Consider the following 143,308-nt stretch of genomic DNA (forward strand, 5'->3'; position numbering starts at 1 on the left):
TGCCAATTCTTTAGGATTAAGCTATTTAGTTTCCAGTTGATTTTTAATACTTCTTAGTAGCCCTTTATTTGACATAATTTTTATTGCTTCATGGTCAGTAAGGGATATGTAAAATATTTCTACTTTTCTTCATTTGTTTCTGAGGTGTTTTTGTCTTAACAGATGATCAGTTTTGTAAGATTTTTGTAAAGATATATATATTCCCATTCAATAACCACCAGAGATCTATCATATCAACTTTTCTCAAATTCTCTTCAGGTCTTTAACTTCTTTTCTTTTTCTTTTTTGTTTGAATTTGTCTAGGGCCAATAGAGGTAAATTGAGGTGCCCCCACCATTATGTTTCATATTCTATTTCTCCCTATAATTCATTTAGTTGTCTCTTTAAGTATTTAGAAGTCATACTATTCAGTGCATATATGCTAAGTATTAAGATAAATTCATTTTCTATGTGACCTTTTAGCAAAATGTAGTTTGCCTCCTTATCTCTTTTAATTAACTATTTTTGCTGTAACCTTATCTGAAATCATAATTGCTATCTCTGCTTTTTTTGTATTAGCTAAGGCATAACAGATTTTGTTCTAAACCATCATTTTAATTCCATGTGAATCTTTGTTTCAAGTATGTTTCTTGTAAACAATATATTGTTGGAGTTTCTACTTTCTAATTGATTCTGCTAACATCTTCCATTTTATGAGTAAGTTCATCCCATTCACATTCATAGTTATGATAGCTCATTGTTTACTTCCCTCCATCCTCTTGTACTTTTTCTTCCCTATATTCTTCATTCTTTGTTTATTTCAAGTTGTTATCCTTTACTTTTCTTCTTTTATCTGTCTCTTTACTATCCCTTTTTCTGACTTGAGTTTTTTTTTTTACCTATATCAGATTGTTTGCTGTCTTGGGAAGGGGGGAGGGAAGGGAAGGAGGGAGAAAAATTTGGAACTCAAAATTTTAGGAAAAGGAATGTTGAAGACTTTGGAAAAAATAAAATACTGTGAAGGAAAAACAAAATAAAAGAGCTAGGACTCCGAAACCAGTGTTCTTTTCCCAGCATTCCAGTTGCCTCTTGCCTAGGCTCCCCTGGGGTGATCTGAATTTTCCTGAATAATCCAGAGGTCCATTACTTGACCCCTAGGCCTGATGACCTTCTCTCTCAAGTACTCAGCTTTAGCAGTGTGAAAGGAAATGATGATGCTGGGATGGCCACTCCATGGTGCTGCTCTTTGTTGGCACATGGAGTCTAGATGGGCAGATTCTGTGGAAGGCAGCAGGCCAAGACTGACAGGTGCTCCTGCTCTCACTCACCCTCTAGACCCACCCCACAGCTCAGTGGCTGGTAGCAGCAGCTGCTAAAATGCTTATTAAAAGCTGCAAACCCTAAAGAGGCTAGAGATATAGTACGTATCTCTGGGTGCAAGGAGGCTGAGCTTGGTCCTCTCAGCTTTCAGCTCTCTCTGCACCAAGCTTCAAAAGAGGGGTGGGGGCGTGGGGAAGGAAAGACAGTGAGATGCTTTAGATAAACAGCTGCTAGGTGGTATGGAGCTTAGACCACAATAGGCATATGTAATAAAAGAGGAAGGGGCAAGGAACTGAATTGAGCCCCCAACTAATATTTTCTGCTCAATAGGTGGTTATCTTCCTTCACTCATGGGAAACACTACCTCCAAACCCTCAGCATCACATCTCACTCCCCAGTCCCCGATGGAGAACACTCCCCTGCACTGACTGGAAAAGAGCAGGGCTAGAGTATGAGGTCTGGTGGTAGGGAGCTGTGATGAAGAGAGACCTCAATTAATTGCATATCTCCCTCTAACAGGGTTTTAATGACTCCCCAAAACAAATACAGTCCTCCTCCCCCAAAATACTAACCTCTCTCTCTCAGCTCCTTCCCCCACTCCCAGTTTCCTGTCCTTCCCTCCACCTGCTAGGACACACCTCTGCTTGCCTGAGCCTGAGACTGGTAGAGTGGACTGGTGGAACTGAGTAGAAAGGACTTTGACAAGCTGGAGCAAGTCTAGAGGAGGATAAGCACAATAGTAAACAGATTAGAGACTTCACCTTACAAGGGTAGTGCAGCAGTACCTAGGCACTGCTCTGTGGCCACAGGGTTGCCAGGTGCTCTTCTTACCCACCATCATGGTGTTCATTGCTCTTGGGTTTCAGGACTTTTCAAGAAGAGAAGCAGACTCTCCAATTCTCATATTCATTGGCCCTTCATCCCTTGTCCTGGCTACTCCAGGAAAGTTGCTGTTTGCAGAGTTGCTAATTATGAAAAAGATTATGGGTTCTAAGTCTAAAGGTTCTCCCCAGCAAAGAAGAAAGAAAACAAGGGAGCCCAATATATAAATATGAATCATGGATGAGACAGATAATTTATTCCCCCATAGAAAATGGAATACAAAGCAATACAGATTTTCGAATTAAAACAGAATCCAGTAACTTAACCTTACTAGTACAATCAGTTGGGAGACGAATATTCAAGCCTCATTGGGTTAGTCACCATTGTTTTGAAAGGCTGCTAAACAGTTCATACTTTGTTTACTACCACTAAGCATAGAGCCATCAAAACACAAGTTTGGATCTGCCTCCTAGAGGTCTCCACCTCCAAGGTTATTTGCTTTTCTTGTTAAAAATGTTGCTGCTGCCACAACTACAACCTCTCTAGTAGATGCAGCCCTTGTGGCCAGCTCTCACAGTCCTTCCAGGACCTTTGGAGAGTAACAAGCCTGATGCCAGAGGAAAAGAAACACAAAAGGAGAGAAAAGGCAGCTAACCAACTGACTAGTTAAGTCCTGACTAATTAAATCCATATGAGGGGAGAGGAGGCCACTCTCCAGAGGTAGGGAAAGACCTTTCCACCAGCTCCTCCTCCAACTGACATCATCTTGTCTTCTCAGGAGCAGCCTCCAAGACACCCACCAGACAGAAGCCACCTCTTCTTTTTCTAAATGTGACTCTCCCTTCCTCATCAGCCTTTCCAGCTCAGTAATGGGAGGGAAGGGGAAGAATCAACCCAGCAGCCCACCCTAGAAACAGCCCTCTGCTCAAGATTCCACCAACAGAGAACATCTATGCATGTTTTGAGTGGAAGGATCAGTTGAACAAAGTCGAGGATGTGTAGCCTGGAGAAGAGAAGACTTGTGGGAGCATGGAAGATATCTTCTAGGTTTTTTTGAAGGGCTGCTATATAGGAGAGGGACTAGTCTTTGTTTGGTTTGGTCCTAGAGGGCAGGAGAAGGGAACCATACATAGATGGAAGTTAGAGAGGCAGGTTTTGGGTCCATCTAAGGAAAAACTTCCTAACAATTAGAGATGTCGAAAGTAGCATGGGTTGCCTCTGGAGGTAGCTGGAATGCTCCTCACAGGTGGCCTTCAAGGAAAGGTTGGAAAGCCGCTTGTCCAGGAGGGTGTAGGGGAATTCCTGTTCAGGTCCAGGTTGTACTCTGAGCTCTATGAGGGGACACCAAGTCCTGGGGTTGGCAGAGAGGAGGTCTCTCCTCTTTCCATGGAATCCTTCTGTGTCTTGCCCTAGTTGCTCCAGGCTTTTCTGAGGTTACCTTGTCCCAAAAACCATTCTCAGCCCCTTCATGTCTTCAGAGTTTGCCTAGTTGCAGAGCAGTCAGGGATGAATAAACTGACTCAAACTAGCTTAATGTCCACAATAGCTGTAAGAAGCAGCAGGCAAAGAAAGGTATGGAAAGAGTCTGGAAGAGGGAGATCAAGTGGTTGGGGTGGCAGAAGATAGACATAGTGAGGAAAGGAAGCCCCCAAGAACCACTTGGGACAGTTGGTGTGTCCTTGCAGAGCAGAGACGCGTCTATAGGAGCCATTCCATGGAATGTCTTCAGAGTTGACTCTCCTGGTTCTGGTTGACTTTGTGGGAGTCTGAGGACTTGCTTCTGGTCCTGTGGTGAGCAAGGCTTAAATTAAGTCTTTGTGTCTTAGCAAACCACAAACAGTCCCTTGTTCCTCACCCTTCTTAATGACAATGGCGTGGGATGGGATGATGCATCTGTCAAAAAAGGAAAGCTTTCAACTGGTGGGCTCTTGGCTGAGACTCTCCATGTAGCAAGAGACTTCCTGTGAGGGGAGGTCAAGGGTATGGGCTATTCTTCCCCTACCCCTCTTGCGTGAGCACACACACACACACACACCCACACGCACACACACACACACACACACACACACACGAAGCATCAACTCAACTAGGTGAACTCGATCTATCTTCTCTATTTGTTTTTTTGCTTTTCCTGGCTCTGAAGGTGGATTGGAGGTGACCTTGGTAGTTCTAGAGATATAGAAGTCCTGGGCCCCATCAAATCAGAGATGACCAAGGACCTGAGGAGCAGAGAGGAGTACCCAGCAGCTGCTCCAAGACTCTTCAAGATGAAAACCCCCAACAAGAAAATTGACCCAAGCCTAGCTGTTTATCAGTAGATATCTGCTAGGAGTTATTTGGACAGTATAAAACCAGGGTGAAATTTGAAACACCTAACTAGCAATAATGCAAACTGCTTTATGTTCTGATAAAGTTTAAGTACAAGTCTCTCATTGGATTTCTGAGAATTTGTGTGTTCGTGTAGAGTTGGTGATTTACTAAGAATAGTTATTAGTTAAGCTACTGAATCATATTTTAATTCATTGTGTTAATGTGTGAATCTTTTTATGTTTAGCATTCCGTTTGTTGTAGGAATTAAGTATCTGTCCCATACCTGATTCATATTGTACATTGAGTATCTTTTTTCAAGTGAAATTTTTTATTAATTAATTAATTTTTAGTTTTAAACATTCACTTCCACAAGATGAGTTTCAAATTTCCTCCCCATCTCTCCCTTCCTCCCCACCCCAAGATGGAGTGAATTCTAATTACCCCTTCCCCCAATCTGCCATCCCTTCTATCACCCTCCTCCCCCTTCTCTTATCCCCTTCCCTTCTATTTGTTTTCCTGTAGGGCAAGACAGATTTCTATACCACATTACCTATATATCTTATTTCCCAGTTGCATGTAAAAACAATTTTAATATTTGCTTTCAGAGTATCTTTTTTCTCCTCTCTTTTTTGTGGGAGGCTCTAGATGTAGGCCTTAAGCAAATTATCCCCCAGGTAGGGAACTTCATGAGACACTGAGTGTGAGAGAAAGGAGCCCCCTCTCATTAGAAGCCAGGCTCCCCAGGACCGAACTCGGTCTAACTGCTTGTATACTACAGATTGAGGAGAAGCGCAGCACCCAAGATCAGGCAGGCCCAGCAGCAGTGGGTTACTTAAGTTAGACATGTATTTCACCTTCTGTCCCCCCTCCTCCCTTAATGGAGTGTGCAGGCACTTAGTACTGGCTAAGAAATAGAGGAGTAAATCAGTGGAATAGGTTAGGTACACAAGGCATAGTAGTCAATGATTATAGCAATCTACTGTTTGATAAACCTAAAGAATCCAGCTTCTGGGTTAAGAACTCGCTGTTCATGGAGAGGATGTGGGAAAATTGGAACACTGTTACATTGCTGGTGGAGTTGTGAACTGATCCAGCCATTCTGGAGAGCAATTTGGAACTATGCCCAAAGGGCTATAAAAATGTTCATACCCTTGGACCCAGCAATACCACTTCTAGGGCTGTATCCCAAAGAGATCACACAAGTGGGAAAAGGACCCATATGTACAAAAATATTTATAGTGGCTTTTTTTGTAGTAGCAAAGAATTGGAACTCAAGAGGATGCCCATCAATTGGGGAATGGCTGAACAAGTTGTGGTATATGAATGTAATGGAATACCATTGTGCTATAAGAAATGGGGAAGATACAGACTTCATAATAACCTGGAAAAACCTGCATGATATAATGCTGAGTGAGCAGAGCAGAACCAGGAGGACATTGTGCACAACCACAGATAAATGGATTCTGTGATGACTAACCTTGATAGACTTGGCTCTTCTCAGCAATACAAGGTTCAAAGACCACTCCAAAGGACTCATGATGGAAAGAGCTATCCACATCCAGAGAAAGAACTGTGGAGTCTGCAGATTGAGGCAAACTATTTGCTCTCCTTTTTTTTCCTTTTGTTTTTTTTTCTCTCTTTTGTTTTTGTTTTGTTTCTTCTTTCTCATGATTCATTCCATTGTTCATAATTCTTCTTTACAACTTGACTGTTGTGAAAATAAGTTCAATGAGAAGTTATATGTAGAAGATATATTGGATTCCCTGCTGTCTTGGGGAGGGAGGGAGTGGGGGGGGAAGAAAATCTGGAACTCAAAATCATGCAGAACTGAGTGTTGTACACTAAAAATAAAAAAATCTCAATTAAAAAAAAAAGAACTCGCTGTTTGACAAAAACTGCTGGGAAAACCGGAAAATAGTATGGCAGAAACTGGGCATAGACCAACATCTGACACTGTATACCAGAATAAAGTCCAAATGGGTACCTGATCTAGGTATAAAGGCTGATACTATAAACAAATTAAGGGAGAAAGAAATAGCTTGTCTGTCAGATTTATGGGAAATAGAGGAATTTATGACCAATCAAGAGATAGAGAACATTGTGAAATACAAAAAGGATCATTTTGATTATATTAAATTGAAAAGTTTTAGGAGAGCTAGGTGGCTCAATGAGTAGGGCACTGGCCTTGGAGTCAGGAGGACCTCAGTTCAAATCCGGCCTCAGACACCTGACACACTTACTAGCAGTGTGACCTTGGGCAAGTCACTTAACCCCAGTTGCCCTGCCTTACCCCTTCAAAAAAAAATTTTGCACAAACAAAGCTGATGCAACCAAGATTAGGAGGAAAGCAGAAAACTGGGAAAGAATTTTTACAATCAGTGTCTCTGATAAAGGCCTCATTTCTTAAGTACATAGAGAACTGAGTCAAATTTACAAAAATACAAGTTATGACCCAATTGATAAATGGTCAAAGGATATGAACAGGCAGTTTTCAGAGGAAGAAATTAGAGTTACCTGTAGTCATATGAAAAAATGCTCTAAATCACTATTTATTAGAGAGATGCAAATCAAAACAACTCTGAGTTACCACATCACACCCACCAGATTGGCTAACATGACAAAACAGGAAAGTGATAAATGCTGAAGAAGATATGGGAAAGATGGAACACTAATTCATTGTTAGTGGAGCTATGAGCTGATCCAATCATTCTGGAGAGCAATTTGGAGCTATGCCCAAAGGGCTATGAAAATGTGCATACCCTTTGACCCAGCAATAGTGCTTCTAGGGCTATATCCCAAAGAGATCATAAAAATGGGGAAAGGATTCACATGTACAAAAATATTTATAGCAGCTCTTTTTGTGGTGGCAAAGAACTGGAAATTGAGGGGATGCTCATCAATTGGGAAATGGCTGAACAAGCTATGGTGTATGAATATAATGGAATACTATTGTTCCATAATGATGAGCAGGCAGACTTCAGAGAAACCTGGAAAGACTTATATGAACTGATGGTTAGTGAAATGAGCAGAACCAGGAGAACATTGTATGCAATGACAGCCGCAGTGTGCGATGACTGATTTTAATAGACTTAGCCCTTCTCAGCAATTCAAGGACCTAAACTTTCCAAAGGACTCATGATGGAAAATGCCATTCACATCCAGAGAAAGAATTATGGAGTCAGAATCCAGAGTGAAGCAGACTCTTTGCTCTTTTGTTTTGTTTTGTTTTCTTTCTTGTGGTTTCTCCCCTTTATTAAAATTCTTCTATGCAACATGAGTAACGTGAAAATATGTTTAATAGGAATGTATTATAGAGCCAATAGAGATTGCATGGCGTCTTGAGGAAGGAGGGAGGAGGGAGGGGGAGAAAATTTAAAACTTACAGAAATGAATGTCGAAAACTGAAAATAAATACATTTTTTCTTTTAAATAGAATGTGCAGGCTGTGGAAAGGAAGAATTGGAGGTTAGGGTGAGTCAGATTCTCTGGCCCAAATCTACCAGCAAGGACTTATCAGAGCCAGGTGTCCTGACTCACCCAATTCCTGCGATATACTTCTTATCTGGACTTTGACAGCAGATTAGGGAGCACAGAGGGACTCTGTCCTTACCAACAGCTGGTACCGGAACACTGCCTGCTTAGTGCCCAACCATGCAGGGAATAAACAGGATGTTTCAACTGGGCCTTCTGCTGGGACTGGAGCTGGGGCTGCAGGGGGCCTTGCCTCCACCCTGTGACAGGTACCTGGGTCTGGGGTCCAGGCTTTGGGGTTGCAGAGGAAAGCAGAAAGAGGGGCAGAAGGAGACCTGAGATCCTAAGGGCCTGTGAACCTGGGCAGTTAGAGGGAGGCCTAAGCCACTAGAGAGAAGGAGGGGGTCTGTCAGCTCACTGGCATGGCCGTGTGTGAAGATAGAACTGTTGTTCCTTGGAGAGTTCACGAAGAGAACTATCCTTGAGATGTGGCTATTCTGGGCATCTTGACCATTACTGTGGATGAAAAGAAGGTGAATGGTTGAAGTCAGGATGAAAAAGAAGTGAAGTTCATAAATTATCACCGCCCCCCCCCATTTCTCCACACCCACCCCTGTTGCGACTTCCTTCTCCCTTGGTTTTATCTTCCGCCTAAGTTCACCTTGACCCACATTGTGAGGGTGGGGGATGCTGAGTGGGGGCCATCTTATGTGATTCTTCCCAGTTGCCCCCATATAAGGGAAGCTGCATCCATCAGAGTGTTTGCCTCCTCCTCCTCCTCTGATCCTCTTTGCTCTACTGTCTGGGTGTCTGTGGTCCCTCTTCTCTCCCAGTCAGATTTACTGCACAGGTGAGCTCCTCCGGCAGGTTCAGATGGCCAAGCTATACCAGGATGATAAACACTTTGTGGACATGCCTCTGACCAAAGCTCCAGGTGAGCACAGTATGCAGTGGGTTGGGAGCGGGGCAGAGAGGGGGAGAGGCCAGGCTAAGGGACCGAACTCTCTCAGCCTCCCAATGGTCCTTGCCTTTAGCTCCCATTCTTGGCTAAAGAATCAGCTTCCTAAACGTGCTCAGGAGGCTGATCATCAGGTCCTGGAACCACGGGCCCTTCCCTTAGGCTTAGGGGTGGGAAGATGCTGGGCTCCAATTCAGATTTCTGAATGTTTCTCCCGGGTAAGAGGGATTAGTCTTGCTCTGCTTGACTCCAGAAGGCAGACCTGGGATCCAAAGGTGGGTGCTGCAGCGGGGCAGATCTGAAATCAATACAAGGAAGAACTTTGTAAGAGAGACAGCGTCGTACAACATAAAGAATACTGGCCTTGGCATCAGGACACCTGGGTTTGCATCTCAGCTATTGCAGAGACCACTTGGGTGACCTTAAGTCCCTAAAGCTTTTGGAACCTTAGCTCCTGGGGCTAGTAAACCTGACACTATCTACATTACATGACTGGTGTCAGGGCAGAAAGGGCTGCTAGAAATCTTTCGGAGCCTTTCTCTTGGTCAGTGTCCTCCTTAGGATATATCTGATTTTTCCAGTGGAGCAAAAGCCCCAGCAGATTTTATCAATCTGGAAAGGCTTTGGGTATATGATTAGTGACAGGCTGCATGTCTGCTGCCCCAGGGTTAGCCCAGCTAAGGTCTGAGAGGCTCATTAGCGGGTGAGGCACAGCAGGGAGCACATTCCAGACTACGATCATCCACTAATCAATAAGCACCTGCTATGTGCATGGCACTAGGCACTAGGGGTACGAGGACAGCCAATGACACAATGGAGGATCTGGGATCTGTACTGGTGGGTGGAGCCCTGACACCAGTGAAAGTATAGATCAATCAGTCTGTTGTTCAGCAACCATTTCTCAGGCATCTACTGAGTGCCACCTACTGGAGACACAAAGTCCAAAAATGGAATAGTCCCCTGCTCTCAGGGAGCTTAGCTTCTCATGGTGCTGAAGGGATAAATTCAAGTTGTCCTCAAATAGACTGAGTTACTTTAATTTTTTAAAAATTCTGAACTTAGCAAATACCCAAAAAGAAACTCCACATAAGCATTTTCACATACAGAGTAGAGCAAGAATATTGTATATGAAAATGTGGATCTCAATTCCATACCATTTGCTTTTTTTTGAAAAAGGATATGATAAATTCAACCCGTCATTTTCAAAACTGTCTTTCTTCTCTATGCCTCCTTCTGTACGCCTTTGTACATTTTAAAAAAACGTTTCAACGTCCTTTTTTTTTTTTTTTTGGTGAGGTAATAGAGGTTAGGTGACTTGCCCAGGGTCACACAGCTAGTGTTTGAGTCTGGATTTTAACCCAGGTCCACTGCACCACCTAGCTACCCCATCCCTTCTCTTTTTTCTTTTTTTTTTATTTACACCCACATATTGCCTACCACCTGCCCCCCCCCCAAGCTAAATTAAATTTTAAAAAAATCTATGTAACAAATTAGCATAGTCAAGCAAGGCAAATTCACACAGTGGCCATGTCCAAAAATGTTTGTCTCTTTCTGGACCTTGAGGACATCACCTCTGTCAGGAGATGAGTACCATGTTTCATCATGAGTCCTCTGGAGACATGGTTAGTTATTGCATTGATCAGAATTCAAAAGTTTTAAAACAACCACAACCTTTCAAAGTTTTTTCTTCACAATGTTGTTGTCCATGTATTAATTGTTTTCCTGGTTCTGCCCATTTCACTCATCAGTTCACACTCTCCAGGATTCTTTGCCATTATCTTTTTTGTCATTTCTTATAGCACAATAATAATATTCTATTACATTCATGTACCATAGTTTGTCCAGCCACTCTTCATTTTCTTTAATCCCCACTTCAGGGTTAGGAAGTTTGTTTTACTTGTGGCTATTCTTTCTCACATGTTATTTTACTACTTAACTCTCTGCCCAATCCCATTTATTTCCCTGTTGCATTGATATATTTCTACACCAAACTGTGTGTATATACGTATGAATTCAACCATCTTTTGTCCATCTCATTCAGTGAATTTTTGTTCATCTTTCTGTGCTTCTTTTAACAAGCTGTTGATTTTTTTCATGATTCGCATCACTCTGATTTCTTTTCCTATTTTTTCTTCTACTTCTCTTATTTGAGTTATAAAACTTTTTGAGCTTTTCCAGGAGTTATTTTTTGGGCCTGACACCAATTCACATTTTTCTTTGAGGCTTTGCATGTAGCCATTTTGATATTGTTGTCCTGACTTTTGTGTTTTGAGGATTGTCATCATAGTAACTTTCTATGGTCAGATTGTTTTGGGGGTTTTTTTTGCTCATTTCCCCAGCCTATTTCCATGATTTTTAATTTTATGTTAAAGTTGGGCTCTGCTCCTGGGATGGAGGGGGCACTGTCCCAAGTTTCTTGCTGTGGGGGTGAGGGACCTTGCTATCGCCTTGCTGGGGTGCAGCCTGCTGCTAGCTTGCCCAGACACCACCTGCACTGGATGGTGCTCTCCTTTTACCTGAGTGAGATAGACCTTTCTTGCCAACCTTCTAAGTAGTCTTGGGATGGGAAATTCTTTTATCCTATCCTTCCATTTGCTCTGCTGCTCCAGAATTTGTTTTGAGGCATTATTTTATAGTTCTTTGGAGGTGAATTTGGGAAAGTTCAGGTGAATTCCTGCCTTACTTCACCATCTTCATCCTCCTGCCCCAGCTCCTTTTGTCCATTTTACTAGGGAATCATGTAGTGATGATTTTTTTTCTTTTAATCTTTTCTGCAGTTGTGGAGTTACTTTCTTTTTGCAGCTCTCTCTATTGGCAATAATTTTTGATATTGGTCAGTGTCTTCTTTGGTTAAGTCATCATTTAGCTTTAATTTCTAAATTGGGGCTTTTGTGCCAAGGGTCAGACTCTGCATCCTGCTGTGCTTCTGTGTGGGGTGGTCAGTCCTGCATGGTCAATCCTGCTTCATCTTGCCCTGGGCCTCTGGGATCTTGACCTCCTGACCTCCTCCTCCTGAGGTTAAGCTCCTCTGGATCTTTGATTTTTATTTTTTTAGGGAGGAAGGTAGGACAATTGGGTTTAAGTGACTTGCCCAAGGTCACACAGCTAGTAAGTGTGTGAAGTGTCTGAGGCCAGATTTGAACTCCTGACTCCAGGGCCTGTGCTCTATTCACTGCGCCACCTAGCTGCCCCTCCTCTGGATCTTTGAGGAGCAGAGTGATGGATTTTCAGGTTTTCCAGATGGGGTGCTGACCTCTAAGCTCTGCAGTATCTCAGTACAAGCCCAGCTCACTGTGGTCACTCCTGCTCCCTTCCAAATCCTTCCCAGTGTAAATTTACAGCCCACCAGGGGCTTCCTTGGGGGAGCCATCTTACTCTTGCTGCCTCTAGACAGAGAGCTCCCTGCAGGCTGCGGGTGTCATTTGTCATACTGGAAAACAACATGGGCTTTTAGCTGACTTTAGCTGTGGAACACTGGGCAAGACACTTACCCTCTGCCTCAGTTTCCCCAGCTGCCAAATGGGCACCATTTACCTCACGGGGTTGTTGGGAGGATCAGATGAGACAATATTTGCAAAAACAAAACAAAACAAAACAAAAAAAACTATGTATCACAATTCCTAGCACACATTAGGTACTTAATGAATACTTGTTCCCTTCCCTCATCCCCCCATTTTTGTGCAGTTCTGGGCTGAAAGAGGCTACTTACTCTAGTTTTTCACTGGATTTCTTTCAATAACTATGCAATCTGGTGCCATTTTAAAGGCTTTTTTTTTTTTTGCTGGAGTAGTTATAAGGGAGCTTTGCTGTTACCTCTATATCTTGCCTGGAAGTTGGGATGGGCTTCTTAATAAGGTTGTGAGTTCCTCATCATTAAAGGTCTTCACATAAAGGCCATGTGGCTGGTCCTTAGAGATTCACGTTTCAAGGGGAGGTTGGACTCACTAGATCCCTTCATGTTCTGAAACTTTATTACTTTGGATGGCAGAGGCCATTCAAGATGGCTTGGGTTGCTCACTCCCATTTCCCATCGTCCCTAGACCAAGTTCTAAGTGACTTTAATGAGCTGCTCAACTCCAGTGGAGGCAACATCTCCCGGGACCACCTGATAACCTTTGTTAATGAGCACTTCCAGGACCCAGGGCAGGAAATGGAAACCTGGATTCCCGAGGACTGGACGCCTAGGTACAATATCAGTCGGGGGTGATGTGCCAGATGAAAGTAAGACAGTTCGGAGAATATTTCTCTGACCTGAGGTTACAAGTAACTAACACTGAGGTGGTTGTCTTCCAGCCCCAAATTCTTACAGAAAATTTCAGACACCAGACTCCGGGCCTGGGCAGAAGATCTGCATAATCTTTGGAAGAAGCTGGGAAGGAAGGTACTAGAAGATGAGATACTTGGGATGGGATGAGGAAGCAGGCTAAAGAGAAGAGCCTTCTAGTGGACATGGTACTCCACCCTTTGATTGTGAGGATATCAAAATTATAGGCAATGGACTTATCCTATGCCCTTGGCTAGGCACAGAGCCCTTATCTAAAGATAGCCCTCTGGGAACTCAAGGGCCACATGTGGCCTCAAGACCAAAGAAATTTGGATTCAGTCAAAGGGCTGCACTTGAGGACCTAAAGGGCCACATGTGGCCTCGAGGCCACAGGTTCCCTACTCCTGGCTTAGAGCTGTGCCAGCTTGGCTGGCACAAATGATTTCAGGCACACATCCCTGGCTCCATTCTCTTCGACCTTGTGAGGAAAGTCTCTACCCTTCATAAAATTAGTTTTCTCAACCCTTATTCTAGTCTAGACTCTGGCCTTGGCTTCCCTCATGGCCATGAGGCCTTAATTGTCATTTCCAGTACCCCTGGAGCTTGTGAAGGCAGACCTTCATTTCTTCCTGGTTTAAAGATCTATCTCTCCACCCCTTAGCCCCTGTTTCCAATCTGAGGGAATTCTTTCAAACTATTAGTTCATTTCCAGAGTAGAGATGACAGGTCCTAAATCCAGATGCTATCCAATTCTTTTCTGGCTCGGCTTGTTTACATATAGAAATGATAACAGATCACTTCCTTCCCCTGCCCCTCCAAGAGGTTCATCTACTCACAGGGAGGTCCAGGGTGTGCTCCTCTCTTCCTCCCTACAGATAAAACTTGAGGTCTCGGATCAGCCTGACCAATACTCTTTAATCTATGCAGCCCACCCCTTCATTGTGCCTGGTGGACGTTTTATTGAGTTCTACTATTGGTGAGAGCCTAGAAACATACTCCCCACTGTGGAGGAAGGGAGGGACACCTGGGTCCTGGGGGCATCCAAGGAATCCTAAAGGCAGGGCCTAGTGGGAGAGGGAGTATGTGCCTGGATTACACAGCACTCTTGGGCAAGGGGAAACTTGACATCTCATCATGCCCTTCCCCCCAACCTAATCCCTTTGTGGCACAAGATGGTATGAAATAGGGGAAGAGGGAAGGTAGAGCTGGTGTTTGGATGCTGCTCCTTTCTCTCCATCCTGAGGGAGGCAGTGTGGTTTAATGAAAGGAGAGCACAAGACCAGCTCAGCCACTAACTAAGGGAGTCACCTGAGCTCTCCTGGTGTCCGAGTCCTCATTTATGGGATGAGAAGGTTGGACCAGATGATGCCTAAGGTGCCTTCAGGATCTGACTCCTTCCTGCCCCCACAGGGATTCCTTCTGGGTGATGCAGGGGCTGCTCCTGTCAGAGATGCCCGGAACAGTTAAGGGCATGCTGCAGAACTTCCTGGATATAGTGAAACAGTAAGAATGTGGTTGGGGGCCCCTGAGAGCAGAGATGGTGGTAGGAGCTAGAGCCGAGGATGGGTTAAGTTCCTTTCCCCCAGGAGCCAGGTGGGCCGGAGATGAGATGGGGAAGTCCCCTTCCTCTAGGGCAGCAAATATCTCAGCATAATTTTCCTCATCAGCTATGGACATATCCCAAATGGCGGTCGAGTGTACTATCTGCAACGGAGCCAGCCCCCACTCTTGACCCTCATGATGGACCAATACTTGGCTTACACCGATGACTTGGACTTTCTCAGGTGGGTGCTGCCTGCCTCTTACAAGCTAATAAGAACCCCAGCTCACATTTATACAGGGCTGTAGGCCTGGCAGCATGCTATCCTCACAACAGATCTGTGAGGTTGGTAATAAGAGTACTTTCTTCCCCATTTATAGAAGCAGAAACTGAGGGTCAGAGAGATAAAAAGAGTTAGTCAAGGTCACAAAACTGGTAAGAATCAGTGAAAATTTGAAACCACATCTTCTGATTCTGCCTGTTCTGGCCACTGGGCCATACATCCCATCAGTCTAATTACTAAAAACACATTTCTACAGCCTTCTTAGGCCCACGGAAGGGCTTTCCTCATAATGACCCTTGTGGAGTGGGCCACATGTGTATTTAGTCTCCAATTTAAAAGCAAGGAAATTGAAGCCCAGTCATGAAGCTGGTAAGCACCACAGCTTGGATCTGAACACAGATCCCATCACTTCTTGAGAGGCAGTGTGGCGTAGTGGCTAGAGACTTGGCTTTGGATCTGGGAAGACCTGCCTTGGGTTCAAATCCCGCTTCTGACCCATAATGGTCATGCAATCCTCGAGAGCTATCCAGTATCTCAGCACTCCCAGCAGCTCCCTTAGAAGGTGCAGAAAGGGTGCTGACTTGCCTTGGTGAGGGAGTTTCCCTATCTGGGAGTTCTCTATCTCAGGGAAACCGCAGGCCCAGGCCCTATGCTCTTTTCAAAGCACCATAGGATTCTCCTGCAACAGCTATTTTACCAAGAAATACAGAAGTCTTGGTGACCTCTGAGAGAATAAGACAGAAACAGACAAGAGAGGGAGGGAGGGAGTGGAAGAGAAAAGACAGAGACAGAGACAGAGGGGGTAGGAGAGAAAGGGAGGAAGGAGAAGGGGGAGGAAAAAGAGAGAGGAACAGAGAGACAGGGAAACAGAGACAGACACAGAGACAGAGAGAGATAGAGATAGGGAAAGAGAGAGACAAAAAAGAGGATGGACAGAGACAGAAGGGAGGAGATAAGGAGAGAGAGAGAGATAGAGGCAGAGGGAAAGAAAAGGGGAGAGAGAGACAGAAGGGAGAAGGGGGAAGGGATGGAGACAGAAAAAGGGAGAGACAGACAGACAGACAGACAGACACACACACACACACACATGCACACGCGCGCGCGCACACAGAGATACACAGAGAGAGAGACAGAGACAGAATTGTTCAAGGGCTCCTGAGCAGGGGCCAAGCTGACGCCTGGTTCTTCAACCCAGAGAGAACATTGGGACCCTGGATCTAGAGCTGGACTTCTGGATGCATAATAGAAGTGTCAACATCAGCCACAACGGGGAGAACTATATCCTGAATCGCTACCATGTACCCTATGGGGGGCCCAGGTGAGGCAAGATTCCTTCTTTCTAATGTTAATAATCACTGTTTTTTTTCCCAAAGCCATTTTACAGGCATCTTGGAGAGGACCTGATGATGCCTAATATTCTCAGGACCCCTGAGGGAAGGTGAGAGTCCTAGCATCTCAAAGCTGGATGAGCCTGGAGATGTCCTTTCCTCCAAAGTGTAATTTAGCAAGAATCCCCACAAACCCATCCCACCCCCCCACCCAACCAAGGGGCCATCCAGTCTGTTATGGGAAGTCCACCTCACCTGAGGCAGCCCATTCCACTTGAAGATAGCTCTAAGAGTTAGGGCATTTTCCCTTGTTTATCTGTCTATCTATCCATCCATCTATCATCTATCCATCTATCCATCTATCTATCCATCTATCATCTATCTATCCATCTATCATCTATCCATCCACCCATCTATCTATCCATCTATCATCTATCTATCCATCATCTATCCATCCACCCATCTATCTATCCATCTATCATCTATCTATGCATCCATCTATGCATCCATCTATCCATCCATCTATCCATCTACCCATCTATCCATCCATCTATCTATCTATCCATCTATCCATCTCTCCATCTATCATCTATCTATCCATCCATCTATCCATCTATCTTCTATCTATCCATCTATCTATCCATCTATCCATCCATCTATCTATCTATCCATCTATCCATCCATCTATCTATTCATCTATCCATCTCTCCATCTATCATCTATCTATCCATCCATCTATCCATCTATCATCTATCTATCCATCTATCCATCCATCTATCTACCCATCTATCATCTATCTATCCATCTATCTATTCATCCATCTATCATCTATCCATCCATCTATCCATCTATCATCTATCTATCCATCCATCTATCCATCTATCATCTATCTATCCACCTATCCATCCATCTATCTATCTATCCATCTCTCCATCTATCATCTATCTATCCATCTATCTATCCATCCATCTATCTATCCATCCCTCTATCCATCCATCTATCTATCCATCTATCATCTATCTATCCATCTATCTATTCATCCATCTATCATCTATCTATCCATCCATCTATCCATCCATCTATCCATCTATCCATCTATCAATCCATCTATCTATCTATCATCTATCTATCCATCTATCTATTCATCCATCTATCATCTATCTATCATCTATGTATACATCCATCTGTCTATCCATCTATCCATCTATCATCTATCTATCCATCTATCATCTATGTATACATCCATCCATCTATCCATCTATCTATCCATCTATCATCTATCATCTATGTACACATCCATCCATCTATCTATCCATCTATCCATCTATCTATCCATCTATCCATCTGTCTGTCTGTCTGTCTCTCTATCTATCTAGCAGCTTCCACCCATTGCTTCTAGTTCCATCCAATGGAGCCAAAGAGAACAAATATTGTCCTTCTTCTACATGTCAGCCTTTCAAAGACTTGAAGACAGCTACCATGTTTTCCCTCTATCCCTACCCCAAGTTTTCTCTTATTCAGCCCCAATAAGCTCTGTTCCTTCAACTAAGGCATTCATCTAGCATGGTTTCAAGTCCCCTCACCAGCCTGGTCACTGTATACATGCTAGGTTGTCAATGTCTTTCCTAAAATGTGCCCAGAATTAAATACAGTGCTTCATATGGGGAGGCTGATCAGAGCAGAGGAGGACTGTTACTTCCCTTATTCTGGACACTCTACTGAAAGACTAAGTCCTTGTCCAAAGTCCCATGACAAGGTAACAGTGGACCCAGAACAGAGCTGTGATGGAGCCGGTTCTAACTGGTTTGTGAGAGGCAATGGTTAAGTTTTCACTATGAGCACTTACACCTCAGAAATTGTCAATTACTGCAAATCAGAGCTTGTTTTCTTACTCTGTTGCATGTTTAGACTTCTGAAAGTGTTACTATTGCAGATTAAATTTAAAAGTTTGTATACATCTTTTTCTCCTGAAAATCTGGTTGTTAAACATTTATCCAGCACACCCTTGTTTTGCTCTATGAACATCGCTTGAACTCAACAGGAAGGAGTAGAGTAGAAGGCTCAGGGAAAGAAGTCATCACCAGACTGGAGGCTAATAATGATAACCACAACAACTGTCGTTTCTATATCATTCTAAGGTTTACAAAGTGCTTTACATCCATTATCTCATTTGAACCACACAATACCCCAGACCTAGGACCACTGCTAATCTCAGCACCCACCCTGTTTGGCCACTCGTGAATGACCCTCCTAGCCAACATGTCCTTGCCTGCCCCTGACCCCACCATCCCTTCCTTCAGGCTGCCGTTCTCTTTTCCCATAGACCAGAATCCTACAGCAAAGATGAAGAATTGGCAGAGCTCCTACCAGAAGGTAAACACCAAGAGCATTGGGCATGGAGAAGACACAGGCCATACTGAGTCTCTTACCCATTTGACTAGCTCTTCCTTGCGTGAAATATACATTTATATACATCAACATCTCTTCCATGTTCACGCTGCCTTTAGATCCCTTCACCTTTAGACCCTTCCTCCCTGTGTCTGTCACATCTAGAATTCTGACCTATTGGTGCCTGGTTTGGTCCCCCCTCCTCTGCCCACACAGATGCCCAGGAATCCCTGTGGACAGAACTGAAGGCTGGAGCTGAATCCGGCTGGGATTTCTCCTCCCGCTGGTTTGTTGGCAGCAACTATCTGTTGGACATCAAGACTAGTCAGGTAGTTCCAGTCGACCTAAATGCCTTCCTGTGCCAGGCGGAGGAGTTACTGGCCACCTTCTATACAAAACTGGGTAAGGAGCCCTAGTGAATGTCTTTATTTCGGGGCACAGAGACTCTGCCTAAAGTTAAGACCTAGTTTGTCACTGGGGCTGAGCTCCTCTATCTTTCTGAGTGAGACGTATATATCCACAGGGCCCTTCTGTCTACTCCAGTCCTCAGGCCCTTCCCCTACTCTTGACTCACCCTGCTCTTTCCTTAAAGGGAATACGAACATGGCCCAGTACTACCTGGAGGCCCAGGCTCAGCGCAAGGCGGCCATGAAAGCTCTCCTGTGGAATGAGACCTTGGGCAGCTGGTTTGACTTTCTTTTAGAGAACAGGCAACAAAACCATGGGTTCTATCCTTCCAACCTCAGTCCACTCTGGGCAGGTTGCTTCTCTGATCTTGACACTGTCAGAAAGAATGTCAAGTACCTAGAGGTAAGGATGAGGGGTCTGGAAGACGGGGAGGCCAAAGCCTTATGGGATCATCGATCTGGAGCAGAAAGGGACCTGAAAGGCCCTCTTGTCTATCCCCTTTCATTTGGCAGATGAGGAAACCGAGGCCCAGGGGACATTGTGACTTGCCTAACATTCCCCAATATCTCTGCCTCTGACTTGCTGTATGAGCTTCTCTCTGGGTTTCAGTTTCCTCATTTTCCATAAATGATGGGGTTGAGTTAAGCAGGGGTGGGGAACCTATGACCTCGAGGCCACATGTGGCCCTCTAGGTCCTCAAGTATGGCCCTTTGACTGAATCTCAAAAGGCTGTACTTGAGGACCTAGAGGGCCACATGTGGCCTTGAGGCCGCAGGTTACCCACCCCTGAGGTTAGGAGATCTCTCAGAACCCTTCAGTTTCTAAATCCTAGGATTCTTAGAGGGCAGATGACAGCTTTTTTCCTGGGTCTCCCACCCTGATGGGATCCCCACATCCACCAGAGGGCAGCTTTGAGCCTAGCAGGCCAATCAAGAAAGGCTCTGAGATCGGGACAGTATGTCTGACCCCAGCTAGGTTTCTTCCAGCCCCCCTTTTTGGGGAGTCTGTTCCCTGCATCCATAAGCCCAGGTCTTCTCACGTTCCTCTTATGGTTATCTTTGGTTTGTATAGAACAACAAGATATTGACCTATAAACATGGGATTCCAAGCTCCCTCCAGATAAGTGGCCAGCAGTGGGACTTTCCTAATGCTTGGGCCCCTCTTCAAGACCTGGTGGTCAAAGGTAATGAACATTCAAATAGCGGGCAGATGGAAGGGAGAGAAGGACTCCTGGGTCCTAGTGGGCAGGGAGGTGGGGGGGACTAGATGCTTGCTGTAGGGCAAACTGAGTTCCATTCCAGGATAATAGGCCCTAGGCACAGCATCTTGGGGCTGATGCCTAAGTAATTTCTCTGTGCCTCAGTTTCCTCATCTATGAAATGAGGGGGCTGGACTAGGTAACACCTTCCAGCTCTAATTCTGGTGTAGTGGCTAGAGCTTTGTATGTGGAGTCAGGAAGTCCTGGTTTCAAATCCTGCCTCAGATACTTCCTAGCTGTGAGACCCTAGGCAAATCACTTAACCTTAAGCTCTAGTTTTCTCATCTGTAAAATGGGAATAACCATAGCACCTACTTCACAGGGCTGAGTGAGAATAAAATAGGAGAGTGTGCATAGAGTACTTTGTAAACCTTCTTCATCCCAGGAAAGCCAAGTGGAGACAGTAGGCTCAGTGCACTAGACCAGTGGGCATGTGGCCCACTGCCCTTCGGGAAGGGCTCTGCTTCGGTCTTACTGACCTTTTGTTCAGGCCACAGCAGCCTCTTCCCCTATCCCCAGCAGACTTTTTCAGCCCTGCCAAGACAGACCCTATTTTTCAACCTCCCCATCCCATCCCCTGCCCCGCCCCCTGCACTGACCCCGGGGATGAGGGAAGGGGCTCTGGGGGCCAGTCAAGACCCTGCTGGGATTGTGCGAACAGGTTTGGCAGATTCCAGTTCAGCTCAGGCTCAGGAGGTGGCCTTTCAGCTGGCCCAGAACTGGATCCGGACCAACTTTGCTCTCTATCAGAAGAACAAAGCCATGTATGAGAAGGTAATAAGGTCTTTCTCAGTCCCCTGTTGAGGTCCTTCTTCTTACAGGATGATCGGGGAAGGTGCTTCATGACTTGGGGGCAAAAGGATAACGGCGGCCTCCTGTGGCCATTCCCTGGAACTGCCTGTCCTCAGGCTGGTCCTAACCCAGCCAGTGTTACCTAGGGATGGTCTCGAGTTTGGGGACTGGCAGCTGCCTTTAACCCATGACTGTCTCACCTCTTTCCACCTCACCACAAAAGAGTCAGCAGTCCAAAGATATCTAATCACAAGGTTCAAGCTGGCAAAGCAGTAGAGGGAAGGTTGTCTGGGCAGCATCTGACCATTGTCCCAATCTCATCCTCTCCTCAGTATGACATCAGCATTGACTCTGGGGAGCCTGGTGGTGGAGGAGAGTATGAAGTGCAGGTAACGGTGCAAGCCACCCGAGGCAGGGGTTGGGGGAGGCAGAATGGGGGGGGGGGCAGAGATGCTATAAGATGGAGATAGTGCCTGTGCCCAGGCTGCTTGGTCCAGAGGTCTGCGAGATAGAGACAGGGCCTGTCCCTGGTTCCAGTCTTCACAGAGGATAGCAAGCCTTCCACCTGATTGGCCACACCTTTCCCTACCCCTAGGAGGGCTTCGGTTGGACCAATGGGGTTGCTCTGCAGTTCCTGAATCGATATGGTGACCGGCTGACTTCTAGGTCAGGACCCATGCTGCCCAGTACCAGCTGGCTGCTCTTGGCCCTCCCGCTTCTGGGTTTGCTCTGCTGAGACGGAAACACTCAGCCTGGGAAGGTCTTGCACTGAGTTGGCTTATTCCTTGGGAATATGCATGACACCCCCGACAGAATGCAGGGTCTTCATAGCCTTTCGCTTTTGCCTTTCTACCCAATAAATCACCTCTCATCATACTAGCCTCTACATCTTCACTAACTATCCATTTCTGAAGGCTGGGGGTTAGGCTGGTGAGGCCCTGGGCCAGAGTGGTCCAAGGCACAGCATGGTAAACTAAGTCACTGCAGGGCCTGAGAATTCACTGAAGGGCCATAATGTACTCCAGAAGGATGGCCTCCATAGTCACTGTTCTCCCCTCTCCCCAAACCGAGCCCTTCAGCTGATTATTTCAAATGCTTTATTGTTTTTGCTGAACTGCTTACAAATACTGGGAAAAAAACCAACAACAATCCACCCCAGCCTGGACCCAGGCAACTCAGGCCTCTGGCAAATGGGGCATAAAGGCAGGAAGGGAAGGAGGTCTGGACAGGAGAAGAGGAATTAGTGTTAAGGCCTAAAGGGCTGGAACCAGCATGGGTGGGAGCCTGGTCTTCCCTGCCACATTCCTGAGGCCACGAGGGGGCAGGACACAGACAGCTGGCAGGGGGTGCACATTTCATCCCCCTCGCTGGTTCTTTCCACCTTGGTAGTACTATTCCTTCCTGGAAGTGGGGGTGAGTTCTTCTCCTCCCTGGAAAAAAATCTAAAGAAACCCTTCCTGGGCCAAAGATATGGCTCAGGACATGCTCCATCACTCACCCAGACCCTGTGGCTCTTTTTTGGGTCTCCGTACCCCCAGATCCTAGCAACCTCTGGCTCCAGTCAAGGCACGAGTGGAGGGTAAAGGGGCCCAGACCTAGGGCCAGGTAGGGCTAGTGCATTGGGGCCTGGTGGTAAGAGAATGGGGTGGGAGGAAGGGGATGGGTGGTCAGGTCCCCTCTCCCCAATGTAAGATGTTCAAGGGCCTTAGGGTAAGAAATCTTGAGCAAGTAGCCTTGGGAAGACTCAGGGGTATGGCCCACGAGAGGTGCCTAGAGCCACAGGGGAATGAAGAGAGAGCAATGGTGGGGATGGGGTAGGGGGACATAACTATGGCTCTAGATCACTGGAGGTTGGGCTGTGACCACAGTAATGGTACCACTTCCTCTGTCACGAGCAAAATCATATAAAATAAACGGGGGGGAGGGGAAGGAGGAGAGAGATCAAGGGGTCTTGGGAACTAGAGCTCCCCCCCTTTTACCTCCTCCAGGATGTGGCCTGTGCTCAGCCCTCAGGGCCCCTGGGAAGGGGGCTGAGATGAAGAGGGGATCTTTGGCAGATTCTGGTACCTTAAGCATATCCTTTCCAAAAGAGAAAAGGGGCCAGGGAGACATAGGAGCCTTATCCGAGCTGAGCTGAGAGCCTCCTCTGTCCCAGACACCAGCCAGCACAGGCACATTTCCGTGGCCCTCGGCCCTGATCATGTCCTGAAGGGCTATGCCAGGTGCCGAGACCCAAGAAGGACATACACCCACATCCCTGCTTCCCTTTCTGGCCAGCTCCCAGGAAGCCCAGAGCCTGGCATCTCGAAGGAGTAAGAAGTTTCTTGGATGTCAACAAAGTGTCTTTCTTATAAAAACCATCAAAATCAGGCTCTCCCCTCCCAGGGGATTTCTAGGAAATATCCTGGTAGAGTAAGTTCCAAGCCTCAGGAAAGATGCTCCCCTAGGAACACTGAGGCTGACGGCCCCCAGGAGCAGTGGGGGTGGGGTAGGAGAGGGGCAGATGGCTGGGTGTGACTCCTCCTTTGTGGAGAGGAACACAAGGGGTGGCCCCATCACTTCCAGGTCAGTTCATGAATTGGGTGTACCCCTCAGCCCCAGTGACAATGACATCCATCCAGATGCGCATAGCCTCAGGGGACGGTGCTACCATATAGTACAACCGGTCATGTGTCTTGACACAGAAGGTTAGGGCTGGGTTAGGACTCTGCAATGGAAAAGGAAGACAGACAAGTTGAGTCTGAGACCAGGCACAAGCCTGACTGGCTGCCAGGCCATATGTCAGCCCCCCACCCTAGATCTGACGATCCTTCTTTTGTAAAGGCACTTGGATTTGAGGGCTGAGCCTTGCTGGCATCCAGGTAGGCATGGACAGATGGGTGGAATCAAAGACTGCCACCTGCCCCTCCCCACCTGGCAGCCTGTCTGTTCAGAAATTCTCACTGGGGGCAGACGCCAGACCCAGGGCCAGGCTTGGCGCCCCCTTTCAACTCTCCCTTCCTGATCTCTGTCTCGACCATCCTCAGAGCTTATTTCTGGGCCATCCTCAACAGGGCAGATCTAGGAATTTCCCCTCCAGCCCCCACCCATTGAGGAGAAAGCTTTGAGAATCAGAGACAGAGCAGTTTCACTCACCTCCCTAGAAAAAGGAGAGGGGAGGAAGAAGCGACCACTAGAGAGAAAAGCCAGCACCGACAAACCCTGTCCACCCATAGCACAGGCCCCGCACTCAGAAACAATGCAGAACTGAAGGTTAGACACACTTAGGCAACTGGGATCCCAGTGGTCGGGTCCCAAGAAAGTCAAGGGGCTGTGGTTAGAGCTGGGAGCTTGGCAGGGTTAGCATGAGGATCAGGGTCAGGGTTAGAGTGAGTGCTTCTGACTCTCAGGAGGATGGTTGGCTCCAAGTTTCAGGCATGGCCCTGCCCCTCTCTACTTGCAGACCTCTGTCCAAAGAGGCTAGAGGGCTGGTCAAATCAATGTCTTCTTTTCCCAAGCTTTTGGCTTCTGGCCCACCTTCTCAAATTTAGCCTCTTAAGAAATTGCCTATAGTTGCTCCCCTTCCTCCGACCCCCCAACTTCACACCAGGCAGGATGAGAAACAGCTGTCATTCACAAAGAAAGCAGAATGAGGCATTATGGGCACGGTATTCTAGAAGAACACTCTCGCCCCTCATCTGCCGGCCTGGATGGGCACCATCGGCTTGCTGACCTCTCCCCTGCCCCTCTGTCTCTGACATCCACTGCAAAGCTGAGGGAGCAGGGCTCTGGAAGGGTGATCAGGGCCCCAGTCAGAATGAAGGCAGAGACAGCATTGATTAAAGGACTTTGGGCTGGAAGGTTGGGGGTACCTCAGTCACCAGGCTGAAGTTGAAAAATCTCTTCTGGGGAAGGGGGAGGTGTGAGGGAAAGAAAGGAAGAGATGTCAACAGGAGTGATGTAAGAAGTCAGAGCTTGGAATTTCTGATCCCATCCTGAGACTTGCCCAGCCCTTCATACCACCACATCCTCCCACTTCCATGGCCTACAGTCTCCCCCAGGCCAGTGCTCTCAGAGGGCCTCCCTTCTCCCCTGCCCTCACCTTGGCAGCACTTCGAAGGTGGTCATAGTACACTTCCTCAATGGCCTGGAAATAGATCACACCCTTGAGCTTAGTTTCATGTTTGTCTGTGAAGAGAAGAGACAGGGGTTGAACAGTAGTGCCCACTTGACAATGAAGACCTGGGAGGTGCAGGGAGGTGGGAGTCCCAGGGCTCTGCTGCTGATTTCCTGGCCTGCCTTGCAGTGACCTCTATGGGCCTCAATTTCCCCATCTGTGAAATGGGGAGGAAAATCCTTGCCTATCCTCTGGCCCCCTTCCTACATCCCCTTCCCCCGTCCCCTGCCTTCACAGAGCCAACTCTCCCAGGATTGAGATGCAAAATTTCAGTCTTTAGAAATAAATTATCCACAGCCTCTGAGCCGAGCATGAAGACAACAACATGCTGGATAGAGGCAGTCACAGGATTTCAGAGGCAGAAGAGACCCCAGTGACAGCCAGGTGGCACAGTGCGTAGAGAGACCCTACCCCCCCTGCAGTTGTGAGGATCAAATGAAATAGTTATAAAGCATTTATCACAGTGCTTGGCACATTGTAAGCACTACATAATATTAGTATTCTAGGGGCCAACCAATACCAGAAGCTCCTCCAAAAGCACACCAAAAAAGTGTTATCCTGCCTTTGTCAGATGATATCTAAGGCAGGAGAAACAACCCCCTGCCTCCCAAGGAAGCCGATCATTCCATTTAGACAAAGTTTGAAATGTTAAGAAGGTGTCTCTTTTTTTCCTATCGCTTCTGGCTCTGCCCATTCGGGTCAAACAGGGCAAACCTACTCCCATGGGAGCCCTTCAGTGACTGCTTGGAGGAATCGCCTCCACCCTCCCCACATCCACCAACAAAGCCTTGTCATCTGTGGGCTGAATATAGCCCACTGCTTCAGCTCACCCTCCTGGAGAGAAGGGAAAGGGGGAGGGCACCATGGGGCACAAAGAGAGATGTCTGGCACCCTCGAGAGGCCCCGGCAAATGCTGTGCCAAATTACCTTCATTAATAACAGACTATACAGGGCAGCTAGGTGGTGAAGTGAGTAGAGCACCGGCCCTGGAAGCAGGAGGACCCCAGTTCAAATCCAGCCTCCGACACTTGACACACTTACTAGCTGTGTGACCTTGGGCAAGTCACTTAACCCCAATTGCCCTGCCTTTCCCCCTCCAAAAAAAAAGTCATTAAAAAAATAACAGACGATATTCCTGTGTCATATTATTCAACGCTCTCCTCAATAAACCTGAGAAGTAAGCACTTAGCTGGCAGAGGAGATAGAGTGCCACACCAGGAGTGGCTCTTAGGACACCTGGGCTTGAACCTTGCTTCACAGATTTATTAGCTGTGTAACCCTGAGCAAATCGCTTTACTGCTCTCAGCCTAGGTTTTCCTCACCTCTCAAATGAGGTTAATGTTAGCACCTGCGTTATAGAGCAGCCATAAAGATCAAAATGAGATAATTTATGCAAAGTATTTTTCTTAAATCGATATATAGATATTAGCCATTATCATTCCTTGTTTTGAAGACCAGAAAAGCTCTATGACTTGCTATAGTCACACAGGGCATAAGTAGCGGAACTGTAGTGAACATGTAAAACTTCAGACTGCAGGCTCTTTCCCCTGCACCCACTGGGTTAATTTATAATTTTCTGGCTTTTCAAATTTAATTAATTTTTAATTTTTTAATTTAATTTTTTAATTAAACGGGGATTCAGAGGGGAAGCAGTAGCTTGCCATTTATCTGAAGGTCAGAATGCCAGTAACGCACAATCAAGAGCCCAAACATAGGTTAAAAAAATGCTTACCCTCTCAGGGCAGGGCAGAGGGGAGGGAGAGATAGAATTTGGAGCTCAAAACTTAAAATAAAAATGTTTTTAAAAATTGGAAGGAAAAAAAACCTCTGTGTAGTCAAAATCAGTTTGAAAGCTGGGAGGGACCTGGAAAGATCATTTGGTTTGACCTCCTCATTTTACAGACAGAGAAGGTGGAAATTAAGAGCAGAGACCTGAGCTCAAGTCTCCACCCAATGGCCAATAAAATGTTAGACTGTGTTCGCGTAAGAAGGTAAGTAAACATACCATACTTCTTAGAAGTGTCTAGCCAATGATGACTACATCAACAAATTTCAGAGTGTATGGGAGAAAAGTTTAGCTGCTTCAACAGCAATGGGACGCTTGAAGCTGGACGTGATAAAATAATGACCAACTTTGGCCCCAAGAGACAGGAGGAGGGATCTCTGGCCATTCTTTGCAGAGCTGGGGGACAGTGGGCATGGAATGCTGCCAATAACATGGTACTTTTTTCATGTTTTGATTAGTTTTGTTGAATTAGAGTTGCCCAATTTTTCTCTTTTTTATTCTTGGTTACAGGGATGGATCTGGGAGGTGAGGTGGGATATGTTGGGAAATGTACAGGATGTAAATGAAAAGATATCAGCGAAAATGTATTTAGAAAAAAGGTCCATTACTGGGAAGCTTGGGTTATGCAGAACACCTCCGTCACCAGGGCTACCAGACAAATGAGGTGCTGCTGTATTGAATTATGTGCATATAACCATTTCTCAACTATTATTGCAAAGGTAGGCTAGTATTATGGAAAGAATCCTAGACTTGGAGTTAGGAGAGACCTAGGTTCAAATCTCACCTCAAATGCTCACAGAGAGACCATGAACAGATCACTTAAACACATGGAGTTTTAGTTCGTAAAGAATTTTGCCAACATTAAAGCTACGTAAATGTCTGTTCTTGTCCCCTGAACCGATATGCTCCGGGTGGGGATGGGGGGGGGGGTCCAGGGAGAAGGATGGAGGGAGAATGAATGTTCATTGAAATGATCCCTACTCAGTCTTCACGGGGAGAGAAGTGAGAGGGACCCAATCTCGGGATTAGCAAATCTAACATGCAGATAATCTACCAAACCGAGAAAACGGATGACTAAGAATCAGCCACCTATCTCTTTTTAAAGAGTTTTGTGACTGGTCGATGCATTTGGCTGATGTCACCTTCTCAAGAGAAAATTTGCCAGGCAAAACAAGAGTCTGGGTGTCGATGTGCTTGGAGCTCTCGGGGAAGGCCTGCAGGTTCCAGCCTGGAGATTCCAAGGGAGTGTGACCAGACCCTGAGCGAGGTATTTGTGGACCTGAGCCAGGTTTGGACATTGCACCCTCTGGGAGTCACTGTCCACAGCAGTGTTCTACCCTTCTTGGAAATGCCAGGACCTGATCTTTCTGGGGGGCACAGCCCTGTGATTTCATGGTGTCCTCCCCTATACCAAGGCAGATCTGCCCTTGTTCTTTAATGACACAGCCAAGTGATCTGCCCGGAATCACAGAGCCAGTGTAGGTCAGAAGCAGCATTTGAATCTGGCTTCATTCTGATTGCGAGGCTGCCTCTCTAACCATCATGCCATGTGGCCACGCAAAATAAGGGTTATTATCTGGAGACTTCCCCACAACGATCCTCTTGAGGTTGGTAGATGATTAAGTATTAACGTTCGCATTTCACAGATCACAAGACTGAGGCTCAGGGAGGTAAACGGACTAGCCGAGAGTCACAGAACTAGTAAACATCTGAGGTGGAATTGCAGCCCAGGTCCACCTGGGCAGCTGGGTAGTGCAGTGGATAAAGCATCAGGCCTTGAGTCAGAAACACCCGGGTATAAATCCAGTCTCAGAAGCTGACTAGCTGTGTGACCATCAGCTGGTCATTTAAGCTCTCTTTGCCTCAGTTTCCTAATCTGTAAAACAGGGCGAACAATAGCATCTTACCTCCTGGGGTTGTTGCAAGGATCGCATGAGATGATATTTGTAAAGCGCCTGGCACAGTACCTGGCACATACTAGGTACTATATGAATGTTAGTGATTATTACTACTACTATTACTAATTATAATTAATAATAAGCTGATTTCTAGTCTGACGGAGCAGTAGGGCACACCAAGGAAACCTCAGTCTTTACATCTCTCCAGGGCGACAAGGGGCATGGCGGGGGGAGGTGGGGGTGGCTTCCCAGGGATCTGCCCAGCTCACTGGGGGTGGAGTTGGAGGAGGAGCAGCTGTGGATGCAGGCCTGCAGAGGGGCATAACTTACCAGCGTAGTAAGACAGGGTGCGCTTGAGCCGGTCAAAGACAAACCAGCGCTTCTTCCACGACTTTATCTTGCCACCCATCTTGACCAGATAGCCCCGGCAGACCTGGTAAGAAACCGAGATAAGGAGAAGATCTCAAACCAGCAGACACCCCACCCCTAATTCCTTGGCTTCTGTCACATCACATTTAGGTGATGAACACCCAAATCTTACCCTCACACTCCTTTCCTTACGGGGTAAGAAGCTCTTTGGGGAGAGCATCGGAGGGTTAGAGCTCATTTAGTTCAATCCTTTCTTTTCACAGCAAGAAAACTAAGGCCCACAGAAATTAAGTGACTTGCTTGAGGTAGAAATAGCAATCAGGATTTGCATGCATGTCCTTTGACACCAAGGGCAGCTAGGTGGCTCAGCGAACAGAGTGCCAGGGCTGGAGTCAGGAAGACCTGAGTTTAAGTCTGGCCTCAGACACTTACTAGCTGTGTGACCCTGGGCAAGTCACTTAACCCTGTTTGCCTCAGTTTCCTCATCTGTAAAATGATCTGGAGAAGGAAATGGTAAACCATCCCAGTATCTTTGCCAAGAAAACCCCAAATGGGGTCATGAAGTCAGACCTACCTGAACAACCACAACCTCTGACACCAAAGTATGCATTAACGCCCTCTGGATGACACAGCTTGCCTTATGTCATGTGCCTCCAAAGTCCCCCAGGAACACTCAAGTCAGTCAACCCAAGTCAGAGCAACTCTAGGTGGTTTTCCCTTTGCATTCCCATGCCTTACACATGCCCTAACACTGTCCCTGACCCCATGAAGGTGCGTGGCCAGAACTCTCTGGGGATTTGAGCTAAGGGAGAGGAATGATTGTTCTTGAGGTTCCTAGCTGTGTCTGAGACGGCAGTGGAGGGGAGTCTCCCTGCCCCCACCAACCTTAACCCCAGCTCTCATGTACACACACACACACACACACACACACACACACACCTTGCTGCTGAGCACGACATGTAAGCAGGTGTCCACTCCATGGCCTGATGATTCAATGTGCGTCTTCAGGTCAAAATCCTCCTTGCGGATGGGCAGGTATCGGGTTAGGGGCCGTGCCTATGGGATGGGGGAAGAGGTCAAGGGTGAATGGACCTCAAGGATATCTCCTCACTCCTCGTTGTCACTTGTCTTGGGGAACTTCCCCTTCCTTCACAGGCCAAACCTCTCAAGCAGCCTCCACAGTCCTCGCCCACTCCACCTCAACAGTACCATTCTGTCCTTCACAAGCCTTTCAGTTGAGAATTAAGGTTATTTGGATTTTTGTCCCGGCTCCATCCCTGACTTGCCCTCTCTGGGCCTCTACTTCTCCACCTGTCCCGAGGAGACAACCACCCTTACCCTTTCTTTCTTCCTTCCCCCATGCCTGTAGCTAAAGGGAAAAATAAACAGAGAGGAGAGTTATAAACTACTTTGGAACAATAGGCTGACTACAGAAACCCATAGTTTTTCTACCATGATTACTGTACTTATCTACTCCAAGATGTTCCTCACTATAAGTAGTGCAGAAAAGCCTTGATTTAATAGAACCCAGATAACCACTTAACTTTTGTTTCCTCATCTGTGCAATAAATGTCATGGGTTAGACAATTTACAAGGTCCTCTCCAGCACTAACGTTCTAAGATTCATATCCTTGGTTGGGTTTTTCTTTTTTTTTTTTTTTAAATAATCTCCTCTTAGGAGAGATGCAAATGATAACAACAAATTAGCTGAGACCAGGGTCTTCCATTTTAGGAAAACCAGCAATTCCTAGGATTTGCCCTGAAGTCAGCAATGATTCATCATTATCTCCTACAGGACCAACAGCTACAGCACAGCCATCACTGACATGCAGAATAGGGGCCTTTGAGCCCTTGAGGACCCTCTATTTGGCACACTCTGCTTACTAAGGCAGGAAAAGCAGATTTCAGAAAGACTTTCAACCTTAAGCTCTAAAACAAACAGGATTTTCTGGTTAGTCTTCACACTTGACAGTTTAACTAGGAAAATGTAAGTAGGCCAAAGTCCTCAAGATAATCAAAGGAAGGAAGAATCTCAAAATTGGAAAAAAATGTAGGGGTTATCTGACTCAATCTTCTGTGCTACTGATGACTCTCCACTATGCCCTCCCTCAAAGGTGACCAACCATTTATACTCTGTCTGAATACTTCCAGCAACAGGGAACTCATTACCTAAATAATTCTCGATTGTTAGGAAGTCTGTTTTTTTTTTCTCTTTTATGAATGACTGCACCTGTGATTTCATAAATGTACCCCCATCAAAGCAGATTAGTATTTTCTCTGCAACTTATAGATTTAAAGCCTTGCCTAGAACATTAAGGAATTAAGTGATTTGCTAGCTTATGTCTTAGGCAGGATTTGAACACAGATCTTTTGCCTACAGGGCCAGCTCTCTGCCTACCATATGCCTCTTGCTCCTTGTTCTCCCCTCTGTAGCCACACAGAACAAATCGAATCCCTTTTCCATATGACATCTTTTCAAATAGGCAGAAAAGACTAGCTATCACGTCCCCTCAACCCTCTTTTCTCTAGGCTAAATACCTCCAGTTCCTTCCTTCTTTCCCTCCTTCCTTTTTTTTTTTTTTGGAGGCAATCAGGGTTAAGTGACTTCCTCAGGCTCACACAGCTAGTAAGTGTCTGAAGCTGGATTTGAACTCAGGTCCTCCTGACTCCATGGCTGGTGCTTTATCCAGGCACCACCTATCTGCCCCAGCCCCCAAGTTCTTTAGCAGAATCTCACAGAACATGGTTCTGCATGAGCTCCAGCTTGTCAGAGGTCCTTCTAAAACAGGGTACACAGAAGTGAACACAGTCCTCTAGCTCTGCTCAGACCATACTAAAGCCCCATTCCATAGGACAGGGCGCCCTGGGACTCCTATCTCCAGCCTGACTTTGGCAGATGATCCCTCCCAGGAGGCTGGGGGAAGCAACTGAGAGCCTTCCTTATTCCCCCAAGGGACACAAGATACCACTAGTGAGATGTGGAAAGACTGGTGGGCAATTTCTCCTAAAGAAAAGCACACCGTAGGGTCTGATGTACACAGGGATGAAGAGATGGCAAGGAACAGTGGCTAGAGAAGTGGCCTAGAACCCAGGAACAACTGGGTCAAGTCTCCTGCTGACATGTAAGGGCTGTGTGACCTTGAGCGAGTCGTCTGATTTTTCAGCCCTGCAGAGAACTCACTGTAGCCATAATGGCTTTTGTTTTCTTTGAATGGCTCAGCTTGCCTCATTGAGCCTCTGGACGCTGTGGCTTGCTCTTCCGGGGCAGGAGGCCCGGGGAGCATGCCGGGAGGCAGACGGCTTCCTGTGTGGGGAGTCATGGGGCTGGCTGAGGGGAGGTGTTAGCTCCAGAACCTGGTCTACCCTAGGGGGAGGAGCCAACTCAGGAACCAATCGGCCCTGGTCATTTGGGCGGAGCTTGATGATGTCAGAAACCCTATAAGAGGGGAGAGGACAGCTTGAAGATTCTTCCTCTCTTTCCTTTTCCGGTTGGAGCCAGAGGCAGTTACAACGACCGTTACAGAGGCAGTTACGACCGTTACATCGTCAGTTTCAGTTGCAGCTTCAGTTACAGACACAGACACAGCTGAGGCAGGAGCTGCCAGTAGCAGAGCTGACCTACGGGAGGAAGCTGAACAAAGACTTCAGTCCAGTGGGTAATCTTATTACCATCAAGGGGGAAACATGATTTTGCTTTACGCAATCATGTTTCTCTGTAGCCTCCTGGTTACTCTTTCAAGGCGTACTTATTGGGCCTGGAAGATTTGGATCAACATATCAAAATGGGGCTTCTGGTTCATGGGTTGGTTACTGTGGAGCCTAAATAAATGTTTTGATTCTTCTGCCTTCTACTTTGAGAGTTTCTTATATCCGGCGGTTCCGAACCTTTCAGACATGTTTATGATCCTCTTTGAGATTATAAACTCTGCCCTCCTGTTACATTTGGCGTCACGAACAGGATCGCTAGGTATAAGATCTCTATTTAGAAGCAGAACAATTCCAGAGGAAGAGATAAATATCCCAGGATGGGAGGATCCATTTTATTCCTCCCTAGCAAAAGAATTGGCTAAAAAAGCTGGACCCTGTGAAAACTGGGAACCAAGGCTACGGAGAGGAGATCCTAGGGATTTAGAAAAGTGTTTACGAGAAGTTGGGATTCAGTCAGGGGCATCACTATCTAGGCAAAGCTGGATAGTGTTATCAGCCTACCGGCTAGTATACGAAAGATTGAGATTAAGTGAAAGACATGGGGGCACTCCTACCCCACAGGAAGAAGGGAAATCTCAGATAGCAGAAGACCAAACTGACTCAAATGAGAACTTTTCTATTAATGTGGCTAAGAGCAACAGGAGACCAAAAAAGCCCAGAGTGCATTTCAACCCAGCCCAGAAAGAGCCGGCTGAGGCACAAAACACTACTGGGGTTCAGGATGTGCCTCACATAGAGAATAGGAGATGGTTAAATGATCAGACAAGGGCTCGACCCATACAAAGGAGGAAGACAGAAACCCGAGGTGAAGATTCAGTTACAAGGGAAATTCAGGAAGATTTCTCACCGCAAGAGGTCACAGATATTTTGAGTAGATTCAGCCAAAGAATAGGAGAACCATTGATATCTTGGATGGTAAGACTCAGTGATCAAGGGGCCGGTGGAATATCAGTAGATGGGACAGACTGCATGAGATTCATAGGTATCAGCCATGATCCTCTAGTTCAACAAGCTTTTAGGGAACATCATCAGCAAGGAGATGGTGATAGCAGGACTACTCTGTTGGCATTAGCTGCTGTGGGATGCAATAAGAGATATGATACTGATTCTATGTGGCCCACTGAGCACAGACCCTGGTATTCACTTAGAGATTGTATCATGAGACTAAAGGAGGAGGTAATGAAGACTGCCATTATGACAGGAACTGCAGACAAATATTACAATGATTCAATGGAACTGTCTCATAGGAATTTAATAATTAGGACAGCTCCCCCTGCTTATAAACAACTAATTTTGAATTTATTACTTGGAGAAGTAGGGAGCCGTCTTACAACAGTGATAAATAAGATTTTACAGTTATATGACTTAGGTGACTGGGGAAGGGATAGATCTCCTCGAGAGAGAAGGGTGAATAACCAGCAAACTTGGCGCCAAAGGAGAGTAACAAGGAAAGAAATGTTTACTACTTTATTGAGAGCAGGGGTAGGTTTTGAAATGATAGATGGAATTCCAACCAGTGAATTATACAGAATGTATAGAGGACTTGATAACACGAGAAATAGGGAAATAAGAACTGCTCCTGCAAGCCCACAAGCCACTCAGACTGAAGGTGACCTTGTGTGATTAACGGATGAAAACTTGTACATTTGGGGAAAGGCTGGGAGGACAATCTTAGTCTTTATCTAGGGTGGGATCCTCTTGGCTTCCTCATTATGTTCCTTTTGAAAAGAAACATTTCCCACCTGAGTTTGGCTCTGATGTTGGATCTTTGCATAACTAAAATCTCAACCAAACTTGAGATGATTTTATTTGAAGAATTATAGTCCATACTTGTCTATTCTTTTTGTCCTTTGTTTTGGCTAACCTTGTTGCTAGTTTTGTTTCCTTCAGGCTTAAGCACCCTGCACTTTCCGGTGACTGCCTAAGCATGTAGCATTCTTGGAATTCCTGCCAGCTCCTTAAAGAAATGACCTCTGGAATGGGACTTTTTGGGGGCAGGGCCATCTCTACATCCAATTTCAGCATGAAGAAGCTATGGAAAATGAGACCTTCACCCCTCACCCCAAGATTTTGAGCCCCAATCGTTCAAGGGGGGTGGAAATGATGATAGTGTTCTGTTTACTTATTTTGTGTTATCCTTGCTGTGTTGTTTTATTGTTATGATATTATTGATCCTATGTAATGGATACAAGGATTTAGGGGTGGACATTTGAATTATTAATAATTATTTTGGGGATGATTGATTGAAAAGATTATTTTGCTGGGATCTAGGGGTGGATCGCATTTGAATCGTTAACCAATGTTTGGGAATGTTACTGAATGATATGTTTTGCTTTATAATGAATGATATGTTTTAGTTTCCTTTGTAATTGGATCACAATGTATGTTCTAGGATACATGGCTGATTAGATTATGTATCCTATAACATGGGGTGGAGTGTAGCCATAATGGCTTTTGTTTTCTTTGAATGGCTCAGCTTGCCTCATTGAGCCTCTGGACGCTGTGGCTTGCTCTTCCGGGGCAGGAGGCCCGGGGAGCATGCCGGGAGGCAGACGGCTTCCTGTGTGGGGAGTCATGGGGCTGGCTGAGGGGAGGTGTTAGCTCCAGAACCTGGTCTACCCTAGGGGGAGGAGCCAACTCAGGAACCAATCGGCCCTGGTCATTTGGGCGGAGCTTGATGATGTCAGAAACCCTATAAGAGGGGAGAGGACAGCTTGAAGATTCTTCCTCTCTTTCCTTTTCCGGTTGGAGCCAGAGGCAGTTACAACGACCGTTACAGAGGCAGTTACGACCGTTACATCGTCAGTTTCAGTTGCAGCTTCAGTTACAGACACAGACACAGCTGAGGCAGGAGCTGCCAGTAGCAGAGCTGACCTACGGGAGGAAGCTGAACAAAGACTTCAGTCCAGTGGGTAATCTTATTACCATCAAGGGGGAAACATGATTTTGCTTTACGCAATCATGTTTCTCTGTAGCCTCCTGGTTACTCTTTCAAGGCGTACTTATTGGGCCTGGAAGATTTGGATCAACATATCAAAATGGGGCTTCTGGTTCATGGGTTGGTTACTGTGGAGCCTAAATAAATGTTTTGATTCTTCTGCCTTCTACTTTGAGAGTTTCTTATATCCGGCGGTTCCGAACCTTTCAGACATGTTTATGATCCTCTTTGAGATTATAAACTCTGCCCTCCTGATACACTCACCAAGACCAGAAGGTGTAGAAAAGGTACCAGCCCTGCAGGGGTCAAAAGAGTTACTATAGGAAATCACAGGTTCAGTTCTTATCCCTTACACAGAGTTATGGATGTATATCCACATACATGCACACTTGCATGTATCATGTAATTGTGTGTATATACCCACCCACAACATACACATGCACATGTGCATCAACGTGTTACGTGTGCACACACATGTGTGTATGTGCACATACGTGTATTATGTAATTGCGTGTACACTCACAACATGCACGTGCACGCACATTTGTGTGTACCACATATTAATGTGTGATTACTTGTGTGTGCACATACGTGTCTGCACACATGTGTGTAGGATTCCTCTCTGGCTCACCACTGATACGTCCCAAGTCCTACCTCTCTGGGAAAGTTCTCCCATCCACACTGCCCGCGCACCTGGGAGAAGTGCTTTTCGCGCATCTTGACCTCCTTCTCCACCAGCTGCTGCCTCCGGGCGCTCTCGCTCTGCAGCCGTCTCTCCACCTGCTCCCGTCTCCTGCGCTCCTCCTCTAGCGCCTGCCGCCGAAGTTCCATCTCCCGTTCCTGTGACCTCAGCGAGGAGAAGGAAGGAGGGTGAGGTCCCAGAGACACTCATCACCGCCTGTCTCTCGGGTGGCTTGGGTGGGGGTATCACAACCTTCCTGACAAATCAGTGTAAGTATCCTTCTATACCGCCTGCATGGCACACTTCTCTTGAGGAGAAGACCCGGCACCAATATTTATTTGTTCTGTAACCCTGCACGAATCACTCCATCTCCTGAAGTTTCTGTTTCCTCGTCTGTGAAATGGGAATAGTATCCCTTGTACCTGCTAGGACTCATGAGAAAAATGTTTGCAAAATGGAAATGTGACCAGAGTCATTGCTGACTTAAGTCAACCAAGATGGCCCCAGGATTCAGATGTCAGGGGTCAGGGGAAGGAGAAGGTCACGTCTCCTCCCCAGGGTCAAGCACGCTTCCTCTGGAGACTGCTGCCCCACACCTCATCCTTGGTCTGGGGCAACATATAGAGTGACTGAGCCTGGTTCCACCGTGTCTAGGGTTTCCTCACCATTCCATCTCTCTAGGGACCCTTCCCTCAAACTCAGAGGAAGAGAGGGACCAGACTGGGAGGAACGTTACACCCTTTCCCAGCACACCTGCACCTGAATTCAGACCTTCATGTTCCTCCTTCAAATGAATTTGTCCTGGGTCCGAGGATTCCCTCTACCTAACACAGGTAAGCGCCAGGAGTGGGGGGAGAGGGGCTCTTGGTCTATTTATCTCTGTATTCTTGACAGTCTTTTTCTTATTTTTAATGTTATCAATCTTAAATTTAATCTTATTTAATCTTTTGTTTTTATGTCATCTTCATTTCTGAATATAGCCATTCCCTCTCCCCTTCCCAGAGAGGCTTCCCTTGTGGCAAAGATTAAAAAAGAGAAAAAACAGTTGGCAAAAGCACCCATCAATCACTTTTATGGTACTTGTAGTATTCTGTATCCATAATCTCCCACCTCTCCAAAGCAGGGAGGAAGGTTTGGCCTTCTTTTCCATACATAGAGTAGGGGTTCCGTAAATGATGTCCAGTCACTTGCCAATTTCGTTCAAGAAGCAAGGATATAGAGGGAACAGGAAGGGAAGTCACAAGCACTTATTAAGCGCCTACTGTATCAGGCACTATGGTAAGCGCTTTGCAAACATTATCTCATCTGATCCTCACAATGACCCTGGGAGGCTGAAGCAATTATTATACCCAAGTGACTTGCCCAGGGTCACACAGTCAGTGAGCAGGCGAGGAAGGATTTCCTGACTCCAGGCCCAGCTATTATTCGACTCTCTTGCCCTTTAACTCCCAATCCAGTCCACTTCTCGCACCAGACTCACCCGAGATTCTATGAGTCGACTCTTCTCAGCATGGGCTTCCTTCAGCATCTTCTCCATCTCCTCAATCTTCCCCATGTCCATTCCACTGGCACTGAGGGGGGGGGAAAGGAGAGGTGGGCACACCAAGGGAGTGGCTCAGGGGCCTGGGCCATCCTCATGAGCTGGTGCAGATACAACAGGCACTGGAGGTGGAGCATGGGGGCAGTGCCCGTAGCAGGCATTACCTGGACATGTTGTCAGGGGAGCACGCTGAGTTGCCCCCTGTGGAGATGCTGGTCTCCATGCTATCTGAACTCTCCAGGCTCAATGTGTCGTAGGCATGCTCCCCCTCCTCTGTCCGATCCCGACTGGCCGGCAAGTGATGCAAGATGGAGTGGTGCATGAGTGGGGGATAGCCTGAGGGGGCTTGGGGATAGAGGGCTGCCCCGTGCAAGGCCTCCCACTGGCATTGGGCCTCCACTGCTGCTTTCTGCTTGAGTTCAGCCAGCCGTCGCCTTTGCTCCTCGATCACCTGCTGCCCTGCACGGGGGAGAGGATGTCATGGTGGGCACAGTGCCCAGATGGGAGTGTGCTGGCAGCTCCCTGGATAAATGCAGTGGGATCAGTGGAGAGGGCCTCCTGGGGACAGAGCTCAACACTGGCAGCAGCTGGCCCTGGCAGGTCCCCCCAGGGTGCCCTCCCTCAGGTTGCTCCAAATACCCAGGAGCTCAGTGCTTCCAGCTCCCCCAGCCTCAATCAGCTCAGGATTGCACTACTCCCCCACCCTCCGGCCTACATCTTGCCTCCACATTGATCAATGTCCATCCCACAGACCCTCCCAGTGGTCAACAGTTGGCCAGCCTCTTCCATCTTGCAGCCAGGAGCAAGGGAGGCTGGGTAGAGCACATGCATCAGACCCCCTTGGGGGGAGGGGGTGGGAAAAGCAATGCCAGTCACAGGCAGGCTCCTGGCTTTGCCAGGCAGGCCTTGCTCAGGTCCTGCCCAGGAGGTGTAGCAGCAGCCAGGGTAAGAGAGGAAGGAAAGGGGTAATTGACAGGGACAGACACAGGGGCCAGACTTGAGGTGAGAGGCACAATGCCCCCCAAGAATTCAGAGTAAAAGCAACTTCTTCTACCCTCTACAACCAAGGCCCTAAATACCCAAAACAGCTTAGCATGAGAGCCATTAGCCCTAGGAGCCAAGGATCCCGGCCTCGACAGGGAGGAAAACCTGCTGTCATGCAGGTGCCATGGGGAAAGGGAGGAATCGCTGGGCCAGAAGCAATGCCCATAGTGCCCACCGCTCTACCTGCTGTGTCGTCGAGAGGCAGGGGCTCTGCAGGAAGTGACTGGCCTGGCACGGGGGCAGCCGGACAGAGGATGGGGGTGGCAGAAAGGAGGAGACACAGAAGGGACGAGAGGAGAGAAAGGCACAGACGTGGGCTTTCAAAACATTCGTAGACTCCAGAACACGGGACGTGGGAGATGAGGAAGGGAGGGCACACAGAAAACAGGGATTCCTGGATCCCCAAAGTAAAGAGTCCAGGATGCCATCCCTGAGGGCTTCCCAAACTGTTGCATCTAACTAACTATATTAGTTAGTTAGGCTCGCGAGGGTCTCTCCCACTTACTGGAGCCTCTAGGGAGAAAACTACATCCCTGGTCAGTTCAGTTTAGTTATACCTACTATGTGCAAGGTAATGTTCCCACTGGCCCACAATCTTCCCCCTTTTTGTCAGGAAGTCCATACACACATGTGTGCATATGTATGTACATGTACACACACACACACACACACACATATATATATGTATATATATATACACACGTATACACACACATATATCCCAAATCTCCCCTGCTGTTGGCTAGGGTCCTAATTCAAATAAAAATATCCTGAAGGATGCTGGAGGAGCAAGTTGAGTGCATTGGGGGTGGGAGGATGAAGCCGGGCAGCACTCACCCTTCTGTTGCAGGGCCAGCTGCCTCTTGGTCTCAATGTCCTGCAGTGTGGCTGCCAGGTTACGGGGCAGGCTCCCTGTGCCATTCTGGGTAAGGAGGATACTCTGTGGGGGAAGTTAAGTACATCAGCGTCCTGCTGGGGGACTGGACCCCCTTCCCAGGGAACTCTTCTGATGATTCTGATTGTGACCACCCCATCCTCAATGTGAATACAGACACATACACAGACACGCATGGGCACACGTGGACATCCTCTCTAGAGCTCCAAGTTAGGTGCCCCCTCCTTTTACCTTCCCTCACCAACCCCCTGCCCTCCCAGTGCCAGACCTTAGGAGAGGGGCTTCGGCCCAGGGTAGCAACACTGAGCTGAGAGGAAGAAGATGAAGACCCAGAGGAAGAAGGGATGGGCCCACTGCGGGTACGAGGCAGGGGGCTGCCAGCCTCACTCTCCATCTTGGAGCGGTAAACCTGGGAAAGAGGACAGAGCTCACTCAGTACAACTGGAGGCTCCCACTTAAACCAGCCACCATCACACAAGGTGATTCTGGCCCCAGAGGGGCTGGCCTCATAGCAGCCTCTGCCTGGTACCAGCCAACAGAGCCAGGGTGGGCCAGTTCCTAACAAAGCTCTGGAACAGATGAAGTTTGTCTTCCTTGTTGTCTCCTACTTGGCTTCTTTGATAACACCCCTCCACTCCCCTAGGAGGGCCTAGGATGCTCAGGTCGCCTCCCAACCTTAGCCCCCACTTCCCCACTAAGGCTTGCCTTCCCGGGCAGTATCTCCTGATATGGCCCCCACATTTAGTCCTGATCCCTGTCCAGACCCACTCTGGCCAGCACCTTGGAAAAGATATGATGACCTAATTCATGCTGAGTTATCGATGGCTCACAAAGTCCAAGAGGAATGAGGCTGTTTTCTTCTCATCCTCATATGTCAGAATTAGGAGTAATGGGGTGGAAGCTGAAGAAGAGTTCAGACCTCTCAGAGATACCCATGAGGGGAATGAGCTGTTTTGGGAGGTAGTGAGCTCCTGGTCATTAAATATCTTTAAGCAGTGGTTGGATGCCTGCTTGTTGGAGATATTATAACAGTGGTTCCTGTCCAGGTATGAACTAGACCAGGGTTGGGGAACCTGTGGCCTTAAGATCACATGTGGCCTTCTAAATCCTTAAGTGCGGCCTTTTGACTGAACCCAAATTTTACAGAACAATCCCAGGAATGCACTTAAGGATTTAGAAGGCCACATGTAACCTTAAGGCTGCAGGTTCCCCACCCCTGAGCTACACCCAATGCCCCCTTAAATCACCTTACATCACAAATTTTGTGTTTCTATTTTATAACTTGTAGGGATGAAACTATCCACAATACCTGTTCCAAACCTTCTTTCTCAAGTCCCCAATACCACCCCACCCCCATCTGTCAGCAGACGACTCCAACTTTCAATCAGAAAACCAATGCCATCTACCAAGAGCTCCTTCATTTTTCCTACTGCACACCTCCAATCCCCCTTACACCTTCATCTGTCCTCACCTCCTTGGCTCCAAGCTCTGGGATGGCTCTTCTCTTGGCCAAGGCTAACCCTATCTTCTCTAGGAATTTGCCCTTGGGATCATCCACTCTCCCCACATAGTTTTCAATCTCTCCTTCTCCACCAGCTTCTTCACTATTGCCTCCAAAATGCCCAAGTCATTGCCATCCTTCAAAAATCATCACCTGGTCCTTTGTCCCCCAAGCTACCATCCTCTTTTTCCCCCTTTCCTGCCCAAAAGATAGAGTCATCTACAATGACCAAACTCCCTCTTGTCCATCCTGTTACTCGACTGAAACTGCCCTTCCCAATCAATGAGCTCAGCGGCAAAATCTGCTGGCCATTATTACTCAGTCTTCATCCTCCTTGACCTCTCTGAACCCAAAGGAACGACTCTTCTAAACTGGCATTTCGGGGACCATTGAAGTGACTGGTAGAAGGCTGATGGGTGAGAGGGCTGGGGAACAAAGAGGCCTTTTCAATGCTACTCAAATTACAGGAACCTTGTAGGAATCTTTTCCTTTGCCTAAAGCTTTGCCCTCTATGGTTTTCAGCAGGACTTAGCTCTCTATTTCAATTTCCAAGAACTCCAGACCATTTTATGTTTAATGGCTGTCTCTATCTTCTATATGTATACATGGTGTCTCCCAAATTTGAACGTAAGCTCCTTGTAGTCAAGGACTGTTTGGATTTTGTCTTCTTCAGTCCTGGCACCTATCACACAGTACTAGGCACATAGAAGAGCTCAGCAAATTTATTAATCTAAACATTAATTGCTTAATCTGATAATTGAATAATTGATTATACTGGCCTCCGGTGTACTGCTCCTCGCTTGCACATCATAGGACAATAAGAGGTGGCCAATTTGATCCAGGAAACACCAGTCCTAGAGGACATAACCTCATACTCAGAGCTAAGCTGGACAGGCAAATTCTCCCAACCCCAACCATAAATGTAAGTGAAAATCGTCTGGTATTTGGAGTTCAGGGCTCAGAGGGAAGTGCCAGAGTGGAATCCACCTCACATAGTCAGCATGGTGCTGGGAATACAGCGAACAATTGATAAATGCGTACTGACTAACCGATCTACATCCTCCTTCCCACCCTGGTTCCAATCCCTCAGAGGAGATGCCAATTCGATACTTCCCTTGGGACCTTTCACATCCTAGCTTTTGACTTCAGGGCAACCCCCTCCCCAGAAGAAGAAGAACCTCATGGTCCCTGGAGCCCCATTCCCATGCCCCACCTCCATTCTTCTCAGCCAAGGATGCTCAATTTAGTCCTAGGTGAGAGCTCACCAGGAATAAGGGAGAGCAGAAAGGGATAGAGCTGGAGTTGGGGTTGAACTGTGGGGGGAGGGGAGGTGTTACCTGCAGCTGTCGGGAAGCTTTGGCGGGCAGAGGTGGAGGGGAGGAGCGGGGGGAGGCAGATGGGCCATCCCCGAGCCCTGCCATGAGCTCCTGGTACCACTGCTCTAAGTCTAGGGCAGGAAGTAACAGCTTCTCCATCTGGAGAAAAAGGGGAAAGAGAGGAAGAAGGGGGAGAAGAAAGAAAAAAAGAGGGAGATAGGACGGAAGAGGAAGAAAAGGGAAAAGGGTAAGGAAGGAAGGAAAAAAGAGAGGAGGAAGAGAGGAAAAAAAGAGGGGAAAGAAGGGAAGGGGAAGAGAAAAGGGGGAAAGGAGAAGAAAGAAGGGGAAGGGTGAGGAATGAGGATGAAAGAAGTAGAAAGATGAAAGTGAAGAAAGAGAAGGGTAGGAGGTGAAGGAATATAAAGAGAAACACAGTGAGAAAGCCATCACAGTGAAGATACGGAATGCAAAGAGAAGCAGAGGCCTTGGGAACAGAGCCCCCATTGCCACAGAAGTACCCTTATGCCAAAGATGACACCCACCAGTCAGACCCCACGTGCTCTGGGCACTGCCGGCTAATCCCAATAGGCCTGCAAGCTGGGGGAGGCAGGACCAGAGCTTCTGATGTTGGCAGCCCCAAGAGACACACTGCAGCATTGGCACACACACACACACACAGACACGCCCAAGGATGACTGTACAGGCAGGGGAGGAGATGGGGAAAAGCAACAATACAGGAACCACAAACCTCGGGCAAGACGGAGGAAGAAGTAGAAGAGGAGGAGGATGACGGCATGGTAGGAAGGCAGGTGACTGGAGGCGCAGCTCGGAAGGCAGAGCCTGGGAGGGGAGGGCCGAGTGTGGGGGCTGGGGACGTGGGCACAGTGCCTGTTTGGCCACTGCCCCACATTTCCTTTAGCTGCTCAAGCGTCACATACTTAGGGGCACAAAGCATGAAGGGAAAGCAAGAAGTTAGCAGAAAGGCAATGCCCAAGAGAAGCCCCCTAGCAGATTGGTGAGGGAGAAGAAAGAAGATGAAGGACCAAACACGAGGAGTTTGCCTCCAGCTGGGAATTCCTATGGCGTCCAGGGCACCCAGTGGGCTGGGGTTTCCTATGCCCCTTGGTGTTCTCACAATGTCAGTAGGAGGTCTAGGACCTTCCATATGCCATTAATTGCTGAACAGGCATTTAGATGCCCTGAGAAAAAAGAAAGTAGCTATTTCCAACCCACCCCCATGCCAACCCCATGCCAAGCCACCCATGCCACCCTTTGGGGGCACAGGGTCATGCCCCCTTGGGGAAGTAGTTTCTTTAATCACTGCTAATGTCTCCTTGGGCATGAGATCCAGAGAGGCCTAGATCGGAGAGTCCACTAGGCACACAATGAACATCAGTGGGCATATTCAGTGGGGGGTACCTCATTGGCAGGCAGGGAAAGAGTGAGAGCGTGGGGGGGAGGAGCAGAAGCGCTGGGGTCCAAGCAGGCACAGAGCTGGAGCACATCTGCCAGACTCACATATTCCTAGACCACATGGCAAGAACAAGGAGGAGGAGGAGGAGGGAGAAGAGATTAGCAGTGCGCTGCCCTGGCACCAGGCACCCAACACTCCAAGCCAAGTCAAAGGACCAACAGTCCATGCCAGGCAGGCACAACCAAATCCAGAGTTGGGGTAAGAGGATAGGAAACTGCTTAGCTTTCCCCCACCAGATCCACCATGGGACGGAAACCCTGGCACCTTCCTAAGAGCTGCTTGTCTCCATAGCCTGGCAACACCCAGCCCTTACGGCCAAAAATATCCAGTTCTCATGTCACCGAGCTTTGCCACCTTGACTTCTAACTCTTTCAGCTATGGGAACCACAGCCCTCCAGACTGGGCATTGGGTTTGTCCCAGGTTAATGCCTATAAGCATGCCACTCAGTGCCCACTGAAAATCAGAGCCCGTTTTCAAGGTCTCCAAGGTTCACATGCCTGAAAAATAGTGGGTACCCACAACATCAGGAACACACACATGCAGCCTCAGCAAACTGGCAAAAACACCCCTGAGTGCCATCTTGGACCCCCATCTACCCTAGAGAAGATGAGGGAAAGGAAGAGGCAAAGGCAAGAGGCACCATCAGGAAGAGACCCCAAGCAGAGGTCAGTGAAAGATCCCGGCAGAAAAGGTGGCACAGTACCAAGATGCTTGGTGCCCTAAACAGTGACAGACCAACCAACTATCTCCAGGCAGGGTCGGGCCACATACCAGAAATCACAAGAGAAGAGGAAGAAATGGGAGAATTTTTTTTTTTTTGCTTTAAGATAGGAGACAAATGAAATACAAAATGTAAGCGAACAAAATTTGGCATGTTGGTTTGGCACAGGTCAACCAGACACATTATGTTAGGAAATAATCTCTTTCACACACAAACACACACATACACACAGAGTTCCAAATTCTGGAGCCAAAGCCATCATCCACTGTTTGCCACCAACACCACTGTGTTTGTTCTTTCTCCAGGCTGAGCTGCAGGAATGGGGGCCAAGCAGGCACAGGCAGCGGGCATGCAGTTAGCAGTGATTACCTCTTGCATCTTAGGGCAGAGCTGGGTGGAGACAGGTGGGGTTAGGGGGCCAGCAGCCCCGGGTGGGGAGGGCCTGGGCAAGGAGCTCAGAGCCTCAGTCTCCAGCCCCAACTCTGAGGACTCAGAGATATGCAGTTCATCCTACAGAGAGGGGTTGTGGTGAGTAGAGGGTCCTCACATTCTTATTCTCAGTACAGTCACCAACCCCAGGCCCAATGCACACTGAGTGTGGGGAAGGAAGAAGCTAGGGGAGAGGCTATAATAGTGTGAAGGGAGGAGACAGGTAGAGAGAAGACAGAGAGCTAGATGTATGTGAATCCCAGGGCTAGACCAGTACTAGAGGTCGGTCACATTCCCGGCACATGGACGTAAGCCCGTATTTCATGCCAGGGGCCCTGAGGCAGTCAGAGCAGAAAGAAAACTGTTCTTACACTTAGAAGACCCATAGGGACTTCAACCAGACTAATTGTGTTAGCCAGGGCAAAGCTGTTTAAGCTTTCTAAGCCTTGGTTTTCTCATCACTAAAGTGGAGATAAGACCTGAACACCCTGCACTCCCAGCAGGGTTCATGGGACCTTTACAAACCTTAAAATACTACAGAAACACAAATGTTTATAATTGTTTTTTAAGGCCCCAGTGCCTACTTGGGAGATGCCAGCCTGGATTAGATTGTAAAACTTGTCCTTACCTCCCCCTGCTATACAGAGGGGGAGTCAATGAATGATGAACACTACATACGACGTCAGACTTTTTATATATGTTGGTTAGTTTTGCTGAATTTTCCCCCTCTTTTAATTGTTTGTTATAGGAGATAGTTCAATACATAAGGAAATGTCAATGATGCAAAAACAAAAGATATTAATAAGAGCTTTAAAAATAAAAATCAATAAAAACCAGACCTTAAGTCCAATGCTCAAGGAAGGGTGGCAAAATTTTCCTGCAATAGCTGGGCAGCCAGCTTTGTAACACTTCACACCAACCACCCCATACCCCAAGACTCTTAGCTGCCTCTTGAGGCAAAAATCTCATCTTCAATTCATCAACACCTTGATATTCCAGAACGTTAGGGTTCCTCACCAGTGTCACCCACTGGGGCAGCCTGGGTATCAGGACCGATGGGCTCCCCCAGGATAAGAAGGACAATTGGAAACGCAGTAGCTGGGAGCCCAAATCCTAAATTCCCTATTCCCAAACAGCTGGTTTAATATAGAACCACACTGAATGCCTGTACCACCCGCCCCATTCCCCCAGACACATACACAACCACTCTCTAATCCACATTTAGACATCAGATGTGAAAGTATGAGGATAGTCCTCAGGGTGATCCCTGTGGCTCTGCAGCTTCCCATACCCTCTCCAGCCCCAGAACTCAGTTACCTCTTTGAGTGCTGATGTTGTCTTAGGGAAAGGCCTCCCTCCTGTGAGTGAATGGTAGCGTCTCTCCAGGGCTGCCAACTTCTCCTTCTCCTAGAGTGCGGGGTAGCCAGGATAGAACAGTGAGAGACATCTTGATAAGGCTCCTTCTAGTTCATCCCAACCCAGTCCCCTCAGCTCCTAACTGCTCTCCCCAACTAGCCTCTTCCTTTCCCATCTCTGACCCCCAACCTCATGGTACCTTCTGCAGCAGCTGCAGGGCAGAGTTCTTCTCTCGGGCCAATCGCTCTGATTCCTGGACAGCTTGGGCCCGGATCTGAGTCGCCTGGTTTTCCAACACCGCTAGGCGCTCCTAGGGAAGGGGACAGGAAGTCAGCTAGTCAGGCCACAGAATAATAGCACACTCGACATGATGGATGCTTAATGCTATTCAACAAGCATTTGTAAAGCACCTACTATGTTTGAGGCACAGACAAACACGGAGACAAAAGTAAGAGTCCCTGCCTTCAAAAAGCCTATGTTCTATTAAGAAACAGAACATGTAAATAGATAAGTAAATTTTGTTGAATTGTGTCAGTCGTGTCTGACTCTTTGTGACCCCATTTGAGTTTTCTTGGCAAAGATACTAGGGGTTTGCCATTTCCTTCTCCAGCTCATTTCATAGATGAGGAACCTAAAGCAAACAAGGTTAAGTGACTTGTCCAGGGTCACACAGCTAGTGTCTGAGGCCAGATTTGAACACTGCACTACCTAGCTGCCCAGATAAGTATATACAAGCTAATTTATGGAGTATAGCTCAAATAATTAAGTCAATCAAAAAAGTTTCCCAGGAGGTAGCACCTGAGCTAAGGATTTTAAGAGGTGGAAGGGAGCAGGAGAGCATTCCAGGCATGTGGAACAATCTGTAGAAAGCCACGAATGGCATGCTGAGTTCTGGGAGCAGTACATTTAGCAGAATATAAAGTGTAGAACAGGGAGTAGTTGTTTAAATAAGTTTAGAAAGAAGGCTGGAGTCAGACTGCGAAGAGCTTGAAACGTCCAGCTAAGGAGTTTGTATTTCATCCTAGAGGCAGTGAGAAGGCCCCTAAAGATTCCTGAGTAAGAATGACATGGTCAGGCCTGTGCTTTAGGAAGATTCGACACTTGCTGAACAAGGTACAACTGACCCCCAAGGTGCATAGTCCTAAACTAGTTGTTTCCTACATTAAGCAAAGATTAGTTGTGGCCCTTGCCCCCAGGAAGCTTCCAGTGTATAATAGGAAACCTACCCAATTCCATCATTACAGTAATGGCCAGAGTATAAGGAGGGGAAAGTGTGGGGATGCTGGTAGGCTAAAGAATGGACTAGGTGAATTTATACAGGGTGAGGAATTCTTAGAAGGGGCCCTAATACAGAACCTAAAAAAAAGTAGCAAGGAAATAGGTCTGGCAAAAGAATGAAGGAAGGACAGTTGTTTTAGGCCGGGGGTGGGGAACCTGCCACCTCAAGGCCACCTGTGGCCTTCTAGGTCCTTGGGTATGGCCTTTTGACTGAGTCCAGGTTTTATAAAACAAATCCTTTTATTAAGGGGATTTGTTCTGTGAAGTTTAGATTCAGTCAAAGGGCTGCATGAACTTGAGGACCTAGAGGGCCACATGTGGCATTAAGGCTGCAAGTTCCGCACCCCTGTTTCGGGTTAATGGAACATCCTAAGCAGAGGCTAAGGCTGGAGGCAAAAGGGAACTGAACGCTGGAGTAGTCCAGGAAAGGAGCAAGAGTCATGGCTGGAAAGGAGGAGGCCAAGAGATATAACGGCAGATGAAGGGGGACCGGCAATGTGGGGAAGCACTTGAGATCATGATGGCCTGTCAGGAAGAGGGGATATCTTTTGCCAACTTTAGAAGTGAACTGGGATTTAGGTTGAATTATTTCTCTTAGGAGATGACTGGGACAAATGTAATACTATCTTGTATGAGTCCTTCCTCCTACTCCCTTTTCCTCTTTGGGCAAACACTGCTATACCCTCCCAAGACTCTGTCTCTTTGATCACTGCCCCCTCCCTAATTTTCAACCTCTCCTTGTCCATTGGCTCCTTCCCTGCTACCTTTGAAAACAAGGAAAAACTTTATTTGATTCTATCATTTCCTCAAATTGTCATCCTCTCTCTCCTTCCTTTTAAAATCAAACTAGAAAAAAGCTCTCTACCCACATTGTCTCCACTGGCTGAGCTCCTGCTCCATTTTCAACTCCTTGGAATCTGGTTTCTGAGCTCATTCAAATGAAACTGACTTTTCTAAGATCATCTCATGGCCTTTTCTTTGACTTCGTCCTTGTTGACCTCTCCATGGCAGATACCCTCTCCTTCCTGGGTTTTAGTGATATTGCTCCTTCCAGGTTTTCTTCCCATGTGTCTGACCACTCCTTCTCAGTCTCTTGTACAGGATTCTTATCCATGTCCCAGCCCTTATGTGTGCCTATGTCCCCAAGACCCTGTCCTGGGCCCTTTTCTCATTTCTCTATAGTCTCACTTGGTGAGCTTATCAGCTCCCATGGGTTTAACTGTATCACCTCGAGGCAGGGGATTCCCAAATCTAACAACCCAGCCCAAAACTTTCTCTTGAGTTCGGTGCACATCACCACATGTTCTTGCTAGACATAATAATAATGGCAATAAAAAACTAACCATTTATAAAAGATTCAAGAGTTATAAAGCACTTCACATAAGATGTTCCATGATAACTTAATGTTTACTATTATTTAGTATATTAATATATTTAAAATCGGGGGCCATCTCCAGTCGTCCTGATCTATATCTTTTTTTTTGGGAAGGCAGAAGTAAAACATTTATTCAGATACCAGAGGATCAAATCCCAAAACCAATAACTCCAATTCAACATAGCAGCAATTGTATCCCAAAACCAGTAAGTCTACTTCAATCTAACAGCAAGGAAATTAAAACACAATATCACATCAAGGAATCAAGCCTTCCTGTAACATTCCCCTCTGCTAGGGCCTTCCCATAAACACTCACTCATGAATCCTAACTGTTTGTTTGCCTGCGTCCTCTCCTCCCACAGTTCTGAAGGCCCTTGCAGTTCTCTCTCTCTCCATCTCTGCTTCTCTCCATCTCCCAGTCCTCTCTCTTAGCCCTTCCAGTTCTCTCTGTCTCTGCATCTCTGCATCTCTTGCAGCTCTCTCTTCTACCTGATCTATATCTTGCTGCTGGACCCAGATGGCTCCAGAGGAGAAAGTGAAGCTGGTGACTTTGCACTGCCCTGCCTCACTTAAATCCAATTCACTTGCAAGTCATGGCATCTCTTTTCAATGCCATGGTCCTCTTCAAGAACAAATGACAAACAACAACAATGTTTAAAATCAAACTCATTATCTTTCTCCCCAAATTAATCCCTCCTCTAAATGTCACTGTTTCTGTCAGGGACACCATCACATGTTTCTATTAAACCAGGGTCACAACCTCAGAGTCATCCTCCACTTTTCACTTTGCCTCAACTCATCCGTCCAATCAGTGGCCAATTGTCAATTCCACCCCCACAACATCTCTTGAATTCATCCCTTTGGCAATTGATGTGACCAGCATCCTGGTTCATGAAGCCCCTTATCACCTCCGGACTATAATAATACCTTCCTAACTGTGCTGCCTTCAGTCTCTCCTCTCCCCAATCTAGCTTCTACACAGCTGCGAAATTGATATTCATAAAGGCCAGGTCTGATCATTAGGCCATGAGTTCTTCAAGAACAGAGACTATTTTTTGCATCTTTTTGTATCCCCAACACTTAGCACAGTGCCTGACACTTAGTAGGCACTTAACAAATACTTATCAACAGGCTGATTGAGCATCCCATTCACCTTGCTCAAGAAGCCCTATTACCTCTTAAAATAAAAGCGCAAATTATTTTGACATTTAAAGGCCTTCATAATCTGGTTCCAAGCTAATTAAATTTCACATTATTCTCCCTCATGCAATCAATCTATATTCCAATCAAATTAGTTTACTTTTAGAGCCAGAAGGAGCTTATATTTTATTTTTACTTAATGTGTTCATGCTGTTTTCCCTTAGTAGAATGTAAGTTCCTTGAAATCAGAGGCTTTTTCAGTGTTTTAATATCTTCAGGGCCTAACACAGTGCCTAGTACAAAGTAGGTAATTAATAAATGCCAGCAGAATTGAACTGAATTGGGCCATGGGAAAGGAGATACTTAATTAGCCAATGATTAAGAAGGAATTTACTCTAAAAATTGGGAAAAAGAGAAGACATCGATTCTTATTATAACTATTTGTTAGAGAAATTTAACTAATAAATATAGTTTCCAAAAGAAGACCGAAGGAGCCCAGAAAAATTTCTTAGCCAGCAAATGCTTAACAAGCAGAGAGACAGGGCAGCTAACAGTCATACAAATTTAGAGTACAAACTCATTTGCAAAACATTACAGAAGCAGATGACAGAAGATTAAAAACAGTATCACTTCAACAACAAACAAATAAACAACAAAAGGCAATGGAGAGGGAAAGGATCCCAGGAAAAGAAATGATACATGACCTGGTCAAACCAAATTATCGCCAAGATTAAATTGGAGGGAGAACAGCAACTATATGTACAATGGAACAAATGAGCTAGTGTTTCTACAGAAATCTACCCTCAACATCCCATGCCTAGCACAGTGGTAGTAAGTACTTAATCGATGATACCTCAATGACACCTAAGATGATGATATTGGAAAGAGAGATTATCTCTGACCAAATTACATACTGGGGAGATTCATGCTGGAAGGGCTACCATTGCAAAGTTACTCAAGAACCCATTTTTAAAAAAAAAATATCTCAAAAAAGGGAAGATTCTAAAGGGATGGAAAAGATTAAAGACCTTGGTTTTCATTTTTTATAAAGGGTGACTGAGAAGACATCAGCAACTACTATCCCAATGAGTACTTTGCCATTGCTAGAGCATCTTTATGAAAATGGTCCACGCGTGGACTGAGGGTATCCCTGGGTGAAAGCATGAGACAGGAACAGTCAGGCTTTCACAGATGATTGTCCACACCAGAGCACATCTTTGTAGTAATGCAGATGACTGAGAAAAGGAAAGCACGCAAGATCCTCTTGTGTCTATTGTGTGATGATTACAAAAAGCCATTTGACTCAGTGGAGCAAAACACAGCCTTGGGGACTCTCCTCCAACACGGTCTCCCATACATATGATTCTAATAGATTCCATGATGAGGCAACCATAGAAATAACCTTATTCAACAATAAGTCATCCAACAACAATCCGAATGGCAAAAGAAGAATAAAATAGTCAGAAAGATACTTGTTTGCCAAAGATATTCACCGATGTCAGGGAGGATGCCTTCTGGTAGATCATCCAAACAGAAGATTAATTCCCTAGAAAGAGTGAAGTTCTCCAAACGCTCCTGGTTGCAGATGACATTAGAATGACTGTATTGATTACCAGACCACTCCATAACCTCCTCAGAAAGATTCAGAGTCACTTAAAAGAAAGCAGCCTTAGCAATCCATAGAGGAAAAACCAAATGGATGAAGAATGCCCATTGCCCAGACAATGACAAATAGTTGGCTGGAAAGCCCATTGAGTCTTATGCATGAGTGTGTGTGTGTGTGTGTGTGTGTGTGTGCGCGCACGCATACACAGATAAACAAGGAACAGGGCCCAGAACTGAAAAGGAGTAGGAAATAGGGGTGAAAAATATTTTTCGGTTATTTTTCAGTCATATCTGGCCCCATGTGGGTTTTTTTGCGTAGAGATTCTGGAGTGGCTTGCCATTTCCTTCTCAAGTATGTCCCCATTTTAGAGAGGAACCTGAGGCAAACAGGGTTAAGTGACTTGCCCAAGGTCGCACAGCTAGTGTCTGAAGCCAGATTTGAACTCAGGAAGAGGAGTTTGTCTGACTCCAGGCACAGCAACCTATCTGCTGCACCACCTAGCTTCCATTTAGGAAACTGCAGCTCCTTCACTAATCCCAAACTGCTCCATGCAAGAAAAGCCCATCTTTTAAAACATCATCTTCATCATTATTATTTTGACGAGGTAAGAGGCCATTCTCTGCCTCATTCTTACCTAGTCTTAATCACTGAATGGGCACTGACTCAGTCAAATTAAGACCCGTTAAAGACCTTAGCCTAAAAAGGTCAAGGTCTCCCACTGCATCCAGGGCCATCTCGTCATCCTGATCTATATCAAGCCGCTGGACTCAGATGGCCCTAGAGAAGAAAGTGAGGCTGGTGACTTTGCACAGCCCTCCCTCACTTAAATCCAATTCACTTGCATGTCATGGCATCACCCTCCTGATGCTAAGATCCCCTTCAAAAACGAAGAACAAACAACAATTCTCCAGGTAGTGATTCTATTCATCACCAGGAGAATAATAGAGTTTAAAAGGTATGTTTTTGATGCCACCATGTAGCATCGTAAGGATAACACCCTGATGTCAAGAGAATCAAAATTGTAGTAACCAACTCAAATAGGGTGTGAGGGGAGGGGGCAGGGAGGTTAGGGTAGTTGAGGATTAGAGCCAGAGATGACTCACATGCAAGAAATGATACAAATGATATCACTAAGGACAAAACAAGCAGATAAGACTGGATGTTGCACTAGCATCCACAAAATATTTTGAAAAGAGGGAGGAAGGTCTCCTACATGTTGGGTAGGTCCTTTATGGAAAGATGTGAACGTGCATCACCGAGGATGAAAAGCTATTCATGAGTTACGACCTATATAGTTGGAAGGGGAACCCTTTCCAATGGAATAATGGAGCCACTGAAAGATGGTTAGAGACACAAAGCTTCCCAACTGGTTTGAGATCATGAAATGGACAAATCACCTTGGCCCAGATCATGCACCTAAACCTCATTCATGAGATTTAACTGAGTTTGTGGCTGTCCCCACAGGGCATCAGAACTGTAAGACAAGACTAGAGGACTGGCTGATAATAATGATGATGATAATGATGTGATAACGACATTTAATATTTGGAAAAGGTTTATACACACATGCACATACACACACACATATACATATATAAAATCTCACTCTATCTTCATGACAACCCTGTGTTGTTGTTGTTCAGTCTTTTTCAGTTGTGCCTGACTCTTTGTGACCCTATTTGGGGTTTTCTTGGCAAAGATATTAGAGTAGTTTGCTATTTTTTTCTCTGGCTCATTTTACAGATGAGGAAACTGAGGCAAATGGGGTTAAGTAACTTGCCCAGGGTCACACAGCTAGTAAGTGTCTGAGGCCATATTTGAACTCAGGAAGATGAGTCTTCTTGACTCTAGACCTGGTGCTCTGTGCACTATGGCGTCACCTAGCTGCCCCGACAACCCTGTGAAGTAGGTACTATTATCATCCTCATTTTATAAATGAAAAACCTGAGGCTGACAGAGGACAAGGGACTTGCCCAGGGTCACCCAGCTAGTAAGTGGATGGAGCAGGATTTGAACTCAGCTGACACTAGCCACCATACCGCTTAGCTGCCTGTCTGAGTTCCCCTACTGTCTACCTCCAACTTTCCCTCCCTGAGCAATCACTGAAGAGGGGAAGATGACTTGAAATCAGTTGGGTTCGCAAGGAAGAAATGGGAGGAAAGGGGACAGCCAGATGGCTCTCAGTCACTCCTGAAGTTGCCGGCTGAGTTTCAAGGCCCTCCCTGCCCGCCTCTTCTACATCATTGTTCTCCTTTCCCATAATTCCCTCACCTGGAGTCTCTTCTGGCTCAGCAAACCTGCTCCCTTCTTGCATACAGCTCTTCTTCTCTCTCAAAGTCACTCACTCAGCCCAAGACGTGCTTCTTTCTACTGCCTCTCCACCAAGTCACAGTTCTCACCTCCTACAGAGTCTTGTTCAGCCTTCACCTGTGCTTGGAGGGGCAGCTAGATGGTACAAAGGATAGAGCCCTGAGCATGGAGCCAGGAAGATCCGAGTTCAGATCCGACCTCAGAGACTTACTAGCTGTATGACCTTAGCTGGACAAGTCGCTTAACCCCTATTCGCCTCAGTTTCCTTGTCTGTAAAATGGCAATACACCAGAGAAGGAAATGGCAAATCCTTCCAGTACCTTTGCCAAGAAAACCCCAAGGACTTTATCCACCAGGTCATGTAGAACATGAACATTAACAACTTTTCTTAGGAAGCTTTCTCTAAATTAGCCTCTTTCCAAGGGTTGTGTGTGAATTGAGACAGAATCTTTGGTCCCCTTTGAAAATGAAAGACAATGGTATATGAATGTAATGGAATACTATTGTGCTATAAGAAAAGATGAACAGGCAGACTTCAGAAAAACCTGGAAAGATTTATATGAACTGATGCTGAGTGAAGCGAGCAGACCCAGGAGGACATTGCACACAGTAACAGCCACAGTGTGCAAGGACTGATTTTGAAAGACTTAGCCCTTCTCAGCAATGCAATGATCCAAGACAATCCCAAAGGACTCGTAATAAAAAATGCCATCCATATCCAGAGAAAAAACTATGGAGTCAGAATGCAGAGCGAAGCAGACTATTTTCTTTTTTGCTTTGTTTTGTTCTGTTCTGTTTTTCTTTCTCATGGTTTCTCCCATTTGTTAAAATTCTTCTATGCAACATGACTAATGCGAAAATGTGTTTAATAGGAATGTGTTGTAGAGCCCATAGCAGATTGCATGCCATCTTGGGGAGAGGGCAAGGGGGAGAAAATTTAAAACTTATGGAAGTGAATGTTGAAAACTAAAAATAAATAAATTTTTATTAAAAGAAAATGAAGGACGAGCAACCACCACCACCCACCACCTCCTTCCCTCTATCCCCTGATCTATTTTTCTCTATTACTTTATATCACAGAAGCTCTTAGGTCTTCCTCAGCTGCCTAGAGCTAATTGGGTCTCTCAGTTTTTGTGCCTTGTCTCCCACTGGATTGAAAGGGGAAGACCAGCCTTTTTCCCAGCCCTAGTGTCTCTCCTGAACTCCAGTCATACATCACAAATCGCCTCTTAGAAATCGTGAACTGGATGCCCCAAAGGCACTTCAAAGTCAACATGTCCAAAACAGAATTCATTTCCCCTCTAAACACTTCCTTTTCTAGAGCTGCTAGTACTGTAAAAAGGCATCACAATCTTCCCAGTCACCCAGCCTCATCTTCCTCAACTCCTCCCTCTCAGCCCTCCCATCTAATCTGATGCCCAGGCTCACCATTCCTACCTTCACAGTCTCTCATCCACCACCCCTCTACTCTCCTTGCATAGTCACCCCCTAGCTCTGGCCTCACCCTCTCACCTGGCCTATGGCAACAGCCTCTGAACCAGTCCCCTCACCATAAATCTCTCTCCGCTCTGATCCATCTTCCCCTCAGCTGCCAAGGGGTCTCTTCTACATGGGAGCGTTGACCCCCTGCTCAGTGAGCTCCAGTGTCCTCCATTACCTCCAGAGTCAAATAAAACTCCTCTGTTTGGCATGTAAAGCCCTTCACAAACTGGCTCCTTTTCACCTTTGCGTTGTTCTCGTGCCTTAGTCCCTTCTACACATTCTAGTCTGGGTTCACCCAGCCTACCTGCAGCTCCTCTCTCCATACCTTGCCTTGGCTGCCCATCATATGCCTGGAACTCTCTGCCCCCTCACTCCCACCTCTTGGTTTCTCTGGCTTCTCCCAAGATTCAGCTCAAACCTCACCTTCTCCAGGAGGTCTTTCTAGGCCCTACCACTCCTCATGTCTCCTCCTTTTGGATGACCTGCCATCTGCTTAGTATATGCATATATAACATGTACCTAGTTACTTACATGTTGTCTTCCCTATTAGAATGTGAGCTCCTTTAGGTTGGGGACCATGTTTTTCCCTTTCTTTGTATCCTTAGCACTTAGCATAGTGCCTGGTATATAGTAAGGGCTTAATAAATGCTCCCTGATTGGTTCTCTGCCCCAGGCTGCCCACTCTCAATCCACTTGCCTGGAGCAGGGCTCCACACCCACCAAAAGCTCAGACAGGGTATAGGCCGACTTGATTGCTCCCTGAGAAGGCAGGGGCCCAGGGGAAAGGGCTTCAAGTCAGGGAAGGGGTGGGGTCCCACCTTTCTCTTGGCAATGCTCCGATGCAGCTCTGCTCTGCTGTGGAGCAGTCCCTGGCTAGCCAGCTCCCGCTCCTCCTCCAAGCGGCTTTCCTTCTCCAGCTGCTGGAATTCCAGGTCTTCAAAGAGTTTCGTCTCTGTCTCCAGAGCCTCAGCTTCCTTTGATAACAATGGTTGGGGAAGAGGTTGGGACTCAGTCATAGTCCACTGTGCCAGTCTGGGGCCTGGTGGGCCAGACTACTAGGGAGGCAGCAAGTACAAGGGCCACAAAGAGGTATTCTACATAGCAAGATGTTTCTGGGATTGGGAGAGAAAAAACACTCCACCCACCCTCCCCCTGGGTGCAGCTCTACCCTTATACCCCTTTATCTGGCACCAAAAGGGCATCTTGGAGCCCAGGCCAAAGGTGGCAGGAAGTACAAAAAACATAACTGAATAAGGGGGAAGGGAGGAAGATGAAAGGGCCAATTCCATGCCCCCTCTTCTGCAGAGCCCTCGAAGGGAGACCCATCCAGTGTACTGCCATCCTGCCCGATGGCACCGTCCACTCTGCTCTCTTCTCTGCTCAAGGAAGGGCCACTGAGGGCAGCTCCAAGACCATGGCAGGGAAGTCAGGACAGGGGCTAGTGTTTTGTGAAACTGACCCTTCTCAGCTGCTCCTGTAACTGTTCCCGAACAGACTCGGGGCAGTTATCGAGCTGTGTCTTGAGCTCGTCATACAGCGCCTGGCGGGCCTCCAGCTCACTCCGTCCCACGGCCAGCTCCACCCTCTCCTGAAGGGAGGTGGGGGGGGGGAAGGGGGTATACAACACAAAAAGGGGAAAAACAGAACACACACTTCTAACTCCATGCCATGCGGCTGGGGATGGGAAAAGGAAAGGGGCTGATGGGGGGAGGGAAGTGGAGAATACAAGGAAGAAGATGGGAGGGAGGAGAAGAGAAGGAAGGGAGATGGGATGAGAGAGAAAGAGGAAGATAAAAGAAAAGGAGAAAAGATGGAAAGAGGAGAGAGGAAGGAGGAGGAAAGAGAGAAATAATGGAAAGTAAAGAAGAAAAATCCAGGAGAAAGAAGAAGGGATGGAGATAAGGGGAGTCCAGTATAGACTAGGGTAGAGAAAAAAGATGATGAGAAGGGAAAAGGGGAGGAGTTATGGATCGGGGCAGAAAAAAAAGTATGGAGGAGTAAAAGGAATAATAGCAGAGGAGAAGGGACTTAGGCTTTGGTCTCAGGAGGTTCTTAGAATCGGAAAATTTTGTGGGCCCTACAGTGATGCCAACAGGTTGGTTTTCCTGACAAACCATGGCTTGTGCCATATTACAAATGAGGAGATTTTGGCTCCCTCCCGCCTTCCCACCCACCAGCACCCAGAGACCAAAGTCTAACCTGGGAAAGGGGCTTAAATTAGTGGATGTATGTTTGGAGGGGGAGGGGAAGCTGAGGATATTAATGCAGCAGCTGACACAGAGGAGGGGACCCCAGCACCCTCTCCTCTATCCACCCTCCCACCCCCACCCCTCACTCAGCCTTCTTTTCTCTCCCACCCAGGATGTAGAGAGATGCTGGCATCTGAGGTCTGAACCATGGGCTGGGCTGAGGACTGCAATTAGTGTGGCCGTTGCCATGGTAATCAGAGCCCCAGGAATGGGTAAGGGGAGGAGGGTAGATGGCTCAGTCTGTGGAGAGATGACACCTTTAGGGGTGGGGGTGGGAAAAGAGGGGAGGAGTTGGTGAGTCACCCCATGGGAAAGGATGGGCAGAGGAGAAACCGTTATTATTGAGTCCCAAGCCTGGAAGCCTGGGCTGGAAGAAGAGAGTTCATTAAGTCTAATCAGCCAGCCCCTTCATGGCTGGGAAGACCCTCTGAATGATCCCAGGTAGAGGGCAACTCAGGTGAAGACCCACAGAACCCTCCTAAGAGGTTGGACATTAAATCCTAAGTACTGGCTTTTACTCTGAAACACCAAATGAACCAAAGCTTGGAGTGTAGGCTCAGGCTGCCAAGGAGGTTTGGGGCACACAGCTCCTCCTCCTCCCTTGCCGGCAAGCTCCTGGGGCACAGCTTGCCTTCTTTTTTTGGGCTTAGTCTTTTAATGTTCTCTGTGGCTCAATCCTTCTAGAGTGTCTGCCTCCCAGCTCCATCCTCAGGGGCTTGCTGTGGGCCTGGCACCACAAAGAGTGTCTAGTGCTGGGATTCTTAACCTGGGGTCCGTGAACTTGGGTTTTAATATTTTGGTAACTGAATCTCAATAGAATTGTTTCCCTCTGTAAACCTATGTGTTTCACTTTATGCATTTAAAACCACAGTTCTTAGAAGGCTTTGCCAAAGGGATCCACGACACCAGAAAGGATCAGGACTTCTGGATTAGGAAGAGACAGCCATCAGGCTAGCGGACGAGTCCAGTAAAGAAGCCGTGGCAGGGGCCCTAACGTGACTATATTGTTCCTGCCAGGCTCTTCTTGCCCCAGGCACAGGGTCAGACAGTCTGTGGTGGGGCTGATTGTCTTCCCTTTCTCCAGAACAATTCTCACTGCTCTTGATTGCCGCTGCTAATAGATTTCCCTGCTCTTCCTGATTCCCCATTCATTGGTCCCCAATTTGTTTTGTATCTCTAATGCACATATCATGTAGTGATACATACCCCAGTTATTTCTATTTGTTCCTTCTTTCTCACTGACCCCCATTAGACTGTAAGCTCCATGAGGGCATGGATGGGGTCTTATCTAAACTTTGCATTTCTCCCACATACATAGTGACTAGCACAGTGCTCTGCAGAATAAGCCCTTAGGTACCTTGGAGTTCCTGATGGTGATTACACTAAGATGTGGTTTATGTCAAGGCCCTTCTATAGGCACATTCCCCCAACACCGTACCTCCTCTATACCCCACAGAAGAGCATCTGAGTTGTATTTTCTACCCCTAGTTCCCTTCCCCCATCCTTTTCTGATTAGTAGCTCCGGGGTCCCACACCAAAAAGAGAAGGAAACAGCATTAGAGGGGAGAGGTCAGGGGCACACAGGTGCCCGTGGAGTTAGTGCAGAAGTGGGCAAAGCCGGAGAGCTGCCCTAGGGGCAGTGGGCACAACTCCTACCTAGGGCAGCACTGGCAGTTAGGATGGCATGCGGAGGGCCTATGGAGGGCCCATGACAATTATTAGAGAGGGTGTTAGTGCAGGCCTGGCTGGCAAGCATGGGATTAATCTGGCACAGACTATGGGAGTGTGGTTTGGGGGACCCAGAGCCCAACGCTCCAAAAAGAAAAAAAAATAGTTCCTCAAAAAAGGAGAGGAAGAGGAAAAAGACTTGCAGAAATTCCAGGAGTGGGAAAGATCCTCATAAAAATAATGTCAGATCCAGAAACAAATGCCCCCCTCTTCATTTCAGACCCCTTGGTACGATGTTGGGCTCTTCAGGCTCAGCTGGCATGGCACCTGTGAGACGGAGTGGCCCTGCAGGCTGGCACAAGATCTGAAAGGTTCAGGGGCAGAAAGCTGGGACTATCTGGGATGGAGAATATTCCAGAGGACAAGCACTGGGGGATGGGGTAGGGGGCAGGTACAAAAGGACAGGGACCAAGAAGGCAACATGGGCTGGTCAGTTTTTGAGAGCTGGGTCCATATTACCTGGGTCTGGACATTAACAGGGCTTTGCCTGCTAGGGCACCAGGCACTAGGGCTGGGCCATACAGAATCACAGCCAACCCAGAAGGGGGACGTTGAAAACCGAATTGCTCCTCTGTTCCAATGGTGTTTCCCCTACCAAAAAGGTGGTTCTAGACCTTTGCAAAGGATAAGCCCAGGTACCTATTAAGTGCCCAGGGGAAGCCAGCATTGGCAAAGTCCCTGACACCCAGAGGCAGCAGAGAGAGACCTAGAGAGAGGAGAGGCCCAGCACCCTGACAGTGCCCCTGCCCAAGCTGGCATCCTCCACAAAGGACAAGGCTTCATGACCTATGGGGGTGGCACAGAGAAGCCCCATCCCCAATGGAGAGGGTGATACCGACACCAAGCTTCCATCTCTCACAGGCAGTGAGTGCCTCAGACACAGCTGAGGTGCCCACTTGCAGGTTACCTTGTCCCTCTCCTTCTGCATGCCTGTCTCCAGCACCAGCAGCTTCTCCTGCACCTGGTCCACAGCTTTCTGCTCCTTCTGTAGCAGTGCCCGCTCTGCCTCCCGTTCCCCCTGAAGCAGCGCCCGTTCCATCTCAGCCTGTGGGCACAGCCCAGGGTCCGTGTCACAACTGGGGGAGTCCAAGCCCTCAGTCCTGGGGGGGCAGGAGGGTGGCGAGTCCTCTCAAAGTCCGCCAGACTGTTCTGTAGGCACACTCACCTCTCTTGCCGATTCCTGCAGCTGGTGTTCCAGCTCCTTTACTCTGCCCTTGAGTTGCTCCACACGCCCAAGTGCCTTTGCCCGCTCCTCCTCCAGGGCCAACACCTCGCCCTGGAGCTTGGAACCCGGAGCATCTTCATGCTGCAGAACAGAGAAGCCGTAAGACTCAGAGGGACTGGGCCAAACCTCCTCTGGGGTGTCAGACTGGAAGATGGGGGGCAAAAACAGTCATCTGCACCACCCTTCCCCTATTTCCCCACCCAGGGGACCCCACAGAAAAAGCTGACTCATTTAAAGTGAGTAATGATTTATAATAGGAATGCCAAGCCTAGGTGGGGCCTCAAGGCCAAAGTTGGGGGGGGTCATAAAAAGTTTATGGTCTTTGAAACCTAGAAGACTATCCCCCTTCTCTTCTCCTCCCTCCTTCCTCTCACCCCTCACCCCTTACCTTCCCCCTCATCTCCCTTCTCTTCTTCCCAATATCCCATCCCCTATCCTCAGCCTCCTTTTTTCTTATAATGAATCATCCCCAATACCACTTCTCAACTCCATCACACTACCTCATCCCAAAATCCCTCCCTACTTCGTAGAACCTAATTTCCCATCTCCAGGCCCTTCCTGTTCTTGGCCCCGGCCCTGGTAACCACCCCCCATTCTAATCTCCATTCCCCAAATCTCCCTTCCTGGACTCCTTCCCCCCACCTCCCATGCTATTTCTCATCTGGACTCTCCTTCCTGTCCTCCCCAGATTCCCTCCATCATCCTCAGCCCTCATCTCAAGCCTGTCCTCACCAACCCCTTCTCCCCAAGACTCTCTCCGCCCTCCACTGTTCTGCCTCTAGACCTGGGACTCTACCCCTCACCTCTTGCTGGGTGCTTTCAGTACTGCTACACTCCTCCTTCAGATTCTCCTCATCAGAGCGCTCCACACTCTCCCAGAGCCTCTGGGTGGCCCCACTGGGATCCTCAGGGCCCCGTCCAGAGGTTCCGGTTGCCCCAGGCAGGCTCCTGGAGGGTCTTCTGCCTGCTAGGGCCAAGGCCATGGCAGCCTCACTGATGCTGGGCAGCTCCCCTACCTCAGAGCCCCCATCGGCCCGGCTGTACTCAGCACACAAGTTCAGGATGGTCTCTAGACGCTGGCGTTCCTGGGGGAGAGAGCAGGAAAGACTAAAGGCACAGCACACCCCGTCTCCAAACCTGACCGTGACTCCCACCTCCCAAACGTTGAGAAAGCTTGGGTCATGGAAATTGGAACTGGGTGAAACCTCAGATGCCACTTAGTCCTTCTCTCCTCTGATGCCTACCACCTGTGTGGCCTTAGCCAGCCACTGCAACCTTCTGAGCCTCAGTTTCTTCATCTGTAAATGAGGGGGTTGGACTAGATGACCTCTGAGGTCCCTTCCAGCTCTTCATCAATTGAGAACTCCTATGACTCTCCCCAAAGTTAGATCCACACTCTAGGCAGGGTGGGGGGGGTGGATTTTAGCAGACAGGAGGAGGTCCAGAGGATAGGGATACAGCTAAATCCTCCCAGTCTTCCCAACCTAAATCCAGAACTCTCTCCACCATGACTGCTCTGCTACCACTCTCATGCCAATAGGGAAGGCTAACACCCAAACCCATGAAGGAACAGGGGACAGTTAACTCTTCTGGCACTGCCCTGGTCTAAATCTGGTCAGTGTCTTAGGGCCCTCAGTCCTTCCCTCCTTAGGTCCAACCTCCAAGAACCCTTGGGAGAATGGGAAGGAGAGGAGAAAGGAAGGACTGACCCCTAAAATGGGCTGAATAACTAAAGGCACCTCCTTCTGCCTGCCCACATGAGCAGCTATCCTTCCCCACCCTCCCCCTCATTTCCTTTCACTTTTCATTCTGTACCCCAATGGGGCACCCGCAAAGAAACACCCAGGTACTTGGACGTGCTGACAGTCACATGTATAAAACACAGAGACACACAGACAGGTACATGTGCATAGAACAAGAAATACACAGAACACACAACGGCAGGGATACAGCTTTATCTTCTCCTTCCTACCTTACACCCAAATCAACATGAGCCTTGGGCACCATGCCAATGGGCAGGGCTAATTCCCAATCCCACTGAAGGGCAGCTTTCTTGAAACTGTTCCCAGGCCTAGGTCCCTATCTGACCTGACCCTCAATCCTTGGGTCCTTAGTCCCATCCCAGTCACCAGGATATAGCCACCATCTCTCCTCAGTAACCTGAGGGACCAGGGCCAAATCATGCCCCTAAGATGCCAATGCACACCAGGGCATCCCCCCAAGCAAGAGACCGGGCCCCATCCCCACCCCAAAAGAATCCCTAACCCTGGCAAAGTTCTTTTCTTCCTCCAAACCCCCAAAGTTCCTTTCCCCCCTTCATCTCCCACCAGCTCAGACAAATATCTCACCTGACCTCCCTCCTGTTCTTTGCCCTGTTCCATGGCCAAAAAGACCCGGAACCCACGTCCCGCCACCCCAGGAGGCTGGGCTCTTTTTCCTCCTCCCCCTGCCTCAGGACACAGATAAGCAGCTGCTACAGAGATGGGAGGGGCAGGCAGTTTCCAAGCCTTAAAGTGGCAGGTTGGGGCAGGTCAGGGCCTTTGCGATGTGGGAAGCTGGGGAAAAGAGAACTGGACCCACTACTCAGTCCCATAACCTACAGTGACTGTTCTCCCAGGACAGGGACATCCCAGGATCTAGTCTAGGCTAGCAAGAAAAGCTCAAGCGAGCCCCTCCTCAGGAGTGGGGAATTCTTTCCCAGATCTGAGCAAAAATAATGAGGGTGGGAAGAATGATAAAGAGAATCTGTTCTTCCTCCTTCACTTTCTCCCTGCTTCCCCCCCCCTCCCTTTCCCTGAGCTATCCTGGGAATCCCAGGCCCCCACCCAGCTCAGATGCCAGTTCAGAGACAGCTGCCCAGAGGCTTTCCCATCCCCCAGACCCCTCCACACAGGGAGAGAGAGACATACAGACCTGGCTCTAGGGGCCTGGCCAAAAGTACCCTCTCCTCTCTGAGCAGGCTCCCTTCTCAGACCATCTGACCCCCACTTGGCCAGGTGAGCACCATGGCTTGGGAGAGGGCAGAGAAGTATCTGATCCCAGTCTGGTCCTGGGCACTGGGCTGGATTGTGGGCTGAGAGGTTAGCTGGGGACAGAAGGAGGAGCCTGTGCCTGCTCCACAAACCCCTCCAGTCCAGAGTCTGCCCTCAGTCTATCCCGTTATCATTTTGGCAGAGCGTTCTCTGCCTAGACAACTGCCTAATCATCTAAACCCCCTTCTATTTGTCCTGGAAGGGGAGGGGAGCCCTAAGGGGGGAAAAGAAAGGAGAGGTGCCTGGGCTCTTACTACACTCTTCAATGATGATGTTGTTAATAATAATAATAATATCACATTTCAATAGTGCTTTAAGGTTTAAAGCATTTTCCTCATGACCACCCTCATGGTGGGTATTACATTTTACTACTACACCCCCTTTCCCTTTTACAAATAAGAAAATTGAGGCTTTAAAAGGTTAAGTATCTTGCTTATGGCCACATGACTAGTAATATTCACAAGCCACAAAGTTCCTTATAAATGTGGGTACATTAAAGCTTAAACTATTAAGGCTTAAAGCTGCACTAAGAGTTTGCGGATACTCTGTAACATGCACATATACATACAATATACATATAAATGTTCAGATATTGTGTTATATTAAATTATTTTGTTATAGAATATAATAATAAATCATATATTATATCAAATATATTACATCTCATATCATTGTATTGTGTTGTATACAAATGCTATAGGAGTTTGAGAACTGACTGGCATCCTAGGATCCTAGGATTTGTAGTTACGAGAGATAAGCATTCCCTCTTAGCCTTGAGAACAGGTTGGGACTATTACAATTTTTCAGTTGAAAGGTGGACTTGAGTCATGTCCAGGGGTTCTTAAAGGGAAACGTAACACAAATGCACGATTAGTGAAATTGTGAACTGGTTCAGCCATTGTGGGAGGTAATTTCAAACTATGTCCCAAAAGCTATTTAAAAATAAATGAATGAATGAATGTGAGTACAAGATAACTTTTTGACCCTAGGTGAAGCATCTAACCCAGAGATGTCAAACATGCAGCCCCCAGACAACCCTCCTGAGTAGGCCCAGACCAGAATAAAGTGAAATTGGGATATATTTAACAAAATTAATAAAAATATAAAGTAATGTAGATGATATTACATTTTAAAACTAAATCAATATTGCAGCCCACGGGATCCTTATTGCAAATGAGTGGTCCTCATTTCTACTTGAACTTGACCCCACTGATTCAATCCTTTTAGTTTCTTCATTTGTGACTGGATAAAAATGGAACCTACCTCGCAGGGTAGGCTCAAATGAAGTAATGTGTATGAAATGCTCTGCAAACCTTAAAGTACCATTTAAATTTATTTATTTCAATGTCAGGTATTATTAGTAGAAGTTATCAGCATTGTCATATCACATGTCAAAGGAAAGATATAAACTCGGGTTACCAGTCCTGTCAGAATGGCATTCATGCTGGCGTAGTTAGAAGGAAAACACAGGATGGCAATAGCATTTACATGGAGGGAACACTGGACCAGAAGTCAGGAGAAATGGGTTCTAATCTTGTGTCTACCACTAACTAGCTGTGTGACTTTGGGTAAGTCGTTTCCCTTCTCTGGACCTTAGGTGCTCATTTGTAATGGCATCTACATTGTTTTAAGGTCTTTTTGAGTTCTTTACCAGGCTTATATCCCAAGGAAGCCGCAGATAAGAAAAAAGTCCTCATGTATTCCAAAATATTTGTAGCAGCACTTTTTGTGATAGCTAAGAATTAGAAACAAAGTAGATGTTCATCAATTGGGAAATGGCTAAACAAACTGTGGTATAAGAATCTAACGGAATATGACTGTGCTGTAAGAAATTATGTGTGCCATGAAAACAGAGAAGCATGGAAAGATTTATATGAACTGATACAGAGTAAGGTAAAGGGAGCCAGGAAAACAACATATACACCTACGACAGTGTAAAGAGAAAGAACAACCTCACACCAAAGAATCAGAAGTGAATTGACAAAATTATAAAGATCGAGCATGACTCAAATGAAGAGGTATGAGGACACCCAAACCCATCTCTTTTGACTCTGCCTTTGATACCCGGGTCTAAATCTTATCATTGTCTTATGACCCCCAATCTTTCCCGATCAGGTCTCCAGGTGTTATTCATCACATATGTTTTTGAACTTTTTCAATGTATCAGCTATGCTGATTTTTTTTCCTCTTTGGAAGAAATACTAATTGTTATATGGAATGTTTCTCTGAGAGGGGGAGGGGGGAAGGATAATGGAGATAACCATGATGATGTAAGAAACAGAAGACACTAATAAAAACTTATAGAAAAATGTTAAGGTGTCTTCCCTTTCAAACATTCAGTGGGTCTTGGGTTCTGTACCAGGGAACCCAGCCCCCCCAGGCATGCCCAGGCTCACTCACCAGCCGCTCCATCTCTTGCTCCCGGAGCCGCTCCTGCCTCTGGCGCCGGTGGTACTCCAGCAGGTCATCTTCATTGTCACTGATTTCAGTGATGCTGTTCTTTCTCTCCCGGGGAGCCGGCACCCGGAGCTCCCCACTTGAGAGTTTCCTCTGGGCCCGAGGACTCTGTCGGGGTGAGGCTCCCGTTAAGGAGCCAAGACTGTAGGCTGGGCTCAAGCCACCACCGAAGCTGCCCTTTCGAGGCACCAATGGCTCTCCGAGGGTGGGTGAGGGGCTCCTCGTCCGACGGCCCCTCCCACCCAGGGTGAGGGTGAAGTCTTCAGAGGAGGCTGCGTGTGCTGCCCAGCGGCGGCTCCTGGGACTCTCAGCTATGTCCCTGGTAAGCTTAGCGTCTGGAGTGGCCCGTGCAGGCATAGGAGACAGTGGGGAGGCCCGCCGAGACAGGGATGGGCTCAGGGGTGGGAGCTCCCGCATGCTCTCCGGACCTCCTCGCCGGCCCAGGCGAGGACTCTCTGGTGGCTGCAGGGATCGGGTCCCCATCCCATCTGAAAAGGTTCTGCCCACCAGCTGCCGTGAAGGACTGGTCATCATTGTTCGCTCAGTGCCTGGCAGCTCCCGGAAAGGGCTAGGTGGCCGCTCCTGGAGGGTGCTGGCCTTGCTCCGGGGGGCAGGGATGGGAGGCTGGAACTTGGGACTGCCAGGAATGCTGGTGGACTGGCTTCGTACACTGCCATCAGGGTATTCACTCAGGCTGATGGCCACAACGGGCACCGACACCCCCAGCCGTGGGTTCTCAGTGGCTTTGCGGGCCTCTGCCAGCACTGTAGCAGCAGGACTATCAGTCAGCAGACCTCGCCGGCCTGGGCTTGAAGGCCCTTCATGGATCCCTTTCCTGCCCAGCCGGGGGCTCTCTACTGGGCGGGCAGCACCGGGTCGGATCTGTGGGGGCTGTAAGGCCAGATGGTAGCTTGAAGAGCGGGCAGGGACCAGGGGGGGAATGGCCGGGCTTGGTTCCTGCCCTCCAGGTGAGTGGCTGGCACAGCTGCCACTACTGGCCGGTGAGGAAAGAGGAGAAAAGGGGGGAGAGGTGTTCTCATAGCTGGAGCCCACAGACATGGCCCCTGGGCTAATAGGTGGTGACAGTGTGTAGCGCCCACCATTGGAGAGCGGGGAGCTTGCAGGGACTTTCTTGCCAGTTGCCCCCGGCTCCTCCAGCACCAGGGAGTCCATGATGTCCTGTAGGTCCTTCTCAATGGAGCTCACCAGGGAGCTGGAGCAAGCAGCATGACCCCGGCTGGGGGGCTGAGGGGGGTGGTTCCCATTCACCAGGCTCTCTGACTCAGCTGGGACAGAGCAGACCGAGGTCACGTGGTAAGTCAGGTCTGAATCCCTTACTGGGTCCAGTACCTGGTCCCTACACCTAATCCACTTTCCCCTTCCTCTCCCAATGCATACAGGAGACCCAGGTTCTAGGCTAGGCTTTGATTCTAGCTCTCTGGATGACTTCGGGCAAATGACTTAACTAACCTGAGCCTCACCTGTAAAGTGAGAAAGCTGAACTAAATTATGTCTAAGTTTCCTTCCAGCTCTATTCTAATTCCCAGAGAACGGCAGGAAGTAGAGATCATGGAAAACGAAGTGCTGAGCAACGCTGGGTCCTAAAGCCTGAGTTCCCCCACTAAACACCTCCCAGTGCCTTGGTTTCCCCAACCTCACTTACCTTCTCTGCAAGAAGGGTAGGTTCTGACAGTGTGCTATGGAGATGAGAGAAGTCTGCAGGGAAACTAGGCCAGGTACCCAAAAGGGGCATAACCTGACAGGGCTTAGGCTAGGAAACATGGAATATTCCCCCCATCTAATTCAGGGGAGCCCAAAGAGGGAAAAAAATCACCTGCCTCCCTCCTCCCACAAAGGAGGAAGGGGAGGCTGGAGGTGGCACCATCTGCAACCAATCAGGAGCACTTAGAGGCTAGAGGGGAGGGATCTAGTGCTAATGGCCAGTTCCTGGAAGCTAAAGCAGACATCTAGGTAGAGCTCTGTGGCTCCAATTATCCCCATTAAACTGCTAGCCACAGGAGCTCTCCATTCCTGTCTTGCCCTGCCTGCCCCTCCTCTCCTCCCACTGCCACCCTGGCAGCTCTAGAACCAGTGCTTGCCTCAGTTAGATAGGCCTATAGTAAAGCTGAAGGGCAGGGGAATGAAGGAAGAAGAGGAATGAGGGAGGGGAACTCAGGCAAGACATAGACCAGGAACCCAGTCACATAAATCCCTGGGGAAGCAGAAAAAGTTGTGCTAACAAGGGCCAGAAAGGGAAGGAAGCCATTCCTATCACAAGTTTGGGAACCACTATCATGGAAACCCAAAGGTGGAGTTAAGGAGCCTTGGGCAGAATGGCAGGCAAAGGGGAGGGGGCATTTTCCTTGGCACAGGTAGCATGGGCCTGAGCCACCCGGATTATACTCTTGTACCCACCTTCCCTCACATCTCCTGCCTAGGCCTAACCTTAGCGGCGATGGAAGCTATGCCATCTTATTCTTGGCTCCAACACTAAATTTCCTCCTAAAGGTAATAACCACAGAAAGGTTGTGTGTGTCAGGTTAAAGAGAAAGCCAAAGGTATCTCTCTTCCCACCCCATGTTAGCTGGATGGGGGTAGGGAGGCAGACCCAGGCCCCATGGGCAATTCATATCCTCTCCTACAAAAACCAATAATTCACACACTAGCCCCAGCTGCTGGACTGAGTCACCGGCTGGCAGAGCGCACTCTGGGGGTGGGGCATGAGGAAGAGAACTTTAGTGCTTGCCAGCAGGCAGGAACCAATCTAGCCAGTTTATGGGCATTTGACTGGCATAATCCTTGATCTTCTGCCTCCCCTCAGGCTATGAAAAAGAGTAAAGGCAGGGCACTTCAACAGTGGCATAACTTAGAAGGTTCAGGCCTTAGACCATGCCTGGCACTACATTGTGGGGAATGAGGCTGGCAAAGCTCTTTTTTCTCCTAGGCACATGATCCCCAGGAGAACCTGATACCAGCCAATTGGCACTGCCCTGATCTATCCCAGAGCCTCCGCTGCCTGGCATCCCCTCTGCCTGCTGGGCACTCAGTAGATGATGGGGAGCCAAACCCACTGTATTGTCCTGTGCTGACACTCCAAGTACGTCCATCATGGGAGGGGGCAGCTCTCCTGGGGCCCAGTGTTGGACACTAGTAGTCACTCTAACCCTAGTTCTTTGCGAGGCCAGGCAAACTTCATGGTTCCACCTTCCTCTGTGGTACCTACCTAGGGCAGGGGTATAAGGTGCTCCAGGACCCCTACCTCCGGACGGGATCATGCTTTTCATCCACTTGGCTTCTGCTGGGTGGTTAAATCGGAGGAAGGTGGATTGACCCAGGCACAACATGCAGCCTATAGAAGAAGAAAAAGCCAGAGTTCAGAACTAGGGGTGTCCCTTTTTATTTCACCTCCCTCCCCAAACATGAACCTCGAGGCCAAGAGTCAGTCCTGGGAGCCCAGAACATATACAGGGATTCACATATTTGCTGTGCCTTTCCTGACTTGCCCAGGGTCACACAGCTAGTAAGTGTCTGAGGCCAGATTTGAACTCATGAAGATGCATTTTCCTGACTCTAGGCCTGGTGCTCTATCCACTGTGCCACCTAGCTGCCCCTCACTTATTTACATGCCCTCAAATATAACAGACTCATGACCAAAACTTCACATGTGCCCATACAGGCAAATGAGTCTCCCCCTCCCCCACAAACACACATCCATGCCTGGCACATTGTATAGTACGTGGAAGGAGCATTGGACTAAGGGTAGATGACCTGAGTTCCAGGACCAGTTCTAACATTTAAAAAACATGTGGCCTTGAATAAAACATTCAAAGCTCTACGAACCTCAGTTGCTTCATCGGTAAAGCTGGGAAATTAGCCCTGCCTACATCACATAGTAGTTGTGGGGATCACATAAGATAAGCTTTGTGGACTGTAAAGCACCAGACCAGGGACTCTTCACCTCTTGTGAGTGAATGGACCCCTTTGGGAGTCTTGTGAAGCCTACAACCCCCTTCTCAGAATAATGTTGTTAAATGCATAAAATAAAATGGGATTACAAAAGAATCCAGTTATATTGAAGTCAAAATATTAAGTAAATATTATCAATATATTAAAAACACAAGTTCACAAATTAAAAACCCCTTGGGACCAATGCCCTGCCACTAGGAAGTATGTCTGTATAAACATGCTTATGTGTACTCATGCCTCCTTCTAGATGGCTCAGTTTGAAAGTGGACCATTTACAGATGGGATGGGAGGGGGTGAAGGAACAGAAGATCCTCCTGCTAAAAGCTCTGAGCTCTATTTCTAATTCTGCCCTTGACTGGCAGTGTGGCTCAGGGTGTGTTGCTACCCCTCAATTAGACTTGGTTTCTCTCTAAACTAGAGAGAATCCTGACACCCAAGGAGAGTAAGGAAGGAAGTAGAGTAGTCTAGAACTAGGCCATTTACTGGCTATGTGACCTTTCACCTCAAAGGTCCTCACCTGCAAAACAATGACCTTACGGTTTCTTCCAGCCCTAACACTCTAAGCTTTGGTCCAGAAGATGCTTTGTCAGGAGGGTAGCAAGGGCAAGAAAACACAGAGGAACCCCGGAACTGGAGCCACCCAAGTCAAGACCACTGGACCCTGCCCTTACTAAGCCAATCCCCAGCCTCAGAGCCTAATACATTCCTAGGTAGAAGCACAAGCCTGGTCCTGCCCACATAGTCAAGGGAGTCAGAGCAGGAGCCAGGAAATGTAGCTGGGAGCACCAAGGAGTGTGTACCAAAGCAGGTGTGCCTGCAGGCAACCCAGGCACAAGTTAGCAAATCTTTTTCCACCTCCATCATTACCACTGTGCCAGATGTCCTGTGGGCTCCCATTCACATAAGTTTCTGAGGGAGGTACTCTATTAGGGAGAGGCAGAGAGGACAGGTGGTTCAGGGGATACCCTCAGTGGTCTGTGTTGATGCCACTACCCACTCTTTCCTCTGCCCACACATTCCCTCCATCCCCCACCAGCCTCTAGTCTGCCTAACCTGGTACCACCTGGCACCCCCAAGCTCTATGCCAACATGCAGTTGAGGCTGGCAAGGAAGACTGCATTCTTGGATGCTGAGACAGTTTTGCTCAGGCTGGCAGCAAGGGTAGGGGGCATCTCAGGCCACGTGTCTGCCCTGGCAATTCCCTCTGCCCTGCAGGGAAGGGAGCTGGTAGCTGCTGATGTGTCTGAATGCCAGGGCCACGGACAAAGCTGCAGAAGGAGTTTTTAGTTTTATCCTAAGATCGGTATCACTGACAATACTACCACCTGCCTTAGCTACAAAAGGGTTTACTGTCCTCCTCCCTAGACTAGAGAATATCAGAATACCAGCTCTCCCAAGCCATGCTGGAATCAAGGATCTTAGAGGATGACAGTCAGCCAGGTATATCTGTAGCCATGCCACTGGTCACGTGGAGCCAGCACGAGAATAATGGCAACTTTACTAATCACTACTAATAACAAGCCTAGCTATTTTGAGTTACCCAGTCCTTGCCCCACCCCCTGCCCCCACACACGTACTTTACAGCTATGTAACAAGTTTACTAATGAGCAGCTCTTAGGAACTGGCCCAAGCTCCGAATGGACTGTCTAACCCCAAGAAAGGAAAGGAAAAGAGTTCTTAGAAAACCATACAGTGCCCTGTGGAAGGGAAGGGGGTTAGAAAGGGTAGATGTAGATGGCTCCTTAGCCACCCCCCCCCCCCCCAGCCCACCCAAGGAGTATGCAGATAGGGTGGGACCCCCATGATTGGATCCCACCCACTCCCTCCCTCCCTCCTCCCTCCAGTAGAGGGGGTGTGACCACATTTCCTCCAGGGCTATAAATAGGGGATGCCAGGCAGTGGGGTGAGGGCTGTATTAATAGAGTGGGAAGGAGGCTAGAAGGACAGACGCTGTAGGGCTCTGGACCAAATTAACTTTCTATTTGCACTTGGTGAGAATGAAGATCTGGAGCCCCGGTGGCTGCCTCTGCTCTGCCCCCAACTTGTTCCAGGGCCCATCTGAACTTTGACTTGTTCTTTCTCTACTCTCAACTCCTAAACCATTTCTGTTTTCCCCAGGACTGTCTTCCCTCCCCAACCAGGGAGCCCAGGAACAGTATCTCACCCACACAGCCACAGGCAGAGTCATGGACCTTAATGTGCTAAGGAGTCCGGCTATGCTTCGGCTGGGTGCCAAAATAGGGGGGCTGTACGTTTGGAACAAGAGAGGAGGTACCAGAGACGAGGGGAGTGAGTCTGCCTTCGAAAGGCACACAATACAGACAGCCACTGGTCTCACTCTGCCAGAGACAGGCAGACGGGATCATCCAAAGTGAGGCTGGAGCAAGGAACAGGAGGGTTGGAGAAGGCTTCCTAACACCTCCCACCAGAGACCCTTTCCCTACACTCCACCCCCCACCCCCACCCCTGTCCAGAACAGGACAAGGAGTTCAGTAAAGGTGCCCTAGCCGCTCATTCCCAGCCCAACACACCGGTGAGGATCGCCCTCTGTCCCAGAGGGATTGAGAATGACTGGGGTTTGGTACCCGACCCAACAGTGCCGGTGGAGCCAGAGACCCACAGACCCAGTCTGTGTACCCACAGACCCACGCCGGGTGCCACGGAGCCACGACAGCACCATCACCCCGAGGCAGTCCGCCCAGCGCTGGGCAAGCACACACACCGCTAACAACAGCTGGAAGGGGAGAAGGACCCCCGCCTGCTCCCGCACCCCCGGATCACCCCCGCACGCAGCGCAGCGTGCCTCCCGGTGCCCGGGCCACTCTCCCCGCCTCCGGTTCCCCGGCCTCAGCTTGGCCCCGAGCCAGTAACTCACCAGCCGAGCCTGGACCTCCTGGGCGCTCGGGCTCCAGCTCCAGCTCTGGCCCGGCCAGGCTCGGCCCGGCCCCCGGGCTCCGGCTCCGGCTCCCGCTCCGGCTCCACAGCCCGGCCCGGGGCCTATTGAGGGGGCGGGCCCGACCTCCCGCACAGCCACTGGAGCGGACCGGGGCGGGGCCGGGGCCGGGCAGGGGCTGGGGCTGGGGCTGGGGCTAGGGAGGTGGGGGGAAGGAGGGAGGAGGGACAAAGGAGAAGCGGAGGGAGGGGAAGAGGAAGTGATGGAGGACTAGGGAGGGGAGGAGAGAGAGAGGGAGAGGACCAAGGGAGATGGATAAGGAGAGAGGGATGGATAGGGAAGAGAGATAAGCAAGACCCTGACTCCCAAAGTCGGCGGTTCTAAGAGGCGGGGGGCAGAGGTGGAAAAGGGACACCCCAGGAAAAGGATGAGAAGATGGGGGAAGGCGAGACGCACAAAGCAGTCCTGAGTGGTGGTGGAAGGAGGAGGTTGAGGGGAGCTCCGAGGTAAGGGTGACAAGAGACTACAAGTGTCTCCACCCACCACCCACCCTTCTCTAAGAAGCTGGAAAGAGATTAGGAGTCAGGAGACCTGGTAGAAGGGCCTCATTCTGCCATTAACTTGTTATATGTCTTTGGGCAATGGGTTCCTGCTTTTTCCCTCACCAAAACCTTGTGAGACAGGTCCTGAAAGTATTATCCCCATTTTTCAGATAAAAAAAAAAAAGAACCTGCTACTTACTAAATGACCAAGAACAAATCACTTCTCTTCCCTGGGATTTTGGTGTCTCTTCTTTAAAAGAAGAGAGTTGGTCTAGCTGGCCTGTGCTGCCCCTTCTAACTCCAAAGCAACTATTTCTATGGATCTCAGTCACAAAGCTCCTAGGTCCTTTGCTTGAACCCAAGCGCTATGATACCCAGTCTAGGATTATTTAATCTATAATGACAGACATAATAATAATGTAGATAATATAGTAATTACCGTAACATTTATATAGCACTTTACATGTTAGTTTGAGCCTCACAACACTCCTGAGAGGTAGGGTTATCACCCCCATTTTGCAAATAAGGAAAACTGAGGCAGATGGGGGTTAAGAGACTTGTCCAGGGTCACACAGGTTGTGTGTCTGAGGCAGGATTCAAAATTAGATCTTCTTGATTCCAAACGCAGCACTCTATGAACTGGACTAACTTGTTGCTTTTAATCTATACTACTCCCCTCTACAAACCCTTCTCTCTGGGCTTCCGTTTCCTCATCTACAGAAGGAGGAGAGTGGATTAGATGATTTTGAAGGCTCCTTCCAGCTCTGTCATTCTGTGGTTCTGTGTTGGGGGAAAGGAGGACGTGGGTAAGAAGACCCCCGAGGAGAGTCTGAAGAGTCTTCAGAGACCTCACTGGGTAGTCAGTTTTGACCCTACTATCTTCTTCTGTAAGAAATGACTAGCTCAATGCGTCCTCTGAATCCCCAAGACTTCTGTAAAGAAGGTCTGTGATGACGATGATGATGATGATTGGGAGCATTTCTATGTTTTAAGTTTTATAGATCTCTTATTTGATCCTCACAACAACCCTGGGAAATAGGCGCTATTATTATGCACATTTTACAGGTGAAGAAACTGAGAGAGACAGAAGTGACCTGCCCTAGCTCTCACAGCTAATAAGTATCTATGACCAGACATGAACACGGCTTTTCCTGACTCTAGGACTAGAGAGCTCTATCCACTTTACCATGCAGCTGCCTTGGATGCCTGTAATAGGTAGGCAGCTTGTGAACCCAAACCTCCTCACTTCCGTGATTTAACAAATCCCCCTCCCAAACACACTCAGAGGGCTCACAAGAATCAGGCCCAGTTTCTTCTAGGTTCTCCCAGCCTCCCAATGTGACTGGATATATTGTCCAAGCCAGCAGCCCATTTCAACGGCTGGGATCCTGGTGCTCAGCTCCTCCCTATCCCATCCTGGGAATCACTCACAGTTACCTTGTAGCTGGAACCCCCAAGGTCACAAGCAGGGAGGGCCAGCCAGCCAGACACAACACCAACCCAACCACCCTCCCCAAATAGAAGTCCATGACACACAATGAGCCAAATCGGGCATTACAGTGCCCACATAAAGACAGACACACAAACATAGATTCTCACAAAGAGCTTCTCTTTCATGTAGAGATTTCCCTTTCTTCCCCACCCCTCATAGTTACAGTATTGAACATAACCTCAGAAGCTATCCAATCTCCTCATTTGACAAATGAGAAAACTGAGGCTCGGAGAGTCCTCCTCCTTCCAAAAGGGATGGTTGGGGTACCTACTGGTGGCTTGGATTAGAAGAAGAGAGGTTAAATGATTTGCTCAAGTCACACAGCCAGAGCTGGGCCTTGAACCCAGGCTGTCTCTTTCCACTGGATCATTACACCTCTTACAGGGAACACTCTTACACTCTTCCGTTTCACATATGCACATATCCACCCAGGGTGCGCACCCCTACACAGAGAAATAGGCACATTTCTTGTACAACTCACTCTTCTCACTTTCATGTAGTACTGTCTTCTCTCATACAATCGCACACAACACTGACACCCACATTATACTCTCAACCACGTATCCACACGGCCCTAGAGAGATTCTAGAGTGTGACTCAGATTTCTAGAGAAATAACCAGACAAATTTTCCATCCCCAATGAGCCCTCTCCTTTTAGCCGTCTCTCCTCTTCTGATGGGAGGGGAAGGAACCAAAAGATTTCAGATGCAAGTGGGGAAAGCCTTTTTTTTTTAAAAATAAAGAAATCTCAGCAGGAAGAATGATTCACCCATCTGGAAACTATGAGAGCAAGCTGGACAGATACAGACCAACATAAGAGAATGCTTGCCAGTGTGAAATATGACAGAAGGACACGTAAGGGAGGAAGTTTCACCATCCCTTTTCCCTCTGTTTTTTTCCAGCCTGACAGGAAAGAGATGGGGCTTCTTTTCTTTTTCCCAGAGGAATCTCATAGGATCACAGAACTAGAGGTAGAAGGGACGTTAGATGCCATCTAGTCTAACTGCCTCATTTTATAGATGAGGAAACCAAGGTTACTTGCCTAAAAGAAAATGTCTGAGCGGAAATTTGAACCCCAGTTGTCTGAATCTAGGTCCAATATTCTTTTCACTGTAATATGTTGCCTCTCAGAGATTACTTAGCAGATGATGGCTGCATTCCACTGATCCCTGGGTTATGGACCCAGCATGTTTCTCTGAGTCATTCTAAATTACTAAGGAAGTAAAGGATGTCCTAGATCCCAGAGGTAGACAGCAATAAGACCCAATAATCCTTTGGCTTGCCGTGGTATAAACCACTGCCCATCTAGAATGGTGTCACAGAATGGGAAGGAAGTGAGAGTAACCTCCCCCTGAAAGAGGGGGATGAGGGATCCTCTATCTAGACAACCTGGGTCTTTAGTAATGTGGCTTTTTGATCCCTTCCCCAAAGCCTCTTTGGCTTTTCCATTCGGCTCTTTCATGTGGTTTGTCCTTGTGGTCCCAGGTTGGAAATGGCCTGGTCCCAGATAGATGCCTGGCTTTGGGGGTTGTTTTGCTGACTCCACCCCTTGCTCTGAGCAAAGAGGTCAGGGTAGGAGGTGCCCAGGCATTCAAAAAGGGTGGAAGGAGAACTAGGAGCTTCTCAGCTCTCTCTTTTCCCACCATGCCAGGATAAAGTTGGCATCTGCTTCTATCCCCCTCCTTCCGTAGGAGTGTGCCTGCCCGAGGAGCCTGTCACTGCCATCACTGCTGGGCATGATGCCCAGGATGAGATATCGAGGGCATGGTCCAGTCAGAGATGGGGAGGCACCCTCCTTCCAAAGGGGATGGTTGGGGTACCTGCTGGCTGCTTGGATTAGTAGACAGAACCTGGGGAAGGCAGCATGATAAAGAAAAAAAAGTGATGGGCTTGGAATCAGGTGACCTGGGTTCAAATCCTCCTTCAGACACTTAGTAGCAATGTGACTAGAGGTAAATTTATTTAATTCCTTAGAACCCTTGTTTGCTTACATGTGAAATGGGGATAATAAATTCTTTCACTACCTACCTCATAGGGTTGTTATAAACAAAGTACATTTATAAATCCTAAAGCACTTAGAAAATTTGGATACTATTATTATCATTAGTTTCTACACATACACATGGGCCCTTCATCCCATATACACATTCAGCCATAGGCACAAACAGTTATGTGAACAACTAGGCACATCAATAGATTAGACAATATACACAACTGTACACTTAGGTAAGAATCTCCTAAAATGCAGGTTCACATGCTTCTTGCATGTATACGGGTACATATGGCTCCCAGAGAGGCAGAAGACATGGGTTCATGTCCTCCTATCCTCCTCGCCCTCCTGGGCCTCTGACACAAACGAGCTGTGTGACCCTGGACCAATCACTTAACCGCCCCCCTTAATTCTCTAAGACCAGAAGTTTCAGATGAGTTGCTTATTTGTGGGTTTTTCCTTCCTTCCTCAGTGGAAGGAGTTTCCATACAAGAAGTTCCCCACGCTGATAACATATTTTAAAGGTCTGGGCAGAAAAGAAATATGTATATATGTATGTATGTATGTATGTGAGACAGCTAGGCGGTACAGTGGACAGAGCACCAGGCTTGGAGTCAGGAATTCAAATCTGGCCCCAGAACTTACTAGTTGTACGACTCTGGGCAAGTCATTTAACCCCTTTTTGCCTCAGTTCTTCATCTGTAAAATGGGAACACACTGGAGAAGGAGAAGGCAAATCACTCCAGTATCTTTGCCAAGAAAAACCCACGGATAAAAGTCTATGAGGTCACATAGAGTCAGGACAAGACTGAACGACAACAACAAACAGACGCCCTAAAATTTGTGCAGATATGCAAACACGGATATGCAAACAAAGAGATGATCCCCAAACTCACACAGATGCACACATACCGAGATCTGTAAACACATACTAAAATACACAAACACACAGAGATACCACATGTACATCTGAGCCACTCAGTCTCCAGGGAGATGAACTCTGAAGAATGTCCGGAGCTGGGCCAGCAATAAGGGGGGGGTTGTGGGGGGAGAGCATGAGGGGGCTGGTGCCTTGCTCTAGAGATGAAACAAGGCAAACCCTCAGCTCCCAAGCCCCAGGGAGGGGGAGGAGACAGGATGTAGAACACCAGCTCCTTTGTGTCTCTCTGCACACCCCCCAACTTGCTCCCCAGACTGCCAAACCCCTAAGAGACAGGCGAGTCCAGACAAGGAGACTGGGAGGGGTGGGCTTCAAGGGAAAGGGGGCTGGGGGCACAGAGCTGGTCCCTGTCCTTCTGTAAGGCCCAGGAGGGAGAGGAGGACAGAGGAAAGGACAATGGAGACACATGGTGGCTATAGAAAAAAAAGGAGTCATTAGGAGCACAGGAAATTCTTAAGGACAGTCCAGCATTGGCTCCAGACCCTCCCACTCCTCAGCGAGTTAATGGGTGCATTGTGTAGACTGTACTCCTGGAGAAGCATTTGGAGACCCTCAGTTCTTTGACTCTGCTCTTAGCATGTATATACAGGCATGTTCATATGCATGTATGTGACATGAATTAGGGGAAAGCTACAGCTGGGCCATCATAGATAATTCCTTGAATTTCTGCTTCAGCTCCTTATTTTATCGCTTCTCCGAACCCTCTTCTGCCACCTCTCCCCACTAGCTTCTTGCTTAGGGTTAAGGGAAGATGTTTTGCCTAGAACTGACCAGAGGGAGATGTCCAAATATCATAGAATGTCAGAATTGAAAGGGATATATGAAAAAACATCTAGTCCAGCCCTTATCTGACAGATGAGGAAACTGAGGCCCAATAAGGAAATGGCTTGTCCAAGGTCACACAGGCAGTAAATAACAGAGCTTTAATTCAAAACCAGCTTTCCTGATTCTAAACCAAGAGTTATTTCCACTACACCACACTGCCTACTTTATTTGGAGACCTTGATGCCCTCCAAAGGACAGAGCCTTCCCCAAATTCAGTCAGATAGTCAAGAGGCAAGAATAGGTTGATTCATCTTTAGCACAGGTAAGAGAAAGAAAGTGGGGAACAGGCATCGGAGTTACCTGCACCAACAAGAGAGGAGGGAGGCTAGATAGGGGTGAGGGGGGGAACTGCTGACTTCTGCAGGGCATCAGCTACTAATATCAACGAATCAGTCAAATAACTCAATCACCAATCACATAAATGTGCACTCTGCTAGGCCCAGGAGATAAGAGAAACAAAAGCAAAATGGTCTCTGCCTTCCATAACAATACCCCACATTTACATAAATCTTTCTATAAACCACTGTGTGAGATATGGAATACAAGTATTATTATCCTTTTTATATCCCCTAAGTCCCTGGGAGCTTTACTGGAGGATTTGCTGCACTCTAGCTAGTAAGTATCAGAATCAGGACTCAGATGCAGACCTTCTGACTCCAAATCTAGCATATTATCTCCTAATGGAAGAGAAGAGTTGATCAAAAGCTCCAAAGGAATGTGATCAGAAGGAGGGTGAGGAGCCCAAGAAAAGGGAAAAACAGTCCAAAGTGGGTAGAGGGTGCCTTCTATACCAGCTCCGCCAGACACAGAGAACCCAGATGGTTTTGTCATTCCAACCTTTCGTCCACAGAGTCTGAGTTGGTTCTGAGTCTCCATCCCCACCCACAACTCCCCCTTAACCTGATCTTTTTCCTCCCATGCTGGCCAAAGGGAAGAAATGAGGCAGGATTCCCTGTTTCCATGGCAACCAAAACCGGTACACAACAGCAGAATCAAGGAAAAACCTTCACCCACCCTGGTAACTATAGAAATCAGGGGCCCGGTTTTCAGGGTTACCAAACATTTTACTTTGCCATGGATACTCTGTTGCTCTAGGAAACAGTGAAAGTGATGCCCGTCCCCACGGCAACCAAGATGCTCCTGTTGGTTCTACAATATTGTCACAGGACCCGAGACTATCTCCCCCACTTCTCTCCTTGTTGTTTTGGTAACCGGCGCCACCAGACCCTGCTCCTGCTTTGCCAGGAGTTCTCTCCTTTCCTCACCACAGAGGGATGCCCAGAAGCCCTGGCTCTCAGAGGACAGTTCCCAGTGGTGCCTAGCTCCTTCTAATTCTCACACAAACACCATCATTGTTCCCATTCCAAGCTGCTCCAGCTGATGCCTTTTGCAGCTGTCACGCCACCTTCTCCACTGCCCTTTGACAATTAATGATGTAACCCCACCCCTTGCCAGGGACTGTGGGATGACCAGGAGAATAGAGAACGCTGAAGTCCAGAGTGGGAACAGGCATAAGGCTTGGAGTTAGAAAATCGGGGTTCTAGTCCTAGTTCTCCCATTTAACAGCTTTGTGACCTTGTATAAATCATGTCCTCTCTCTCAGCCTCAATTTCCTCAGCTGTAAAATGGGGATAATCGCAGTGGTACTTTTAGCATGGTATAGTGGATAGAGTACTGGACCTGGAGTCAAGAAGGATCCATGAATCCTACTTCTGACAATTACTATGTGACCTTGGGTAAGTCAGGTAACTTTGAGCCTCATTTTCCTAACCTGTAAAAAAGGAGGGGGCGGCTAGGTGGTGTAGTGAATAGAGCACCTTCCTTGGAATCAGGAGGACCTGAGTTCAAATCTTGCCTCACACACTTGATGCTTACTAGCTGTGTGACCTTGGGCAAGTCACTTAACCCTTGCCTTCCCCCCACTCCAAAAAAAAAAAGGAGTACCTATAGGGTTGTTGTGAGATACAAATGAAATAATATATGTAGTGCACTTTGCAAAATTCAAAGTTCTATATAAATGCCAGCTATTACTATTACTGCTATCACATAAGGCTTGTTAGGGTTAAATAAGAATGTATATGAGAATGCTTTGTAACTTGGAAGAGGCTGATACAATCCCAGGTATTGCTATCACTGCTATCACCATTATTATTATTATAATTAGAAGAGAAGCAAAACTGGTAATGGACAGAGAAGCTGAGGTCAGGAGTAGGTAGAGGGTTTTTTTCCCCTCCATCTCTTCCAGCCTGATAGGCCCTTGCACATATACACAGAACCCCTTTGACTATCCCACCAATAAGCCTACCCCCAGGTAGTTTCCATGATAACACCTGAACTTTGATCCTATTAGAACCTACCTTTTAGTCCCCTGCCCTCAACCCCTCTCAATCAATCAATCAGCAGGCTTGGGGATGTCCAGGGCCTTACCCTGGGTGAGGCGGGTGGGCTGGTGGACGGGGAGCCCATCGATGGTGCAGGCATTGCCACAGGGGTACAGGGTGAGGGTCCCTCGTAGGTTCTCAATGTAGCAGTGCTCAGGTGCGAGGCCAGGACCCTGTAGTGATATATCCTTGGCAGCAGAGCCAATCACTGTCCTTCCTAGAGGAGGCAGGAAGGAGTGAGGAAGAGAGTTAGGGGTGTTTGCCCAAGGATAAGCAGGAAATAGCAAAGAGACCCAGAACTAGTACTATATCCTCTAAAAGGGAAGAAAAGTAATAGGAGAGTGAAAGATGCCTACACCTTCCCTAATCTGTCCACCCCTATTGTTGGGCATAGTTGGCACTGGTAGCAAGCATCCTCAGCAGGGGAGATGATACCCTGGATCAGGGAGGGAAGGAGGGGGAAGCCCAGACATAAGCATCATAAAAAGCAGCACAGACTCAGTCTGGGCCCAGATGTCAAAATAGATGCTTTCCCTTCAGATAGACTCCTCTCTGTTCTCCCTCTCCCACCCTTCCCTGCTCCCACCCATCTCTAGCCAAGCCATCTAGCCATCTCCTCCCAGGCCTCTGCTCTCCCCTCCAAACAGGCCCCAGCCCTTCTGCACTTCTTTGCACAAGCTCCTCTTCCACTTCATTCTTCCTTTCTTCCCAGGATCCCTTCTTTCCCTAGCTCTCTTCTCTGCCCCCTTCTACCCTGCTCCTCCTGCCCTCTGGCGCTCCCCTCCCTCTCAGACCCATCATCGCCCCCTCACAGCTTCTGCACACCTACATAGCATCCCCACACCCCACCCCTAGCAGAGCCCCTGGGGCTGGTATTTGGAGAATGCCAGGAATGTAGGATCACCCAGGCAACAAGTGCAGCTCAGGAAGGAGAGAGGAGGAGGAAGAGAGAGGAAGGGAGGGATGGAGCTGGAGGGCACAAGAGATGCTCTGTCAGGGCCTCTTCTCAGGAGGTTGCCCCCAACTCTCCTGGACTCCCCGTTTATACCTTCTCTCCAGTGACTCCTAGGATAGGGTCTTCCCTCCCTTCTCCTACTCTGATCTCTCATCCTTCCAACCTCTAAGTCAAGGCTCCTAACCAAGGACCAATGGGGTCCTTGCTCCTTTGCTGTATCCTACCTTCTCATTAAATTTTTAATCCTAACCTTCAGAGAACTAGATTATCTCTGTCAGAGGATAGGTGGTTGGGGAAAAGAGGAGTGGAAAGGGACAGGAAATTAGTAGAAGAGGTGACCTGGTGGGAATGGAATGTATCACCCCCATGTTTCCCAGCAGGGTGTGGGAGGGGGGCACCACTACAATATTCTTCATTTCTTGGTGATTTTCCTGCAGAGGCTCCCGGACCTCGAAGCAGTTGTGATTTTGAGGTTGGGAGGTGGTTTGTTGGATAACCTGGCACAGAAGCCTTCTCCTGACTCACCTTCCTCCAAGGGCAGAAGGGTGATGGCGGTGCTCAGGCGCCCACTGCCCAGGCTCACCAGGTGTGGCTTGTCCGTCTGCACCTTCAGCCCTTTGCCCGTCTCGATTAAATCCAGAGGCCCATTCTGGGAGGAGGGAGAATCATCAGTACAAGGAGGAGCTGAGACATCAAACCTCAGTCTAAGTTCTTATGGCCTTGCCTATCTACCCTTCGACACCCAAATAACATTCTCCCCTGCCTCCTCCCACCCTCCCCAAATAGCTCATCTCTCCCACTGTCCGTTCCACCAGCTTTCTCTTTGTATTAGCTGACCTGTCTCCTCTTTGTTCAGTAGGGTAGAGATAACTGGGGAGTCAGACACCTAGGTGGGAGAGATTAAAAGCCAACAAAGCCCCAGGGAAGCTTGCAATGGGCCTAGTTCAAGACCAACTGCTTCTAATGGAGTACACACAGACCTTGGAATCATAGCATCATAGGAGTCAGACCTAAATTTGAGTCCCAGGTTCCTGATATTTATGAGCTTTCTTGGGCAAATCACTTAGACTTTAATCAGTCAATCTGTCAACATTAAGTGACCACCATGCGCCTGGTACTGTGCTAGATTCACAAAGACAAATGAAGCAGTCTCTAATTTCAAGGAGGAGGCTGTTTTGAATGTGATTTGGGGAGATAGGACACTACCTAACATTACCTATCTTATCAGGTTGGTGTGAGAATCAAATGAGACGATTCATGCAAACCTTATAGTGCCATGTAAATTTAGTTGAATTGTGTCATTTTTCAGTCACGTCTGACTCTTCATGACTCCATTTAGGGTTATCTTGGCAAAGCTACTGGAATGGTTTGTCATTTCCTTCTCCAGCTCATTTTACAGATGAGGAAACTGAGGCAAATAGAGGGGCTAACTTGCCCAGGGTCACCCAGCTAGTAAGTGTCTGAAGCCAGGTTTGAACACAAAGATGAGTCTTCCTGACTCCAGGCCCAGCACTCTATCCACTGCACCGCCTAGCTGCCTCAAATAAATTTAAGCTTGCACTATATCGGTTTTAGTTATTCTTTTCTACCTGTGAGTAAAGTGCTTTGTAAATTGAAAAGTACTATATCAAATGAGTTATTATTGCTATATTATCAAATTTCCATATTATCTGCACTTAGGAGTAAGGGTGGAGTAGTGAACAAACAGCCAACCTCAGAGTCAGGAAGACATTGATTCCAGTCTAGCTTCTGAGAAATATCCTACATATTGATATGTATACCTGTTATCTCCCCTTTCTTCTGGAAGGCAGAGACTGATTCATCATCATAATATGTCTTTGTGTCACCAGAACCTACGGAGGGCCTGGCTTGTAGTAGGCACTTAATAAATGTTCATTGGCACTTGCTATTTGACTTAAGCAGCTTTAAGCCTCAGTGCCTCCAAGCTCTAAAACTACAAGCTGAAGAATAGATGGCTGAAATGGTAAAGAAAGTTCCCCAGGTCTGGTCTCAGGAGACCATTGAGGTCTTCGTTGGGGGCAGGCACTGTTGGTTTCTTTGTATATCCAGTGATTTTTCACATAGTAGGTATTTAATAAATGTTTACTGAATTAAACTGGGACCTGACCAGCATAGGAGGGTAAATGTAGGGTAGAGGGTGAAGGGAGGGAGAAGAGGGAGAGAAGAGGAGTACATAGCACAAAATGTCTTCCAACAGTTCCAAAAACACCTTGGAAGTGAGTTCCAAGTCTTTTCTGGGGATAGTCTATGGGTGAACCACTTAACCAGATTAGATTGAAGGGAAAGCTCTTAATAGGATTTTGAGGCTTGGGGCAAGAAGGCAGATTCACTATTTATCTCTCCCCTAACTCTAACCACTGGTCTTTTCTTTCCAGTGCAGAGACCTGGTGGGCACAAACGTAGACCCAGTCCTTGCAAACTGCCAGTCTTACCCCTCAGTCTATCCACCTCAGCGTCTACTTCTCTTGCCTCCAAATCCCAACCTGGTAACAACTCACCTGGACTCTGGCTTGGATCTTGTGCCCAGAGCCTGCTGTATTTCTGTTGAAAGCATCCATGACTCTGCGGTTCCAGAATTCCTAGTGGCATAGAAAAGGTGAAGTTAGGCTGAAGGTGCCAGTGGGGTAAAGGAAAGAACAGATAGTATGGACAAGATTTGTGCCCATCATCAAGCAATGGTCTCAGGACATGGAGACACTCCAGAAGCTGTTCCTTGTGTCTTTACCCCTGTAGAAAAGCAGATGCAGCCAAAGAGAAGCCCAGAGGAAAAGAAGACAGTAGCACTGCCCATTCTTCAGTTACAGACCATAGCTATTCCTAAGCAAGTCTTCTACATCATCAGCCTGGGCACCCACACAGGCATAGGAACATCACATCAAGATGCCCTCCCTGTTTTCTCCTCAGTGTCCTGTCCTTGATCTGTGTATCCCTTTCTTGATCCCAAGACCAAGAATGAACAGTACCAGGAGCTCACTATACCGTGGTTACTTGTCTTGGCAACCTGGAGTGCCCAGATCTTTAATAATTGGAGCTGGGGAAAGGTATGTTAGGGCAGCTAGGTGGCACAGTGAGTAGAGCACCAGGACTGAATTCTGGAAGACCCATTTTCCCTGAGTTTAATTTGGGCCTCAGACACTTACTAGCTGTGTGACTCTGGACAAGTTGCTTACCCCTGTTTGCCTCAGTTTCCTCAGCTGTAAAATGAGTTGGAGAAGGCAATGGAAAACCACTCCAGTATCTGTGCCAAGAAGACCCCAAATAGGATCAAAAAGAATCAGACATGACTGAAACAACTAAACAACAATGGGTGTGTAGAAAGTAGGATCTTCCAGGGGAACTGTACCTTTCTGAGAACAGGAACTTATAGAGGCTAGTTCCAAACAGGTGAGTGGCACAGCTAAGGCTATTGGAGGAAGGAAGCTCCCAGCTCCCTCTCCTAGCCCCTCCCTCTTTCCCTTTGTCTCCTCTCCCAGGGGTCTCAGGAGGATCTATTTTCTTAAAGGGGACACAACAGGAACAATTAGTTTTCCCTGGCAGCTCATATAAGCATACTCTTGTCCCAGGTCCTACAATCTAACCTCTCAAAAAAAATCACCCTACTCCTACCCCCAATCCTTCCAACCCTTCCCTCACCCCAGGAACAAAATTCAGTGGGGAGATACTGGGATTATCAGAACCAAATATATAAACTGACTGGGTGACATGGGGGCCACATAGATGTACTGGGAGGATGAAGGCTGAGTGTTTCTGGGGTATAGCCATTCACCATACTATATACTCTCCAGGATAAAAGATAAATGCTTTCCTCTTCCACACACATATTTATCAGGGACCAGAGATGTGCGCAAACACATGTATGTGCTGATGGCACACACATACATCTATGCTTACTTGCATGTTCCTTACACAATCTGACAATGGCAAAAAAAAAAGTCCTTTGTTTGATGTTATTGAGAAAAGTTAGAGGTGGAAGAGAGAGGAAGGGGAAGTTGGGGAACCCAGATCAGTGCCTCTAGCTGCCTTTCTCCTCTAGCCAACAATCAGCCAATTTGGAGAGGAAGCAGCAGCAGGAGCCAGGAGGAGCTCAGCCTCAGACTCTGGCATAGGGGCTGAAAGGGCTAAGCCAGGGGTGTTACTAATTTTACCCTCCTGGCTCCCACCCTTCCGGGCTCGGACTGCAACGTAACCATTTCCACCCAAGCTGGAGGGAAAGAGTCTGGAACTGGCCCTAGGACCCACCCCTGGACTAAATAGCAAGACAGAGCATGTATAAGAGGTTCAAGCAGACTGGGCACAACCCTAGGATGTCAGGCTATTGACCGGTTTCCGGGGGAATCAGAGCACTGTTGATCTCTCCCTCTCCCTATTCCTAACCTGAAGCATAGCTTCTGCCTGAGGCCATGAGTGATTTTAAATCCTCAAATATTCTCTGTGAGAGTCCCTGTTGTGTGTGTAGGTGAAGGGAGGGGGGACCCCCAAAAGGCTGGAGAGAATGTGATGGACTGTGTTGGTAGGGTAGAAGGGAGAGAAATAAATTTAAGGTAAAGAGAGGTGAATGGAAGAAATTTCATCACAGAGATGCTAATGATGATGGAGAAAGATAAGGGGAGAGGAAAGATAGCGATAAAGAGAAGTGTCTTGGAAAGAGAGATAAGCAGTGACAGAATTCAGAGACAGCCAGTAGAAGATAAGGTAGAAGAGGGAATTTGAGAGGTGAGACTCTGTGACTCAGAGGCAGATGAGATCCTGAGGCATGGAATCCCCTAGAAGTAGGAAGAGAAACTAGATGAACTGGACCTCTTACGATTACAGATTTTCTCTGCACTCCAAAGCAGCCTCACTAGATTGGGGTGACAGCGCTAGACTTCTCTCCAGACCTATCCCCCCCACCACCATTTACCATTTCTGGGGAGTTTAGCCAGAAGAACCCGAGGGTGCCCCCTGCCGGCTGACTCCCCCTTAGGCGAACGCAACAGCTCCAGACCCTCCCCACGGAGTCCAGCTGGAGCTCGGAGGGCTGTAATTACCCGCCCCACCCCTCCTTCTAAGGCCTTTCTGGGAAGTACAGCTAAGTCCCGCAGCCAAAAAAAGGTCCTTGCGGTGTAACCCAGGCTCGGTGTGACTGTGTGGGGGGCGCGGGGGGGCCTGAGGGCGGGAACCCCTGCCTGTAGCTGCTTCTCACTCCTAGATCAGGCGTGGTTCCCTGGGGGAACCCTGTGCACCTCACCCTGACCCACAAATTCTCGACACAAGCAACTGGTACTCTCTTTGGGCTCAGGTTAGCTGCGATTTGCCGCTATTGTCAGATATTAACTTGGAGAATACGAGGCACCCTCTGACCTGGGTGAACCCTGTAGATTAAGAGCACAGGCAGACATCACCTGCAGATGCTGAACCGGTTCCAATGGCCGACCACTCAATCATTTTGAAGCCCAGCTGACCCGGAGAGGGTACCGAAACACAGACACGATGCTGTATGTAGGTACCAGTTGGCAACTCCAGAGGCGGGTCTTTGAGGGTTCTGATTGAGGCCCCCAGGTCATCCTGTCACTCCTCACTCTCCTCCAGTCCGGGTCCCGGAAGAAGGGCTCTCCGGGAAGGAGAGACAACCCAACCTTAACTCCTTGGGGTCCCCAGAGTTTTTGTTCGCATTCTCTCTTCCCCAAGAAAAAGTGAAAGGTTTGTGTGGACGGGGGTGGAGGAGTGGAAAAACAGGATGCAATAGTCAGATTTAGGAAAGTCAAACCTTAAATTAAAAAACAAAAAGGAATAGGTTCTCGAGGTCAGTGAAGTAAATCAAGGACAAAGGTAAAAAAAAAAAAAAAAGAAAGCCCATAGCCAGAGAGGCCAAAATCGGGGAGAGACTCAGGTGCTTATCCTTCATTGTTCCTTGGGACCACTATGGCGGGATTTGGATTTCTGCTCCCTGAGTGACCTCAGCTCCTGCTCTGCTCTCTAAACTCCCCAACCTTCCCTTAGTGACTTTCCCCGCCCTTTACCTGTCCCCGAGGCAAGTGACCCCGCTCTGGCCCAGATCGCTGCATGGCAAGCCAAACTGCTGGGCTAAACTGCACTCCAGCCGGCTCCGGCCTGGCCAACGCCTACCTTCTGTCCCTACCGCGCACATCCGTTCCCCAGGCCAAGGGCCGGCCCAGGCGAGGGAGGAAGGAGTCTGGAGGGGAAGGAAACTGAGGCCGGGGCGGGGGGAGGGAGGGAGGCGGAAAGCGAGTATCCGCCTGAAGGACACTGGACTGGAATGAAGAGGAGAGCCTGGATGGGGAAGATGAGGCCCAGAGGGACAGTGTGGGAGATGGAGGGAAAAGAGGGCAGCAGGAACCGATAAAAAGACATTGAGGGTATTAAGAGAGCGAGTGAGGAACTGCGAAGGTACATAGAAGACAGGGAAGGAATGCGGTGTCTGAGAAACTGAGGCTTGAAGAGAGAAGAGATCTGAGGCTCAAGCGGGGGAGGTAAAAGGGAATCTTGACCTACAGCCAGTATCGCTTTCTTGGTTGCTTGGTTGATTCAGTTTGCCTAGGGGGGAGAGGAGACTGGACGTGAGGCCAAACCACTGAGGCGTCGGCTCCCTAGGCCTCCAGGTCCCCGGGCACCTGGTCCTGCTTCCCCAGCTCTCCCTCCCTTCATCCCTCCCTCCCTCCTTTTCTCCCTTTCTCATTCTGGGCAAGGGGCTGTGCAAGTGCGTCCCCCTCCCCTTCCTAGTTCTGGCCCGGGACAAGGAGGCTGTGTTGGGACCTTAGCCGCAGCCGGCCCCGCCCGTCCCGGCTCCTGGACAAGAGTCCTTTCTTCGGCTCAGCCCGGCTGTGCTGGGGAGAAGGCGCCGCTTGTTCGGTTGGGAAGCAGCCTGGCCTGCCCGGGAACTCAGGGGGAGGGGGCCGGGGCTACACGCCCCTAGGCCATCCCGCCAGAGCCAGACTCCCTCCCTGGTAAAGGCAAGCATACCGCCTCCGGCTGAGGCTGAAGCCTGGTTAGGAGAAGCGATCTGTCCGTTTCTGCTGCCCCTGGGGTGTTAGATGTCTGTTTCTGCTTGAGAGTTGCGTACGAGTGTACGCGGCTGCCCCTCTCCCGCCCCCGCCACAGATGAGTCAGTGTTAGCGAGCCGCCCGGACAGCTGAGCTAACCTGGCCAGAATGTGTGTCGGCCCGCCTGCCTCTTGGTCACCCACCCGGGAGCCCTTCGCCCCCGGTCCCCCACTTCGTTGTCCCCCCCCTCTGTCCCTGGTATGACTGTCCAGTATTATCTAGGGTGGGGCCGGGGTGAGGATAGAGCAAGTCAACTCAAGACCCTCGGCCCAACTTTATCCTGTTCCCATTTTACTCCTGGGTGTCTCATCTGGGTGACGATGGCCCCTCTAAAGGCCAACGACAACTCCTGATTTCCTCCCCTCCTCACTCTCCATCCTCCAGAGAAACCCTGGCTCACTTGGCTTGGTCCGGCGCTTCGCCTGCCCTAGGGAAGGATCAGAATGGGATTCGAACCCAGGATTCAGGGGGCATCCTTGGCTAGAGAAATTGAACCCCTAGGTCCCTACAACTCTGCCTCCCGAGTAATCTCAGGATTGGGGCCGTCTGCGGGAGAATGTCCAGAAAGCCAAGACCTGCTTCCCAAATGACATAGAAAAACCAAGTGTCCCGGGCCTCCCATTGGAGCACAGCCTGTAATCAGCAGCCTCCACCCCAGCTCCCCAACTCTTCCCTCTCTCCTTCCTGGACTCTGTCTTGGATAACTTGGATTAATTGTAGGAGTCTGTCCATAGGGGAAAGTCCTGGAATAGTATCCCTACGAAGTCCTATCCCGATCCCCTGGGATTCCTGTCCCCCGTTCAGCCCAGCCATTGGCCGCGTGGGAGGGTGATGAGCCAGCTAGGAACGAGAAGTGGCTGCCCCCGAATCCCGCCTCCTCTACTGCCTTCCCACACCTCAACTTCCTTTCCCGGCCAGTCCCGGGGACCAAGCCTTAGGGCTGAGGCATCCCATTCTGGCTTCTGTCCCTTTCCTCTACGCCCACCTAGAAGCCAGTCTCCAGAACCGAAGAGTACCTCAAGAAAAGTTGGAGGGCGAGTAGGCGGAACCTTTTAGAGGTCCGGATACCCTCCAGGTGGGCGGGGGTGGGGGTGGGGGAATCGAGGTATCCCTCTAGCAGTGATGGCGGCAGTGGCTTTTCTTGACGCCAGGGTGGGAGAAGTGGGCGCCTCCCTACATACAGACAGGGTAGGCTCGGTTCTGGGTCAAGGGTGGGGGTGGGGGTGCAGAAAAGAGGCTTGAGCTCTTTTACAAAAACACCTCTTCTACCCTTAGGACTCTCTTCCCGAGCTACCTCCAGCATCCAAGTCCCGACATTTCACCACCCCCTTCCAACTCCCCAGTCTCAGATGGGATAAGATACGAGGGGGGGGGGGGTGCCCCTACCTGTAGGAGGGAGGGCAGCAGTGTCTTCTCTTGCCTTGGTCGCTTCGCGCTCCAGCGCTAGGACGCGGTTGTTTCTCCCCTTGAGCCCTGAGAGGAGGAGAGAACTCCGGGACCGCCCCCCAGGCGAGGACCCGCCCCCATCTCAATCTCATCCCCGCACCCCAGGCCAGAAAAGCCGCCTTGTTATAGGGTTGGAGTCTGAGGCAACCCCCTCTTCCTGCAGCTGCACCTCCCTTCTGCTGTACAGCGTTGGCTTTGTTCTCTGCAGCTGGGCTCCCCTCTCCTGGTCGGCCTCCCCCCATTTTCCCAGATCACCCTTCCCTTCAGGTTTTAAATAATGATGCATGGAGGGGTACATTTGAGAGCTCCAACCTACCCCTATCTCATTCCCAAACTTCTGTTATCTTCTATCTCTTCATAAATCACCATTTATTTCTCCCAAAGACTTTTGCTTGTCCCCATTGTTCTCCTGGAACTGACTTCCAGTTCATCAGTAACCCCAGGGTTCAGGTGTCCTTGTCCCATATTCTCATTCATCCAGTTCTGAGCAGCCAAACCTGAGGGGTTAGAGATGTCTCTCGCTGCAGCCCCATACCAAATCTACTAGATTAGAGTTGTAGCCCTGATTGGGGGGTGGGAATGGGAACACCACCCAAGGTAGGTTGGGAGAGGCTTGATGAGGAAAGGAAGAGAGGCTGGAAACCCAAGAACAGTGTAGAAACCAAACTTGGCTGGAGCTATTACCCTGGGAAACCCAATGCTAACCTAAGACAGTAGATCCTCAACTTAGAGCTTAGCCTTTGCAAGCTGATTGATAGGCGAGGCTCCAGAAAGCTGTCCAGAGTCAGGGCAGACCCCTGGATTGTGGGACTTTGTAAATTCTATCTCTCTCCTCCCAGAGATCTCCCTTCTCTCCTGGAAACTTTTGGACAGAGAATGGAAAGGTATAACATGTGCAAAACGTTTTGTTCCAAAATTGAGACCCCCCCCAAATGGAGGCAACTTGACTCAGAGTGAAAGGCAAACTTTGTCCTTTTACTCAAGAACAGAGGGAAACCAAAAGCTCCAGACTCAGTTGTTGGTCCAACAGTTCACCAGCACCAATACCCCCTCTCTGTCCCATCCCTTCCCATGCCCAGAACAGGAGGAGGCTGGTTTGTTGGTCACTTATTAACAGGACTAATGTCCAGCAGGGAGGCCCCCCTAGGGCTGCAGCTGACTAGAACTGGGTAGGATGGGAGTCATGTGGAGAAGGGAGTGTAGGGACTGCTTTTCACACTCTACATGACCCCTACTTCTTGTCACTGGCAAACTAGTTGTGCCTTTTGGGCAGAGACTTTCCTGCTACAGACAGTTCCTATGTAGCCTATGCCATGTAAGCTGAAAGTTATCTAGGCTTTGGAGGATGGCCCCTCTCCCCTCTAGCAGGCTTAAGGAAACTACCTAACCTCACTTCAGCAAAGGGACTTTCAATTCATCCTAACCAGGCTGAGAGATTCTATCTTTGTGATACCAATAAAGTCATCATTACCTTCAGGAAAAGGACCTGAGTTGGAAAAGTCAAGTAATTGGAGAATAAGCACTGGACCTGGAGTCAGGAAGACCTAAGTTCAAATCTTTCCTCAGACATTTACTGGTTGTTTGACCCTGGGCAAGTCACAACCTGTCTGCCTCAGTTTCCTCATCTGTAAAATGGGGATAATATTAGCACTACCTCCCAGGATTATTGGGAGGATAAAATATTTATAAAGTACTTTGTAAACACCATAAAATTGCTGGCTATTATTATTACATTAACATATACTGGAGGTGAGGGGAACCAGAAGATAGATTAGGATCCTTATGGGATCTTGTGTATACAGAATGGGCCAGTTCCTCCCCACTCCACCCTTTCTCTTAAGGCAGAGGCGGCTCAAGGAGGAGTCTCCTCCAGCTGCTTCAGGGACAAATGGATTGGCCGCAGAAGCGGCTGAGGCCAGAGTTCAGGCAGGGCTGAGCAGCAGGCACCCCTCTCCCTATCCTCCCGCCCACTCAGCCAGGCTGACCCCATGACAAAGGCTCTGTGCAATGTGCCCTCTCATCTCCCACTGGGGCCAGGCTCCAGGTTCCCACAGTTGCAGGGTTGAGAGGACTTGACACCCTCCCTTCCTCTTGCTATCCCTCACCCCAACCTCCACATCTGGAGCCCATCAAACCCTGTACTCTCACAGAGTTATGCAAGAGGCTGCATAACTGGGTGGGGTGGGATGGGGGGAGCAAAAAAAGTTGTGTTTTTTTTTCCAGGCGCTTCAGACTTTCCAAGACGGAAGCAGGGGGAGAGGGCAAGGACTTGGGGGAGGAGGGAAGAGGGAGGAGGTCCTCTACACTTGGATTTGAGGGTCAGGAGTGGGTTTGTCACTTTCCATTCCAATTTTGCTCCTGCCTTGGCTTTTTCCCACCTCCCTTCTCTTAAATCTCTGTTATCCTAGCCTCAGAGAAGGAATGACTCCCATGGTCCAGGGCAGAACCTTTATACATACAAAGATTCTATCAGAAGCTTCTCATTCCCTGATCTTTCACAACTGGCATAGGCGCTATTGGTAGTAGGTGTGGTGACAACGGCTTCTGCTCCAAATAACTTCTCTCTCTCCAACTCGGAAGGAGTTCAAACCCTGCTAAGCAGTTCTGAGAAAGCAGACACTAGTAAGTCTAGGTCCTCTCAAAGCCCATAAGAACAGCAGCAAAATCTAGCTCCTCACCTGGGCCAAAATACAGGGCTTGGATCTAAGGGAAGGCAGAGAGTAAGTCATGTCTTCTACACTTCTATAGAGACTTCATATGTGCTGACTAAGGACAAGGGTTTCTTTGGGAGGCCAAGGAGAATGAGGGGAAATAGAACTGTTTAATGTGCTCTGTTTTTTCATCTTGTACTTGTTCATAAATTAGGCAGGGAGATGGACAAGAACACAAAAACTTCTTTGCTGTCAACTTTTCTTTTCTAGAAGAACTCACATTCTTCAAAGAGTATGGCAGTGGATACCATAGCTTCAAACAGGCTAGATGGCCACCTGTTAGGGATGTAGACATGCATCTGATAAAAAGTAGAATTTAAATGATAGTAGTTAGATGGTGCAGTGGATAAAGCACTGGACAGAAGATGAGCTTAAATCTGTCCTCGGAGCTGTGTGACCCTGGGCAAACTACTTAACTTCTGTCTGTCTCAGTTTCCTTACCTATAAAATAGGGATAATAATAGGCTGGCCCTAATAATAGACCTCCCATGGCCGTTGTGATGATAAAATATTTGTAAACTGTTTTGCAAACCTTAAAGTGTACTACATACACTATTAAAAAGGTTCTGTGACTATAGTTCTTTAACCTGGGAATCCAATAATTGTTGAATAAAGTAGGCAGCAGGGTTGGACTACTTTACCAAAGCAGGCTGAATAGCCCCACGATTACAGACTGAGGAGTTTTTAGGAGATACCTTAAAAAAATGCAAAAAATCTCATGACCCCACCGAGGTTAATCATGTTCAGTTACAGGTTGGACTAGATGCCCTCTGACTTCCCATCTAACTCCTGAGAGTGTAATAACTAGAGAAAGTTGTAGTTGTGTGGCTCACCTCAGAATGCCTAAGCAGCCACCTAGGGCTCCACTACACTAAAGGTTATCACAGTTATCGATCAACAATTTATTAGGTGCCTGCTCTGTACCAAACACTGCACTAAGTACTTAGGAAACAAAGGCCTTATGTAGCAGGTAGCATTTGAGCTGACCTCCGACAAAAACCAGAGGTCTAAGAAGCAAAGATGAGGAGGAAGTGTGCCTGGAGGCATGGAGAAAGGAGACAGACTATTCTGTAGGAGGAACAGTAAGGAAGTCCATTTTGCTAGCAGGAGTGGGGAACCTACAGCCTGGAGGCCACATGTGGCCCTTTGACTAACAGAACAAATCCCCTTAATAAAAGGATTTGTTCTGTAAAACTTGGACTCAGGTTAAAAGGCCACATGTGGCCTTGAGGCTGCAGGTTCCCCACCCCTGGTGGACTATGGAATGCATGAAAGGGAGTAAGGCCCAATAGGATAGGGGCTGGACTTGTGGATCTGCCAATCCAGGCCTTGGCACCTTCTCTGTAACATGGTCTTAAAGAGTTGCCTTTAGCATTGAGGGGGTTGTCTTTTGCCTAGGGTCACATGTCTCTTTGGCTTTGAGATAAGTTATCTATCCACTAAGCTATGCTGTCTTGGTCATGCATAAGCCCCAGAAAAGTAAGTTGGAATCAGGTTGTGAAAGGCTTTAAATGTCAGAAGACTTTGAATTGTATTCTAGAATACGTGGCCACTGGTCAGACTTATGCTTTAGGAATATCATTGGCAGTTGTGTAGAAGATAGATTGGAGCCTGAAAGCAGGGAGACCAATTAGGAATGGCGTTGCTGTAATAGTCCACGTTTGAGCTGTTTATTTGTCCAGTGAGCACAGAATCTTGGTCATCCAGTCCAGTGGAGTGAAATTCAAACAGAAACCAATCCTTAAGGGCAGCATATTGACTTAGAAAACCACAAACTAACAGTATCTATGTTACATAGTATCTTAATATTGTTAAATGTTTCCCAATTACATTTTAACATGGTTACAACCACAATTTGGACACCTCTGATTAGTTCAACCTAAATCTGAACATGAATGCTATTAAGTAGGGTAACAAACTTTTTTCATTTTTCCAGGGCAGAGAGGGTGCAGCGGCCGCACCTCCTGAAAACTGCTAGTTTCCTGTAATCATGGGGATGTTCAGTTGATTCAGGAAAGAAATCTAATTCTGCTGCCTACTCTTCATCAATCACTAGCTTTCTGGGATTCAGAATCAAAGAATTATAGAATTTCCTCAAAAAAATTTAAATCCAACCTTTTATGGAATGTAGGTCAACTTCACCATGTAAAATGATCACCTAGTGTGTTTGAAGTAAAGCCAGTACCTACTGCCAGGCTCCATAGGAGTGTCTCTTTTGGGGGTCCCAGCCATGAGCAGCCAGGGTTTCCTCTTAGACATGCTAGGAGGTTAAAGAGGCTAACAGTGAGCCTCTTTCCCTTGAGAAACTCATAATCCTTTTAGGAATTTTTCTCCCCTTTTGAGGTATTTTTAAAGTGCAAAAAGGTCAGAAACCTGGCCCAGACGAGGCATTTGGCAGAACTTGGCCACTTCATGTAGGTTGCCAGGGGTAGTTGGCTTTTATTCTAAAAGGCTCCCAGAGGCAGGTTCCATCAGGGAACTGAGTTTAAGGTCTGATTATGCTAAGTGCTGGGCAACATTTGGTGTCTCTATTTGACTCTCAACTTCCTTGTCTGCACTACCTATACCTAAAGGTTGCTGTATCAGACAGGATAAAGTGCTTTGCAAGGGTTGAATCATTATAGGTTGTCTAATAACTAGGCTGTAAAGCCTCCTATTTTTCTTCTAGCAGCACAGGGGTATAGTAATAACAAACACTTAACCCATGTGTTGATTAAAATGTTAGGCAAAGATGTGGACACTCGATGATACCTGACATTTTCATAGTGACCTAAAATCTGCAAATAGCTTTATATATACTTTCACATGAACTTCACAAAACTCCCATGAGGCAAGAATTATAGGTCTTAATATTCCTATTTACAAATGAGGAAACTGAGGCAAAGATAGGTTAAATGGTGCCCATGGTCACACAGCTAATATTTACTAAAGGTAAAAGTTGAATTTGAGGTAGCTAGGTGGCACAATGAATAGAACACTGGGCCTAGAGTCAGGAAAACTCATCTTTGTGAGTTCAAATCCAGCTTCAGATACGTACTAGTTGTGTGACCCTGGGCAAATCACTTAATCCTGTTTGCCTTAATTTCCTCACCTGTAAAACGAACTGGAGAAGGAAATGACAAACTACTCCAGTATCTTTGCCACAAAAACCCTAAATGGGGTCATGAAGAATCAGACACGACTGAAACTAAACAACAAAAGTTGTACTCAGGACTTCCTGAGTTAAAGCCCAGCATTCTACCTGCTGACTCAATCATAATAAAATAAAAATAATGGGGCTATGTTCTGTCCTTTCCCCCCACTCCTCCCATATCAAGCCAAGCTAAAGGACAACTGTTCGACAATTATTCGACACCCCTCAGTTCTTGTACAATGGGAAAGGTGGTAATTAAGATGCTATTTGAAAGGCAAAGTCCTTAGTACTAAATGGCAGCTAAAAAGATTAAGGAAATGGCTACATTTAGAACTCAAATAAAAATATTAAGCCTCTACCCTACAGCATGAAAGGCACTGTGCAGCCTCTAATGGACTATTTGGATTTGTAGCTATTTGGCAAATGCAACACAGACACATTCACCTCCTGGGTCTCTAACCTTGACAGACTGAACTGATTCAAAGGGGGAACCCCCACTATGTTCTCATACTACATCAAATAACCTAAATCAAAGTTTATTACCCTGTCGTCTTTCCTCGTGATTTTTTTTTTAAATGCCATTCAGGCATCTCTTTGGAGCATCCCTTCACAGACACAAAGTGAAATAAGCAGAACAAGGAAAACGACAGGACAAGTAGCCAGTCTTAGAAAATGATACATGACAGTGTAACTACCAAAGTTGCATTTAGCAAAATGTACACTTAAGTCAACTAATTTAGCCTCAATCAGACCAGGAACATACCAGTTTTTTTCCCAAGCCAAGCTCAAATCTCTCTTTAGAGAATACAAAATGTTTCTGCTTACACTATTAACAACCCAAACATACCTTATAGGCTTTCTCATCTCAGAAATTCACCTTCTAAATCAACTCCACTATGTTCCACAAGGTTTTTCAGGTGGTGTTAAAATTAAAATGCAAACATAAAAGTATAAACTTTTTCTGGTTGCCCATTCCTGTGACCACATCTCTATCCTCTAATAATTAAGAGCTTCAAAACCCACTAAAATTCCCAAGGTAAAGTACCAATGATCAATTATCTAGGCTAATAGAAGGGAAACTAAAATAGCCGCCCCCCCCCCCAAGTTACATTTGGAATGCAGGCTTGGGAGAAGTACCCAGTTAAAAAATCAAGTACACAAAAGAGGGATTCCCTTACTTTTGTCTCAGGAATCCAGGAGCACAAAAGCAAGTTTTCAGAGTAAATGGTGGAATGGAACAATCCAACAACTGAGACAGTAAATGTGCTAAAGAACTGATTTTATAATACTCTTTATTTGATTAAAGAATTTGTATTCTTTGTGTACACTGGAATGTTATATTCCCTATGAATTATTTTACAGGGTTACAAAACTTCTTTCATTTTAAATATTACCCCAAAAGTAATTTCAAAAAAAAAAAGTTCCTGTGAAACTAAACCTGACTTTTAAAAATCATATGGACAAGCAACTCTTGAACAAAACTGGATTAATAATGTTTCTCACCTACTTAACTACATGACAAATTCCTTCTCCCTGTTCCCCTCCCCCCAAAACCCTCACATGGAAACCAAGTTGAAGATTCCTCCCTGATGCAATTAAGAGAAAAAAAGGGGGGAGGCCAGGAACTTCCTTGGAAGACAATCCCAGGCCCTTTATAAAAGTACGAACTGCTTCAAGCACACTCTCCACAAGGGAGAGAGAAGCATTCTTTCACTGGCTAAACGGGCAGGAGTACTTCTATACATGAGTTGTTTGTTTGTCCCCTCTGCCAGTCGCTGCTGCAGCACAAGATGCCATTTGCTGAAGCCAAGCCTTATTGAGTTCAGTGGACACAAATCTAGGCTCGGCTGACTGCTGAGTTTTTCTCTTACTGGTGGATAAGCTGGCATGCAAAATCAACCAGCATCTATCTGATACTATGTGGAAGAAAAAGTTTAAAAGAAGAAAGGGAAAAGTGGGTTTTTCCAATAAGCATTTATCTAAATGGAAAGTGCACAAGGCAGAGAATGGGCTATGAAAACAGTCCCTATATCAGGACATACAATAAGAAATTTCCACCTGCTTGTTAAGGACCTAGAACCTGGTAGTAATGGGACATCCCTTCAATGTTATAAGTCAATGAGATAGTTGAGATTCAATGAATTCAGCCTCAAATACCACCATTCTATTCTTGTCTAGGATTCTGAGGAAGACACGACATTCAGAATGGCCAGGAGGGAGGTGGTGGTGACAGGATTTTAAACGAGACACAAACACTCTAAAGTATGAAACTTAAACCTTTAGCCAGAGTGCCCCAAATGGAATAACTGCAAATAGGGAACCTTGACAATAGACATGATTATATCCATGGATGGAGAAGCTCTAATCTGGGGGCCCAAGAGCAGCATCATTCTAACAGGTCTCCTATTCTTTCCCAAGTGAAGATCATGAGACCACTTGAGAGCTGCCACTTAGTCCCAAAGAGAAGGCTGCTACCTCTCATTCTTGACTTCAAACTAGATTCTCAGCAATATTCTTGGGGATGGGCCTGAATGGGGGACATATTGGGAGTGGGCAGAACAGAGAAGTGGGAGTAGGCAGCAGGGAGAGTGAAGGGAAATGGAACAGGGATATAAGACATTCTTTGTGTTTTCACTCCAGAATCCCATTACAAAAATCGAAAACTTTCACTTTCAAAGTTCTATAATTAAGGACTGGCCAGATCAGTTTGTTTCAAGGAGTGACAAACAAATGCAGTGCTTATGTACGAAAAGATCCCAGTGCCTGACTGAAGTGACAGAAAAGAAGGCTAGGGGCAGAAGGGATTAAAAAAAAGATTAAAACCTCTATCTGTAGAGAAAACCTTTTAAAACAAAGAAAGTATGAGGTGTAACTGCATTTAGGGAATGAAATGAGGGGTGGGGCATAGAGGATGTTTAACCGGGGGCGTTCTCTGGGGAGCCTGCTTTCCGGCTGGCCGGTGAGATCTGCCAAATAAGTCAGCAGCCTTTCCCCCCACTTTAGCTTGTGTCAATTCGTTGCCAAAGAATGTCTCTGAGACCCTGGAACTGGGGATGAGTTGAGGGTCCTTGCGCATACAGAATCGTGCGTCTTATGAGAAAAAAAGATTTCCAGTGGCTTGCAGATTTGGAAAAAATTCTTTAGCCATTGTGGGTTTCTTCTTTTATTTAAAAATCTTCTTTTTCGGTTCCCTTCTCTTGGTATTACAGGATTTCATATTTATCCACAAGGAAGGTGGTCTCCGTGGAAAACCTTACAGGACTATTCCCATCCACTTGGGTCACTTTGGTAACCTAGAAAAACACAAACAGATTGGGGGTGGGAAAAGTGAGCCTTTAAGAAGCTTATTAAATTTTCATCATTCAGCCCAGATCAAATCCCTTGAGCATAATGGAGAAGGTGGCTTAGGAAAGATCAACTGAGATACAGGTTTGAATACTAAAGAAATTCATGTCTTCAACTACCAACGTAGAGCATGATGGAGAGGTTAAGTGGTACCTCTAATGCATGATGGAAGGTACCAGAATGCCTATATAGCCTGGCTGTGGCAGCGTAGTACATGTTCTGATTTTTACCCCAGCACTACTATGGTTTCATCTTATCCTCCTCAGCTCACAAAAATGATCTGCTGCTTCCATCACTGAAATGTTGCTACTTCTGAACACAAAGAGAACAGAAACAGACAAAATAAGGAACAATTCTGAACTCTAAAGAAAATGGTGATAGAAAGGGAGGTAGCATAGTATTCAGGTAAGTAAGCATACATAAAAGACTAAGACTAGAATCAGGCTGGTGCAAGAGAGTCTATCCCCACCCCACCCCACTCCCTCACATCCCCACCTCCGCCCCCTGGTTTGATATTACATCTATAGACTGCATAATAAACTTGATTGGAAAATATTTAGTTTAAATCTAGCTCAAAAGGAATGGAATCAAGAATGATTCTGACTGAAGGTACATCACGCTACTTCACTATCATTACTTGGCTGCAGCATGCATAGTCTGCCCTGATGGTCTCCTGGCAAATGTCATACCAGGTTGATCCACCCAACTTATTTCCTGGGTTCAGCTGGGATAACTGTCCCTTTTGAGGGGTCATAAAGCCTTATTCTGATTGTCTCAAAGAGGAACAGTGCATCTGTTTAGGAATATTCCCATCTAGCAGCCTGCTTGTTATGTGACATCCAATATAGATCAAGCTATATCAATGACAGGGAAAAGAGAGTGCCTGATCTTGGGAAGAGTCCAGCATAGGAAGCTAGAACTTTCTACCCACTTATCAAAGAGATGGAGACTATTTGGAAGATAAGAGAACACCAAGACAGTCAGTACTTCCCCCACCCCCATGAAAATAAAATAAAAAAGGGAAAAAGACAACAGGATGACTAGATCTGTTGGTGATATAATTTCATAGACAGAAGGAACAGTGAGCTAAAATGATGACCTAGAGGAATGATTCACACCATATCATCACAGCTATTTTTCAGAGATATGGGAGTGAAATACTAACTAATGTTAGAGTTGATCCCTGTATCAACTGAAGGGAAGCAGAAGAGCAGATAACCTAGACATCATTTCTCCTGGGTACTGGCATTTATTTATTTAACTCTTTTCAAATTATGTTCTATTTAAACTACAATGAAAAAATTCATTAAAATGAATTTTCATTCCTTGAGCATCAAGTCACGGCAAAATAACACAAAAGTATAAATGTGTGCGTTGAGTGGCAGGAGGCAACCAAGCCAGTAATCACAAAGCAAATCAGCCACTCTTACATAACTGTCTTTCCTATAATTGCTGCACATTTCACATGGATCATTTAACTCATCCTCAACTTAGTTAGTATTAAGGGAAGGGGGAGGTAGAGAGAGGGTGAAGGACTTGCCTAAGGTCACAAAGTGAGTCAGTGGTGGAGGAGATCATAGATATTACCAGCTCTTCTGAGACTCCTGCTCTGATCCTGAAACCATGCCTCTTACCAGCTGCCACCTACCCCACTGCTTGAGCCATACATCTCCCCTAGGCATGGGTACCTGTATGTTGCAATAGTTCTTTTTGGAGATGAAGGAGACTTGCACAGGAAAGAAGTCATTAGGCTGCCCAGCAATGCTAAATTCTAGGCTGCCACTCTTGTTTTTGGCATCAATCACTGGCAGGCACCACTCCAAGGTGTTGCGTCGACTGTCATGGCGGTATTCACCATCAATCTCACCAATTATAGGGGCACCAACTCCAGACCTGTCACAGGCAACACATATACAAAATCAGCTCAGTCGGCCAAAGCAAAAAGGAACTCACTAAGAATGACTAGCTCCAAATCAAAGTTCCAAATGAGGACAGGGACCAGAGGCCTGGCACCCTGGTTGCTCCTGTCTCTCAGTCATGCCACAAGAAATATATTCTCTCTGAATCAAGACATACTGTCTCTGCAAACCTTGTATCCCCGATTTAATCCTGGGTTGCGGAATTAAGAAGAAATTTTAATATCAGTGCAGATATCCTTTTAGGATATCTGGGAAATAGCAAATTGGCACAGGAAAACTTTTCAGATTCAAACCTTTAATTATTTAGAGCAGAGGTTGTTGAATTTGGGTCTTACAAACCGTGAGTCCCTGGCTGTATTTATAGGCCTAAGATTAGAAGCTGGACTTCAATCCAGTAAGTCAGCATTTAACTTGACAGTGAAAGAACTCTTGGGCAAAGTGTCCAAGTGAAAAAACAAATCATGGTGAGGGAAAGAAAGATTTCTAGTTACCCTTAGTTTACAAAAGAACTACTACCAGAGCCAGTTAGGGTATATTTTTCACCATGCATGAAGCTGACAAGCAATGTCGTCCACTCCCACACATTCTATATTTACTTTCCTTTAATTCACCAAGTAACATTTTATGCTTGGGTTGGGGAGAAATAAAAGGGACAAAGAAAATGCTATAAAGGTGATATATAAAAGACCAAAGGTTCTTCTCTATTTTATGGTCCTAATTCTATTTAGCGCCCTTCTCTACATCCCCATATCTGATTTTGGCCACTTCTGACACTAGCAATGGTAGAGGACAAGGTATAGTGGGGTGTATAAGGGTCTCTTGTGGAGAATATTGCAAAACTGAGCGAAGACACAGGAAACCACCAAAACCACAATTACAGGGTAGATGGTAAAGCTTAAAAAATCATGGCATCCTAAAAATAATCCAGTAAAATAAATCTTGACAAACAAAAACCCACACCTGTCACACAGGTCCAAGCGCTATAACAGCACAAGGCAGCCATCTATTGTTCCAAAGCAAACGGTAAATAGGCTGTGGTAATAAGGCAATCACTAAGGAACTCTGGTGATGACATTGGGGGAGGTACAAGTGTATACTTTTTGAATGCAGATTTAAAGGGCAGGATTGATAAAGACAGGTATACTATGGAAAGGCCTAAAATAATTTCTATGCAGGAATTTTATGTAAAGTTACAAATTAAATTAATATTTTCTCCCTCTCAATTATCATAGACCCATACTACAGTGAGTAATGTCAGAAAGAACTCTACTATTTCTCAGAACTCAGCCACAAATTTAGTAGATAAGGAAAAATCCCTATATCAAGTAGAGATAATGTAGGGAGAAAGGGAGCAAGCATTTATAAAGTACCTACTGTGTGCCTGACATTGTGAACAGCCCTATTGTTTTATTTAATCCTCACAATAACCTTGGGAGGTTGGTGCTGATATGATCCCTATTTTACAGTTGAAGAAACTGAGGCAGACGAAGGTTGAATGACTTTCCCAAGGTCCCAGAGCCAGTAAGCGTCCAAGGCTGAATTTTAACTCAAGTCTTCTTGACTCCATACCCAACGCTCTAGCCACTGTGCCACCTAGCTAGAATATAACTTCAAGGAGATTATCCTGGGAACATGGGCAAATATACTATTCAATAGGAATTTGCTGAACATGACTTCTGTGTGCATAAGACTAGTAAACATCTTTTATATGGAGAATTGAGAGGCTCATTAACCAATGAACTTAGTTTATGATGGCTCAAAAAAAAAATCATTGGTGTAGAAAGGTGTCTCTGAAAATCCAGCCACATCCTTAACTAACACACTAGTGGCTAGTGAGCAATGTGTGGAAGAAACAAGCTTTAACTTGTCTCTGCCTCACAGCTCCCTTCAAGTCTCAGCTAAAATCTCACCTTTTACAGGAAGCCTTTCACGGCTCCTATTAATTCTAGTGTCTTCCCTCTGTTGATTATTTCCTCTATCCTGTAAGTAGTTTATTTGCACAGAGCTGTTTGCAGGTTGTCTCCCTCATTAGGCTGGGAGCTCAGAGAGGGCAGGGACTGTTTTCTGCCTTTCTTTGTATTCCCAGTGCTTAGCACAGTGTCTGGCATGTCACAGGTGCTTAATAAATGCTTACTGACTGACTACCATTGTGAGGAATTGCTAATTTCTTTGGGACTTATGAAATGGAACATGGAAAAAAGCTTGGCTAAAAGTGGTTCCTTTTCTAGAAGAATCTCTTATTACATGCAAAGATTAGGATCTAAATCAGAAAACTGCTTTGAAACATCAACTAACCCATCCCTTAAAAAGACCAACCTCCCAAGGTTCCTAGAAGGCTAGACAAGGTCAAGTGAGGTCCCAGAAGTATTATCAAAGTTTTGATTTATCAGTTAAGCCTAGGAAAAGTGATTCCACTTACGGGAGTGGGATGGTGATGACTACATCATTCAGTTCCAAGTTCTCTTCTTGCAGCTCATATTCTATGTTGACATCACAGCCGTTTCCACTCTCAGAGGGCCAGCAGTTAACTAAGGGCACAAAAACAAAGGTAGGAACACTAAGGTATTAAGAGAATCACAAAATGTCAGAGCCAGATGGTACTTCAGAAATCACCAAGTCCAACCCTCTCATTTTAGAAACTGAAGATCACAGAGGTAGTGACTTGCCTAAAGTCAGGTGGCTAATAATCAGCAAAGCTGACTCTTAAATCCATGTCTCTTGATTCTACATTAATGATCTTTCTGCTTACAACATGCTTCAAGATGACAGGATAGCAAATCAGAGGTAACTGATTGCCACAATCCTCAAATCCTCACTGTAAAGTAACAATATTAGAAATGGCCACTTCAGGCTGAAGCTACTGAAAAAAATGCCAGAGATAAATTTTATTTTAGTTGTGAGAACAGTTCAATTTGTTGCCAAAAGAGCCAGCACCACTACTAGTCCTTTCAAAATGCAGAATCTAGCTCAATGGCACAGACCAAAGGCACTTACTTGTCAATGGAATGAAAGATTCTTCTGTGGTCTGTAGCCTCCACTTTAGCACTCCAACATCACTGTTGACTGGGAATGACTTCTCAGGGTTCTTCAAGCCAATGAGAGATTCTGCAGTAAAGAGTTTTTTGTCCACATTTGGGTGGGTCTGATAGGACAGAGGAGAAAGAAGAGCATTAACTTAAATTCAGATAAGACAAGATACATAATGTTCCCTTCTGGTCTCATGTGGTCCAAAGCTTTAACTAAGGGAAGAGAAATATCTAAAAAAAAAATAGTGACAAATCCTAGGAAAGGATTTCTCTCACAAACCTACAAAATACTTAAATATTAATTCCAATTCCTATTCCTCTCTATGGGAAAGCCCAACTTCTCAAATGTTGTTGAGTTTATGGAAAAAAAATTTGCATGTAAAAAAGTAAAGACTACCACCACCTTTCCAAATACATTTTATAGGGAGCTGCTTCATGGTGGGGCTAGATGTTAATCTTGGCCTTTTATAAAGAGGCAGCAGATAGAAGGAAAAGACAAAACAAAATTTCTAAATCATCAGAAAGCTCTGAGGAGAGCAAAATCACAGTTGTGACTAGAGGGGAGTCTTGCCACAGCAGAGAACTTGGTTGGATGGACTTAAACTCTATCGGGTGCATAGAAATGCTAACCCTACTGAGCAAGCTGTTTAAGACTTGATCTCATCTTGTTATGGTGCTATATGCACTTCTGAAGCCACAGAAACTTTTGTCTTTAAGAAGTAGTTGCTACTTCTAGAAGCCTTGACTCCCTATACACAGGCAAACAGACACACATACAAAATTACTTATTAATAATGCCATCTTTAAGAAAGATTTTTCACTTGTCACTTGGAAAATCAGGAGTCTGTCACAAAGTTTTTTGTTTTTTTTTAAAAAGGGAGAGAGCATTGAGGGGAATGAAAATTAGTACTGTGAAACCATGAAGTTTATAAAATTTATTCATATCATCACTCAGTCAACAATCTGAATAATCTTGCTCTTTCTGAATTATGTCAAAAGATAACAATCTCTCTGCCATATTTTGCAAACATACAATAGATTTCAAGCCTTCTTACAATACCTAGTCCTTAATAGCTATTCTAATTTGGTGAAACCCCTCACAGTTTTCCAGGCCCTCTGCCTCTACTTACTTGTAGTTGTACTCCTTTCTTATCTTCGTTTTCCACATGTAGACGAATCCGACCAAATTTGTCATCTGAGATCCTTAGCATTATCATGCCATGTAGCTCCATGTTCTGCAAGCCTCCATCTCGTCCACAGGTCAATGTAATTTTTTCTTCAATCTTCATATGCACACTACAGGTATAAGAAAGTCTCTTACTCAGGTTGGAAAAGGAAAATGAGGTATTATTCAATGTTAAACTCACCACTGACAACACATTTTTAAAGATGCTACTACTCTGGCCAGTGTTATGTGAGGCCTGTTTTTATTCTTACTCTGACCTCACTTGACTTACAAGGCTACAAAACATCTTGGAATGAGGAAATAAGGAAGATTTAAGAATCTGACTATAATCTGACTTTCCTCGTCCTCTTAAAGACAAAAGTCTCTGGTACGAAGATCAACTTCTATGAATAGTACAAAGCAGAATTTTATATTCATAGGAGCTCAGCTAGTGTTTTCTGCACAACCACCAAGTGCCAAAGTCTTTTCTGGACAGCCTAAGAAATTACTGATTCTAATTTATTCCCCCATCTCCAAACCATCTTCACAAAAGTGCCAGAGCACACCAATCTGATATTATACTTTTACTAAAAAAAACTCCAGTGGTTTCCCCATTGCCTAATGAATAATAAACTATTGATCTAAGCTGGCATTTAAGGCCCTTTACAATCTGGCTCCAAACCTTAACTCCAAACCTCCAAACCTTTCCTGCCTTAACTCATATTATTCCCCTTTACGTACTCTGTGTTCAAGCCCAACTAGATTATTCATCAACCCCCCATTTCCATTCTGCCCAGTCTTATCTCAATTCCTTTGGCTCATACTGTCCCTGAAACCTCAAACAGGCTCCCATACCCACAAACTCCATCTATTTAAAGCCCTCCCTTCAATCAAAGAACAACTTAAGTACCCAGTCCTCCATGAAGTACAACCTTTGGGCAAAAATGATCTCTCTCTCCTAAAATATTTTATAGTACTTTGAGTGAACCTCTCCTTTGCATTGATTTAACTCCACTCATCACAGTCATTTGTGTACATGTCTTTCCTTCCTTTAAGCCTGCAAACTCTTTCAAAGAATAGGGTCATAAATATACACACGTACATTTACAGACACATATCTCTTTGTATACTCAGTGCCTAGCACAGTACATTTTATAGTAGGTGCTTATTTTTTAACAGGTAGGTTAGAGTTTCAACTATCTCCCTAAGTCCAAACTGTCACACTGATAACTTTCTCATAATTTTCAAGCCTTAGTACTCAGAGACATTTCTGCTTCAGAAAATCTACAGTGGATCAGTCAATCTGCCATTTCTAACAAAATGATGCAACATTGTTCTACTTCACACAGAACTCAAAGGGAGTGAATATGCCTCCTTTATACAAACCTAATAGAACTGTTCTTCCGGACTCATCTTTCACTTGACCTCAAAACCACCAGCAACAGTAGAAGGCTCTGGGCTTCAACACAAGAAATCTGAGCTGTGAATATGTAGACTTGCTCATAACTTCTACTTACTTATAAGTTTTTTCCAACCAATATTAATGTCCAGAGCTAGGAACAGACTAATCAGAACACTTCCTCAGGAGGTAAATATTTAGAAGGAAAGAATACATATTCATATGTCTATATAATATTCATAAACTTTGGATGAAATATTGAGTTTTTCCAGTTCAATTTAGGAGAGTAGGAAAGACAATACCAATGCACATTTACAGATTAGCTCACCTAGTCAGGACCACTCTGTGAGATAGTATACTAGACACTTCACACATGTGCCAAGTAAATAAGTATCTGAGATCAATTTAGGCAGTAAAGAGTTGAGAAAAGGCAGTCTGTTAGTCAACAAGTACATACTTAGCTCCGACAGTGTGCAAGGTGTGGTGCTGATAGGGATACAAAGAAAGGAAAACAAATAACAGATAAACAACTATATAAAAATAAGACATACAAATATAACCAATAGAGTGAAGGCGCTAACATTAAGGGGGACCAGGAAAGGCTTCTTGTAGAAAGTGTAATTTTAGCTGGGACTTGAAGGAAGCCAGAGAAGCCTGGAGGCAGATAGGAGGAGAGAGAGAATCCCAGGTATGAGGAACAGTGAGCAAAAATATACTTAGAAGATGAAGTGTCCTGTAGAAGGGATAGCAAGAAGGCCAGTGTCACTGGACGGCAGAATACCTAGGGATGAAGAAGACTGGAAAAAGTAGGATGAGGTCAGGTTATGAAGGACTGTGAATGCCAAGCAGATGATTTTATAATTGACCCTAGTGGGGGAGTGCTATGGTCAGACTTGTGTTTTAGGAAGATCAATGACAGCTGAGCAGACGATAGAATGGAGTGTGGAGAGACTTGAGGCAGACAGATCAAATAGAAAGCTAATGCACTAGTTCTAGGTATAAAGTGATGAGGGTTTGTACCAGGGCTGTGGCAGTGCCAAAGAAGAGGAGAGCGAAGATCTGAGAGATGCAAAGGTGAAATCAACAGGCCTTGACAACAGATTGGATATGTGGAGTAAGAGGTAGTGAGGAGTCAAAAATAACACCTACTTTGAAAGCCTGGGTAACTGGAATGACGGTAGTTCTCTTCAGAATAATAGGGTAAGTGAAGAGTTTGGGAGGAAAGATAATTTCAGTTTTGGACATAACTGATTTTAAGATGTCTAAGGGACGTCCAGTTTGAGAAGTACAATAGGCAGCTGGAGACGTGAAATGACAGGTCAGAAGACAGTTTAGGACCAGAAAAACCATCAGCATAGAGATAACTAATCCATGGAAGCTGATGAAATCACCAAGTGAAAGGCACAGAAGAAGAGATGAAGGTCCAGAACGGAACCTTGGGGGATAGCCAGTGAACAAGCATGGCCTGGATAAAGATCCAGCAAAGGAGACTGAAAAGCAAGTCAGATAGGTAGGAAAATCAGGCAAAAGCATTGTCATAAAAACCTGGAGAGAAGAAAATATCAAGAAGAGGGTTATCAACAGTGTCACACAGAGAGATCAAGGATGAGGATTGAGAAAAAGTCATTAGATTTGGCAATTAAAAGATCATTAGTAACTTGGAGAGAGCAGGTTTTAGTTGAATAATGAGGAAGCCAGACTGTAGAAAGTTAAGAACAGAGTGAGAGGAAAAGAAATGGAGTTATCAATTGTAGACAACTTCTTAAGGAGTTTAGTCACAAAAGAGAGGAAAACTATGGGATGATAGCAGAGATGGATCAAGTGAGAGTTTTTTGAGGATGGGAGAGACATGGGCATATTTGCAAACAGCAAGTATATACAAGGAAGGACTAAAAATAAATGAGAGAGTGGGGATCTGCTGGAGAAGTCTGGATGGAATGGGACTACTTGGGCATGCAGAGGGTTTTGCCTTGGCAAGGAGAAGGTCCACTTCTTTATGTGACAAGATAGCTAACGTGGTGAGTGGGATAGTGAATCAATTAGAGAGGTACAAAAGAATTGCCTAGCCACAGTAAAGGCCTAGTTGAGATTATGTAATATAAATCTGCGGTGAATCCAGTCAAAATTGTTTTGTGTTTTTTTTTGTCCAGTACATAAATGGGAATATGGAGAGCAGAAAATGGAGTAATGGAAGGCTAAGGCTCAGGAGGGCAGGCTCAGACAAGAGGATAAAAAAGGCAAAGGACTCAAGATGGTAGTGTAAAACTGAACTAGTTCACCAAAGGGCCAAAATAGGAAAGGGAACATAGCCAGTGTAGGGGTAATGACAAAGGAAAGAGGTAAGGGACTGAGAGGTAGGAGGTTACAATGAGGACAAAGAACAGGATTCAGGGCTTGCAAGGATAAGGGAGAAGTGGAATGACAACAGATTACAATAAGATTATGGAATTTCGGAGTTCATGGACATAGAAACAAAAAATCTGTGGGTGATGATAAGATCATCTCTATGCATAACTAAGCTAAAATAAGGTAGAGGAATAGGTCATGTGAAATGAGTAAGTTGAGGAATTAGAATGTTAGGGTGCTTGAGGAAGTAGCAATACATATGCTGAAGTCCTCTACTATTAAGGCAGGTGTTGGAGAGGACAGAAAGATGATGAGCCAGGTAGTGAACTCATTGAAGAAAGAAGGGGTGTGTTCTGGATGTCAACAGACAATAGCTACTAGAATTTTGACTTCATGGTAGACAAAGACTGAATGAACCTCAAAGGAGAAGAGAATATTAAGTGATGGTGTTAGAGTGTGAGCCTGGAAGTGGCAAGGGGGCGCAAGAAGTAATCTAACTCCCCCAATCTCAATCAGAGAACCAGAAATGAATGAAAAGTAGTATTGGAAAGGGTAGCCAAGTAGGTTATATCAATATAGGTCTTGATGAAAGCCAGACTGTAGAAGGAGCAGAAAAGGAAAAGCGTTAAGATGAAGATAAGTTTATTACCTATGAAGCAAGCATTCCAGAGAACACAGTGGAACGTGTGAGGTGGATGAGTTGAGGGGAATGACAATGAGGGAGTAGGCAGGAGAGACAGAGAATGGGGTTTGGACATTAACACAGGGGGTTCAAAATCACCACGATAGGGATATTCATGGGAAGAAACATGGTAGGCAGAAGTTTTCTTCCCCAAGATGTTTCAAGATATTTTCCTGGATATTAATATTTAGCATCTACTTTAAATAAATCTTTTGTATAAAAAAAAAGGTTAAGAACAGGCAAAAGAAATTTCCGAATACTTAAAGAAAAGAGAGCTACATTAGTTATCTAGTATGCTCATAATGCAGAGGTAAATTCCTACCTTTCCATGTTAATAGGTGGAGTGAGCACTTTGGCTGCTTCAGAGGTACGCTTGCCTGTATTAGAGGACATAATGGTTTCACCTTCAGATTTCAGCTTGTCCACAAAATTGTCTACTTCTTTCCCTTTGGCTCCAAGTTTCAAAGCCTTGCTTGGACCTGAAGGCCTAAAAGGCAGGATGAATGGTGAGATATTAGCTGCCTTAGAAAAAGATTCCACACAGACTGACAAAATAGGACCTCAGTGATCTTGTCCAATTTTTTCAGAAAAAGAAACTGAGGCCCAAAGAAGCTAGATCAAACAGTGAACTAGCAGCACAATTAAGCATTAGAACACAGGACTGTTAAGTACTTTAGAGGTAGCTGGTGGTACAGTGCATAGAGTACTGGATCCAGAGTCAAGGAGACCCGAGTTCAGATCTGGTCTCAGACACTTATTAGTTGTGTATGCTGGGCAAGTCACAACTTGTGTTTGCCTCAGTTTCCTCAATTATAAAACAGGGATCTAGCTTGCAGGGATACTGTGAAGATCAAATGAGATATTTATAAAGTGTTTAACACAGTGCCTGGCATATAGTAGGCTCTACATAAATGCTTGTTTTTATCCCTTACCTAGTGCATTTCCCACTATAGCACACTGCTTCCTTGCTATTGGATCAGTAATTTAATTATCATTAATTTCCTCAGAAGCCTTTGTTAGGGTGAATGCCCATGGCTTGAAGATTGGCCTTGAGAGCTACCTAAGTTTTATCGTATAGTGGCTAACGTACTGGATTCAGTTAAAAAGGCTCGACTTGAATCTTAACTCTGACCCTTACTACCTATGTGACCATGACCACTAGACTTCTACTAAGCCTCAATTTTCCAATCTGCAAAACAGGAACAATATGTGTAGTATTTATCCCTCAGAGTATTGTTGTGAGGCTTGTATGAAAAAGGACTTTGCAAACTTTAAAGTGTTATGTGTATATTTATTACTTATTCATTTTTCTATCTAAATAGACATTTTTAAATTTATAGAATATTCTTAATGAAACCAATTACCAAATTAATGTGAATAATGTATTTCCAGGACCCAAAGGCCCATGGAGACAGCTATACGTGGACTGATGATCAAATTTCTGCACAGCGTTATCCACAGGGAGCATCAACAGTTAAACATAACCCCAAAGCAATTGTTCTAGAAGTGGATATAGGTGGACATTAACTTATCAAAGGAACACTTACACAAAAGGAGAAACCATAACATTTCTCCCTCACCCCCATATTACGTGGTCAAGCTTTACGCTTCATATTATTCCATCATGTCATTCTTTATCATTAGCTTGTCTAGGTGCCAGATACAAATATAAAAGATATATGCATAGAGTCTTCATTTGGCTTTCTAGGGCTGCTGGTCCCACACCAGACTTATACCTGGCTGGTGCAGGTGCCACTTTTGTTTTTTCTGTTTCAATGATAGTCTCTGTGATCATGGCAGCCGTGCTTCCACCAGAAACCGCTGAGCTTCCAAATCCTCCAAAGCCTGGTGCTTTTTTGCCCTGTCTCTCAGCATCTCTTCGAGCCTGCTGTAATTCCTTTGCTTTACGCCTCATCTCAGCCTTGGCCTCACGCTCCTGAGTCTGTAAGAAAGAAGCACATATGGATCCAGCACTGAGAGAATAGTATACAGAGGCAACCAATGGTACAAAGGAAAAGGAAAATAATCACTGGAAAAGTCTAGAAGACACATTAAACACTTCAGATTGACAAAGTCTCACAGCACCAATTTACCTCTCGAACTGCTCGGAACACCTTCTCCTCGTGAGAGTCCATTTCTGTGAAAGTCCGGATTTGTGCCAGGTTAACATTCTCTCGGTAACCCAGGGCAACAATCTCATCAAAGGCAAAAATCAGGTCAAAGCAGTGCTCAGATATCTCATTTTCTTCTAAGGCTCGGCAATATTCAGGGATCTGGTCATTGATGATAGTGATAAAGGAAGAAGATATTTAGAACTTTATCAGGAGCTATCTTCCTAAGTCATTCTCAGAAACACAGCCAACTCTACTAGGCTTGAGAATGTCCCAATCTGAACCCTTCTCATCTCTTTTGCTAGTTTTTCCTTCTTAGAAGTTAATTCTTATTGTCACAAGGCATATCTTGTGGCTTTTGCATAAGCAAAACAACAACAACAAACCCAGTAAGTTTTAGAACTTGTTATCTAAACATATACTACTAAATAATAACTGTCAGATAATAGCTAATTAAGTCACTTATTCAAACTATATAATGAATTTCAATTTGGTAACAAACTCATGAAATGAAAGTATGATTCCTATATAATTCTTACTAAGTTTTGTTTAAAAGCATTTCTTGGAATTTCTCTGGTTACATAAATTTTCCTGGCAGAAGATAAAGTTCTATTAAAAATGCTACAGAACCACATATTGCAAAGACACAATCAGCAAATATTTTTTACAGCTGTGTTTTTACTTTAGGGATGAGTTCATTCTCCAACACAAGAATAAATTTCTCCATTCTGAGGAATATCTGATAGCTATCAGCATATTGGTCAGTTTATTTTAAACATCAATCTGTTCAAATAAAGGCTTGTTGTATTGTTTCTTTTCCTCAGATTCCTTTTAGGAAGCATGAGCTCTTTCAAAGAGGGAAAAAGAGAAGTCAAAAACCAAATCTGAAACTACAGAAGGAATTTTACCACTCTAGAGAAGAGTCGTAGGGTCTCCAGGTCCTCCAGGATGTTACTATTTTTGGTGGTGATCAGAACCATGTACAGCTTCTCCATAGGTTGGTAGACATATCTTACACTCTCTGTCTCAACAAATGTGTGTTGCTTTCCAGTATTCATAAGCTTGGGGAAAGCTGCTAGCAACCCTTCAATTCGAGTCCGGGTCATTTCCACAAACTGTCGAGAAACTATAGCTTTCCCTGCTTTTGTGCAGACGGCTGCTGCCAACAGCACCTGTCAGGAATACAAGCATAACTATAGTTATATCAATTTAACTAGAATTAAATATATTGAAATACAACCACCTAAAGAGGAAATTGTTTTTAAATATGCTAGCCTTCAATATATATTAATGTCATTTTTAAAAAAGGAGTTTGATAGAGCCATAATAAAAATACTCATCTAAATTCTAGTCCAGAGCTTTTTTAATTTTAGTGAGTAACAAAGAAGATGAAGTTAAAATGAGAACAAAAAAGAAATTAACTACTATACTTGTTTTGCAACTTAATGAACAAGAAAAAGAAAAATCTGTGTTTTGGAAATAAGTTCTGTCTGTGGAATATTTCACACACTGCCAGACGGTGGTGGTTGGTTCTACTGAACTGCTTTCTCTTTCTTTTAAAAATTTTTTTTAAAAGAAGACTTACAGGGTACATACACACCAGGGGAAATGGATGTAGTAGAAATGAAAATGAGGATTAAAACAAAAGCTAGCAATCAATCAACAAGCATTTTACTGCTGGTCTACTATGTGCCAGGCACTAGGGACATCAATTAAAAGTTCTCTCAAGTTTTAATAAAAAAATTTTTTTGGTCAAGATCTTCTATTTTTGGCATCACAAAGACTATTAGATTCTACCTTCACATCTCTTTTATAGAAGCTACCTGTTCCCCACCATAAAGCCTCTACCTTGGTACTATAAAACCTATCTCACTCCAACTTGTTCAATAGCTTTCAGGTTGGTCTCCCAATTGCAAATCTCTGACTACTCAAGTCATTCTTAACTCCACTGCTAAAGTAATTTTAAAGTACAGGTCTGACCCTGTCACTGCCTTGCTCAATAAACACCAGTGGCTCTCTATTACATCCAGGATCAAATCTAAAATCTTCTGGCTTTTAAAGTCCTTTACAACCTGGCCTTTCCTACTTTTCCAGTTTTCTTACACTTTACTCCCCTCCATATACTCTTTGATCAGCCACATTGGCCTTTTTGCTATTCCTCCCACACAATAATCCAATTCTCACCTAGGGCATTTTTACCAGCTATCTCCCATACCTGGAATGTTCTCCTTTCTCTTCTCTACCTCCAGGCTTTCTTCAAGTCTCAGCTAAAGTTTCATCTTCTGCAAAAAGTCTTTCTCAGTCTCTTAGTGTCTTGCCTCTGAGACTAGCTCCAATTTTTATATATATATATATATATATTTACCCAGTTGTTTGTTGTCTCCTTCATTAGAATGTGAATTCCTTAAGGGCAGGGACCCTTTTCTATCCCCCGTGCCCAGTACATATTTTCCTAATATATTCTTACCCCTCTCCAACAAGACCTATCTATCCCTATTAATAAAGAGTAAAAATAAAAGAGAAAAATGAAGGCACTTGAGCATTTAGGGTTAGGGTTAACCATCAACTGAGTTTGACAATATTCTGTCCTATATGTTCTATACCCATAATCCCTGCATCTCTGTAAAGAAGAGAGGGAAGGTACATTTTCTTACGTAAGGGCCAAGTTTGGTCATTATAACTACATAGCACTGTTTCATGTTTTTGTTGCTGTTGCTCCCCTGTTCTTTCCATTTACATTGTCCTAGTCACTGTGTAATTGTTCTCCTGATTCTGCTTGCTGGAAATAAATTACTCTCAAACTTACGTGTTCCTTCCTGGTGAGTTTCCTCTGACTCACACATGTGTAGCACTCTGCTTTGGTGAACTCATAATGAATGAAACCTGAAAAATCATGTGAACTAGAATTTCTGAAACCGGAATGGAGGAAGGTCTGACCTAGCTAAAATAAAAGCCTAACAGGAAGTTCAGACCTTTTCCCCTTATCTTTAAGTGGAATAAGAACTACTGAATCCAATCTCCAACTTGTGCCCTTTGACTAACCCTTCTAATTCACCCCACTGAGCCATGCTGACAATCTGCAATGGAAGAGAAATGACCCCAAATAGGTGTTGACACTAAACTGTGTCAACTTGCAGCCTTCCTAACAACTCTTTTAGAGTCTGGCACTTCATGAAACAAAACAAATAAAAGCACACAGGGAAGAGACCTCAACTGCCATTAGAGAGGACAGTAAGGAAATTAAGTACAGTCTTAACAGTATCTTCAATGAAGCCACCTAGAACACAGAATACAGAGATTACAAAAAGACCATTTTTACATTTTGGAAGCCACAATGCTAAAAAAACAACCCCTGAAATAGCAACCACCTGCTAGCATTAACCAGCCTTGTCAGCATTACAACGCTACCTGTCTCCCACACAGGTGAGGTGCTTCAAGAAATGGGTACTAGATGGTCCCTGAGGGCCCTTGCAACTCTCAAATTCTTCCATTCTGTGAAAACCAAGTCAGTCAATTCATATAAAAATGCTTACAATATCAGCACACTACACTGCATATTAATTATAGGAGAAAGTAGTCCTTACTCATCCAAAAATAGATAATAAGGTTGTCTGAGAAACAATCATCATCATGAACCTCAAAGCAATAAAGCAGCAGGCAATTCACATGCAAGAGATATCAGACTTATCTGCTTACTGCACAAACAATTCACAGATTCATAGGCCATTAGAATTGGAAGAGACCCAAGGGATTCCATTTTTTCTATTTTCATTTTATAAAAGAGGAAACTGAGGCTTAAAGAGATTAAATGACATGCCCATGGTTATACAGTGAGTAGCTGTTGTTTAGCCTAATGAACAAGGATTTTTAATTGTACCAACTGCTTTGCTTTAATTGCACACAGGTCTCAAGAGGTTAAACCATCAACTTCATAGTCAAAGCTCTATTCCAAAATAAAATAATTACAAGTTTAGTTGAAAGCTGACTTAAAGGAGCAATGCAACCTCATGAAAATTAGTATGCTTTTCATTTTCCACCAACTTTCTGATTCTAGTTCTTTCCTTCACATTGAAGCTTGATTTCATCATCCCAGCTTTCAGGTTTATTTAGTTCACGCTCATAAACTACTCACTGTAATCAGATACGCTCCTAACTAATAACACTTAGCTTTAAGTTATATACAACTGATTGAGTTGAGTAAATGCTAAATAATAAGAAGAATCTAACCCTCTGGAGTATATATATATATATATATATATATATATATATATATATATATTTTTTTTTTTTTTTTTTTTGCAAATTAGTCAATTCTTTCTGAATTTTCAGTAGGGTCAGGGTCAGTTTGATGAGCATACATGGGATCTCCTTTCCAAAAGAATTGTTGGTATTACTGTTTTTCTGACTTGGGAGACAGACCCTTATTTCACCACCACTCTGCTGGAGTTTGGAATAACCCCCTGGATAAAAGGTGTCTGGAAAAGGATCTGAAGAGAAAATAGGATTCAAATCTCAAAAGAATTTCCTAGTATATTTTTCAAAGGCAGTGCCAACACTGGAGTAGGTTGGTCTAGTATGGAATTATGAAAAGAGAGCCAATGAATATTTTTTTAGTCTAGATACGTGATTCATCTGTTTGGGGTACTTCCTGGGGTAGAAACTCACTACACCTCATCTTTTTTTTTTTTTTTTTGCACAGGGAACATACTTCACACCAGTCATCATCTAACCCCTGGATAACTGTTACACTGACTCAGCTTAAATGATACATGCTTAGAAGGTACAAAGTATTTCTCTATGCATCAAGTAGAAAAGGAGCTCATTGGTGTATGTAAATCCCTCTATGTAAGATTGTGTAGCATAGTATGGAAGACCACCAGATTTGAAGTTAGAGGGCTACAGTTTGAATACCAGCCCTGTTATTGCCTTCTTGTATGACTTCACAAGTTGCTTTAGCATTCTGTGACTCAGTGTACACATCTGTAAAATGAAGGGGTTGGGCCTGCTCACTAAGGTGCCCCCAAACTCGAAATCTGTGACCCTACAAACCATGGGCCGTGTTCCCATCATGTTGCTGCACTCAATCCCACCCCCACCCCCGGCCTAGGCCATTTTTCCCCTAATCCTTTGCCTCTACCACCTCCCCCACCCCCACTTTCCACCTCCAATTCTAAGAAAATAATAAAATCGACACAATTATCTCTAGAAATGACTTTCAGTAATTGTTCTATGATTCTACACATCATACAGCAGCCTCTTCAACCAAATCACCCCTCCCTGGCCACCATATCCCCAGTATTTGTTGTTTTCCCCTTTTAGAATATAAGTTCCTTGAAATCAGGGAATGTCTTGTATTGTTATTCCCATAATAAGTGCTTAATAAATGTTCCTTCTTTCTCTGTCTTTAATTCAATACATGTTTCCTTCCTTCCTTCTGGTCTTTCTCCACTTTTAATCTGTGATACTTGCACCAAGGCATGTTCCACATCAACCAATCCAGCTATCATTTAGGATTTGTTTAACGAGATTTTTAATAGAGCAGAAGTTCTTAATCTGAGGTCCATGAACTAGTTTTTAAAAAACTGGTAACTGTATTTCAATATAACTAATTTTCTCTGTTTGATAAGGGGTCTACAGGCTTCATCAGACTGCCAAAGGAGTTCATGGCACCATAGAGTAACTTACTTTAGGAAGGATTTAAATTAAGCAAAATTAGTTGGTGTGCCAGAGTCATAATATGCAAACCAACCTGCTAATTAGGAAAAAAAAAGAATTCTGTTTACATTTTAAGGTCCAAACTGTCTCCTCCCTCCCCACCTCACACTAGAGAAAGCCACTATTTGATACAGAGATATATGTATGTATGCATATGTAAACACACCTGTCATGTAAAACCATACTATGCATACTTTTTATCAATTTTTTCTCTGCAGGTGGATAGCATCTTTCTTCATAGGTACTCTGTAGCTGATTTGAGTATTTATAATATCAGGATAACTCAGTTGTTCACAGTTACTCTTTGAACAATATTGCTGTTACTGCACACAACATTCTTTTGGTTCTGCCCATTTCACTCTTTATTATGTCATGCAAGTCTTTCCATGTTTTTCTAAAATAAACCTGCTCATCATTTCTTACAGCACAGTTGTACTCCATCACAATCATATACCACAGCTTGTTTGGCCATTCCCCAATTGATGGGCTCAATTTCCAGTGCATCATGAAACCTGCTAATCTAAAGAAAAGAGGTCTCAGTCAGAAACTAGCACAATGCCTGGCATATAATAAGCCCCACCTTTCTTCATATGTATATTTGTTCAGTCAGTTCTCAGTCATCTCCGACTCTTGGCGACCCCATTTGGGGTTTTCTTGGCAAAGATACTGAAGTAGTTTGCCATTTCCTTCTCCAGCTCATTTTAAAGATGAGGAAACGGAGGCACACAGGGTTAAGTGACTTGCCCAGGGTCACAAAGCTACTGTCTGAGGCCAGAATTGAACTCAGGAAGATGAGTCTTCTTGACTTCAGGCCCAGCACTCTATCCATTGCGCCACCTAGCAGCACACCTATTTAAAACTCGTCTTATTTGGAGTTATTAGATAAACTAATAGGGATTCAATGAGGCCCCAGTAAGTACCCAATAAGTCAATTAATCAACAAGCATTTCTTAAACAGCAGTTATGTAGCAGGCATTATGCTAGCTAATAGGGTCACAAGGATGAGAGATACATCGTGGAGGCAGAAATGACAAGATTTGACAGCTAGACTCTGAAAAAGATATAGGAGTTTTAATGGACTATAAACTCAGTGTAAACATTACAGAAGCCAAAAAACTTAATGTGCTCTTAGGCTGTATCATGAGAGCTGGTGTCTAGGACTAGGGAAATGAAAGTCCTGTTGTACTCTGTTCCAGTCAAACCACATGTGGAGTACTATGTTCAAATTTGACCATTACATTTTCAAACAAGTCTGGAGATTATACCTTATGATGATTGGCTGATGCAACTAGGGATGTTTAGCCTGGGAAAGAAAAGATGAGGCAAGGGAGAGAACATGACATTGGTCTTTAAATATTTAAAGGTCTGACCCATGTAAGAGGGATTAGACCAGTTCTGCTTGGCCTCAGAGGGTAATCCTAGGAGCAAAGCAGGCCATTTAGACTCCTAAAAGGAAACAATTCCTAAAAGCTGGAGTGCTGCCAAAGTGGAATGGGCTACCTTAAGAGGTTATGGGTTCCTCTTTAATGGAAGTCTTCGAACAGAGGTTATGTTCACCATTTTCCTGGTTTGTTGTAGAGGAGATTCTTGTTTAGGTATGGGTTGGACTAGATGCCTTCTAAGGTCCCTTCTGGTTATGAGACTCTGTGAAAGTTGTTTGGTACATAATAATTTCCCCAGAGATTGTGTTATAAAGGTTCTCCAACAGCCCAAAAAAGTCTCTTACAATAAAGTACTACACAAATAACTCTGAATTATTATAGTTTGCAAACTGAATGTTTATGCATGATCTATCCAGAAGTCAAATGCATTTTTAGCATTACTTCTCCTTCCCTGACCCCAGGTTGCCCAGAGGAGTACTAGCTAGCACCCCCGAATAGGAGATATAGCCTAGGGATGGCTGTGGCTTTCAGTTAATGCAATACAATCACTGATTTCCACTCATCCTAATCAGGCTTGTTTATATAATAATCCTTATTTTGAGATATGGACATAAACAAGGCTAGACAGTTACCTCAAGGCACAGAACCAGAGTACTGCCACGGCCATATCCCTGCCTATAAATAAGCTACATCTATCACATATTAGACTTAATGGATTTCTAACTTAAATATCTTGAGAATCAAAAAAACCTTCTCTCTTCATAACGTGCGTGTGTGCATGTGCGTGTGCGTGTGCGTGTTTGGCAGAGATCTGATTTCACTGGTACTGGGAACTCCAGTTTTAGGAGTTGCCTGAGGAAAATGAGAGTTTAAGGGATATGTGTAAGAGGCTGAGAATTTCAGCTCAGGCCTTCCCGACTCCAAAATTGCCTCTCTTTTCACTTCATCAGGCTGCCTCTATTATCTATATTTAACAATATTTAAACAATTATTTATATTCCTGTAAGCAAGTATCTCTTCCTGCTGTAATTTAAGCTTATTCTTGTCTATTCAAGATAGACAAGTGAAGATAGAAGAGAACCATCCTCTACATGATAGCTTTTTACAAATCTGAAGACCATCTCCAGAATTTTTTTTCCCTTTTAAATTGCCAGAATTCACTTTCCGCAAAACAATGATTTATAAAGGTGAGCTGAAGACACTGTAGTTAGGATCTAAAAGCAACCCCATTCTAACCAGAAATATTCTAAACGAATTAGAAGCTGTAACATAAAAAACAACGGCTAAGGAATCAGGATACTTGTTAGTAACTATCTGCATATCTTTGGGCAATTTACTTAACCTCTTGGGCTTGTTTCTTCATCTGTAAAAAGAGGAAACTGAACCAACTCATCTCTAAGGCCCCTCCCAAGTCTAAGATACTGTAATTCTAAACGTTTTCAAGTTTAATAGTAGCAAAGGAAAGTTGACTCCCTAGTACATGCATTTAAAATATACTATTCTAGGGGTAAACACTGGATCCATCTATTTACATAAGAGTTAAGTTGCAAGAAGACATATCATCTGACCAAAGCAACCCATGGATATCTGACCCATCACCTCTCCATTCACTCATGGTAGAGGTCCAAGTAATCAAGGATAGTGATGTGGCATATTCAACAAATATTATTAAATACTATGCGCAAGGCATTGTACACAAAAAGGTACAGTCTCTTAATGTCAGTTCTTATCCTTTTTGATCTCTATAGCTTTTGACACTGTTGATCACTCCCTCCTACTGGATCCTTTCTCCTCCCTCGGTTCTCATGACATCACTCTTCTTTTCAGTCTAACATGATGGATCATTGTCCAAGTCTCTCCCCTTTCCAGATGGGTGTGCAGGCCAGGGCTCTGTCTTGAGCCCTTTCCTTGTCTCTATTACTTGTCAACATAGCCAGCCCTCATCTCTTCTGAGCTACAGTTATATATTGCTAATTGACTGGTATATCTTCGCCTAGATGTTCCATCGACGTCTCAAACTTAACATGTCCAAAACACACTGCATTATTCTCTCCCCTAAAGCTGCCTCTCCTCCTAAATCCCCTATTTCTGGGAGGGGCACTACGTCTGATTATTTCTAATCTTCTTCTGCAATGTTGGAGTCACACCTGACCTGATGCTTTACTCTCTCTCTATTACTATGCCCAATCAATTGCCAGGTTCTATCAATTCTCTCTCCAACACACCTTTATATCTGACCCCTTCACACACCTTAGTTTAGGTTCTCATCATCTGTACTGCTACAAGAGCCTCATAATTGGTCTCCTGTATCCAAACTCTACCTTCTCCAATCCATCTTCCACAGAGCCAGCAAAGTGATATTCCTAAAGCATGCAGCTGACCATGCTCAAGAAACTTCAGTGGCTCCTTATTGCCTTTGCAAATAAAATATGAACTTTTATGTCTGACACTTAAAACCCTTCACAATCTGACTCCAGTCTACATCTACAGACTCATAACATATTACTCTTCCTCCCCTAAGGACTCTACATTCTAGCTAAACTGGCTTACTTGCTTTCCCCCATACATGTCATGTCATTCTTTCCTCTGTGACTTTGCACCAGCTGTCCTCAATACCTGGAATGTTCTCCCTTCTCACCTCTTCTTCTATTTTTGGAATTTCCAGCTTCCTTCAAGACTTAGCTCAGGTACCACCTCCTACTAAAAAGCTATCCTTAATTCCCTGATTCTAATTAGTAGTGCTCTCCCCACCCACTCTGAACTACATACAAATCTATACAAATGCTATAATCCATCAAGAGAATATAAGTTCTTTGAGGGTAGGAACTGTTTCATTTTTGTACGTATATCCCTTGTACATAGCAAATGCTTAGTAAATGCTTGCTGAACTGAACACTTATAGCTTCCATCTATTCCCTGATGCTTCTTTATTCTTTACTCCCAAAGAACTATACACCAAACGCAAAGTTTATTGCTCCCAATTTGGACGAGTAATTTTCCCTTCTTAATTAAATGTTTCATCATAAACATACAAGTAACAGCCATGGTTATTTCAAGTCTAGTCTCTACACTTTCAAAGAGATGGATATTTTGTCTTCTGCCCTTTTATGAAGTACCTGCAAATCAAACGGAACTGAAGAAAACTTTTTCAGCTTTTATTCTCTTTTAAACAACCAAAAAGCATAGAAGCAACAAATGTAATAGCTGTGCAGTTGCTATGTTGTATGGAAAAGGGAGTTAACAAGCAATAATAATCACCACGCAATATAGTCAGACACTCCTCTAATAAGGGGAGGTCATTACTATGTGGAGTTCTTTAACTGGAATGGTTTCTAGCACTTGCAGAATAGCTAAACTAGAAGTAGTATACAGCCTAGATTTACAAGTCCCACATTCAGCTTTTCATTAACTAAAATTTACTGGATATACATTTATAATCATTCAATATTAACACTACCGTATATTCATATAGAATTTATGCCAAAAAATAAGAAACCTCAAAAATGCTCAGTATAAATAACCTTTACCTAAGGTAACTCCTTGTCTAAAACAAGTGACTGTCGTAGATCTCTGCTAGAACCCCTTGAGTTTGTGCCATTAATGTAGATAAAGAAGGGGAAAGGGGATCATTTTAATGTGTCCTAGGGGAAAATGGCAGTTAAGTGGTGTAGTAAATAGAATGTTGGGACTTGAAGTCAGAAAGATGTGAGTTTGAATCCTACCTGACACTTACTAGCTCTGTAACCCTGCGCAATTCACCTAACCTGTTACGGCCTCACTTCTTCATCTGTAAAATGGAAATAATAAGAGTACCTACCTCATAGGGTGTTGGGAGGAACAAATGAGATAATCTATGCAAAGCACTTTATAAATCTTAAAGCCCCAAATAATTGTTAGCTATTATTAATTGAGAGAAAGGAGAAGAAGTCAAGTATTAGTTTCCCCAGGCTATGGGAACTGGATAACAGGGAAGAGTAGAACAGCTAAACTAAATGCCTGGGCACTCATTCAGGGCAAGAAGCAAGTTGGACCAGAAAATCTCTAAGTTTTTATCCAGTTGCAAAGCCTATGATTAGTGTGGGGGATGGGACAGATGGATTTGGAGTCAGAGAACCTGCATTTAAATAGTGGCCTGAGGCAAGTCATTTACCTTTTCTGAGACCCCTTTTCCTCAACTGCAGAAATCAGGAAAGGACTCACTTTGCTGGTTCTAAGTCTACAATCCTATGACCTCTAGCAGTGGGGCCTATTTTATTTTTCTGATTGTTCTAATTATTAGGAAGCTCTTCCAAATAACAAGATCAAGTCTGCCTCCATGTAATTTCCATTCATTGGTCCTACTTCTACTATCCACATTCACACAGTATCTGTAACTCACATGAAAGACTTTCACCTTCAAATGTTTGAGGACAATAATTGTGTTCCTTCTACACCTTCTTCCTTCTCTGGGCAAACTCAAGCCTGTTAAAGTCCCTCTTAAAATGTAGGACTCAGAAGTGAATGGGATATTCCATACGTGGTCTCACTGGTACAGAATACAGTGGGAATACTACCTTTTAAATCAATCTATTAACAAATATTCATTAAGCCACTAAAACATGCCAAAGGGCAGCTAGGTGGCACAGTGGATAGACTGCTGGGCTTGGAGTCAGGAAGACTCACTGTCCTGAGTTCAAATCTGGCCTCAGACACTTACTAGCTGTGTGATCCTGGGCAGGTCATTCAACCTTGTTTGCCTCAGTTTCCTCATTTGTAAAACGAGCCGGGGAAGGAAATGGCAAACCACTCCAGTATCTTTCCTAAGAAAACCCCAAAAGGAGTCATGGAGAGTCAGATATGACTGAAAAATGACTTAACAACAAACATGCCAAATACCATATTAGGCACTGGAGATACAAATATAATGAATGAAATAATCACTATTTGCAAGGAGCTTACATCCTAAAAGGGGAGACAAGTAAAAATATAAAGAAAATAAATGTGAAGCAGGTAACTAAGGAGGACAAGGAGTAACTCTGGACACCAGCAGTTGGGGGGGGATCAGGAAAACCTTCATACAAAAGGCAGTGTTTGACTTGTGTCATGAAGGAAGAGAGGGACCCTATGAGGCTGAGATAAGAGAGGTAGTACATACCTGGAATGGGAGACAGCCACCTACAGCAAAAGCCTGGAGATAAGAGATGGGAGTGTTGCATGTGGGGAACAGAGAGAAGGGCAATTTGGCTGAATTGAAGAGAAGTAACAAATAAAAGCATGGGAAGATTAAGTTAGAACAAGGCTATGAAAAGCTTTAAAAATTAAATAGAAGACTTTCTATTTTATCCTGGACACTATGCTCCCTTCAATGTCATCTAACACCACATTAGCTTTTTGGATGCTGACATCACACGCTGTTGACTCACATTGAGTTTGTGTTCTACTGAAGTCCCAGGCCTTTTCCACATAAAATGATATCTAACTCTGTCTTTCCTGTACTGTAAGTGTGTAACTGATTGCTTGAAAGTGCAAGACTACAAATATATTTTTCCCTATTAAATTTTATTTAGTTACATCTGGCCCATCATTATAGCTTTTCAAGATGGCTTATGATCCACTCACCATCCCTCTGAGTTTCCTGTCATCGACAAATCTGCTATGTACTAACACCTGTATCCTCAGCAAAGTCATGGATAAAAATTCAGAATAAGACAGAGTCCTATAGCTTGTCATTAGGAACCTAACTCTAGGCTGACATAGTATCCATTAATCAAATTTCTTTGGGGACAGTCATCCAAACAGTTTTAAATCCACCTAACCACGTCACCTGCATTTTTCTATCTTGTCCACAAAGATATTTTTGTGGATGTTGATACCTTGTTGAAATTCAGATATGTAACACATTTGCATTTCCCTTATGTACCTGTGCAGTGATTTTCTTTTACAAAAAAGTTACCTTGGTATGACTTCTTAGTGAACCCATGCTGGCTTTTATGATCAAGATTTAACTTCTTTAATGCTGATAAACAAAGTTTAATAACTCATCATAGGATTTCATCAGCAATCAACATCAAGCTCACTAGTCTAGAATGTGGAGAAAAGACCACTATTCTGAAGGTTAAGAGAGATTTTTAAACAAGTGTGCTACAATAACAGGAATTTAGTACAGAGTCCATGCATTCAGGTACCATTTTATCGCAGAAAATGCAGAGCTAACTAAGAAGACATGGAGTCTACTATAATAATTTTGGCTCTTTAATTTGCAGAGTATTAAAAGGGAAATGAAATCAATCACTTCTCCAATGAAGTCATCAAAGAGAACTTAAAAAAACTTTTTTTCATTTCAAGATCCAAGCCTTCTTAAAGTATGTGGGTTTTGTTAAAAAGATACATAAAGCGACATCACAGGTCCCGTCCAAGTGAATCCTAAAGGAACATTTGCTCTATAAGAAGCTACTTATGGAAGTTTAATAACTCTTTTAAATACTTAAGAATGTCCCCTCTGAGATTTCGTTTGCTCATCTGCAAAAAGACAGAGTTAGACTAGACGACTCTTCCAACTTTCAAGCTACGATCCTATGATCACAACTACCCCTTTCCTCAATCCCTCTCATCAAACTGGAATGGTGCCACAGTCAGCATTTATCAAGCACTTGGGCACTCTGATAGGTGATGGGCACACAAAGACAAAGAGGGGCACTGGAGCATATCTACAGGAGGAAGATAAAGACGTATGCCTGTCATCCTCCAAACATCTAAAGGCCTTTCCTGGGGAAAGGAGCTATCCATAGTGCATGGGGTAGTCCATGTGCACAAAGAGCTTGGTTGGACAGGAGGAGGCACAACATTTATACAAATAAGTAAATATAAGACAATGTGAGAAGGCAGAAAACTCTCAACTAAGAGGATCAGAAAAGATTTCCTACAGAAAGTGGAACAGTGAAGAAAGTTACAGATTCTAACAAGCAGAGGTGAAGCAGTGCTTTTCAAGCATACAAGAGAGCCTGTGTTAAAGTATGGAGGCTAAAAATGGCATATCTGGATTTGCAGAACAGCAACCTACACAGAGCTCTCATTTATCTGGAATTTTTGATTGTGAAAGCAAAGCAGGGACCAGGGTCCACCAGTTGAGGTGGGGTTGGTACACAGGAAAGGCTTCGACCTGAACAGGGGGCACAGACTTAATGAAACATCTACTTTACTATATTCAAGGAATTACCATTCTATAAGTAAACATAGAATGAAGATACTACATTGACCTATCAATAGCATTCAGGACTCTAGAGAAAGTTGTGATACATTCCCCCAAAGAACCCATATTTTCACATATGTGGGTCATGCATGATCCAGACATGATATTGTACTAAAGTATACATGAACAATGAAAACTTTTCATATAATACATTCATCTAAACAAATAAAAAGTGCAAAACTTATGCACCATTCACTTGACAAGGCTTTGACTTATATTTTGTCAAATCCTACTTTTTACTAGTAAAAAACGCTTTTAGTAAAAATTCTTTCTAAAGAACGATTTCAGAGACCATTCACTTAGCTTAAAAAATAAAACTTTTAAAAAACACTAAACTTTGAAGCACTAAAACTTCACATTCAAAATTAAATGCACTGAAATTGGCTAAAAAGGCTTTCAGTATGTGGGAAGTGTAAAAATCCCCATTCAATATTTTTGTCCTTATTGGAATTTTAAAATCAGACCTGTTTTTCTGAAAATTTTATATAATGTTGAACAAAAAATGTTACAAAGAACTACTGCTTTATGCAATTTATCTAACTAAAATGATCCTGTCGGTTTCTTAAAGTCTAAGCGACATCTTCCCCCAGATCTGCTTTGACTGTCAGCAAAGACTACTTTAATCAGCATCAAATTATATCGTCATCTCTCCAGTATGTGCAAAGATATTTTAAATCAGAATACTGACATACTCTTAAATAACTAGAAAAAGTATGATGGACATGAAAGCATCAGGTATCCAAAACAGCAAAATGGAGCTACTAAATTTTAATTTAGAGGTGTTACTAAAACCAAGTTTGGGATAATTAGAAGCTAGAGTACTCTCATACAAGTAAATTATTAAAATTATGTTTTTTCCCCCAAATGGACCCAGAACATATAATCACTCTCTCTAGCTGACTGGGAGCTAAGAGCCCTGGGATCACCCCTATACTTACTTGTTTGTTCTTTATCTACTCAAGAAACTGAGATATTTAAACATATTGAGTCTGTTTAAATATCTCGATTTTAAAAATAGTTTATGAAAATATAAGACTTTCAAACGAAGGAGGTTCTAGGGTAACAGATGGCACTAACTCTCTAAATCTAAGCTCCTCAAGGATCCCAGAGGCCTTGTGTTCTACGATTCTATGCATTCAACTGGACACTTCATGAACGCCGGCCGGTCAGTCAGTGAGTTCTGATTTTCTCTACAGGAATCAATGGGGAGGAAGAGAAAAGACCACAAGATAACCTCAACGTAGCTAAACGTGGGACTAATACAATCACTCCTTAACTGTACAATTTTCCGATACTGAAATCCCACATCGAAGCACCTAAAGGGGATGTGGTGGAGACCGATGGTTTAAAGAGGGGTGGGGGTATCTCCACCAAGTATTTCAGTAGGCTCTAGTGAGGAAAGAAGCACTTGCGAAGGGCAGGCTGGTCCAGCCCACCGTCCACCCGCTCACATCTTCCTGGTCCACGTATCTCGGCGGGGGAAGGGGCCACGAGAGGTACGGAAGGGAGGCTCAGCCTGCGCTCCGCGCCCTCGGGCAGCGGCACTAGCCCCTAGTCTGGGCGCCCGCCCGCAGGGTCCCGGTGGGATCCAAGCCGGGGAATCGCAGCTGACCCGGCGTCCCGACGGCAGCGGGGCCCTCAGTGAGTTCCCGTAGGCCTGCCGGAGGGCCGGGCCCTGCACCGCTCGAGGAGACACTGTGCTCGCGGGGCCCCGTGAGGAGGGCCGGGCCCGGGGTGCACGGGCTGAGGAGGGGCCGGTCCACAGGCAAGGCCGGCTGGCTGACCGGGGAGAGGGGCCGCCGGACTCCCGGGGGTCGGACTGGGGGCCCAGCTCGGATCTTACCATGATGAGAGCGGTGGTGTGGCGAGCCCGCGCTCCGGTTCCACTGGGCAGAGGGTTGAGGGACCCGGGCGGGGAGGACCGGCCACTCCGGACCTGCCGCTCCCCTGACAGGAGCCACCGCTGCTTCGCTTCTTGCCAAGATGGCGGCCCCGAGCCACGTCTCCAACCGGAAACGGCGCGGGTTAAAGGGCAGGGGGCGGGATCAATGGGGGGCACCAATACCCCGCCCACCCAGTCTAGACCCATTTGATGTCACACCTCCGGGCTGCCACCAAACCTGGAGTAAAACACGCCCTTTCTCTCCTACCCCTTCCTTGATCCGCCGGTCTCACTTGCCCATCTGGGCTCTATGGCGCTTTACTCTTACGTGTTCTTGTCTGCTCACACCTTTATTTCACCCCTCCTTCAGCGCCATCTGTGATTCAATTCTGTTTAATTCATTTCAACAACCAGTACCTATTGTGTGTATTCAAGGTATAGTAAGACAAACGAATCAGTCTCTGCAGTAGAGGAAGCAGGGAAAGACGCACGGTAGGCAGTTATATTCTGCCTAAGACTTTAGAAGACTGATGCATAGTGAGTGTGAGCAGAACCAGGAAAGCATTTTATACAATAACAACCATATTGTAAAGAAAAACAACTTTGAAAGTGCCTGGCACTTAATTTATAAATGTTTATTGTCGTAAAAGACTTGGGAACTCCGATCAACAAAATGACCATCCATAATTCAGAGGTCTCATGATGAAACAAGCTACCCAGCTCCTGAAAGAGATGTGATGGACTCATTGTGCATTTTTAAACACACACACACAACATAGTCAATGTGAGAATCTGTTTTGCTTGACATACATTTTTGTAAAAGGGTTTTTGTTTTTTCTTACTTTGGGAAGGGAGAGGGTAAATCTTAGGTGGATCTTTGTTTTAAATAAATTTATTTTTCTTAAAAAGTACTTTGTTTAGAAAGTCAGCATTTTAACCTTTTCATAGGACTGCGGAATGGCTGGCAAGCAGCTCTTGGTATCTTCGTCTGGGGCCCAAACAAAGAAGTACTTGTGCTGTGTTATTCAGTGACTGCCACTCACTTTCTTCATTAAGGCTTTCAGGGAAGTCATCTGCCAATCTCAGCTGCAAAAGAAAGAATCTATTCTGGTGCGTACATCTTGGAGGGGCAAGATCCGGAACAACTGAACCGTCCGGGAAAAGTGCCTACAGGACCATTATCATCCAGCTTGGAAGAAGGAATGCTCCTGATATCCCAATCTTTCAGCTACTTCCTCACTTCCCCTTAGGAGATTTTTCTGGGTCAAAATCTTTTTTTCTTCTATTTTCTTTCTCCCTTCTCTGTCGTCCGAAGTTTAGCAGGTCCAAGTGGTCTGGAGCTTGCTCTTTGTTCATCCTTCCTTGGAGAATCTGCATATCTATTTTTAAAAATCTGATTGACCTGGGAGAAGTTGCATGAACACCGATCCCTGAATGGAAACCCTGTAAAGCACATTTCCAGGTTGGTCTCTCGCCAAAGCGAATTGCCTGAAGTCGGCCGCTAGATGCCACCACACACGCATTTCCAGAAATCATCGATGCACGGGATTGGTGGCCCAGAGGGGATCCGACCCCTCTAGGCTCTCCTAGCCGCGCGGAGAAAGCCTCCGACTCGTGGGGGGTGGGGGGAAAACCCCAAGGAGGCTGGGCCAGAGTTGTCACGAGGTCAAACGGGAAGGCGAGGAAATCTCGCGACGGCTCCTCTGTCTTAAAGACTGTCAACACACCCGCTGCTAGGGTTGGAGGCTCTTACAATTGTTAGGCCTCAGGCGGGGGTGAATCCAGCGCTCTCGGCCCCCAAGTCCTTTCCAAATGGAGGAGACGGACCCGGAAGGACTGCAGGTAACCCACCCAGCCCGGAGAGGCTAGAGAGAGGGCCCCTCCCGCCCCCCATGCTGGACAACCCGGGAGGACTCCGTGTCTCCATGGCAACCCCTACGGTCTCCATGGCAACCCCTACGGTCTCCATGGCAACAGAGGGCCAGCCCCCTCCCTCGGTGTTTCCGGAGAGACGCGTCCTACCTGGGGAGGGGGATGCATTTAGGAGTTCAGGATGGGCCTGAGGGAATGGGATTCCTCCTCCCTTTGGGCCTCCAAGAGGAGACTTCTCCACTACCCCCAGAGATGGCCCCAGCACAGAGAGGGGGGCTAGGAGCCCCGTCAGCCTTGAGAAACTCCCAACAGTCATGGGGGGACAAACTGAGCCAGAGGACATCTCTATGGAAACCCTTGGGCTGGGACGACCGTATCTTACAGGTTTCTGAAGCGACGTTGCTAGTATAGGTGGTCATTTTACCACCACCACCACCCCCCCCCCCGGCCCCCAAGCTTCTCCCCTCCTCCTTCTCTAGCCAACCCCAGAACCGTTCCCCTGGATGGGCAGCCGCACACCGTTGCACTGCTTGGCTAGTAGCGGAGGGGCGGGGGGGGGGGGGGGGGGGGAGGGGAGGGGAGGGAGCTTAAATGGAGAGCTTTCCATACAACTGCTGGCTCGGATGGGGAGAGGACCCGTGCTTGGGGGGAAATGTAAACTTTGGCAGGCTTATCACTACGAGCCACATAATCATTTCTCTTTCTGCACAGACCAAGGTCGTTGAGAACCAGCCATATGATGAGAGTCTAGAGATTAATGACTCTGAAGAGGTTGCGAGCATTTACACTCCAACCCCACGGCACCAAGGTGAGGAAAGAATGATTCCCCTCTAACTAGAGAACAGGGTGGATTCATGGACATTCTCCAAACAGTTAACTTTTTTTTGAACTTAGAATTCGGTAATATTAAGGCCAGTTATTTCACATGTCAGCATCTCATTTTTTTTTTCACTAGCAAAGTGAGGGAGGAAACTAATTTTCCTTGATTTTAGTCTGTATTCCACTTCATCTTAAATACTGATGCCAGACTGAGTTTCCCTTAACTCCCTTAGCTACTTTGGCACTCCTGTGGCAAGTCTAAACACTGCTCAGCTTTCTTTTTAATTTGATTTTTTTTCAATTAACAAGAATTTATTTTCTCTCCCTCCCACCTTTCTCCCCCACTGCTTATAATAAATATGTATAATCAAACAACAAATTCTCCTATTGGCAGTATCCAAAAAATATGTCTTATTCTACATGTGTAGTCATCATCTGCCTGTTAGAAGGTAAGTAGCATTCCTCATTGTGAGTCCTCTGGAATTAAGCTTAACCACAAATTGATTAGCTCTTAAGTCTTTCAAAATTATTTGTTTTTACAATGTTGTTATTATATAAATTGTTTTCTTGCTCTGTTCACCTCACTCTCACCACTTTACACAAGACTTCCCAGATTTCTCTGAAGCCATCCCTTTGATTATTTGTTACTGCCCAATAGTATTCCATTACATTCATATATTATAATTTGTTTAGCTATTCCCCAACTGCTTAGCTTTCCAGACTCTTTAATAGTTGACCTCAACCTACCTATCCAAACTTCAATTATCACAGGTACCCTGTTTGTCATACCCGTTACTGCTTCTATTCTTTCTTTGGTTTACATTGGGCAAATCATTTAACCTCCTTGGATCTCAATATCTCCATCTGTAAAATGAGGAAGTTGAACTAGAAGATGCTTAAGGTCCCATCCATATGGAACCTTACATGTGACTCATGCTCCCCTTGTCTTCTCCTTGACCTTTGCCTATTCAACTCCTACTTATACAAGAAGGCCTAGGTCAAGTTCTTCCTCATTGGTGAGACTTTGCTTGACTACTTCAGTTTTTAGAGTATTGTAGAAAGAGCCCTTGGAGTCATCAGATTTGGGTTTGAATCCTGACTTTGATTGTTACTAGTTCTATGATCCTCGGGGAAATCAGTTAACTTCTCTAAGTTTCTTCATCTGCAAAACAGGGATTCTTATACTGCCTAAATCACAGAATGAGGAAAGCACTTTGTAGACCTATATAAGGGGGAGTTGTTCTCTGCCTCTGAATTTCTACCATTATAATAGTTTGTACTACGCAAATCAGCACTTGATTAGATGCTATTTTGTGCCTGTCCACACAAATCAGGACTTGATTAGGTGCTATTTTGCTGTCAGATTCAGCAGCAACCAGCATTTAAGTGCCTCTGATATGCAAAATTCTAAGCTAGGCACAAGGAATGCCAGGATCAAAAATGACACAGTCTTTGACCTCTGGGAGCTGGGAGAGGTGCAACATGTGCACATGTGGGGAGTAATGGGGCAAAAGAGAAATCCACACAAAGTGGTCTAGGAAAACTTAAGGAGGTCAGAACACTTTCATTTATGAAAAGAAATTTGGGATGAAATTAGGGTAGACTACTGCCAATTGTGTGCAGAATACCATGGAGGAGATGAAAAATTTAGAAAAGATTATCTTTGCCTTCCTAGGCCTTAAAGTTTAGTTGCTTCCCCAGTTGGGATAAGGTTTATATCTTAATTTCTGTCCCCTCACAACATGTGTTATTGTGTCATACATGGCATATTAATTATTATATATTTCCTCATTTTTAGTATCTCTTATTAACAGAGGCAGGAGTGGTATAGTGGATAGAGTACTGGATTGGAGTCAGGAATTCTTGGGATTCAGGTCCTGCTTTTGATACCTAACAGCTGTATGACCTTTGGCAAGTCCCTTAACTTTTCTCAGCCTCAGACAACTTTAAGATTTTAAGTTACACTTTGATAGACTTGACTCCTCTGATCAGTGCAAGGTTCAAAGACAGCTCCAAAAGACTCATGATGGAAAAAGCTAGGCACATCCAGAGAAAGAATTGCGGAGTCTGAATGCAGATTGAGGCAAACTATTTGCTCTCTTTTTTTTCCTTCTTTTTTGGGTTCTTTTCTTCTTTCTCATAATTCATTCCATTGGTTATAATTCTTCTTTACAACTGGTCTATTATGTAAATAAGTTCAATGTGAAGGTATATGTAGAACCTACATTGGATTACATGTTATCTTGGGGGGAGGGGGATAGAGGGAGGGAGAGAAAATTTGGAACCCAAAAACCTGTGGAACTGAGTGTTGTAAACTAAAAATAAAAAATACATTTATTTAAAAAAAAATTTTAAGTTACAGACAGATTGCCAACTACATCCTATCTGGAGTTAGTTTCCATACTATGAAGTAAGATTTTATTAATGCATTTTGATTTTTACACCACATTCACTAATAAGTAGACTGCTCTCCTAACATAAATAAAAAATACTTAAATAAAACCTACCAGTGCAGTAGTTTTGACCAGTAGCGTATACAACATTCTTTACCCACTTTCTCTACTAAAATTGATGTGTTCCAACACCAGTTACCATGTGAAATCAATATCAATGATTGCATTTGATCTGGGTTCTGTTGTCTTTTATCACTGCCTTTATTTACATTGTTATGGTCATTGTTTATATCGTTCTCTTGGTTCTGACTTATTCATATAAATAAATCTTCCCCTGTTTCTGTCCAGATTCTTCAAATTCATTGTTCTTAATAGCATAATAATATTCTTTCATATTCATGTACTATTAGACCAGTGTCCAATTGATGTGCATGTACATCATTTCCAGTTTTTTGCTACTACAAACTGTGGCACATTGTGTTTAATTATTGTCTACCATATAGAGTGGAATCAACTAAATATATTTGAGTTGTTAATCCAAGTGCATTTTTATGTCCTCTATGTACTGGCATTTTTAATTACTGGTCAGGAATACAGTACCCTAATTCTATTTTTTTTCTTTTCATATTTTATTATTTAATATTTTAGTTTTCAACATTGATTTCCACAAGATTTTGAGTTACAAATTTTCTCCCCATTTCTACCCTCCCCCCCACTCCAAGATGGCATATGTTCTGGTTGCCCTGTTCCCCAGTCAGCCCTCCCTTCTGTCACCCCAATCTACCCCAGTCCCCTTTCCCCTTACTTTCTCATTGGGCATGATAGATTTCTATACCCCGTTGCCTATTTATCTTATTTCCCCGTTGCATGCAAAAGCACTTTTTTTTGAGCATCCGCTTTTAGAACTTTGAGTTGCAAATTCTGTCCCCTCTTGCCTCCCCACCACCCCTCCCTAAGAAGGCAAGCAATTCAACATAGGCCACACATGTATCAGTACGCAAAACACTTCCACAATAATCATGTTGTGAAAGACTAACTATATTTCCCTCCATCCTATCCTGTCCCCCTTTATTCAGTTTTCTCCCTTGACCCTGTCCTTTTTCAAAAGTGTTTGCTTTTAAAAAAAAGTGTTTGCTTTTGATTGCCCCCTCCCCTGATCTGCCCTCCCTTCTATCATTCCCCCTTTCTCATCCCCTTCTCCCTGCTTTCCTGTGGGGTAAGATACCCAATTGAGTGTGTATGTTATTCCCTCCTCAAGTCAAATCTGTCGAGAGCAAGATTCACTCATTCCCCCTCACCTGCCCCCTCTTCCCTTCCAACAGAACTGCTTTTTCTTGCCACTTTTTTGTGAAATAATTTACTCCCTTCTATCTCTCCCTTTCTCCCTCTCTCAATATATTCCTCTCTCACCCCTTAATTTTATTTTTTTAGATATCATCCCTTGATATTCAACTCACCCTGACCCTGTGCCCTGTCTGTCTGTCTGTCTCTGTCTCTGTGTGTGTGTGTGTGTGTGTGTGTGTTTGTGTGTGTATGTGTGTGTGTGTGTAGTCCCTTCAACTACCCTAACACTGAGAAAGGTCTCATGAATTACAAACATCATCTTTCCTTGTAGGAATATAAACAAAACAGTTCAAATTTAGTAAGTCCCTTATGATTTCTCATTCTTGTTTACCTTTTCATGCTTCTCTTGATTCTTGTATTTGAAAATCATATTTTCTATTCAGCTCTGGTCTTTTCATTGAGAAAGCTTGAAAGTCCTCTATTTTATTGAAAATCCATATTTTGACTTGGAGGATTATACTCAGTTTTGCTGGATAGGTGATTCTTGGTTTTAATCCTAGCTCCTTCGACTCCGGAATATCATATTCCAAGCCCTTCGATCCCTTAATGTAGAAACTGCTATATCTTGTGTTATCCTGATTGTGTTTCCACAATATTCAAATTGTTTCTTTCTGGCTGCTTGCAATATTTTCTCCTTGACCTAGGAACTCTGGAATTTGGTGACAATATTCCTAGGAGCTTTCTTTTTGGGATCTTTTTCAAGAGGCGATCAGTGGATTCTTTCCATTTCTATTTTACCCTCTGGTTCTAGAATATCAGGGCAGTTTTGCTTGACAGTTTCTTGAAAGATGATGTCTAGGCTCTTTTTTTGATCATGACTTTCAGGTAGTCCGGTAATTTTTAAATTATCTCTCCTGGATCTGTTCTCCAGTTTTTCCAGTGAGATATTTCACATTGTCTTCCATTTTTTCATTCCTTTGGTTCTGTTTTATAATTTCTTGATTTCTCGTAAAGTCACTAGCCTCCACTTGTTCCAATGTAATTTTTAAGGTGGTTTTTTTTCAGTGATCTTTTGGACCTCCTTTTCCATTTGCCTAATTCTGCCTTTGAAGGCATTCTTCTCCTCATTGGCTTTTTGGAACTCGTTTCTCATTTGGGTTAGTCTATTTTTCAAGGTGTTATTTTCTTCAGTATTTTTTGGGGTCTTCTTTACTAAGTCATTGACTTATTTTTCATGATTTTCTTGCATCACTCTCAGTTCTCTTCCCATATTTCCTCTACTTCTCTTACTGGCTTTTCCAAATCCTTTTGGATCTCTTCCATGGCCTGAGACCAATTCTTATTTTTCTTGGAGGCTTTTGATGTAGGCTCTTTGACTTTGTTGACTTCTTCTGGCTGTATGTTTTGTTCTTCTTTGTCACCAAAAAAAGATTCTGTAGTCTGAGTCTGTGTCCTTTTTCACTGGTGGTCATGTTCCCAGCCAACTAATTGACCTTTGAGCTTTTTGTCAGGGTATGACTGCTTGTAGAGGGTACTTTGTCCCAAACTTTAGGAGCTGTGCTGTTGTTTTCAAAGCTACTTCTACATAGCAAGCTCTGCCACAGCAGCACTCTTCCTCCCCCAAGAACCACCAACCAGGACAGCGACCCAGATCCAAGCAGGGCAAAGCTGCCTCTGTGCCAGCAAAGTTCTCCTTCCATTCCTGCTCTGATGTGCCACTTGATTCCTCCTACCATGTGAGCCAGGGACTCGGGAAGCAGCTGATGCTGGAGCTCTGGAAGCAGCTGCTGGAGTTTCCTGCTGCTGCTGCCACCACCGCCACACCACCTCAGCTTCCCCGAGGGCTGGGGCTGGACCGCTCTCACCCCAATTTAGCAATTTTCCCACTAACCTGCTCCATGGTCTTTGGCCATTTGTGGGTTGAGAAATCTGGTAACTACCACAACTCAGTGTTTCATGGCCCTAAGGCCTGCTCTGACTGCCTGACTCCCAATCTGGTCTGTCTTGGTGCAGCCCACTTTGGGCTGCACTCTGTTCCCAGTACGGTGTGATAGACCCTTCCTAGCGACCATCCAGGCTTTCCTGGGCTGGATACCTGCTTCCCTCTGCTATTTCACGGGTTCTGAAGCTCCAGAATTTGTTCAGAGCCATTTTTTGCATGTGTTTGGAGGGATTTGGGAGGGAGCTTAAGCGAGTCCCTGCTTTCCAGCCCATATCTTGGCTCTGCCCCCCCCATTCTATTTAAACAGGTTTTTCCCCTTAGAATACCTATGTTATTATTTGTTTTAACCTGAATATGTATTTTTTACAACTTAAAAAGAGATATTTCCTTTTTAGAAGCTACAGGATGTATTTTAATGCATCAATTTTTCATATAATCATGAAATTTATCTATTTATTATTTTGTTAACAAAGTTTACAAAAACAGGTATTCATGAACTTATTGAGGGGTGTTCCATTTCCACTTCAATAGATTAATTGCAGATATTTGAGGGATATCTTTCCAAGGCTATACTGGGGGAAAAAACGTAGCTACCATTCAAAAATAGATGTTTCCATTGTTTTACTTTAAATAGATTAGCAATTAGAGTGAATTAAAAAATTTTTGTTACTATTTTAGTTATAAATGGGTAATTAGTTTAAAAAGAAAGCAAATATTTTAGTCAGTTCATCATAAGAAACTTAAATTGTTAGATTATAGCATTAATTTAGTCTTCACCTTTTTTGTTTATTTTTAGACTGGAAAATACAATGATATTATCCACTTATTCAGTTCTCAGTGATTTCTTAATTTAGAGTGAACTAGCTCAAAGGGAAAAAGGATTCATTACCCATAAAATAAACTACCACAAAAGAAAGAATTGATTGTATATGATAGAATCTTCCCCTCTCCCCATTTTATATGTAACATGAGCACTAGAACTACTCTCCCGATCCTACACATATTGTGTAGGCAGTGTAGGTCCCCAGAGGCCAGCTGCCAATTCTCCTGTCAAGAGTTATGGGGGACCCCAATGGCATGAGGAGTATCTGATGCTGTAGCTCACAAGTCCCCTGCAGTGCTTTTCTCATTGATTATTAGTTGATATCACTTAGCTAGCCAGAGTTAATTAGCTACTTCTCTGTTATCTCCAGACCTTTCTACCTCCCTCTCACCAGAACCCTGTCCTCTCAAAACTCTACCCTTGGGTCTCCTGGTTCCGATAAGTAAGCTTTTTTCTTATCTAGCTGTAGCCCAGGCCTTCACACCATTTCCCTGCTGCCTCCTCACAATGCCTCCACTTGTGCCTTTCTCACCCCCACCCTCCCCCTCTTTATTTTATTCCCTCATTAAAATACCAACTCCTAGAGGGCAGAGACTATTTTGATTGCTTGTGTTTATATCCTTACTCCTTAGTACAGTGCCTGGCCCATATCAAACATTTAATAAGTGTTCTAAAGATCTGTCTTTTTTGTTGGTAACTTAAATGGGATTGAGGTGATTGGTGCAATTGCCTCGCGTATACCCCCTCCTCAATCCTTAGATATATATATTAAGAAACTGTCTCATAGGTAGGGGAAGAGTTTGGAATTCATTTTTGAGATTTGAATCCCAGGCTCAGTTCGGCTGAGAGTAAAGTTCAAGTGTCTTTCTGCTCTCCCTTTTTGTATAAATATCTTCTTGAGCTTCCTGATTATGAGATATTTTTCCCTAATTTTCCTTTTCTTCCCTTGGCGCCCCCACCCCATATATTCCTCCACTCCCTTTCCATCTTTCTTTTAAAACCATCAAGACTTAACAGAATCATTCCCAGGACTTGTCTAACAAGACTCCCTTTATGACCCCGGATGATGATAGGGTTCATAGGGGACATATGTCTCCCCGTATTAGAATTTAAGTACTTTGCCCTTCTTTAGACCTTTATCATCGTTCATTCATGTTTACCTTTTTGGGTTTCTATTCACTTCTGTGTTTGAACTTCAAAGTTTCTACACAGCTCTGTTATTTTCATAAGGATGTTTGGAAGTCCTCAATTTCATTAAAAGTCCATTTTTCCCCCTTATAGCATTATACTCAGTTTTGCTGGGTAAATTATTCTTGGATATAAGCCAATATCCTTTGCCTTCTGCAATATGGTATTCCAGGTTATCTGTGCTTTTATAGTTGTGGTTGCTAAATTGTATATGATAGTTATTGTGGGGCCTCAGTACTTAAAATCTTTCTTTCTGACTGCTTGCAGTATTTTTCATTGACCCGGAGGCTCTGGATTTTTATGTTCCTGGAAGTTTTCATTTGGGGGTTTCTTTTAGGAGGTGACTGCTGAATTCTTTTTATGTTTACTCTGCTCTCAGGTTTTAAGAGATCTGGGCTATTTTCTTTTAAGAGTTCTTGAAATATGATGGCTTATTGGATTTGGTCTTTTTTTTGTCATGGCATTTAGACGTTTTTCTTCTCAATCTGTTTTCTAGGTTGGTTGTTTTGGTATGAGATGCCCTACATTTTCTTCTATTTTTTCAGGCTCTTGACTTTGTTTTAATATTTTCTTCTTTCACAGAGTCATTGACTTATATTTAGTTCATTATAATTTTCAGGGAGTTTTTGGCCTGGGCGTGGTTTTGTACCTCTTGTACCAGGTTGTTATTTCTCTTTCCATTGCTTTGTATTGTGTAGCTCTCCTTTTTTTCCCAATTTTTTCCACAAGTGTTCTCATTTTGTTTGTAAAAACAATTTTGAACTCTTTTTATTTTTAACTTTCACTGCATCTCTTCTAGGAATTCTAGTTGAATTTTTGCCAAAACTATTTTCCCATGAGACTTTGCTTGTAGATGCTTTGAAGTCATTATCTTTTTCTGGGTTTGGGTCTTGAGTTTCTCAGTGAGTATAATTTATGGTGGGATTCTTTTTTTTTCACTGTTTGCTCACTCATCCAGCCTACTTCTCAACTTAACATTTTATCTTAGGACTAGGCTCTGTGCATATCTGGAGGGAAGGTCCGAACTGGTCCTATTGCTTCTTTCTTTGGAATATTGAGTGTTGTATTCTAGGATATTGAGGACAGCTCAAGCTTGGGGCCTACAAGATTTCAGTGCTCCTGAAAGGGTGTGGACCCGGGTAAAGTCTGATTGCTGCCCGCCCCCAGTCTGAATTCTGTAATTTTTTGTGTTGGGTTTGGGTCTGAGCAACAGTAGACTTCTGCTGGATTCAGGCCCCATCAGCCATCTGGGAAGCTTTGCTTTTTCAGTGATAAGGCTACAGGTTCCCTTTTGGTCTGAAATTTGTACCCATATTATTCCTCTGCAGGATTCAGACTGGAGTGAAGTCTGGAACTACTTCACTATGCTGCTAGGGTCTGAGCTACACTGCTACTGATTGCTTCTGAACTTGTTCTTTTCTCAGCATACATCTTAGTAAATAGAAAACATGGGGAAGGAGGGAGGGGAGAGCAGGTACATCTCCCCTATCAGTCCATTCTGGATCTCCTACCCAGTGCCACTTTGAACCTGTCCCTGTCGCAGTGCCCCATATAGGGGCCCCTGCTTGCCGTGCTACACAGACTCTCTGGACACTGTTGTATACTCCCTGGGGGGTATACTCCATACTATGTTCTGTCCCCAGGGTCCACAGATCTCTCTGTCTTTGTTTTGCCAATATGAAGTAGAAAAATGATTCATTGTGACTTTTTCTTGGATTTCCCCATCAGGACTTGGCCTGGTACATTTTCTAGATCTGTTTGGAGGAGTTTGGGGAAAAAGCTCTTCACTGTACTGCTTCTAGCTACCCTGCTGCCTTTACAACCTTTCAGAACTACTATAATAGTTCATATTTACATAGTGCTTTAAAATCAGCAAAGTAGTTTTAAGATGGTGATGTAAAAGGTTCTAGAAAAGCCAAGCTATGCCCAGAATGCTCCAACAGAGTTCTAAAAGTATACCAGATGGAGCATTGATAAAGAAAATAAAAAAGAAATATCAATAAACTTCCCCATATAGGACAAGACTCCATAAGAAGAATGCCAGAAACCATATTCACTCTGAGGGAAGTAAGCCAGGGGAAGCAGAAGCCACAGTTCCTGGGAAGACTGTGCCATAACCACAGCAGGTGATGCGGGTAGTGCAGCTGGTGGGCAGCCCATGCCAGAACTGTAGTAGGACACAGGGCCAGTAAATCAGCCAGGCAGCACAAGCACTGGGGATCTTGTAGGAAGCCTACAATCAGCCCAATTTATGGTACCCTATTGGAGCTTATCAGGGCCACCGCAGGGAATGGAGCCAACTTATGATTGGGAATTGTGCAAGGAGAAAGACACAAAGACCAGACTAAGGCCAAAACTTGGCTTTGAACAACTCAGAAACGACCACCCCAGAAGTAAAAGATTCTGGCAAACAGTGAGGGCTAGCCTTAGCCACCCCATCCAAAAAAGCAGCAAGAATAAACGACAAAAGGGACAGGACCAAGCAGGGCCTGCCTGCGTCTTCCAAGACAGTGGGAGGGAACAGAGTCATTTTCCCCTAGGACTTTTTGTTTATTGGTTTGGTTTTTTGCCATTTGCTTTTTTTACTTTAAAAAGTTTTAAAAATGTGCATTCCTCTCCCCTCCTAGAGTCATCCTATACAACAAATAGTATTTTTAATATTTTATTTTCCCCCAATTACATGTGAAGGCAGTTTTCATCATTAATTTTTTAAAATTTTGAATTTTAAATTTTCTCCCTTACCTCCCAAGGAAGGACCTTGAGACAGTAAGCAATTTCATGTAACATCAGAGGTTGGGAATCTGTGACCTTGAGGCCACATGTGGCCCTCTAGGTCCTTGGGCACGGCCTTTTGACTAAATTCAGGTTTTACAGAACAAGTCCTTTTATTAAGGGGATTTGTTCTATGAAGTTTGGATTTGGTCAAAGGGCTCCAGTTGAAGACCTAGAGGGCCACATGTGGCCTCAACGCCATAAGTTCTCCATCCTTGGGTTATACATTTACAGTCATGCAAAACATGTTTCCCTGTTAGTCATGATGTGAAAGCAGATACAGACCAAAAAAACCCTACAAAAATAAAGTGAAGAATAGTGTGCATTCAGACTCCATCAGTTCTTTCTCCGGAAGTAGACCACGAGTCCTTTGGAATTGTCTTGGGTCATTGTATCACAGAGAGTAGCAGGGACCTCTTACAGTATTGCTGGTACAGTGTTCTCCTGCTTCTGCTCACCTCACTCTGTCTCAGGTCATAGAAGTTTTTCCAGGCTTGTCAGAAATCATCCTGCTCCTTATTTTCTATAGTACAATAGTATTCCATCACCAGTCACAGTTCTTTGTTGTACAATGTTGCTGTTGCTGTGTACAGTGTTCTCCTGGTTCTGTTCACTTCATTTATATTCGTCCATGGAAGTCTCTCCAGGTTTTTCTGAAATCAGCCTGCTAATTACTCTTATAGTATGATAGTATTCCATTACAATCACATGCCACAACCTGTTTAGCCATTCCCCAATTGATGGGCATCCCCTCAATTTCCAATTCTTTGCCACTACAAAAAGACCTGCTAGGGGCAGCTAGGTGGCACAGTGAGTAGAGCACTGGCCCTGAAGTCAGGAGGACCTGAGTTCAAATCCGGCCT

The 143,308-nt window shown here is 45.4% G+C and overlaps 4 protein-coding genes across 6 annotated transcripts in view; 2 read left to right on the forward strand and 2 right to left on the reverse strand.

Annotated features, from left to right (window-relative positions):
• The first annotated feature begins 8,025 nt into the window (after positions 1 to 8,025).
• On the forward strand, positions 8,026 to 21,980 carry TREH (trehalase). The gene is made up of 15 exons (XM_036745165.1): positions 8,026 to 8,171; positions 8,736 to 8,836; positions 12,901 to 13,045; positions 13,154 to 13,241; positions 14,000 to 14,100; positions 14,535 to 14,627; positions 14,792 to 14,908; positions 16,143 to 16,265; positions 18,599 to 18,648; positions 18,880 to 19,065; positions 19,256 to 19,473; positions 20,143 to 20,254; positions 20,991 to 21,103; positions 21,454 to 21,510; positions 21,717 to 21,980. Exons 1-15 carry the CDS (start codon positions 8,083 to 8,085, stop codon positions 21,855 to 21,857), a joined length of 1,734 nt encoding a protein of 577 aa, XP_036601060.1. The 5' UTR covers positions 8,026 to 8,082; the 3' UTR covers positions 21,858 to 21,980.
• A 221-nt stretch (positions 21,981 to 22,201) lies between these two features.
• Positions 22,202 to 91,346, reverse strand: PHLDB1 (pleckstrin homology like domain family B member 1). 2 transcript variants are annotated; one of them, XM_036746779.1, is made up of 23 exons: positions 91,249 to 91,277; positions 85,321 to 85,401; positions 83,327 to 83,450; positions 81,893 to 82,063; positions 70,041 to 70,166; positions 66,761 to 68,103; positions 62,132 to 62,413; positions 61,269 to 61,409; positions 61,011 to 61,148; positions 57,586 to 57,714; positions 56,945 to 57,100; positions 47,135 to 47,245; positions 46,897 to 46,986; positions 42,976 to 43,113; positions 40,406 to 40,546; positions 40,080 to 40,182; positions 38,363 to 38,657; positions 38,139 to 38,229; positions 36,670 to 36,816; positions 30,270 to 30,386; positions 29,292 to 29,394; positions 25,203 to 25,288; positions 22,202 to 23,828 (listed from the first exon to the last, which is right to left on the reverse strand). In XM_036746779.1, the coding sequence occupies exons 2-23, from the start codon at positions 85,378 to 85,380 to the stop codon at positions 23,688 to 23,690; spliced, it is 4,233 nt and encodes a 1,410-aa protein (XP_036602674.1). In that variant the 5' UTR covers positions 85,381 to 85,401; positions 91,249 to 91,277; the 3' UTR covers positions 22,202 to 23,687. The 2 variants fall into 2 exon arrangements, with proteins under 2 accessions (XP_036602674.1, XP_036602675.1); XM_036746780.1 differs by lacking the exons at positions 42,976 to 43,113; positions 57,586 to 57,714 and having other exon boundaries at positions 91,249 to 91,346.
• A 7,081-nt stretch (positions 91,347 to 98,427) lies between these two features.
• On the reverse strand, positions 98,428 to 129,485 carry ARCN1 (archain 1). Its single transcript, XM_036744993.1, has 10 exons — positions 129,314 to 129,485; positions 114,054 to 114,317; positions 113,128 to 113,307; positions 112,771 to 112,976; positions 111,357 to 111,521; positions 106,573 to 106,738; positions 105,411 to 105,558; positions 104,836 to 104,944; positions 102,186 to 102,390; positions 98,428 to 100,445 (listed from the first exon to the last, which is right to left on the reverse strand). Exons 1-10 carry the CDS (start codon positions 129,314 to 129,316, stop codon positions 100,356 to 100,358), a joined length of 1,536 nt encoding a protein of 511 aa, XP_036600888.1. The 5' UTR covers positions 129,317 to 129,485; the 3' UTR covers positions 98,428 to 100,355.
• Positions 129,486 to 130,949: 1,464 nt separating this feature from the next.
• IFT46 (intraflagellar transport 46) overlaps positions 130,950 to 143,308 on the forward strand; it is a 24,943-nt gene continuing 12,584 nt past the window's right edge. The window contains exons 1-2 of one of the 2 annotated variants that reach the window (XM_036747726.1): positions 130,950 to 131,194; positions 131,936 to 132,032. In XM_036747726.1, coding sequence (XP_036603621.1) covers positions 131,165 to 131,194; positions 131,936 to 132,032 — 127 coding nt within the window. In that variant the 5' untranslated portion in view covers positions 130,950 to 131,164. The remainder of the gene's footprint in view (positions 131,195 to 131,935; positions 132,033 to 143,308) is intronic. The other variant, XM_036747725.1, reaches the window with a different exon arrangement.

The sequence above is a fragment of the Trichosurus vulpecula genome, chromosome 2 (genome assembly GCF_011100635.1).
Source record: "Trichosurus vulpecula isolate mTriVul1 chromosome 2, mTriVul1.pri, whole genome shotgun sequence".
Lineage (NCBI taxonomy): Eukaryota > Metazoa > Chordata > Mammalia > Diprotodontia > Phalangeridae > Trichosurus > Trichosurus vulpecula.

Bases quoted from the DNA above. Each gene is read 5' to 3' on its own strand.
- TREH (XM_036745165.1), top strand. From the start codon at position 8,083: ATGCAGGGAATAAACAGGATGTTTCAACTGGGCCTTCTGCTGGGACTG. The intron at 14,909-16,142 runs GTGGGTGCTGCC...TCTTCAACCCAG, and splicing joins GATGACTTGGACTTTCTCAG to AGAGAACATTGGGACCCTGG. The intron at 19,474-20,142 runs GTAAGGATGAGG...TGGTTTGTATAG, and splicing joins AGAATGTCAAGTACCTAGAG to AACAACAAGATATTGACCTA.
- PHLDB1 (XM_036746779.1), bottom strand. From the start codon at position 85,380: ATGGATGCTTTCAACAGAAATACAGCAGGCTCTGGGCACAAGATCCAA. The intron at 82,064-83,326 runs GTGAGTCAGGAG...TGCCTCCTCTAG, and splicing joins CCTTCTGCCCTTGGAGGAAG to GAAGGACAGTGATTGGCTCT. The intron at 38,658-40,079 runs GTGAGTGCTGCC...TCCCCCGTGCAG, and splicing joins GCTGGCCCTGCAACAGAAGG to GGCAGCAGGTGATCGAGGAG.
- ARCN1 (XM_036744993.1), bottom strand. The intron at 106,739-111,356 runs GTAGGAATTTAC...TTATACCTGTAG, and splicing joins CCACCTATTAACATGGAAAG to TGTGCATATGAAGATTGAAG. The intron at 102,391-104,835 runs GTAAGTGGAATC...TGCCTGTGACAG, and splicing joins GTCATCACCATCCCACTCCC to GTCTGGAGTTGGTGCCCCTA.